This window comes from Chanos chanos, chromosome 2, assembly GCF_902362185.1.
Source record: "Chanos chanos chromosome 2, fChaCha1.1, whole genome shotgun sequence".
NCBI classification, from domain to species: domain Eukaryota; kingdom Metazoa; phylum Chordata; class Actinopteri; order Gonorynchiformes; family Chanidae; genus Chanos; species Chanos chanos.
The window spans coordinates 13,993,934-14,137,780 of record NC_044496.1 but is presented as its reverse complement, the minus strand read 5'-3'; the positions used below and the strand labels follow the sequence as shown (position 1 = coordinate 14,137,780).

Genomic DNA, 143,847 nt, shown 5'->3' with positions numbered 1-143,847 from the left:
ACACACACACACACGCAGTTTTTAGTCCATCAGTATTAAATATAGATTGCTACATTACCTGTTACTCCCCAGCCATCCCCTTAAATGAATCCTTCAGAGTCATTCTGTTTCACTTGTGAAAAAAGCTGTGTTAAGTTTTATGTCAATGTTAAATTATTGTAATCTCAATATCTGATACACATAAATTCACTGAGAATTATCAGTCTAGTAAGATTATAATGTTACATTTTAAGAGCTGTTGTGGTTTCAGAGACATTAGATAATCTATACACTCTTTCCTCACTTCTTGTGAGGTCTCAGGTGAATGTTTTCCTTTGACCTCTGCTAAATTTGCTATTACCCTGTCTTTTGTTACGGATCATAGAGATCATGATTCACAATCAAACCCCGGGGGATAATCAATGCCACTCCCATCTCTTTCTCTCTGGGGAACAATGGTCTGAGATGCAGAACTTTTGTAATCAATATTTGAGCAGCATGTTACAGAGATATAAATACTGTTATCAGGTGGAACTCAGCCCAATAAAAGGCAGTTTAGAAGGACATACCCCACAAAAACAAACACAAATGTCTATGCAAGCACGCATCATGCATGCAGATGCGTGCACACACACACACACACACACACACACACACAGACACACACACACACACACACACACACACACAAACACAAACATACACATACACATACACAGTCTTTCTATTCAGAGGAATTCAAACTCAAGGTGATGCAACATTAGTCCAGCAGCTTGCAACCCAACCAAGATGAAAGGAGTTTCTCTCTGTCTCCTGCAGATGTGCTTTTCTGATGTCTTCCATCTGTCACCCCACCCCACCCCTCCACTCCCTCCCTACAAATTCATTTTGTAGGCCTATACTGCCTATTCTTAAGCACAGAAAAAAAAGAAATTTCTGATTAAAAAGAATAGTAAATCAAAGGGGAACAGTGAAGTGTGAACAGCTGAGAGGATAAAAAATTTTAAGAGATATTTCAGCATACCACCACCATTAGTTATGGTTCATGATCTCTGTGGTGATATAACTCAAATTTGTCTGTATACATAATTTATTAAAAAAAAAAAAAATCTTTGTGGGTGTGTGTATACGTCTTGCTTATTTTTTCTGTGTGTGCCTGGGACCTCTAGGTTTAATTACCATAGTTATCTATAAGTAAATAAATAAATAAATCAAGATGTAAAGGGTGAAGATACTTGAGGGTTCGAGCAACACTCTGACACATAATCTCCTCAGTGCAATTAAAACACCGCAGCCAGAAGCTGTTCGGTCTGGTAATTAAACTTCACACTCCTACTCAAAATCCACCAATTCAACTCTTCCTCCATCAACACTCTAAAATACCCTTCAGTTTACTGCTATCATGGGACAATTTTTTTTTTTTTCGTATTCTAAAGGCACAGCTGGATTATTCTTCAAATGGTGCCTAACACAGATATGGTATCCCCCTTTCTCTCTACCCCTCATTCTTTGACAGTAGTAGGGGCAGAACAGTAAAACAGAGGGAGAGGAACAAAAGCAGGACAGAGCGCGACTTGTTTGGAATATAGAGGAGCAGGGTTTTCTTGGTACAAAAAATTGTTTCATTTTCAATCAGTAGTGCCATGTTTTGGCTCATCACACGTTGCTTTAAAAACCTTTAAAACCTACTGTTATACAGATTCTTAAAATCTGATGAAAAAGAAAATTACAAGGAGAGAAATCAATAATGGATATGCATCATCTCAATACAAAAACAACGCTAGAGAGCTATCCTTTTGTATTACAGTCATCAAAGTGTAAAAGTCCCTGACACCAAATAGCTGATTAACTAGGATGCTAAAATAATTGCAGTTTTGTTATTCTTCTGAACATATTCAAAGGGAAATGATTGCACAGCTGTAAAGTCAGGCACTGAGGTTTTATCATTCCCACATGACAGTAACAGCTTCAGTTGATAGTTAGATCAAGCCTATTATAATGCACTTATAAGTCGCCCGTGTGGAGTAGCAATAGCTCCTTATCGGTCTCTCTCATGTGACTCAGCTCCTTGCACAAAAGCTCTGAAGACTGTCTTTTCACTCCTCCTGTACAAAGAGGGAAACCGTTCAGCTGTCATTCATCCATCACTATCGAGCCTTTCCAGGTCTCAGAGCTTCTATACAGTATACCCTAGAGAAATCCACTGTGAAACCAGTGAAGGAGAGGTACCTTTCCCTGTAAGCACTCATATAGCAGTCAGATTCAAAGGAACCGTCTCTTTTTACAGCTCTCCTGTAGCGCAGATACAGAATGTGATCGAATTCATTTATTCATGTGAAATCTTAACATCAAAGCACCACAATGCTGAAAGGAGCGCACTAATGTAAATGATTTAAGAGAATAAAAAGATGATATGAATGCATCGAAATACACGAAGAGGCATATAAAAATGTGCTCAAATAAAATGTACAAGGAATGTTCGATCACTTTGCATGTGAGAGGTTGCACATTTATGATTCTACTTCATTATAAATCCCACTTTGATCAAGATAGAAGGGGCTGTATGTTTGTGTTTGTGTTTGTGTGTGTGTGTGTGTGTGTGTGTGTGTGTGTGTGTGTGAGAGAGAGAGAGAGAGAGAGAGAGAGAGAGAGAGAGAGAACAGATTGGCTCAAGGTGGCAGCTCACTGCTGGTAACTCTGAGGGAGCCTGATAAGAAATGGATGGACCTGCATGCCAGGAGGGGTGAGATGCTCTGAAGCTCAGCCATCTCTCTCCCACCTCATCTCCTTCAGATGATAAAATCAGCCTTCAGAATCACCACTGCTCTCCAGAGGGAGAAGGAGAGTCATGGCAAAAGTAAAATACTCTGAGCAAAATATACTCCAGTTTAATCATGAAACAACTGAAGAGGAAAACCAAAGATTGACAGGGTGAAATGTGAGTGTAACACTACTGTAATACATATCAGAACAACAAACGGCACAGCCAAATACCAAATGTCCACAAACATCGGTGGAACAGAAGAAGTTGAGTGAGGACTCACCCCTGTCTTATCTCTGACTTTACTCAGTGTTGATGCCTATGGGTTATTACTGCTGTCCAAGACTTATCAGTTGTGTGCTCTCAGGCTTAGCCCTCTCAGATTTCTGCTCCAATCAAAAGGGCCAACTTCCTCATACTGTTTGACTGGAAGGCATTGTTGATCATTTCCTATGACCTGGAGCTGTTGTTTATCTCAGCAGGCTGAGAAAGACTGATCGACTTGTACATCCTGCAGTCATTGATCGTCTTGTATAACCTGGAGTCCCAGTTAATCTCCAAAGCCTTGGAGGTGTGAGGAGAAAAACAGGACAGAACATGTGGCAGCAGAGAGCTGTATGAGGGTTATATTATAGAACACAGGAGACAAGAGGAAAGAAAAGTGAAAAGCAGGAGAGACAAAAAGAAGAGAAGAAGATCTTAATGTGTCCCCATGCAAAACCTCCAGTTCTTATTACACTCATGTGGACAGTAATGTATTAGACAGTAGGAAATAGCGTAGAGAGAGTTGCTGTGGAGTGGAAAGACAGGCTTTGTAAATGAGAATTAGAGAGGCCACTGGGTAATGGGAAAAGCAGTCCGAGGACATAGAGAGATGCTCCATAATGAGAACAGCCACTACAGAGCCCCTGCCTTTGAAGTGAACTCCCCTAATGCAAAGCAGCCCACAAGGCAAATTCAACACGTAAGAACCCTTGAAACCACATGCAAAAGACGTATATGTACACACACTCTCTTTCTCACCCACTCTCCCTTCATACACACACACATGTACACAGCACACACACAGACACACACACATGCTCTCTCTCTCTCTCTCTCTCTCTCTCTCTCTCTTTCTCTCCATACCTACATACCTATTTGCACTCTTGAGGAGAAGTAGCACCCAGCAGCATGCAAATACACTCCAAGTTAATAAGTACACACCAACCCACATAAGTACACACAGAGTGAGAGAGAGAGAGTCAATCAAGACAAAAACTCAGATTCAGAGCACGCCTACAGCCACCCACCAACTCTCAGAGACATTCATAGAGCTTAACACACACACAGAAGCTCACACAGAGCTGCCCATATGAGCCATCTGTCAGCCAGATGGAGTGTACACAACTCTAACAATCACACTGTACTTCATCTCTCTTCTGTTATACCACCCTACCTGTTCAGTTCAAAAACACAAAGCACTCACACAACTTCCCTTCAATACACTACGCTCTCCTTGTCCTTGACACACAACTCAAACACTTTCATTGAGGACCTGACTCCGTACTCCTGCATAGCAAACAGGATTTTAGTGGCAGAAATAATGAACCAGACACCAATTTTCCCTCTCACTCTTTCTCTCTATATAGTCAGATCAGTTATGCTGCTGTGAAATTTCTATGGGCTTTTCTATGGGTCTGAAGTCAAACAGTGACAGATTTTCAGAGTGAGTGTAACTGTTTTGTACTGTGATGGGGCAAAACAGTTGTAATTACAATTACTGAAATAAAAGATGTACTTACAATATCTATGACGGATCCTGCATCGAAGCAATGCCAGTATCATCACAGGCTCTACAGAACATTACAGTGGGCGTTGTGTACAGTAGTAGGGGGCTATGTCTCTGGCTGTCAGCAGCATTTCCACCTGACAGCAGTACATTAGATGTGCCCATTACATTCCACAGTATCTATTCCCTCTGCAATCTTAGCGAGCTGTCTTTTGGTCCACACTAGGTTTATGGTTGGCATTTATGCCCTAAATACACGCAGTGTATGGATTTGCGTGTGCCTTGTATTATAGTCCTATATACAGGTAATATGTAACTCACATGTGGGATTCTTTAAAGGAAGTATCATCAAATCCTTTATTCCTTGACACAAAAAAATGTGAGGTCTGTAAAAGAATGACTCACTTCTGTGTTTATATCTTTAGTATATTTTCAGCCCTTTTTCAGCTCCCAAACCCCAAGCCCCTGACCACCCCCACCCCAACCCAAGAGAAGACCGTGAGGGAGAATATAATGGAATTATCCTCACCTTCCTCTCCTTTATGACTAGATACACGTCAGGAGGCAGTGAGTGGGAGAGATGGCTTGAGGCTTGGCCTGTGAGGCCCTGGTCCACCTACAGCCTGGAGTAGCAACAGCCTCTTCCTGCTGCAGAGCCCTAAATCATCACATTCATTACTCACAATATGTTCATCATATTCTTTACAGACATACAGCTTTTACAAGACTTTGACTGATGTTTGAGTGGTCAGACACTTTTTGAAATGCATGCTGAAATCCACAGTTATTGTTATGAAAGCACAGTTATAACAATAAACAATGATGTATAGCGACACACCACCCCCCACCCCCCTATGAAGTCTTGTCTATGCGGCAGCACTCGGAATGGCAAAACGTGTTCAATCTATCAGCAGTGTGAAGCAAATTGGTGCTTTCTTTGGCAGTGTCTCAACAAACAGGGCTAATCAATAATCTTGGACCTGCAGCCCTGCCTGATTGTGACAATACAGCAGGTCTAACTTAAAGTGCCAGTACGGCTCTGCATTGGACAGACAATGAGAGAGATGGAGATTACTGACACTTGAAAATTGGGGATGTTAATCTGTAACTCCAGGGTTGGTGGGTGGATAAGGACAGGTGAAAAGTCTTTAGCCTGCAATTAATAACTTAACAAACCTCAGTTCTACCTTTGCTGAAGATCAGCATGCAAGACTGCTGAGTTGTCATTGTTAATTGGGCTGAAGTCATATCATTGCCTGCTTGGTTTCATTAGCTTGTGTTATGTTTCAGGTACATTGTTGTTCACTGAGCTTTTCAGGACATTGGCTTGAGTAATGAAACCATACCGTGGCCATGCCACACAAACAAACAGGTTACTGGAACTGCATACATCACATTTAAAAGCAGATTTATCCTGTGGTAAAGCCCTCACCATCTAGCCACTCCTCCACTTTCTATCCCCCCCCTTCTCTCTCTCTTTCTCACTCTCCCTCCCTCTCTTTCTCTCTCTGCATGGGGATGGGATGCGAATCAGTGGTCCGAAACTAATTCTGCAGCCTCCATACCAACAATGAAATCTGTCCTGTAAAGGAATCAGAGAGATAGGGAGAGGAGGCAAGGGGCAAGGTTACAACAAAAACAAATAATAATATTAATACTACACTGAATGTCCCAATATATCATCTCGACTTCGTCCATGATGACAGCTTCTTCATTCTGTGCGCCGTTCCTGTTTTTAACAAAGCACAATACTTTTTTTTCTGTGTATACAGAGGCTAATCATGCAAGTTATTGTTATTGTCTGACCATAGGGATATACCTTTTATGAATGCACCATGAATGCAAAATGCTTCATACAAGGAGATGGTGGGATTCTTTTTTTTTTTTTTTGTTCTCAAGGCTGAAATCTCTGCAATCAGTACTGAAAAAAAATACTCTTCTCATCCTTCAAATGGGCACAAAAATTACAGAACTTGCAAATGAGCTCTAGGTCTGAATTAATAACCTTGATGATGATTATGATAGTGATGATTATGAAGATGGCAATCGTATGATTATGGGACATTTACAGTCTGGAAGGTTAGACTGCCAATCATCGTTTGTGTGAAACTAATGGACTCATAGAGCGATTTTTTATGACCATTATCAGTCAGGGAAGAGAAGAATGAATAAAATGCCAAAAAAAAAAAAAAAACATATCTGTGTGATGGTCTCTCAAACGTTCAGTCCACAAATACAGGTGCATTGGAATTAAAAGCTGCCCATATATGGAATGGAAAATTGTACTGTACTGTAAATCTCGAATGAGATAAATAATGTAATATCAGTTTTAAACAGCAGACTTATGTTAATTATAAATTATACATCTGTGACTTTTCCTTTTGCTGAGAAGTTTTGTGATTGACTCGTTACATTCCAAATTGCTGTAACCTGATATAGATACAGAAAAGCAGATTTGACTGACACAGCAACTTATTTGCTAATGTAAATTCCTCGTCTTACTTCTTTATTCTAAGGCTTAATGCAGACTCTTTAAAACAGGCCCTGACCTATGGCTCTCTGTGTGGACTGAAAAATACTTCAACTTTGTTTTTTAAAACTTGGGAGAGCTGGAATCTTAAATCTAAGGATTGCATTAATGGTGTGGCTGAGATTCAGCTGATTTGCTGAGGGCAAAATGGGGTCAAATTGAAAGTAGTCTTGGCTACACAGTCACACACACTGGAACTTGACAGCATGGAATGCACTCTCTCTCTCTCTTTCTCTCTCTCTCTCTCTCTCTCTCTCTCTCTCTCTCTCTCTTTCTCTCTCTGTGTGTGCGCGTGTGTGTGGGTGGGTGTGTTAAATTTGGTAGACCTCGGTAATCAGAAACAAGGGAATTCCTGAGTTATAAATTGCAGCAAAGACACACTGCTTCATTTTGGTGATTCTTATAGCCTGGGTAAAAAGGCTTCAGTTGGAATTAAATAGGGTAGGCCTGTGTGTACTCAGTATAAACCTGGTGAGACTGTGTTTCCATGGGATTCTTAGGGATTAACTGAATCTCATATTTGAATGAATCATTGGTCAACCATGTTGTTCCTTGGTCAATTCCATATAGTATGATCCAAGCATATTAGGAACACAGTGTATATCAAACTGCCGAGTTAAGAGGTTTTAAGGCAGTCCAGCACTGGTTACAGGTGTTTTATTAGGCATGCTCTATGGATTATGCACTCCATTTAAAACAAATCAATAACGCTCACCTCATCTCCCAGCTCACCATTCATCAATCCCCTATCCCCTTAACGTATGAGTCCTTTCTGGAGCTTTCCATCCAATTACACACACACACACACACACACACACACGCACGCTCACACAAGATGGCTGGAGGATGTGCTGAAGCGTTAGTGCCTTCATTAAACAGTGGATTAACAGTAGTGACAAATACAAACGAGAACAGGAGGACTTCAGTATATCTATAGCCTCAGTTACAGCCTCAGAGGCACAAGAGGCTCTTAATCTCTTACAAGAGAGAATGGAAACTTTATCACCTGATGTTGGGAAAGTGGACAGACCACAAAGGAGAGGAGAGGAGAGGAGAGGAGAGGAGAGGAGAGGAGAGGAGAGGAGAGGAGAGGAGAGTTGGGGTACATTAGACTATATTTAAAAAAGAGAGAGAGAGAGAGAGAGAGAGAGAAAGAGCGAGAGAGAGAGAGAGAGAGAGAGAGAGAGAGAGAGAGAGAGAGAGAGAGAGAGAGAGAGAAAGAGAGAGAGACAGAGCACAGGGGAAAAAGTGAAAGAATATGAATTATGGCAGCACTTCAGACAGTTAGAGACCTTTTCAAAGAGTTCTGCTGCACTCACACATTCTAAGCCACTTCAAAGACTCACGGAGCTCTGCATGCTGTATCCCCAAAGACACAGTGTGAGATAAATCTTAGTCTGCAGGGGATCACAGATAGTGCTACATCACTGGGGGACAACAAACCTGGTCATTACTGTTCCCTCTGGGGAAACAGACAAACTCTCATTGTGTTTCACGTTGCAGGAGCACTGAACAATGACAGTCATGAAATTCTGAGACCTATCTCTATATTAACACTACATGTAATGACAAAGAGTGACTCAAACCGCTCTTGTTACAGCCTTAATGTCTCTGAGGATATATGACTTTAGACATCTTCGGAGTAAAAATGGACCTGATGATTCTGGCAGAACCCATGTTTTGCTCCCTAAGCGGTGATGAGTAATGTTAAACTAAAATTGTATTAAATATTAAACATTACATTTCATTAAATAACAATTCCAGGATTACACGATTGGACATTCAAAAGCATGGCAAAAAACAAATTGGAGTCAGTACCTGTTCCAGAGAGGGGTGAACTACAGTACATACTGTATGTATAACAGCCCACCATGCCATTTATATTGACTGATTAGGAACAGAATTTTATGGCCTCTGTTAATACACAGCTGGGCCAGCGGTGTGGAGCACTGTTTGCTGAAGGGTGACAGACCATGGATTTTGGACATAATTAAACATGGACACCATGTCCATACATAAGAGATTAATATTCCTGCTTACATGAAAACCTTGTGCTTGCATTAGCTTGTGTTCGGGCCAGTCATTTTTCTCATTATCATTGCATCAAAACAACAACCTCAGCTCTAAATGGCAAACAATGAAAGCTAATGAATGGGAAAGGAGGATTCCATATTGCAGATACAGCATACACTACATGTGATTATTCTTTGTTCGTATAGTGTTTATTTATATATCACCTTCTAATACTCATAAGCACCATGTATGCATGCTCACATTCAGTCACGCACACTTTATGTACATATATGTGTGCATATATGTGCACACGGACAAACAGAAACACACATCTAAGTATCAGCAGCAGATAGTCTTTCTGCAAATGGTTGAGAGATGAAGGGATGGAAGAGGAATATTTGCAGTTATAAAGAGCTGGTTCTGCCACACGTGTTTCTGGCATTTCAGTACCGCTACCTCGGATCAAGCCAACCACACGTACACCCCAAACAATATCCTACAGGGTGACCATGCTGCAACACTGCCCTGCACCCTGCATTCAGCACAGCATCCACCACCTGGCTGATGAATGTCCAAAATCCATGAATCAAGGATAAATGTCACATGAGTATCACTGGCAAATATCTGCCTTAAATATTACAGGTCACCACATGTTCCATGCAGTTATGCATTAGCAATAACAAATAATTCCAAGTCACACACATTCAAGAGGTTTGAAGCTATAGCATGCACTTTTATCTTAAGATAACAGGCAGATTTCAGGCTAAATCAAGATGGCTTTGGTTAAGGAAAAACTCAAAATATTGCTGTAGCCAATTGCACACAATGGATGTGATGTCAGTACTATAATCCTCAGAACCACCTCTCCTATTTCTGCTTGAGCTATTGCAACTAAAATTACATCACTGTCAGGCAGGCAGGCTAAAACAAGCCAGCAGGAAAGCTACCATGCAGGGCTGGCCTCCCACTCAATCAAGGATAACATTATTGCACGTACAGCCAAATCAGTGGCAGGAATTTGCTGTGAAACTGTTAAGAGGTGTGAGGAATAATGTTCTGAGTAATTACATATATAGATTTTTCAATTATATTTCTACAAAGCATGACATGAGATTTTCCCATTGAATGAGTGCCATCTTCTCTCACGGATCTCCAGTGCTCGTGTTCATCTGGTTATGGTGTAATCAATGCTCTCTCAGTATCTCTGCTTTACTTTGACATATTACACGCTAGTGCTTTCTGTGGCTCTATTCATTCGCCCATCACCCAGCAGCTTGGCATCCAAGTAGGGTAAAACAAAATGCTTCAGTGCCTTTCAGCATCCCCCATCCTTATTTTAATTAAATTCGAGAGGATTAACTCTCAGTTTCGTGATTATAGCAGGATGCCAGATGTAGAATTAATGTTAGATTCGTCATTATGACATAAATGTTTGATTCAATATCACTAAGAGCTTCCAGATTAAGGTCTGGTTTAGCAGAAATTCTCCTTTTCTGTGCTTAATTTAGATATGTCCTGGTTTTCAAATTATGCTGGTTTCTTTAATGATGCAACTGTACAAAATGTGAAAAAAAAGAAGGAAGAAATAAACTTTTATGATGCGGTTCAACTAAACTGTTATATTTTGGCATTATGTATTTTTAGAAATGGCAACTTGTGCAAGATTTCAATCATCAATTGTTTAAAAAAAAAATAAAATAAAATAAGAGACTCAGTGAGTCCTGTTATGTCAGCTTGGGATTTCAAAACACCACAGTAGACAAGGTGTGGAGGTGTTCACAGGACATTTAACAAACATGTAATGCTAGTGTTGTTTGGGGATATGTGGTTACAGACCGTACAGACTTTGAGAAAGGTGTCTAACATTTGCACTACAGGTATATAAATACTCGTCTTACACATTGTCACCTCTGAAACGCTTCTGGCAAAAAACCCACCTCCTCCTCATTACCAGACACCTTCTGACAAGGACTCAACACGAATTGCCTCAGTCTTCCTTTACAAATAGTAAGGATGTGACAGTCCTGAACCTCCAGCCAAGACTTTCACCCTCAACTTTTATTCAATTTTCTGTGCATAAGTACTCTTTAGGATGTATTCAGTGCAGTATTTCATTAAGTCAAAATAAATGTTCTTAACCTTGAAACTGTTCTGGATCACCCTTTTTGTTAATTTCATTCCTGCTATTATGTGATGTCAAATTTGCTCCAAAGGGAGTCAGCTCAACCTTGACGCAAGCACAAAAAAACTGATGGGAGTGTAGTTTGACCTTGTATGCTCTTGGCATCCTTTTCCATCCATACAGTACTTTGTATGTGTATGGAGATTTCTCTCTGTATTGTGGTGGTCGGGCCTCCAGCTACTTGACATTCACTCCCACACTTTTCCTTGAATCTGGACAGAATTCTGTCTTATACATGCTGCATGGAAGGAAATGGAACATTCAATATCATCTATAAATGCACAATCTCATGCTTGACGTCTCTCAGCGTGTTGCTGGGGGAGGCTGAGTCAAGCCTACAGAGCAGATAAATAAGACTCGATGAGAACCTAAAACAACGTCTCTCTCATGCTTCCTTTTCTGTTATTAGGTCTGAGGCAAGCAATCATTGATTTACATCTGATTTGCACATCATTAAGACTTGTTAACGGTTCAGAAGCGTCAGATGTACTCAAATCGATCTGATAAAAATCAGAAGATTCTGTTAAACAGATTATGAAGTCATATATTAATCCTATAAATCAAATGGACTGTATTCATAGGACATCTACCCTCTTGTTTTTGTGCCCCAAAACCCCAATCCCCCTCCCCAAACAACAGACATCTCCTCAGCGCAGCAATGATAACACACAAGGCTTTTGAATAATTCAGTAGAACACAACAATAAAAACTTCTCTATTGTTTGTCTTGCTGTGTAACCCCTTCAGGTCCCAGGCAGACTCAGAATGGAACAGGTGAAAAAGTAAGAGGGTTAGGGCTGTGTCTACATGTTATTCCTTAATATAAAATTCTCTCTTATCTAAAAAGATCCCTAAGGTAAATAGAAGGAACAAATGAACAAACATATTAACATGGTTCCTTTTTCTTTTGTTTTGCACATGCTGTAAAAATCTAAGTCAGAACACTTGTTCACTGTTTATGGACTAAACATGTGCACACAGAAATGTATTGCTTTTTGAAAGATTTACAGTGTTCCTTATACATGGCCTTCAGAGCATTTTACTTTTTATGGCTGTGTTATGATACACTTGGCTCTCTACTTATGGCTACAACTAAATCTAACATTCATTCCAACCATGACAAAAAGAGATATATGATGATGGTGATGATGATGATGTATCATTATTCAAAGTGTATCACAAATATAAACATTTACATTTACAAGCAACCAACTCATTTGCCAGACAGTATCATTAGATGCTACAGTGGTTAATATTTGGCCATACTGAACAAAATATATATGTAATCAGAGATTTTTTTGGGAGTGCTATTTCACTTAGACAAATTTAAATGGATTTGCCTGTAACACTAAGGATGTTTGTGACAATGTAGCTGCCTGGAAACATTAATAAATTGGCTGTGGTTTTGGAGAATTTCTCTAAATAGAACTTGGGTCAATGCATAAGTAACTCATGTAAGTTTTATGTCTAACCATTACTCTATGATTAAACAGTTGGTATCAAGTAACGTCATATGTATTGCTTTATTGTGACTTGTGATATATAATAATACCTTACCAAATCATTAAGCCCAAGTTACAAGTTCTAAGTAAGTTTGCTAAATAAATCAGAATAATCATCCAAGAGATATACTGCCAGAGAGGTTAAATGGAATGTTGTGGTGAGATTGTACTGGTTTGTCCCTGAGTATGACTGTCGGATCAGAAACAGACATGTATTTGACTACTATTAAAAGACAGGTTATCCTGAAAAGTACAGATTTGGCAGCCTTGTCTGAAAGCTCTGTTTTTCTATTCTATTGTGCTTTCAGCTTGCAGTCCTCATGGGAACCCCCATACAAAGATTAAGATGACTTGTTAGGGTATGTTACTAAAAATTCATGAAGTGCAATGCTACAAAATTTAAACGATCAAATGTTTTTTTGAGGCTTCACATAGGGCGGCAAGTAGAGTGGTATGGCTTTCAACAAGCATGGCCTAGCTTGTGTGTGCGTGTTTCTTTCTTGCTTCCCTGTGAGTCTCTGTCTGATAGATCGATATATTATGTATACTGTGAGATTGTGCTCTCCAGGTAATTGGGCTCAGCTGGGATTTCTGTAGCTCCTAATTCACACAGCGGCCTCCTCTCAAGATTCCCCCTCCCCAACAACATCTCCATTCCCAACCACAACACCCATCACCCAAACAACCCACACACACCCATCCCAATCAGACCCCACTGTCTGCAGTCACTCTCAATTTCCCCAGACAGCATCCTCCACTTACCTGACAAACATAGGGGCTATTACCCCTCTCTCCTCCACACAGATCCAGTCATATCATCTGTCCTTTACTCCTAAAACCATAGCTGCATATTCACCGCGGAAGCCAGGATAATAAGCTGTCAGAATTCACCAGTTCACATTCTAACACCCCACAGATCTGACACAGCTCCTAATGACAAAACAAGAGCTATGTATTCTTCCAGTCTTGTGCTGGCACAAGAAAATGGCAGATTTTTGCTTATTTTTACATACACATGAACACTGAGACTACAAGGATTTAGCGAGCTGGGAAAAAAAGGCATTTTGTGGAGAATCTGTCATTCTTTTTGATGCAGATTAAGATGATTTCAGTAGTCAGAGAAAGTACACTATTCCATAGGAATTAGTTCATTTGAAATTATACAGGCTCCAACTGCAGTGCAAATTTTCCAGCTGTACCACATTAAACATTATCCAAAGAGGGGACACAGTTTTTCCAGTACCTGAAAAAAGAACAGAACTGTGGACAAATGAAAACATAATACCCCAGAACATGAGACTATCGGTTTTGTTTTCTGTGGAAACTACAGAAAAACATCCATTCACTCTCAGTGAAATATCTGTCCAATTGTTAATGCCTTCTTTATTTTCTGATTGCAGATATAGTCCCTCACTCTTTTCCTTTAAACAAAAAGAGTGGAGGGTGGTGCAGTCTCTGCTGTTCCTAACAGAGACGGTAATTGGGTTTGAGAGCCGCAGCCAAGTTCAATTGCAAAACACGCTTCTTTTCTCTCTCCAAATTGTCTAAATTTGACAAGTATGACATCTTCCTTTTTTTTTCTCCAGCCTCTAGATAACTGCTGACGGTCTCATTATTTGCCCTACTCTGTCACCCTGATGTGTAGGAGTCTTTGTGACTTTTTATGCCAGTTTCAAAAAGTAAAAGTACACCAGTTTATGTAACTATCCTGTGTGGATGCTACTAATACAGTAAGTTTTCAAAGGTTTGGGAGTTACTCGGAATAACAAAAAAAAAAGATGATAATGATAATTTGAAAAAAATAAGTTTAAAAAAAACAGTGCACTGCAAACAGAGGCATTTACACAAATACAGAACATTGCTGAAACAATGACTGTCTATTCCACAGTATAAACAGTGGGTATTTCAGTCTTTGTCAAATCCTTGCTTTTTGTGATCAGTGATCAGCTGTGATCAAAGATATCATTTTATGTGAGTCAAAGTCAAGTCTGAAGTCTTTGAGCTAGAGACCACATCACGTTTTAGGTCTTCCAGGCATAAGTATGAGTCATGACTACAGATACTGGTTATGTGTCTGAGTCCACACTCAAGTCTCTTATGGCTAAGAGCAATCTATCCACTGCACAGCAATCAGCTGTAGGGAACTTGTTTTCAGTTCTAGGAAATCCACAGCAGGTTGTTTATTGTTTATCTAGCTCCATAAAAAGAATATTTAACAATAAAAATAAATGATAAATGTGAACACTGAAACAATGCATTGCACTGCAGTTTTTGTAAAAATCCACAATAGAAGGTTAACTGTATAATAGTCCAGACCCCTAAAATATTCTGGAACATAATAATAATAAAAAAAAAAAATACCTGTATGGTGCGTATAATTATATCAGGCTATAGTGCCTTATCTAGAATAAATGTGCACGAGCTCTGATAAATTGAGCTGTTAAATAAATGCCCTGATTACTAATACTAGTCACCACGCAATCCCCAGCTAATCAAGACAAGCTGTTTATCTCATCTACCGTAAATGAATAACTATTAGCAGCTGCACACCAGCATAGCCCAAAACCATCGTAAGTAAACTCAAAAGATGATTTAACATTAGAGTGTGGCTTTTCAACCAATAGTAGATGATGACAGGGAGATGTGAAGACTTTAGAGGGACTATCAACTTATTTTTAGTCCACTTATAGCCATTATGTTGTTTGTTTGTTTGTTTTTTGGTGCCTTGCAAAGTATGACTTGAATGAGTCAGCATCATTTACTATTATTTATTTTTATCTGAACACAAACTGTCATAACCAAAGGTGATCACAAATGACTGAGTATATAAGGATGTAACCTAAGATGAGTACCAGGTAAAAAGTGAAGAAAAGTATGAAGTGAAAGGAATAGTTATGTATGGCAACCCATCCTGATTAATGTAACACAATCAAAGTTAAAGTGAAAAAATAATAGTTATAATAAAAGGAACAAAACCATAAACTGCAAAATTTCAGCAGTATTATTTTCTAGTCTAAAGTCAAGTCTAAAGTCAATTAAGGATAAGTCAAGTTTGCAATCAATTTATATGCAATCTGTGTGGTGGAGTTGCCATCGCTGTCTGTAACCCTTGAAAAAGTTTGTGCACAGTCATGACACCAGACTCTGTGTAGATTACCAAGTGGCACTGTGACCTTGTGCTAATGAGAGGAGTCGGGGCAGAGTCTGGCCTTTTCACGGCCTCACTTGCAGTGGGACATACTGAACAAATAAAGTTAAAAAAAAGAAAGAAAAGCATACAGTTCACATTAGTGTTTTTACTCCTGTGTAGTTATTTAGAATGAAGATTTAATAGAAGGTAATAATTAATTGTTTAAACATGTCATAGTATATTAGGCATTCAACCCAGGAAATAATGACAATCACTAATGATAACAGCAGATATCCTAGTGTGTTTGAGTAAACGTGTGTGTGTGTGCGCGTGTGTGTGTGTGTGTGTGTGTGTTACGGGGGGTTACGGGGGATTACGGCAGGGAGAACAGAGAAAACACGATAAACATGTAACATGTAGCTGGTTTATTGGTTTCATCACATATGTTTGATGTCATCTTTTCATATCATCCAAACCATACAATATCACCTGAGAAACAAATAATTTTTGGATGACCTGAGCACATCCACACTTCTCCATTTTTACTTCCATCCTCAAGCAGCTGTTTCCATGAGAAACAGAGCTGGGCAGAGCGTTAACAAACATAGAGGGGTAATTATTGAGTTTGAGTTCATTAGCCATGACACTGCCTTTGTCAGAGAGCACTCAGAAGTGCATCTTAACATGCTGTGTGGTAATTACTCGACATAGCTTCTCTCTCTCTCTCTCTCTCTCTCTCTCTCTCTCTCAGATGTATTTGGCTTTTCATATGGGGAATACAGAGAAGTCTCATTTTGCACTCTAAAAAATGAGCTGCATTCAACCTTGTCATATTTATTTAATCTCTATATTTGGGACTGGAGTTAAGAGTGACAGTGATGCAAAATTAAAACCACTTTCAGGGGTGTGAGGATTTTCGTGTGGCTCTAAGGAGAACAGAGTTCTGAAGGAAAGAGGCTCTTTTTGTTGTCAGAGACAGATCATGAGATCCTTCTGTTCATTTTTATATATGTAGAGAGAGAGAGAGAGAGAGAGAGATTGAAAGAGAGAGAGAGAGAGAGAGAGAGAGAGAGAGAGAGCACAAAAATAAAGAGAAGGAGAATCAGTGAAAGAGAATCAGTGGAGAATAAGAAGACTTTAAAGAGTTTTTAATGAAAAAAAGTAACATTATGCATGTAATTTTCAAATCATGGTACATCTCAAGGGCCTTTAAAATGAAGCCTTTATATGGGAAATCAAACAGACTTCGACTGTACCTCCAAATATTAATGGATTGTTACTCACAGTAAACTGCTCTGTTATTTTACCATTGTGGATTGTTTTATTAGCTGGTGTTTTGCTCTGCTAAAATCTTACATACAGGCTAGTGATATCTAGGTTTAGTTCATCTTTGTCTCATTCACAAATACATATACACACATACACTTACACCCACACATTCTCTCTGACACACACAAGAATATCCATTTTGATCCAGGGGCTGTTTTGGTGTTCTATTCCCTGGCTTTGGCTCACCAAGAAGGGGAAAGCATTTCAGGGCAAATTTCACTTAACTAAGAGAGAGACCTTTATAGTTACTACATATGATTGTGTGAATGTGCCTGCCTGTGTGTGTGTGTGTGTGTGTGTGTGCATGTATGTATGTATGTATGTATGTATATAAGGGTGTGTATCGTGTTAGCCTTTCACATAATGTAAGGCAGTAAAGTGTGTCTGCTGAAGGACACAATGATTTATGGCTGAATTTTTCAGACTCATGACTTCATTCATCCAAGACCTCTATCAGCTGCGAAAGATTGAGGGGTGCCACTGCATATCTCCAACTCTCACCTTGAATTCAGACACTGTGAAAATGTGGATCTGAATTGTAACCTTGCCAAGGTGAACATGGTTCTTTTGTTAAAGGCATGTTCATAGTCTTTTATCACTTTCTATTTCCAGCCTGCGGAAATGCGTTCCATTTGAAATGACAACGAAACAGTGGTTAGTTAATATTCCAACCAGCACACCATTTAGTGTGGGGAATTCATTTTAAATGTTTTACTTTTTTAACTCCTTTAACTGTTAATAAATTTTTATCTCTACAGACCTCTATATCTCTGCAGTTGGATTTGGAGTCATGAGGGATCCAATTCTCAACCTTTAAACTTTCAGTAGGCTGAGAAAGGGATCGATAGCTCTGACATACCTCATAAGCAGATAGCACAGCAATCAATAACCATGAGACAGAATAGCAATTATTATTCACTTGGGGCACACCACAACTAATAAGCACATAGACAAGCATGTCCATCAAAATGTTACTTAAATTAGCACCTACCTTCCTCTTCATCCCTCTCCAACTTTCTTTCTCATCCTCCTCATTTTACTTAATTATTGAAGATGAAATAACTTTCAGCATAGTTTCCTGTTTATAGCAGCAAGCATGCATGTGTGTGGGGGGTGTGGGGGTGTGTGAGAGAAACAGAGAGAGAGAGAGAGAGAGAGAGAGAGAGAGCGCAGGAGTTTAAGAGAGAGACAGAGAGAGAAAAAGGTAATTTAGTACTTAGTAACCATGCCAGAATAACCCCACCTCCAACCATGCCTCCGTTCTCTTGTGACACATTACACGTGGTAATTACAAAAACAAAATGTTGCTGGATCCCAAAGCTTCTGGACAAAGAGAGATAAGAGTGCAGGGTCTCACAGGGATAATGGAGGAGATTAAGTCCCTTAATACCACAGAACTCCCCTAATACAACCAGCCCTGACACACACTGACTGATAGACAATTCTAACTGAGGATAGACTGCAGGGCAGTGTATACACATCAAGGACACATAAACTGCTCACACACACGCAAAACAGATGAGCTCAAATGCTTGCATTCTGAAACACAAATCCACACACACATACAAAGGCAAATGTCATGTGGTCAGAGTTGGAATCACACAAGCTATGACAGGTTCCCCTAAATATGGCAGTTGCAAATTTTCCTTGCGCTGGGATAGCCGCTGGGTTGGTGCTGAGTGTTTTGGAATAGGAATCATGAAAAGGTTAAACGGTTGGCCACAAACAGTCAGCAAAGAACTCACTCTACTTCACGGGTGATGCTTCTAATTACAACCAAATGAATTAAACATGGCACTGATTTACACTGTTTGTGTGTGATGACTGAAGAACAACCTGCTCCTCCCAGATAGATACTGCCTTTGCGTTCGTGTGTGTGTGTGTGTGTGTGTGTGTGTGTGTGTGTGTGGATCTGACAAGTACAAGTAGAGGAGGGAGAGAGAGAGAGAGAGAGAGAGAGAGAGAGAGAGAGAGAGAGAGAGAGAGGGGAAGAGCTTAGACAAAAATGTGGGGGCGAGAGAGTTTCTGGAGTCGGGAGTCAGTTATGAACAGAACTATTCCCATCATCCCTGCAGGAGTTGATGTTAAAGGTCAGAGGTTCCCATTTTAGAGATCAGAATTGCAGCTACCACCTGGAAAACTCCATTTGTTGCTTGCCAGGAGCTCTCTCTTTTTGTCAGTAATGAATTTTGATACAGTGAATCATAAGTGGCAAATCTGTATGTACATTGCGAGCAACTGAAAATATAAACTGGGACATGAAATTCTATTGCATATCAGTGGCACAGCTTCAACACATACACACACACACACACACACACACACACACATACACACATCTATATAGATAGATAGATAGATAGATAGATAGATAGATAGATAGATAGATAGATAGATAGATAGATAAATAGATAGATAGATAGATAAACAGAGTGAATAAAAATTGCTAATTCTCTTTCAGACTAGAGGCCTGTGCAAGCACTGTTTTAGAACATTTGCAAACAAACCCCCTGTCTACTGTACATTATACTCCAGAGAGTAAGCTGGTGACATTTTCTGATTTACCATTTGGTGTTCTATATCCATTATTAACAAATATGGCAAATCATCATCATCATCATCATCATCATCATCATCATCATGTTCCTACATCTCAATTTCTTTTGCTGTAGTAAACATGCATGAACTGGATCTTGTGATTTAAATCGAGACGAAAATGTACGTGGTTTACATATCAGTCTTTCCTCTGTGTATTAATTGACCAGCATATTCTCTGTGTGCCCTCAGTGACTTTAACAAGACTAGCCCAGTCACACAGGGGGAACCAGTGAGTAACATTATTATTCCTTCTTCTTCTGCTCAGTAACAATTATATAAAACTTACTTGTGCCTAACACAACTGGAAAACACAAACTGCACTGCTGAGAGACAAAGAGTATGAAAGACTTTGAAAGAGAAGAAAGAAAGACTGTGAAAGAGAATAAAAGGGTGTGAAAAAAGGACCAAAAAAGACTTGAGGAAAAAACTGCCAATTGAAAGACATGCACTAGATATACATTTTTTAGATAAACACTGGTAGGTTTTCTTAATTGAAAGACAGTGGTTAATTTTTCACCAAATCAACAGATCGACAATGAGAGGTCATTGTCTGAATATGAGAAATGTAATTTTGTGGGTGTTTAATTTTCTCTTAAGGTAATTTTGCATCTCATTACACACACACACACACACAGACACAGAATGTAAGTAGCACCTCTTTAGCTTTTAAAGGTTTGCCAGGCTGAATCAAACCAGTCCTAACAAATGACTAAGGATTTCCTCCCCCCTCTTAGAGACTACCTGTTCTCTCTCTTTCTTTTTTTTTTTTTTTTGGAAGAAGTGCCTCCAACCTATTACTCCTGTGGCAGAATATATAAAAAGCCCTTTACCTATAACCCAGCTGCATTCAGCCTCCTCTGCTGGGAATACTTCACTCCCCTTCTCACACCCCTAAGGCAAACTCTGTATTGTCTTGTATTTTTATATCCAGAGTAGCCCTATTGTTCACACATAATGTTCTCAAACAGTTCAGTACCAAACTCACATCCACACCTCTTCCAGCATATTTTCAAAGACTTATGCATAATATGAATCTCTTTCTCCTAAATGTGAGAACTTATGGTTTTGACGCTCTGCATGCTGTGACCCAGAGTCAGAACGTGGAACCATTCTTAAAGCATGAGATGTAGAGATCTGTTGTACACCATTGCTTAAATCCCCTGTATCTAGCCTCTGTAGGACTGTGACCTCTTACCTGCAAAGCCTCACGTAGGGCAGGACAACTGAGGAGCAGCCCTTCAGTGTCACTGGGCTTTAATGAGAACAAATGGGACCTGTTAAGGGCAGTGTGACAAGCAGGGCTGGGGAAAGGAGAAGATGAGGAGGCAGGGCACAGCAGTCCAAGATAAAGAGTTTAATATGAGAGACCAGAAGGAAGGCCATCTGTCTTAGAGACATTATGGACTGTGTGCAATAATTGTAGGGTGTTTGTAGAGTATGGGAGGAATAATAGCAGAGTCATTTGCTCACACCCGAATGCAGACACATACACACATAGATACACATATTCACACACACACAAGAACAAACAAACATATTTACTTTCCATATACCACCTATATGGTAAGATATATAAACTGAATGTTCAATAAGTGTGTGTGTGTGTGTGTGTGTGTGTGTGTGTGTCTGGCTGCTTATTACTATGTGACCTCAGAAATGTGAGCAATGTTTTCACTGTCCGCTTTGCTGAATGGAAGGATAAGTGGATCTATGTGAACATTTGGCCATTCTCTGTATTTGTGACCATTTTCCTTTGGCTCATTTGAAGCTGTCTCACTGGCTGTGTTTAAATGGATCTCGTAACAGTCATAAGGGTATGTCTGTGGTCATGAGACTTTACAGTTTGTAAGTGATTCGAATACATCCTTAAAAAGAATGTGTTAGTCTTAGAAGTGGGCACAGTTTGTTTAATTAGATGATGTCAGGAGCTTTAAAAACTTCTCCTCCGTCTGACCTCATTATTATACCCAATGATCACTTCTCAGAACCACTGACATTTATTTTTTTCACAAATTATAAATAGCTATCCAAAGAGTTTATTTGTAGAGAGCATTTGGGGGGCTTCAAAACCCTGCTTGTCTTATCCTTCAACTCCGCTGAAGGCCAGTAGTTTTTTTGGGGTTTTTTTTGTTTGGGTTTCTTTTTTTTCTCTTTATTCTGTTTTGGCATATCTGCTGTGATCTGAGGTATCTTAGACTCACACTCTAGTTTTCAAAGGATGAAAGCATGTGGTTTATGTTTATATTCCTTTCAACCTTAGCCAGTGCTGACATGCTCAATGACATAAATGTGCATATGGACCTTGTTTTCCTTAGCAACCTTGATGTTCACTGAAACTGTAATAGCACTGGGAGTAGAGAAGGTAAATGACATGGAAAATTGGAACGGACTGTGATGCATAGTCATTGGTGTGGTCTATCATCACATAGCAGCACAAATCTGCGAGACAAACCTTCCACTGACAATCAGTGATAGATGAGATTTTATTGTTTTTACATATCTAGAGAGGATCTTATGTTACTCAGGTCACTACAAAAGGTAAAGTATATTTTCTACTGTCTATTTCTAGTTTGCCTTTTCCATTGAATTTTGCAAGTAATACAGCTACATATAAAAGGGCAGCATTACAACGTACAGTATATTAGAACTGAAAAATTCATTACAGCTAGTTATGAGGCATTGTAGGATTTTTTTTGTTTGTTTGTTTTTTGTTCTTTGTTTTGTTTTGCAAGCAACCATCTTTGTGATCTCTTATAGTAATTATGTACAGCCTAGTCTGGCAAAGAGGAACACAGATCATTGCTGCCCCCATCTGACTGTTTCAATGTACTCTGTGTTAGCTGAAGTAGATACCATATAGAGAATACATACACACTCATTTGGCATTCCTTCAGCTTTCTAAACAATTTGAACAGGACAGAGCAAAACAATCATCTAGTTTATTCTAAATGTCTAGTAAATTCTGATGAATCCACCACTATGTCTCTGTTTGTGGTCTTTGGATACCACACAAAGGCAACACAAAAGAAGAGAAGCACAATCTTGATTCATACCTCGTTGGTCATCACAGAATGATGGTGACCTCTTAAATCATACATACTCACATACTTACAACGTGTGACATGGTCACCTGGACCATCATTCCCCAATTTCAGTCCTTAGACACACGACTTTATATTTTTGTTCTGGGTACAATTATTACACCTAATTCACTTAAACAAGGGCTTAGTAATTAGTTATTTCATGAAATCATGTGGGATTATATTGGACTAAGGCAAAAACCTGTGGCTCAGTGGGTTTCCACGACAAGGACTGGGATAATAGGGAGATATGTAGAACAGTTCTGCAAACTTGCATTCCAACTCTTATGTAGCGTATTGAGGTTAGTGATAGAGGATCAAGATTAAAATCCTTTAGGGTGGTAAATCTCTGTGAGCATACTAAAACATCTAACATAATATATATGTATATAACATAACATAATATATGCTTTCATTAATGGAAATTCTTATCCTACTTCCTTACCTTACCACTTTCTTTCACACCATCAAATCCGCTCATGTGACCTCAATTGATATCTGAACTCTGAATTGAACTCGTGGCTAAACAAAGACAACCTGTAGGCTCCAGCTAATCTTGCTCTCTGGCACTGTAGTTAGAATGAGTCGTAAGCTATGGCATTAGCAAGAGCCAAAAAGAACCACTGATTCCTCTGCTGAGCTAGGCAATTGTGCTTGCCACAAGTTACAGCAAAACTCAGCATATGGTATTGAAATAACACTGAGAATTAGACAAATATTGTTTGCAATAGTTTTGATGAGAAACATGATCAGCTACAGAAAGATGCTTCCTCAAGGAAACTAGTTTTCTTATATAGGCATACAAATTAAATATTTATTTGAGCCTTATTTTCCTTCAGAGCTAAAATGTGTAAAAAGGGTTCCTTTGAAGATTAGGGTGCTAAGTAAATAATTGCCTTTTAAGACGACCCTCAGTCGACACTCTATCGCGTCTTAGGTCTGCCCTGCATGAGGGATCCTCCTCATCTGCCCAATCACAGGTCAGGTCACAATTCTGGCAAATCCTTTTCAGTACAACCTTTAACCGGCCAGTCCAGCTTAGAATGACCTTTTACACTCTACAAGAAGCAGAAATACAAATGAAGTGAATGGGTCACGTAAGTAGGTGAGTTAAGATACAAAGAGCATGTAGGCCTATATCACTGCAGATAGATATGAATTTGTGAGCAGATTACATTAATGTCACATTTCAACAATCTTTTACTTCACTGTATGTGTATTAACAGCATTTGGCGTGATGTCATCACAGCAGTCCATGCAGTTTCTGGAAAGAGTTGCATTGTGTATGGTCTATTTAAATCTTTAATTCTTAGCAACTACACAATATATTCTCACAATTTAGCGGTGAGGAAACCTGTTGGGTAATTTGAAGCTATGCAGACTCTCTTTTTCAATTTTTATTTCAATACTTTAGCTGTTGTAGAAGAATTTCTTATTAACTGTTGGGATTGGCTCATGCTGACTGATTGACAAGAGCATATCTTTGTAACAGCCATGATCAATCCACTTTGACTGATTGACAATAACTCTATTTCTTAATTCACTGTTAAGCCAATGATAAATCCTATTAGTGAGAAACTTAGCAAGGCGGAAAGCCTCTCAGTTTCTCTTCTTGGACAGCCTGAAAACAAACACAGATTAAGGGCAACTGATCCTAGCAACCAGCTGCTCACAAGTTACACATATGTCAAAGAAATTGCTATCCATCCACAACGGTTGTATGCTGACTTTGTCAGCTATAAATGAAATTGATATTCATTCATCACACACTGATGTGTCTTGTGGCAGATATGCCACATCCAGTTGAAAGTGAGGTTTCTGATAGGTTATAAGTTAAATCATCAAATTCAGGTTCATATATTCACAGGTATACTCGTCCACCTCTTCTTCCACTTATCACATCCCCATATGTCAGACAAAAAATGGTCAAAAGAAAAGTCCCCACAGTTGGGCTGAATGGGTCATACACACACACACACACACACACACAAACACACACACACACACAAACAAACAAACAAACTAAGGATTTCTTTTCTGTGTAGTTAAGCAATTCCAAAACTTAACATTTGTATAATGTAATTATAATTTCGAACAGTATATAAATATAATTCTATGTCTTATATTTATTTTACCATTCCCAGGGCACAATAATGAAAATTCTACGTCTTCCACAGTATTTAGAATCTAATGCTAGTGAATCATAATGGGCATTAATGAGCTGTTTTACTCACTTTGACCATGTCTGAAGAAGATTTGTGCAGACAAAGCTGTAGACAAAATCTTCAAATAGAATTGCTTTCTAAGCTGTCTTCCTCCTACTGGTGTGGACACTTGTGGGCTATGCTGGATAACTCTATTCAAAGCTGATGGTGAATGAAAGGCCTTGTACTGGACAGAGTGTGGGGGCAGGGCTGTAGCCAAAGGTGTTCTGCAGAAGAGAGAGAGAGAGAGAGAGAGAGAACTTGAGACTGCCGCGGTTAAGTAAGTGGAGGAGGTATATAATGAGATCTACTGGCAACACAATCAGGTGGCATCATTAAATTATTATCGGTTTATTTTTGGATGGTAAACTATCCATGTGTTGAGGGCAATTTGAATATGATAGTCCTGTTAAATAAGCTGCGTGCAGTTTGTTCAGTCTAGTGATTTTCGATGCATTCAAAACAATAAATTTGTCCATAATATCCTAATGATATTGAATGCCTTTTAAAAATCTAATTATCTGGTTTTATGACTACTACAAAGTGCCCTTTTTAGATTTAGCTACAGTGATTGAAATATTTCCAGCAATACTGAACATTTTTGCAATGAAAGAAAAAATTATAAATGGTTCGATTATAAACTCTTAGCCATTTCAGTTTGTCAGAATTAAAAATGTAGAATTTTCGTTTAATGTACATATTTGGAATGAACATTAGGCTTATAATGCTGTTTACATGCGCACGAGACAGAGTGAATCGCCTGGATGAAAGTATTACATTCAGTGGATTCTATCGGGGATGACCCTTGAGTAATGACCAATCACATTCAACTAGCTTGCTCCTGCCTGGCAGGAACAGAGCAGTAAATGTTTGACGTGTGCATACAAAGGGACTTCAGCACCGTGGACAGTTCCTGACTGAAAATGGGTCAGAATCTGCCCACTGAGAAGAAGGAGGATGCAGAGATAGATGTGGCCGCTCTTCAGGAAATGTATAAAAAGTTTATAACAGAGTGCCCGAGCGGTGTTTTGTTTTTACACGAATTTAAAAGATTTTTTGGTGTTGATCCAACGGGCGAAGCGGCGGAGTATGCGGAAAATATGTTTCGAGCTTTCGATAAGAATGGGGTAAGAAACCAATGTGTTTTAGGATACTTAAGCAGAGCATGTGTCATTTCGAATGACTGACAGAATTATGAAAGACACTTTCAAAGCTTTTGACACGGGATGGTGCGTGGATTAGTCTATCGTTCATTCTGGTGATTTATTTTTGGTATACAGTGGTTCATTAACCGGTGTCAGTTTCATTTGTGTTTTACAGGATAACACTATCGATTTCCTGGAGTTTGTCGCGGCACTAAATCTGGTGTTTAGGGGAGATCTAGAGCACAAACTGAGATGGTCATTCAAAGTTTATGATAAGGACGGAAATGGCTACGTGGATAGAACGGAGCTCAGGGACATAGTTGAAGTAAGTTTCTTCTCCTTTCTGACTCAGCTTTTTCATGCGAACATTTTAGCCTTCGAGTTTACAGTTTCAGTCCCATTTCGATGAGGTATTTCTTCCAGTGTTTAAGCTGTGTTAAAGGTGACAGGCTGTACCTTGTTTGTTTTTTCGCAGTTTTGTCTCGTGAAAAAGTTAAGGAATGACACTGTTCTTTTTCAGTGCTGTAGTTTAACTATAGTTTCTAATACTTTTATTACACTTAAGCTACAGATAAGCACCTTATCTCGTTTTCCAGAGTATATACCGTCTGAAGAGGGTGAATAAGAAAGAGCCTGAAATCTCCATTGATGAAGTCTGTGAGAGGATCCTTAGCGCAGTGGACGTGGACGGAGACGGTATGTGATTCCCGTATGGTGCAAGTGCAGTATCTTTTGTTAATTATTTCAGTTCTTTACGCTTGGAATGAAGTGTGTGAATCTATAATAAACAGGATGTTATTATGAGTGATGTTATGGGTTATAATGAGTCCATATCATATCCCCTGACAGGTCATATAACTTTAGAAGAATTTGTGCAGGGAGCCCAGCAGGACCCCTGGATCTTGAACATGTTACGTCTGGACATGAATCCTTATAGCTGGGTACTGGAGCAAAGAAGGAAAAGCGCCCATTTCTAAGATGTACACAGCTATCACTGCTCATCTGAATAGACTGATGCCATTTTGAATGCACTAGGTCGGAATCGACCATTGCACTTCAGTAAATACTCATCTGAGTTTCCCACCTCTAATGTCTGTTTCTCTGGTTCAGTGTAGTGTTTTCATTTCCCAAAATTAATTTTTTATATTTATTTTTCTTTTCTTTCTTTTTTTTTCTTTTTAATGTGCCTTTGCCATAGGAATGAGTAGTATTTGTTTCTGACAATGGTAACTCTTGCATATCTTGAAAATTTCCTAAAAATGAGACTATGTGTAACCTCAATCCAGTCATTGTCCACAGCACTTTTCTGCTTGAATGTACCATACAAAAAACATCTGCCATGGGCATATTTACAAACACTCAGCACAGTGGCGTAGTGATTAACACCTTGCACAAAGGAGTTTCTGGGTTCAAGTCTATGTTCTGTGTCTGCTCTGTATGGAGTTTTCACTTCATTTCTATGTTTATATGGCTTTCCTCCATGTGTTCTGGTTTCCTCCCACAGGCAAAGACATGCATGTAAGGGGTGGCAAGCATCAAATGCTGCTACCATTCCAACTGGAGCCAGTTTAGAATAGTTAGGATAGGCGAAATGCAGAGGACAAACCACTCTGTGGGGATCAATGAAGTGTAACTTCAAAAAATGTACTAAAGTGTTTTCACTTGTATGCTTTATTTTATGCCAAATTATGTACTGTATGCATTAATATACAGGCTGATGTATCTTTACTTATATGTAGTCAAGTTTATGTAGAACTGTGCCATTTTCCTGCTTGCTTCAGATGCATTGTGTTGATTTCACTGACAATTTTGTTCTGTTGTACTGATTAACTTATTAAAAATCAAAAGAGCCATTTTGTCATTTGATACTTGTTGCTTTGATCATTGACAAAATTTCACAAAGTTCACTTAAATCCCAGAATGTATTGGGGATGTTAAACTGTTTTATGCATAAAATGACAGTTTAACTGGAATGACTGTGCTCTTCAGGCAATTATTTTTTTCATTTTGTGCCATTGAAGTGTCAACAGAAATGCAGATCAAAGATTTGTGAATATGTAAGAGGGGAATTCCCAAGACCAAGGGTTAACAGCCACGTTACGGTAGGCTGTGATGTAACTAAAGGGATTAGACTACTATGTCTGACCGGGGTCACCGGGGATTTACCTGTCACCTCAATCAGAGCCAAGATATATCTGTTCTGCTGATCAGTGGTGACCTGAGAAAACATTGTAGAAAATCCCACAGCTCAGTCTTAGATCTCTTTAACATCGTTTGAACTTTATTGTGTAAACCTGTCCTTTTAAACTTTTATGGCGTTCTTTTCTAATATGATGTTGATATGTGCTCATGTTGAGGACTTTTTTTTGAAACTGATAGTAGAATATATCCCACAAATTTGTGCTGCCTTTACAGAGCTAAGAATTCTTTACTCAGAAGGAGAATCAAAATGCCCCCAAGTAGTACTGTTATCAAAACACTGTTAAATTTAAGTGGTGCTTTGTGACAAATTAAAGTCCTATCTGCCAAAATGATAAAAATGCTTTATCTAGCTTCTTTTTTTTTACTTACAGGTGCCCAAAAACTGTGTTTACTCAGAATTGAGCGGTAATTGGGGTTGCCTACTAATTTTAAGTTGTTATGACTTTTCCAATTTTGCACTTTGTTTTGGCCTAATTATTTATTTGGCATGTTTATGGTCTGCCACCAGATGGCAGTCTGTACCAGTTCGTGTGTACTCGGAAACAGTTTGGTAATTTGCATGAGTTGGGACATACAAATAAATACAGTGCAGCTTTGCGAGACATTCTGCATCAACATAATCAGCAAAATTAAGTGTATTGTGAGATAATTTATCTGATAATATTAAGTTGTTATGACCTCACTCACTCACTCATTATCTAAGCCGCTCATCCGAATTAGGGTCGCGGGGATTGCTCTCATGTTTTATACTTTATGTAGTCTTCATTACACCGTTACTATATTTATGAGACACCACTAGATGGCAGTCTGCACCAGTGTATATGCACTTGGAGCAGGTTAAACGGTTTGGTAGTGATTTACATGAGTGGAGAGACATACAGCACAGAACCACTGTGCATGACATTCTTCATCAACATGATCAGCAAAAGTAAGGGTACTTGTGAGCTGTATATAAATAGTGAAGTCATTTATAAGAGTTATTCAATTTTTCATAACCACTTGCAGCTCCTCTCATTTTAATCTTCCTCTAATTCTCTCCATTTGTGTTATCAATAATTCTAAAATATAATAACTAAAAATATAATAACCCTTGTAATTCATATGAAAATTTTGTTCACTGATTCATCAGCTATTATTGTTAGTTTGAGGTCTGAAGACTGTGTCTGAATTGAAATGTCTGGAATTCAGCATATTCAGTCCTAATGCATTCCACCTTTAAATGTGGGGTTAACTTCTCTTTGGGAGGAGACTTGTGTGTTACAAAAAGATTAAAACAGTTCTGTAATTTCTGGAAATAGTGCTTGCAAATTTGGTGACTGAGCTCTTCTTCTGCCAAGTGTAATGTTGGGTAACGGGTTTGGAGTGTTTATTTTATAGAACCTCTTTCTGTGTTAGAGATAATGAAAAAAAAAACTGTAATTCAGCCAGATGATGCCATGTTTTTGCACAGGATGGTTGATTTTGTTTGAGAATTCTGAGGTTTGGTCAGTGCAATGTGCTGCTTTAAATCTGTGTTTATGTTTTTGGGAAAATGAATCATTTCTGGAGATCTGTGTAACCAGGTGTGCAAACACATATAAAGGCTGGACTGAAAAACACAGGGATGCAAATAGATTAACACCTTTGATAAATAATGTTTTGAATTGATATCAGTGTGTTTAATGGCTATACACAAACATCTATGTATTTGATGTCTTTGTGTGCTATCTGAAGACAATGTTTTCTCCAGTGGAAGATAACATGTTTTTGAGCAGAATGTTTGATTTTGTCAAAGATGTCTTGAGATTTGGCCAGTACAGTGTGCTGCTAAGGATTTGTGTTTATTGTTATGAGAAAATGGATTTCTGGAGATGTGGGAAACAGTTGTGAAATACTGTGACAGCCTGCTGCTGTTCTTGTTGTTGTTGTTGTTGTTTCTAATGTTAACATTGTACTATTAATGTTAATCGTATTGTATTAAAATTACAATATTAATTAAACTTATGTTTTAAGAAATGGTAGACAAAGAAAGCAGAAACAATCAGACGGCAACGGATTCTTTCAGGTTTTCAGAGGCAGCGATCGTCCTTAAAAGATCCATTTGGAGTGTTGTTGTTCCATAGTCAAGTATGGCCTCTTATTACATTTACATTACTGCTTATTACATTTATCCATATAATTTTTGAAAGACATAAATTGAATTCACAAAATTGTTTTCCCTATCGTAGGCCTACTGATAGACAAGTCTGAAATGGAAGGTAAAGTCAATGGATTACACAAATAAAGCCCCACTAAAAATATTGAGCGTCTTAGTGAATAAAGATAGGGTGCCAGAACCAGAGTTGGCAGGATGAGTAAAGAAGTGGCACAGTGCCTTGAAACAACTATGCAAGTGGACCACAGGCTACGTGCGTTTGAATTATTACTTTTATGTGGTTTAATTGAACTGCTATATCAGACACAAAGTGCATTAAATATAAGTGCTTTGAATTAATATTCCTCAATAACGACACATACTGATCTGACATGGGGCAGTCGGAGTCTCAGGATGCTGACGATGAGCTGGAGCTATCCGAGATACAAGATCTTTACAAGACTTTCATCATGGAATGCCCGAGCGGGTCTCTTCATTTACACGAATTCAAAAAAATTTTTGGTGTGAAAACAGGGGCAAGTCCTGAGTCCACGTACATGGATAATTTATTTCGTTCATTTGATATGAATGGGGTAAGTTGCAGTCGACATTTATTTAAAATTTGAGTTTTCATGAATGGAATTCTGAACTAATGTGTCTGTTGTAGGATAACACGTTGGATTTTATTGAATATGTGGCGGCTTTACATCTTGTGCTCCGTGGGAAGCTGGAAGATAAACTAAGGTGGTCTTTTAAAGTTTTTGACAGCGACGAGAATGGACGCCTAGACAGACGTGAGCTTAGACGAATTATCAGGGTATGTGATGAAAGAATTTATTACTATAAATTAGCTATTTGTTGCTAAAATGTCAATGAAGTAATAACCTACAGAATCCACTCTTTTGAGCTTGTTGGCTATTGTAATGTAATATATAGGCCTATACACAGTCCCCCAATAGCACTATAATATACCATATGAAAGATTGAAAAGACACTCATACATGCGTTCCGGTCCCTGAAGTTTACGGAAGAAACTTCTTCGTATTTTATGCAGATCATTTACAAGATAAAGCAGGGTAATATCACTGACGAAACGGGAAACAACTTACTAACTGTGGAACAAGTTTGCAACCGGATTTTTGACCGCATCGATGAGAACGGTGATGGTAAGTTAACATATAGCCTACCACAACATAGTGAAACCACGTCTCCATTAAGCATTCAACAACATTAGTCGTAAACACCATGTGAAAGAAGTATCGCGCCGGGCATTTAGGTAACAGTAAAATGATTTTGTCAGTAATGCGTACTGATGCTTTGGAATTCTGCGATACACAGTGTTTGAACTTGGCCCTCGAACGTGTCTAACAATCAACGCTGTAAAAATCTATGACAAATCAGTCTCCCAAGCAACCTTTTTTAAGATGGGATTTGAGGTTTAATTCTTATCTCTCAGGTTAATGCCTTTTGGGCACTAGCACTGAAATTACTGAAACGTGAAACACAAAGGGTTAACCCGAAATTTTAAGTAGGACAACACGAATGTCCATAAAAGTTTGATTTGAATATAGACGTTTTGGAAAGCCCTCCCCTCGTAGAATTCTCTTCTGGAGAACAGAGTTTAAAGAAATGTAGCCTACTTATAGTGAGTGAATATGGATGCAGTGGGCCTGTCTGTAAGGGGTAGTTACCTGAGTCATTTTATTAGAACACTCATTCATTTGGCCTTTTACTGTTTGTAAAAAAAGACAGATATTTCTGTTTTTACAAACCAGTTAGCACAATCTTAGTGCAAAAACTATTAATACATTGCGTTTATGTGGATACTCCCAAAGTACAAATTAACTATAATGTAAACACAAAGACAAATAAAGAACTAAAATGGCACATTAGACTAGATCTTATCAAAGCAAACATAACACATTTCCTCCTTGTCAACCACAAACTGTAAAACTTCAGGTAAGGAGTTAGGTGCCCTGGAAAGTGAGCTGAAGATTCCAAAAGAACCATTAGCTCTGTTACAAGAATGTATTTTGATCAAGCGATGTTTACCTGCTGCATTGTTTTCAGTTGGCTTATCTCTCCCTCCCAAGCATCAAGGCTTGTGTGTGTTAGAGACTGCATGCGTCAAAGCTTGACTGTAAGCTGTAATGCTGTTTTAATGGATATAAGCCAGATGAGCTGGATATATGCATTTCTGTTTGCCAGGTCAGATATCTCTGGAGGAGTTTTTGGATGGTGCCCAGAAGGATCCATGGGTACTCGGATTTCTGAAGTTGGACGTGAACCCAAGCCGCTGGTTGCACAGTCATCAAAAAAAGTCAAATGGATTAAAAGTGACTAAGCAAGAAACACATTCAACATGTACTCCTGAAGAAACTAACTAAAGACTTGAAGAATGTCTCAAGGTCATTTGCAATACAATGTAAGAAGGCAAGAGACTATTACAGAAGACCCTTTTGTTCACTTAGCTCTGAAACAGTGGAAGAGGGTATTTTCATCTGTCTTTATCATCAGGGTTAGCTCATTTAGCGCTCCCTGGGGGAAAAAAAACTGTGCTGGTAAACTGCTTGGAAAGTGACCATCAACCATGAAACAGCAAAACACTAGGACTGTAAACAAACTTTGAATATTTGAGAATATTTGATTATTTGTTGAGAATGCTGTTATGCCTTTCAATGTGTGCCAGATTGGGAATGCTGTCGGCTCATGTGAGAATGCTGTATAAGTACGCTACAAACAATGTGTACTGCAACCAGGGGCTTGTACCATTTGCAGTTTAATGTTTTCCAACATATTGTACATTGGTCCACTATGTAACTCTCGTGTGTTAAGAAATATTTGTTAATGTGTTAACAACCACTGGTAAAGTCTTTGAAGGCTTATTTCAGTAAACATTAAAGAGAAGCATATTGCTCTTTAAGCAGTAATCAGGTGATATGGTGCACTGTAGTCAATGTCGTCGCAGGTTTTTGTTTGTTTGTTTGTTTGTTTGCTTGTTTGCTTGTTGCATATAAAAATAAACAAAGAAAACCATGGAGGATTGCATCCCTGGGTGAACTTATTCAACTGAATGCTGGATTAAGCTCAGTGAGCTTCATTATCATGATCTCTTGAGTTTCTCAACAAAGAGTCTTGTTGTAGAGTTTTAGGGTTTTTTGTTGTTGCTTTAGTTTTAATTATTATTTAATTATTTAATTAAGAAGTGCTTATGTAAACGCTGCACTTCTTCCCTGTCGCACACTGATAGCTCATAGGCCAGCAGGTAAGCTTCTAAGAGGATAATCATCTTTGGCATTTAAAAATGTAACATCTCGAAGAGTGTGTATTGACGTTACCTTAACTAAGGTAAAAACATGTGACCCATAAGCAGGTCATATATAAAAATACCATTGCTGAGTTAATGCACATACTGTTATTTCATCATGTCACATGCACAGGTCCTCTTTAAAATTTGATTAAATAAGTTACGTTTATTTAAATGTATTTAAATAAAAGGTTATTTAAATAAATTATATTTTATTTTAAATTAATATTAAATATAAATGACTATTTCCCACATGGTGCATGAGTGTGGTCCCAGAATCCCATGTAAAAACTGAGTCCGTAATTTCTCAGCTTTGTGGATTCATATGTTCATCTTGTTTGAAACATGCAAAGTGTTTATGTAAACTCTCAAAACCCTGAGCAGAACAGTAACCGCAATTATAGGTCTGCAAATCATTCTATCAAAAATATCTGAGTAATATTTATTTTCAAATAATCTGTAGTACTCCCAAAAATTTTAGACAAATTTACATACACAGACATGACAACTAATGCACCAGAGAACTGTAATATGCATGTAAATGGAAAGGGCAGTGTATTATGGTGTATTAATTGTCTTACTACCGCTATTACTGGCACAGCAAACTTTCACTTCAACATGGGTCTGAAATACGGCTGCTGTCCTGCAAACACACCAACAAAAGGAATATACTCACTATTATACTCACTATTGTAATGTGCATTACTGTAATTTGCAGTTACAGTTACGTGGCATATAGCAATCCCAAATAGAATTGGAGAGCATTTATGGCAAAAGCCATGGCAACTGAACAGTGAGCTGCTTTTGTGGAAGAAAACAAAGATGGTAAATTTCTTTGTAGGCAGAATGGGGAAATAACTGACTTGAAGGAATCTACGACAGGTTCAAGTGTAACTGACTCCTGGCCCCTGACAGACTCGGATGGAAAACAGACAAAGCCTGACTTAGCATGTTCCAGCATGAAGAACATTGGGATTACTGTTTTTGATCTTATTACTCTACTTATGTCCACACCACTCCTCTCCCCACTCTTGTTATGTATGTGAGATTACAGAGAGCAGGTATATAAAGATGGGACAGGAAGAGTGGAGCGAGAACAGAGAGATTGCAGAAAGAAAGAGAAGGACCCCTTCATCTTTGTTTTGCATCTCCTTCTTTGTTCATCCTCCAAGGAGGTTCACTTTTGTGGACTTAAACCAACCCAACAACACAAACCAGGTAGGACAAGGGTAGGACTCATAGAGAATTTTGAATTACTAACAATTTAAAACTATGGGACCTGAGCGCTGATATTTTGCAAAGATTAAAAGATAAGGCAATGTTGTAGTATTTGTTTGTTTGTTCTTAAAAAATGATAAGTTCAGAGTAGGTTGCAGCACCTATCTAAGTGCTGTTAACTTTGACCAGTACATATAAATATTTAAATATATCAATATTTGCTTATACCATTTCCTTCAGTAATTGTCTGAGGTTTTGTAAATGAAGCCAAACAAGACACGATGAAAGAGATCTTAAGTTGTTTTGATGTTTAGGACATGTTACAGAGCATCATGGAGAGGGAGTGACCCTGTATAACTCTGGAACTAAGCCGCCTCACCTGAGTCTGTTGTGTTACGCAATGTCTTCACTAAAGTGACTTATGATCTTTGGACTGGCCTTACAGCTTTAGTACAGATCCTCATTTTAGTAAGCCAAGGAGTTAATGTGTTAAAGGCATTGAATTAGTGGTAGAGGCTTAACAGGGTCTTAGTCGTGCAGGCTACCAGTAAGGTGTATCGCAAATATCACTGATGGCAATGGGCTTATGTTTTGTGTATGCAGATCTAATCTATTGTAATCTTAATTAAGATCTAATCTAATTGCATCTAATCATCGTATTGCCTTGTCTTATTGTCTCTTGTTGATTCTTTCTCTCTCATCCCCCACCTGCAGACATGAATGCAGCAGCAGGAGAGGGTGGTGCCAAGGCTCCCCCCAAATTCAAGCAGAAGGAGACCAGGCAGTTCAAGAGCAAGGCCCCCAAGGCTGGACAGAAAGGGTAGGACACATACACACACAAACGCAGACACACACAGACATACACACACACACACACACACACACACACACACACACATGCATACATACGCATACACCAAATAACACTGTACATATTACAAATCTGCACTATTTCTAAATTTCTGATTAATGCAAAACTTTCTAAAACACTTCATGTGCACTGCAGGTTTGATGACGTCCCTGGAATGGATGGCCTTGGAGGTAAGCAGACATTTGACGTAAGAAACTGTTTTTATTTTCATATAGATTGTTTGTATGCTCAGCTGACCACATCTCTCTCTCTCTCTTTCTGTGTCTCTCTTTCTGTGTGTGTGTCTCTCTCTCGTTCTCTCTCTCTCTCGCTCTCTTTTTCAGATGCAGCCGTGGTCTGCCCATGGGAGGCCTTCGGCGACATGGAGCTTAGTGATCTGGCACAGTTTGGCATTGTTTAGAGAGCCAATCCAGATCTATGTTCTTGTGGGCTGCATTCCAGCAGCTTTCTCTGATTTTAATTGAGCTGTTCCACTCTTTGGATGTGGACTTTTGGAAGAGCTGGACCAGTTCTAGTCTTAACTGGAGCACATCAAGTGTCTTGCTGAAGTGGAAGGAGATCCTTTTGGACAGCAGCCCCCAAGGACCAGACCTGGGCAACCGCTCTCTTTTTCTGTTTAACTAAAGGATTAATGTATTCTCTACTCTAGCCCAAACTGTCTGGTCTCATGGATACCTCATAAAACTAATTGTGCTTCTGTTTCACTTATTTCCCATACAGCCCTATTTTCTGTGTAATATTGTAAACCATTGTACCAAAATATGGGTTAAGATATGGGGTTGACAGTGTCAAAATATGTTATCTAAGCTGTATTTTGTTGATGTTATCTGTAATTGACATTTTATTTTATTTATCTAAATCTGTATGTGTTTGGTAGGTCAAAGTAAACTTTAGCAATGGATGAACAGAGTCATTTTAAACACCAATCTGAATCTGTCACTCATTTGAACTGATTGTACAGAACATCATATCTTCTACCGGTACAATCATTTGTATTTTCAGGGTAGTTTATATAACTGAGTATATTGTTGTTTTATGCCCATCAAAAGATCAATCAAAAGGAACTTGTCAACTATCACATTACTCTAATAAATATCTTTATTTTTGTGTTCATCTGGTCGTTCGCAGTGCTATTCATATTTTCCAAAATATAGGATATGGTCCTTTATAATAATTTAATCTGGGTAAAGCAATAGAAGTAACATTAGGTCTCACATTAGAGGCTCACATACAGTGCCAAACTCTTGTTCATTTCAACTCCGTAATGCTTAGTTGATTATACCCATATCCACTTACATGAACAAGACAAATCATTTTAAACCAGCCAGTTTGGAGACCATTCCAACAAGAGAGAAGTGCATTACATATAATTGAAATAGCAGTACTAACTCCATAAATGTTTATAAGTATTCAATAAATACAGTATACTATGTTCAGTCAGGAGACATTTGAATGATTCTTTCTTGGTACTTAATTAGAATGTATATATAATAAATGACCTTATATAACATAAAAAAGCTGATTCCTTCAACCAACTTGGGACAAAATATTATGAGGTTCAGAATTTTAGGGGAAAGTTCCATGGTTAGATCTGCTTAAGATGTGAGACAGTATTACTGATCTATTTACGGTAGCACATGGAGACAAAGTTGAACACAGTCATGGGACAGCCAATGATAACTTATTTTGTCTTTTTTTCTGCATTGTTATTAGTCAACAAAACCTTATATGGCCTTTTGAGATTCACATAACATTGCTCCCATAATAGACCTAATGCCATTTGAGGTGATCTTGCTCTAAGTCTGCACTCAGCCTTCTTAAAATACAGGGCTGTGGTCTATACATGGTATGTGCATGTCTAATTTCTGCTCTGCTCATATAGTCTGGGTAGGTCTAAAATCTGTCATCTTCTATCTTAAGATAATATAGGCCAGGTTAAAATATGTTACAGACCCATAGCTTTGGGGTGATTTCTGCTTTTATAATTATTCATGACTTTCATTTTTTCATTCAAAGTGCTCTTGATTGTTCCAGTTTTAGCCTTGAAGATTTGGTTAAAAACTAATACTAATATTATATATACACACACACACACACACACACACACACATATGTGTGTGTGTGTGTGTGTGTATATATATATATATATATATATATATATATATATATATATATATATATATATATATATATGGGAATTGGCTTGGGGCATTGAGCAAATACTTACATTTACATTCACAACGCTGAATATTTAAGATATTATTTTTGAAACTTAGCCTCATATAAATGATTATAAATCTTGACTTAAATCAGGACTACTGTGATATATTTCGTATGGAAATGAGCCTGTGATTATGAGGTGAGTATGAGAAGTAATAATTCACTAAGAAGACGATGATCATGATCGTGCAGGCACAAAAAGTCTCATCTGTTAGAAACATTAATTGACGAGGTGCAATGTGCAGAACAGAGACAATAGCTGTACAAGAGGACTTGACATAGTCTTTAGGGAGTGAAGTCCAACTATAGTAGTGATGCTACGACTGTCCTCCTCTGCACTGGTAATTCCTCTGCGCCTCAGTGCAATGTAATACGGCAGAGAAGATAATGTGCTTTGTTGGCAGACAGAGGGTATCTGGGGCTGTGAGAGATCCAAGGTGTTGGGTGATTAGATGGGTTTACATTAGGACCATTTGCAGTAACTGGTACGCAAGAAGATGAGGAGGATTATGATTGCTTGCTCTCTGCTGTGCTGGACAGAATTCAGTCACTGTGTTGTCCATTTTAAGATTACGTGCTTGCCAAAAGAGAATGAGGTCAGAACATACTGTGCATAAAACTGTACATCATGCATTGTTGCCACGCCACGACATCACGGGACCGTGTTAGAGTCCCGGTGTAACCTATACCAGCTTCAGCACATGGTCAGAGCTAAAAGGTGCAATTTTATGAAATAAAGGAGAAATGCGCATACTACATTTAGCTATGTTAAATGTAAGCACATGAAGCAAAACAAATCAAGAGTTTGAAAGTATGAGAATGAATGAATGAATGTATTATCCTTATACAGATATTTATAATATTTTCTATGCTTGTGTGCTTGAATAAGCATAGAAAAGCCTTTGAAACTGTGATGCATAGAGTTAAGATTTCATAACTTCTTATTCTTCACAATGTTTGTTTTTACATCAAATGTACAAGCATTGTCTACATTACAATGACATCACCAAAGACTCCAACACACCAACTTTTGTAGACATACTTGCATCTGTTACAAATTACACCAATTATGCATTTGTGTACATGTTTTTTTAAATGGCTAACCATAAGACTAAGCCAGGCTGAAGTCAGAGTTCACCACAAACCCACCCACCAAATAGAAGCAGCCTATGGAGGTGTACTGATTAGGCTTAGAACACTAAGACTTGGTCCAAAATATACTCCTCTCTTGTTCTAAACAGCCTTGTTATGTATTAGGGATTATAAGTCAGAGGGAATATAAGGAGGACAGCTGAACAGAGTTTTAAAACAAGACAAACCAAGAGGTTGGACTTTTCTGTTCCAAGACAACTACCCATTTAAGATTCAGGTAAGAAATGCCTTTTGCTTCAGTAGCTGTAAAATATTGAAGAAAAACTGCCAGATTTAAATATCTAATGTGAAAGTTACTGATAGAACTATATATTTGATGTTTGAAAGAATACCTTTGGATGAATAAATATTTGTGTTTAAACTGTCAAATTACGGAATGTTTGCTTTAAAAACATTAGATTCAAGAAAAGATTCCAGAGGAGAATGTGTTGAGTTTTATTTGCCATTTGAAAAGCCAATACAGCAAAGCTCATGAAAAACAAATTAGTAAGACCGTTATTATTATCATTTTCTCAATCCACTTCACCAGAGACTAAAGTTGCACTGAGTTTACAGATAGCACATTATCACTAAGTGTGACTGAGGGGCATTGCAAAAGCATATCATGGGAACTACAACTCCACATACTGATGCCGGTCATATAATCATTTCCATCTGTGTTGATAAGAACCTTGTCTTTCAGTTAATGCATGGCGAGTAGGCACGTGCAGTGGGCAGTTCCTCTGGGTAAGCGAACCAAACTAAAAGCAATATTACAAAGAGCAACCCAACAAATTTACTGAGAATAAATGGCCCATCTGTGCTGTTCAGATGTCACTCGCTTTTAAAATATTGGATGAATTTCTAATAGCAGAGTTGTTTGTTCTGAAAACAAACAATCATGAACTTGCTAATAGCATGTTCTATCTAGAAAACCATTCCAAAACACATGCACTTTCATTTTATGAAGTTGCTTACCTTGCCTACTACCAACTGCACGTGCCCACGAGAGAGGAAGAAGAGAAAAAGTGAGCAATCATTTGAGAAAAGACTAGAAAAACAACAACGTGAAGTGATGATGAATTAAAATATTTTGGCATGACAAACTTCTCACAATTAATGGTGTATACCATGCCACAGTCTCCCATTTTATTTTGGGGTTTTTTGTTTGTTTGTTTTTATTTTATTTAGTTTTTCTCACTTCTTCTCTCACTCTCTCCATCTCCATCTAGATTTTTATGTGGCATAGTGAGTCATAGTAGAAGTATAGTCTTTCAATGACACTAATGTCTGATAGATATTTTACAAAGGATTACACCCCACAGACGGAATTTCCTATAAACCCACACTGAATCAGAACTGCTGATGGAAATAAAATGATTTTTCAGTGTTGGATGATCTACTTTCTCATCTCATTTGTCCTGCAGAGATGAATGCAGCAGCAGGAGAGGGTGGTGCCAAGGCTCCCCCCAAATTCAAGCAGAAGGAGACCAGGCAATTCAAGAGCAAGGCCCCCAAGGCTGGACAGAAAGGGTAGGACACACACACACACAAACACACACACACACACACACACACACACTTACACACACACACACACATGCATACACACATATAACACAGAGACACACATAGACATATACAGACATATATGCATACAATTCAGATTAAAAATCTACACTGTTTCTACATCTCTGATTAATGTAAAGATTACTATAAAGTTTCATGTCTTCTGCAGGTTTGATGATGTTCCTGGAATGGATGGCCTGGGAGGTGAGCAAATGTTTGATATAACAAACTGTGCTTATTTTTAGTTTGTTTTTCATATACATTGTTTATATGTTCAGCTGACCTCGTCTGTGTCTGTCTGTCTCCCTCTCTCTTTCTCTCCCCCCCTCCCTCTCTCTCTCTCTCTATCTTTCACACATACAGATGCAGCTGTAGTCTGCCCATGGGAGGCATTTGGCGACATGGAGCTGAGCGATTTGGCTCAGTTTGGCATTGTGTAGAATGAATTTCTGATGAGTTGTGTTTTACTGCATTGATCCTTCAGCTGCACAGAGAGAATGGCTCATCATGCCTTTGACTCTGTTGTTAGAGTGGGTGTGAATGTGCCTGAAATGATGAAGAGGATAAATCCAGTAAAGTACATCCTTCAAAAGGAATATAACCACACATGTAGAAACAACATTATTAATACTACTATTTTAATACATCACAACTATTCCTCATGGCCCAGGATTTTGTGTAATATTGTAATTCATTGTACCAAAATTTGGGCTGATGTATTACCTTGTTAGGTCATGTACTGTTAAATATACAAAGTGCACAACTGATTTTTATCGTCATTATGCCAATAATGGAGCCAGACTGAATGGAATGGGGAGAAATGGGCTTGTGGTCACATCACATCAATTGCTATTGTAGTTTTTGTATTTATGCACAGTGCCACCCCTCTGTAAGTAACATGTTCTGCACTGGCCAAACATTAGAAGACATGGGTTTAAATTTTGGGACTTGTTTAGTGTTTGGATATATAATAATTTATAGCTTGCACCTCTATTGACAGATCTTCATCTTTTGTTCAATACATTGTACTGTAACTGTACAAATACATTTATAAATCTGAATTGTACTAATTCTAACGTTATCTGATTGTAGGATGCAAAGAGATACTGTTGAAATATCAAAAGAAACTGCACTTAGATTTGTAATGTTGTGCATTTATTTTTCTTTCAAAAATCTTTATTTTCATGTATATTTTCTTACTTTAATGAGTTAATTGAAGGCTGCATAGCATCACATAAAGTTATTAAATATTGACAACTCACAAATGTGTCCAGTCTATTGTTTCATTTAGACCATCACTTTTCCTAAAGCTTCATTAATATCCTACCAGCCACTTTATCTCCTTAAGTTTAGTTCTGACTAGTTTTACTGCCAAATAGCTATCAGTCAGGGTTTGCATGGTGTACAGCAGGGGTACACAAATCCTGGAGGGCAGGAGTCTTGCTAGATTTCATATCAGCCCACCACTGTGGTGTGGTCCTCAACTGGCTGAGGAGTGTATATACCTATCCCCTGTGTAAAAAAAAATGTCTCTACTTAAGAAAAGCAGCAAAACTCTCAGGACTGAGTGGCATCCCTGAAAGTTTAAGTCAAACTGCACGACATCTAACCTTCACTATTAAAGTTAAAGCCTTTTCCAAGAGATAGACGTATTGTAGACACCAGAAGCCACTGGTCTGGCATGAGTATGATTCCATGTATCTAAAATTCACATTTGAAAGACTTGCCAAATCAGTCACAAAAAGGCTACCACAACACAGAATGTGAAGTCGTTTTAATTGTAAGAAAAGCAGAAATACATGTAAAGTAAGAATTATGTCAGTGGAGCTTGGTGAGAAATTTTGGTGTAACATATGAAGTGCCCATAGAGAAGGACAGACAGTGTAATGAACTGCAAAAGAAAAGTATGGTGCATTGTATTTTGGGTGTTGTTGTACGTGAAGAAATTAAAGCAATATCTGAAAAAATGATCAACAAAGAAAACGACTGAATGAAAACGGATAGCCAAATTCAGAAAATAAAGATGTTGCACATTTTAACTAAGCGGTTAATCGCCTCTTGATATTTTTAAGGGTACACATGATTAATGTTACACCTTTTATGCAAACACGAGTATTCCCCATGGTTGTAATTCTTCACGCTGTCCATTGGATGCCGCTATTTCTTTGCCATTCTGGCTTCTCATTTTCGCTTACAACATAATATCCTAAACGCGATTTCATTTAAAAATCGACATCATAAATGCAACATAATCATTTGGAAAAAAAAATACCTCTAAGTACGCATTCAGGTGCATGTCAGGAGGGGCAAATTTGTCGTTTTACACACCGTTTGGGGGGCATTTGAAACAAGCCAGTCTCATACACAAAGAAATGTTCCTCATGAAAAAGATATTGTACCATAATTTAATACAGAGAAAACCATTAATTCAGGCACAAAAATGCATGCCTTGTCAATGACCCACGTGTGAAGACATACTGGGAACCATTCAAGAAATTCCAAGATAATTAGATTTTGAACCCTCATAAGGTTTGAAGAAATCATATTCAAGTCATATTCTAATCAGATTTTTTAAAAAAATGTTAAAATATTAGCTATGGTCAAGGATACTTTCTTTAACTATTAGTTTTGGGTTCATTTCATAGTAAAATACTACGTCACATTTGCATTTTTTTAGTATTTTACAAATGAAAAATGTTGGGGGAATACAAAAAACGTAAATTATTTCCTTCTCCCACTTAATTTCTTGCACCTTGTCTGATGCAGAATAAGCAGTAGAATAAATATGCACCCATACAAACCTTTTAACACTGATTGACATGAGATAATGAAGTTGTTAAATAATGAAGAGGCATTACATCATTCGATTAGCCTAACCATGGCAGCTAAATGCCTACAGTGCAGATGTTACCACATAAGAAGAAACTGATCAAACAAACACAGACATTTCAGTATTATAATGAATACACCTAAAAGAAACATTTATTCTATACCAACTAGTTACATTAATAAACACACGCGCGAGCGCAGTATTAGGAGAAAAAATGTTTAGGAAAGTGTGATCCTGGTAAAAGCTCTCAATTTTTAAACACAAAAAAATATATAGCCAGAATTGCTGTACGTGGTGGTGGGTTTTATGAGGTAGCCTACAGTGGTTTATTTTGTTATCCTACCATACAGTGATGAGAAAGATAACCTTGAATTGTTCTGACTGATTCTACAAATATGCAAATATCTACATGAGTTTATATGTTTCAGTGGTGCCAAGTCGAACAACAAATCTAAACCAATCTGAAGAACAAATCGATTTGATTGCGATATCCAGTGGCAACGATTGTTTGTTCTGTTTACCTCCAAATGACTATAAAATTTTGATCAGAAATTTTTGCGAAGGAGTAAAATCATTAAAATGAAAATGACGCAGGTGATTTCTTTCGCCCAACGCAATTCTGCTCCCCGAATAACAGCATGCTTTTGCGTCTTGGCCCTCTTCTCCACTACATAGGTAGATTGTGCGCACGTGAGACATTTCATGCTCTATTGAAGTTAATCCGGGCAACAGTATATACTCTCTTTACTTCAGCATGTTCACGAGGGGTCAAGGGATTAACGAGAAAATGAGATTGAAGCGTTTTATAATACCGTAGATCTCTCGTTACGTCGTTGAAGCTATCCCAGTAAGTGGGCCAACCAGTTTAGTTTTGCCACTTTTTCCCAACGCCAGCGAACACAAGAAATATCTGTGCAGAGACCAACGCCGCTGCTTTTAGTTTGTTTGCGTGTTCGTTCTCACAAAATTTAGAAATTATGGGTCAAGCAGAAAGTGTGGATCAGGAGGAAGTGGAACTTGCGCAAATTCAAGAACTCTGTACAACATTTATGAAAGAATGTCCCAGTGGAGCTTTACATTTGCATGAATTCAAAAGGATCTTCGGCGTCAGCAGCACAAGCGAGGAGGAATCCCTGTACATAGAGACCATCTTCAACTCATTCGACTCTAATCAGGTAATATTAGTTCTTGTGAATTTTGCATAAAATAGTCTAGATTCATAGTAGCCTACAGAGTCGGTACGAATCATTGTGTAGTGCGATGCAAAGGTATGTTTTCTTTTTTGCATTTTATCATCCTCAGGATAAAACCATAGATTTTATGGAGTATGTCGCGGCACTGCATCTCGTACTTCGGGGGAGGCTTGAAGACAGACTGAAGTGGTCCTTCAAAGTCTATGACAGAGACGGTAACGGGCGCCTCGATCGGCAAGAAGTGAAGCACATCATCAGGGTAAAAGAGTAGACTTTTTTTTGTAACGTAGATAATGAGAGATCTCTGGAATATTGTATGTTTCACTGTCTCGCCAATATTTAGTAGTGTAGGCCAATACACTAAATTCATATTTAAAAACAAACAAAATTTACAAATACACTAATGGATTTTTTTATATATATGTAGTGTACTGATGCCCAAGATTACTAATCGATTTTTGCCGTGGTCTGGCTAAATACTAGCCCCTTTTGGCAAGGTGCTAATTTAGTCTCTGCTGCATTATATAACCATGGCTTTCTTAGGACGAGCGCCAATGGTGTTAAGAGTTTGAACTTGTTCGAAGGATTAGTGAGGAGAAAATGAGATAAAGGGGCTTCAAATACCCACTGGCTATTATGCCATCCCCTTAAACTGTCATATAGGATCATAGGGAATAGGTCATACCATGCCTGCATTTTAAGTTATATGTACAACTAAAGTGTGTAACAATGCAAAGAGAAAAATGGCATAAAACATGAAGCCCTACAGTAAAATAATGACTCTAAATCACTGCTTTCTCTTTGTACCTTTAAGATTATTTACAAAATCAAGATCCATAACACAGATATGAACATGACACCCCACGAAGTGTGTGACCGAATATTTGAGCTGGTCGACCAAAACAAGGATGGTGAGTCTGCCAGCACTGTTAATTAATTAATGAGTTCTCACCCTTTCAGTCACCAAATTAAACACTTTTTGCACAGAAACAGTTTTACATATTTCCTCTGTCCAATTTCCAGGTCAGATATCACTGACAGAGTTTATGGAGGGTGCACAGAAAGATGAATGGCTTATGAATCTTCTCAAATTGGATGTGAATGCCGGTGGTTGGGTGGTGCAGAACTGGAACAAGAGCCCCTGACACATTGCCAGCACATGAAGAGGTTTATCATTCAGGTGACATAGACCTGTGTTTTTGGCTGTGTGTATTTAACCAATCCATTCAGCAGATTGAAAGGACTGGCTGTGTTATCCTGTTCTCTCATGAGTTGCTTTATGCAGGAGCACAGCGCTGGCGTTTGAGCATGATGAGTGCTGTGGACAAGAAGGATGTTTTTATCAAGTATGAGTTTCAAAATATTGAGAGCAGTTTAATTGTGGAGTTTAAAGGTAACACTACATACATTTATTCAGTCCAATATTTGGTGTACCAGAGTGCTTATACAGCACTGATGAAACAGGATTTAGTAAGTATAACCATACTTTCTTCTATCAAGAATTAATCAATTTGAAGTATAGCGTCAAAATGGTCTTGTACATATAAGAATGATGTCTATGATTTACCCATACCTAAAAAGAACCCAGTGTGCACTGTCTCATTGACAGTATTGATACTACAGTGTTATTACTCTGCTTTTACCTGTCAAATGCTGAATCAGTGTTGTTATTCTCCTTAAACTTTCACAACTCAATTACTACCACACATCTCAGCTGCCATATTATAACTACTGTTGCTCCAGAAATATTTTGTGGGACAGGAGTCTAATATTGAGTTACTGGAAAATTTGTTTGAAAGTACTAAATTTCTGTCTGTTTGCTATGGGGATTGAGAGAGTATGTTAGACCACATGACAGCTATCCTATCCTGTCCCACGACAGAAAATATATTACAAATACACAGGGTTTGATTGGTAATAATGCTTGCATATGTTAAAATTACTAGCACATGTTAAAGCATTAACATGGCCAGTGATGTGATTCATGCCCTACAAAAACCTTGGCCAAATGATGTCACTTGATTTGTGGGAAGTAAAACAACTTGCACTTGCACAGGGTTTCACAAATCAGGTCCATATTGCCTGTGTATAATGTTTTGTGATGGTACACAAGTTTCTTTGTTCACTGTGAATAACCCAGTAAGAACAAGAGACTTAATTGTATGTCACCTTAACGTTGCTGGCATAGGTGAAGAGCACACTGCACCTTATGTGTTTAAATGTCATTATATTGTGCATGTATGTATGTATGTATGTATGTATGTATGTGTCTATGTATTTATTAAAATCTGTTTTGAAGAACCACTGCTCTCTGAACTTATTCTTTTATGACTCCATTTTTTTGGTTTCTTAGCCATTAATCATTAAAAATAGAATAAATAAAATTGTCTACATTGCATTTAATAATGACAAATATATGTACTCTCTTTTTAATGACTATTAAGACACCAATTTTGATTTTCAGATGATTTATTTATGTTAGTAAACAGTAACCCTTACCTCTTTTTTTCTGTTTTATTTGTTTGTTTGTTTGTTTGTTTGTTTGTGTGTGCATTAACTGAGATGACATTTGCGCTTTCTTATTATGGTGAATACCTAACATACATTTAATAGAAAACAATGACCTGCTTGCCAGAATCTGATAATCTAATCTCCTCAAACATATCCCTGTCCAAGCAGTGCCCCTCTCTTTGCCAACTGTATCAAGTTGGGTCTATCAGCATTTAAATACCACCAAGTAGTGTTTCCAGTCTCAAGTTAGACACTCTATGGGGAGAATAAGGAGAATCAGGTGTACCCACAGTGATAGACCCTTTTGTTTTGTGAAAAGTGTAATGCAAACTCAGAAACCTCTAATTAGACTTTCTTTATGGATCAGGCTTTCAGTAACTGGTGGTAGGAACCATCACTTAAGAGGAGTTCAAAAGTTCAGTAGCTCGGAAAGAGGTTAATGACAATTAAGTACTTTGATATCAAGATCAAGAAATTGCAGAGATTAGGTCTGCATGACACGTTTAGTGGCGAGGGCTCACCTAAATATTTTGTGAATGTAGCCTATTTGTAAATAGACTGAAAAGGACCCTCCACGCGGTCAGCACGATTATTCAAGATTAGTAAAGTAAAAGAACATTGGATTGGAGTCGCAAAATCTAAAAATAGACTGTACCACTCTACTGATAATCCACCCGACTTTACTGTAAATGGGCTAAGTGGTCTAACTCCTGTCGTCAGATGATAGAAGACGTGGGCTATCAGTCAGGGCAGGATGACGTGCGTTTATAGAAAATGTCCATAAAGAGAACCGTGAGTAGTGTTGGCGTTAGTGGGTTGTGCAAACATGGGTCAGTCACAAAGTGAGATCGATCAGGAGGTGGCTCTAACGCAGATTCAGGAACTGTATAAGAAATTTGCCAGCGAATGTCCCAGCGGAAACCTGCATTTACATGAGTTCAAGAAAATATTTGGAATCTCTAGCGACTCAACAGCAGAAGAATGTGCTTACGTAGAAAACTTATTCAGATCTTTCGATACGAACCAGGTAGGTGCAGTATATTTGAATAGATGGCAAATTTGGGCAGTTTTGAGAGTAACCTAGAGGTTGCACCTGTGAAACATTACGGAGATTAAACTGCGGGTGCTTCATGGGTTAACAATGAGCGGACTCTAGGAAGAACAGAGGTATAAGTGAGTACGCCAAAGGGAGGCGACAAACATTAGGTCGTTTACCTGTTTACTGTGCAATTAGTAAAGCGCTGGGCGCGAAACGCTAATGTGTTCTGTCGCTAACTCTGTGTCAGATTAATAGTCAAAAAATTGTTGAATGTTGCTAAGTATAATGTACAATTGCTCACCAAATAATGATTTCGACTGAAGATAACTTTAATGCCTTGAAAAATACTCCAAGCAGACCTGGTTTAACTGGACGTGAATCGTCAAATCTGAGCACGACTCTGACAGTATTATGTTAAGCGGCTAATGTATTATTGCCTTTCCATAGGATAACACGATAGACTTCATGGAGTATGTGGCGGCAGTCCACCTGGTTCTCCGCGGTAGGCTGGAGGATAAACTGAAATGGTCTTTTAAGGTGTATGACAGAGATGGAAATGGACGGCTTGACAGACGCGAGGTGATACATATAGTCAAGGTAAGCACATCACTTACTTTTCTTCGATAGGCTTCGGACTGTGAGTGTATGTGTGAAGTTTCTGAGCTCTCTGAACTAATTTCAACAGATCATTGTTGGGAACCGTCGGAATGTTTCTACTAGGACCTAGGTCAGTGACAGAGACAGACAGAGAGAGCGCGGGCGCGCGCACGAGAGAAATACTTTATAATTACTTACCACCTTAAGCAGGCTTAAAGTTGTTTACCTTTGCTGAGAGTTGTTCAAAGAGGCCATGAAGTCAGGTCGTGGCTTCTTAAAAGGTTAAATTCTTGGTGACGCACAAAAGCGAGTAAACTATTGGTAGGCTACTAGTTTGCCATAATATTCATTTCATTATCATGAACAGTTGGTAGGTTGGTGTTCATAACAGGTCTTATTTTCCATAGCTCGCAAGTGTACCCAATATTGAGGTTCATAAAAGAAATTTTAATTGCAAGTCGTTTAGTTGGATTTACGTTTGTAAGTAATGTTAACAAACAAGACGGTAACAAGTAGGCAGAGACACATTTTGTCTAGTTTTGGTTTTGATGGTGTTTACCCTGGTGTTTGGACTGTGTTTCCTGCAAATATTTATTCCAGACGGGCGTTATAACTGTAACTAGGCTAATTAACTTTTTATCATTATTATTCTGTCTTCTTTAACTGTTGGCAGATCATCTCTAAGCTGAAGACACACGAAAACCCATCTGCCTGTGAAGGCCTCAACCCTAATCAGATATGTGACAGGATCTTTGAACTTGTTGACAAAAATAATGATGGTATGTCCAACTCACAATAACCACCAATGCGTGAACCTGTTCATCTGCAGTGACAATTTGGTAAATTATACAATGGTATATAGAAATATTCATTTTATCTTGCACATTATTTCATTTATTTTACATTTTTATGACATAGTCATTCAAATGTCATCACATTCTTTTCATATTTGAGCTTACTTATATTGCATTGCAGTTTAGTTAAATAAAATGAACTGGTTATGCTCCTCAAAAGCAGTTTACCTTGTAATTATAGTAAAGTGACTTTGGCTCTGTCTAATTTTGCAGGTCAGATTTCCTTGGAGGAGTTCTTGGATGGTGCTCAGAAAGATGAATGGGTATTAGAGCATCTCAAACTGGATGTCCGACCAAGTAGCTGGTTCATTCAACAGCTGAGGAAAAATTCATGACTCCATAAATTGAGCATTTGAATTGGACACAGTGCAAGAGACATGAAGGACCTGTTTTGATCTGAAGTCTGCCTTACATGGACAATGCACATGCAAACTCGGGGAACACTTTAAACATTCGTTCACAGGTCACAGGACTTCTGAAAAATGATGAGGGTTTTTTTTTCCAGATTATACTTGCTTATTCTTAAATGTAACAATTGATCTTGTCTTCTAACAGCTAAGTAATTCATCAGAGAACAGGAATATTCACAAATTTAAAAAAAAAATGAACAGCATCAGGGTATTTTCCATCTGTCACCTGTCACTGCCTTTTAAACAAGGAGACAGTTTTGGACAGAGTGCGAATTGTACAGTGACAATCAGGGGGGTCAACTTTTTCTCCAGGGCTATATACCATAGGCGGACCCCCCCCAATTGCCTCAGTAATTTGAACCCTGGTTTCGGGGCAGAAGTGTTAGGGTTGAATGCATGGCCCATCTTGACATGCTACTTTGAAAGTTAATGTATTTTTAGACATCCCAATTCAAATTGATCAATTCTGGGTTTTACTGAAGCCACCAACTTTGTACAGCCTTTTTCTAATATTAGCAATTTTTTGACACATTACCAGTACTTTTGTGATCATGAACTCTCGGGTATTTCATTTTCAGACTTATAGAGGTGATTATACAGTAGTCAATCACATCAAATGATTTCTCAGAATGGCTAAAGAGCTATGGAAGTAAGAGCTAAAGGGCTTTTGACAATAAGAGAAAAAGGGCAGATCATGGGTAAAATGTTCATAAAGAGGAGAGAAGAATGAAGAAGAGTGTGCAAAAGAAATGATATGCTGAGATGCAACTTAGGTCTCAAATGTATGAAAAGTTTATTTCTTTCAGTGGTAATTCTTTCAAATCCGTCAAAGCATCACTTGGCCTGTACTATGAATTAAAATAAATGAACCAAACAAAAATAATGTCCCAAATATTTATACCATATTTTCAGTATCTTACGCAGCCTTCACACACAGAGCTAACACTCTGGATCATTTGTTTTATGAAACTTGTGAAAATGTCAGGTAGTCCATAACCATTCATTCAAACATAATCTTTCGAGATCCATCACCTACCTTGGTGGCACTGTATACTTGGATGTTTTTGGGCAAAGTGTCTTGGTGCTCGCTGGATTTAACATTTCACCATAGTTGATAGCATCTTTCAACATTAGTCTGAACCAACAGGTGTGGGTGGCCAAAAGCTCAGTTTAGTTCAGTTTAATTTTTCAAGAAATCCTCCCTAAGAAGCCTGTTGGCATGGAAATCGTGTGCCTGCAAGTTGAAGTGGCAGGCAGATTTTGTGTCCCAAAGATGTACGTATTGACAAACAGCAGACACTGTTCTTCTTCTTCTTCTTCATCTATTATTTCTGCAATGATCTATGACCATCTTCTTACCCTGGATGATGACATGGAATTCTTCCCTTATCAGATGATGTTGGATGACATCTATTACCTAGACCCCCAAGCATGCAAGAAAAAAAAAAAGAAAGAATCTTAAAGTAATACATACTTTAAAATATTTCCACGAATTAAATGCATTCTTTATTTATTCTTTTATTCTTTCCATTTGGCTTTTTTAAAATCATCAGCTTCATTACTATAGTAGAATGTACTTTTCAAATTAACACAACTGGAACATGCATACATAACTAATGTCAATAGTTTGTACAATGCACAATGAAACCTGTAATGCTAAAATACTTTCCACGCTGTTTCATCATTTCTGTAAAATGTTGGATTGACAACAATTCAACATCATATTTTCTTACCTATCATGTACAGACAGAAAAAATAGCACCCCTTGTTAACTTCATAAAAATGTCGTCTCTCAATTTCTTTGTAATTTGTGCGAAGCATAAAGGGCCCACCAGGAGTCGTAGTTCTGCATGACTTGGGCTATGCTGAAAATTGCTGGATCAATATAGTAACGTTAAGGATTATGGATCCATTGGGTGGTTGATCAGGGCTGACAAGCGGTAAACCATTTCGTGTCAAAAACTTACAAATTACAAATATATTGATGTAAAGCAGACCAGAACTTGGCACACAACAGTCAGACCATAGGGCAAACATCTCATAACTTGACCCACGTATATACGCCTTTACAACGCATGCGTGTAGCCTGCGTTTTCTTTACCCACCTGACCAAGATGGCTGGCTGCAGCTGTGGAAGGATTGGTGTTGTCATCCTCTGAACATAACTGTAAACATGTGGAATATGTAAATAGCGTTTCATGTAATATCTGGATTAAGAGTGCAACTCAAACTTTTAATGACACCATTATACAGGTAAGGATTTCTGAAGCTGATAGGAGCATCTTTTGGGTTATCATCGCCATTCAGATCAGTCATCAGATCAACCGTAACCACTTAGCTAGGTGGTATAGCGTTAGCTGAACCTTAATGTATTTATCAAGCGAGGTTAATTTTGCTAGCTGTTACAGTGCTTCTATTGCAGGGTACTAACGAAAGAAGACTTTGATCGGAATATGAACTTAGTAATTTGATAAAACAGTTTAGTGAAGCACTGTAGAAGAATAGTGTTGTCCTATACCTGCATGGGCGGATATAGCTCCCAACAAGTCAAAATATCCCCTGTGCGTGGACTACGTTGGCCGGCTTATATAGCTTAGTTAGTTCGCTTAAATAGCTCAGGTTGCTTTCAATACTCGCTAGTACTTGCAAAATAAACGAGTGGAGCACATGGAAAGATGATATTTGTACTATTATGTTTTATAGCATTTAACGTGAGTGTCTGATAGCCATTCGTACATGCTGACAACGAGTTTTTGTGCGTCTGTCGAAACCAACTAACATTTGCTAAGCGAGGTTGTGTTGCTCACGAATGTCAATTATTTAGCGAATAAAACGATCTAACGAATATGACGAACGCCTTTTCTTGTCATATCTGGGCCTCTTATTCGGTGTCGTTGGGCCAGTTACTTTTGGACACGACAAAAGACGTAGTAATATTCAAACAGATTACGTTTGGGAAGGATCTCTGCGAGGTGGCGATGCGTGATAAAGCTGCGGAGCTGGTCTGGCCTGATTTTCTTCTCTTGTCACATGCCTTGCTAGGCAGAAATGAATTCTATTGGTCTAAGTGGTTGAATAGATTAGTAATGTCAGGGCTGTTCGTGTCATTATGTGTAAGTCACTAAGGTCTTTCTTGTTTACAGATCTCTTGAACAAATATATCTCAAATGTCCCCTTTGTCCTTAATGTAGATGTCCAAATCAGAGTCAGAATCACTGTATTCACCAAATGCACACGGTACAGACGAACTTGACCTGGCAATTAGCACGAGAATATACAACATATGTGCTACACCATACAAAATATGCAATACAGACCACATACATACTATCTATATATAGTCTGTCGTCATATTAAATAGCGCAGCATAGTATCTACATATAGTGGATGATCATATTAAATAGTATAGTATATTATTCACATACAGTATATGAACATATAAAATAGTGCATCCTGCCTAATATTGATCATAACAGCATGTAGTGTGTGGTTGTATATATGCTTAAATTTTATGTTCAATTTTTTGCACATTTTTGACATTTGAATTTTGACCTGTTAAAACTATGGTTATTGAGAAGTGCAAGTTCCCAATTGTAGCAGTTGCTAGCTGAATGCCATGGTTGAAAGTGATGTCAGTGTCAGTGAGCATATGCATATGAATTCAACATGTCACCTGATAGCATGTTTTAAACAACAGTGAACAAAATCAGAATTATATCATGTGAGGTATGCAGGGGATATGCAAGTTTAGTCAGATATCCCAGAGCATTTACAGTGTTGCTCTCACAGTAAGCCACTGCTTGTCCCTTGTTTATGTGTTCCATTATAATGTTCTATTTTTGCTTTGTGTCATATTTAGGCCTGTCCTTTAAACCATGCTGAAGTGGTTTTCCACTGATGAGGCGGGAGCTGCCCAGGGAGTAAGTAAAAGTTAATTCTTTGTGTAAATATGATTGATTGATTTTTTATTTGATTGTCAGTTTACATTTGTTTGAATTTGCTGAATGTAAAATGAGTCGTTTTCTCTCACTGCACTTGTTATAGATGTATGCTCTTGACTTTCAGGTTCACCGGCGCATGTCAGTGGTTGTTTATCATGTCCAGTACCTTTTACAGTTGATTTAAGCAGTGAATTAGCCCTTTATGCCTTGGCTTTAGGTCAGATGCTGGGAGTGTGAATGTTTGTTTTTCCTCTTTTCTAACTGCTCCAGTGTGTGGAGCTCTGCTCACTGGTCCAGAGATGTTTGAGACCAAGCTGGTGAGACAGGGCTTTATGAGACTTGAGGATTACACAGACAGTGTTTAGGGAGATTATACTGAACATTCTGGTCTGGCATTGGTTGGCAAGCTTTCAGCTGTGCCACTGTAAGGTACTTTGACTGGCTCACCAACACACAGATTAGAACTGGACATTTTCTGTGGAACAGATGTTTGAGAGGTAATGAAAGGATAGAAAAAAAGGATAAAAATGATTTTATGCCAGCACACCAGAGAATCAAGAGACTTGTTAGAGAATCAGTCTATAGTTAATGTTCTACTGTGAGCCAGGTACTTTACAATGCTGTTGAGTACTCTGTTGTTGTCTTTCATCTTTTCAGTCACAATTGTTTAGCTTTATCTAACCAGTTATATGTATAATCAAGCTGCAAAGCTTTTGTACATGTGACAAAGAGAGACCAAGGCCAGAGTGTAAGACGTCAAGTCTTCCAGCAGAACCACCCTTCTTGCCTCCACTCTGGTCTATTGCAGCCTAAGGGCTAACCTCCCTTTTTAATTCCACCCTGAATCTTAGTGTCAATTTCAACATTTATGTTGTCGTCTGCTGAGAGTAAGTTCATGTCTGAATACATTCCTCCTTCCAGTGGGTTGTTACCCCATCAAAGCTTGTAGACATATTTGTGTTCTGTACAGAATGTTTCTGGTTTTGATGTTTTTGAGAGCAGATCAACAGTAGCCTATGCTGTTGTGCAAAGGCCTAAAACAAGAGGCTGTGCAGTTCTTCCAGCTTGATGTTTGTCTTTCTTTAATAGGAGAATAGTGGATGAAAGTGCACTAGAAAGATTGATAGAACAGATGCTTTTGTAATTTTCTCAAATTCTGTATTTTTTAGCTGTCAAATCGAAGTAAAATTGTCACTTGACAAGTGATTACTTCTCCAAGTTGTGTGTGAACATTGAGACTAAGGCTGGGTGATATTGTTCATAAATAATATTGCGATACTTTTTAGGCTATATCTCGATACACAAGAATTATTTCTTGATGTTATGAAATCTCCTCTAAAGCACTTCAGAAATGCTCAATTTAACCCTTTGATACATACAATCACACCGGTATGATGATTCTAGTTGTCCCTGCAGCATGTGCCTGCATCAAAACATTCCTGCTTATATTCATCAGCGTGCAAAAGGGGGAAATCACAACCAAGTTAAATTTAACAAAACAGCATTTATTCAACATCTTCCTTGCGATACCCAAACCACTGCCAGACGATGGATCCAGTGCTGTTTCTTTTCGGAGCCAATTCGTCCGCCTCCATCTTCTATTACCATTTCCAAACTCAACATGTATAAACTCACTTTAGCGCTTTACTTATTTCGCTCTCTCCAGGCTCTTTCCCTGTTCCCTCCAGATACACATGTACAGCTGGCAGCTGATGACAGTTTTCATAAATTTATTTCATAAATAAAAGTGAAATCTGGAAACACCCATAGTTCCTTTTACCTAACATCCAGTGGTCTCTGTTTTAGGCTCCAGGCTCCCCTCAAGGGGACCAGGGAGGTGGTGGACCCCCTCTCTACGAGGTAACTGAGAGACTGGGTCAGATGGAGCAGCTGGTGGCTCAGCTGAAAGAGATGATCAGGGAGAAGGATGCAGCACTGAAGGCCAAGGATGAACAGCTGAAGGTATTGAAACACCTTAACAAAGTATGAGTACAAAACTGTACTTGTTCAGTATCACAGTTTGATTGCAAGGCACTATGTTTATTAGGGTAAAATGGAATTTGGTCAGAGGCTTGAAGGTCATGTGCTGTTGATTAGGAGACTGACCAGTGACATTACTCTCTCTGAACAAGATAATAGTGAATGAACAGGGAGGACTAACTGTTCACATAGCCTCCTCACAGGACTTAACAATGGACTTCTAACAGTGTTTTGTTTGCGGAGCGACTCTGAGTCGCCTGCCTACCAGTTAAAGATTAACAGCTTAATACAAATACTGCATTCTTTCGCTGGGCTGTGAACGAGCTCTAAGTTCTGCTGTGTCAAACATGCAATTAAAAAGAAACACTATTAGGAATCACTGCAGTTTCAGTCACTGTCAGCTTATTAACAAGTCTTTTCTTTTTTTTTGGTCTTTCTTTAAATAAATATGAATTTTAATTTATGTCTAATCTTGACTAAGATGGTTTTCTGAATAAATCTGTGTGTGTTTGTGTGTGAGAGACAAAGACGTAATGAATATCACAGAGTTATACACACATAACTTAACTAAAAAGCCGCTGCAGCACACCGAAACCGAAAGTGAGGGCACCAAGAGCGATGGCTTTATGTTTGTTAGATGTTTTGTTAGATTAACAGTAAGCACACTCTGAGATACGCAATTCTGTGGCGACCAACAAGATGCGTATACATTAATGATATGTCGTGCTCATACTCTACTCAGAAAAAGAATGTATTTATGTCTTCTGTGTGTGGTGGCTGTCAGAGTCGTGCTTGCGTGTAAGCTGTGTTTTCATAGGAATGTGGTGGTAATGGGAATCACATATATGAATATTGCTGCCAGGGTAGAGCAAGAATGTTTCAGAGTAGTACTTGCAAATGAAGATCCAGTGGTACTTCCAGCGTGCTGTTTACTTTAAAGGCACCGTGGCTGTGGGGCTAGTTTTGTGTTTTTTGAGAGGTGTTTTGGCCAAACAAGAGGACTCCCATGATCACTCTCCCGGTAGCCCTCCCTTGTGCTTCTCATGTTTACTGTTATTTCTGTGTCATTCACTTAAAGTTACGCACACTTAAATATTTATTTTGTAGACAGAGAAGGAGTCATGTGAAGCTAAGCTCTCCAAGATGCGGCTCCAGAACAAGGCAAAGGTCACCTCCCTCAACTCCCAACTGGAGGAGCTGAAGAAACAGCATGGGGATACAGGGGGCAGGACTACCTCACCTCAGATTAAACGAGTAAGATTGCCTCTTCAGTGTGTGGTGAGGAAATACTAAGTGTTAATGGATCAAACAATCCTTTCTACCTCAAAATGAAGCTTAAAAGGAATCATTCACTGCAAGTGAAAAAGAAAACATACATCAGGCATAGAACAGGTTTGGATCCAACTCTTTCAGGTCTAACTGTTTTGGAAAAGTATGTGAAATAATTGACATTCTGGGCCATACGCTCCTTGAAAGTTTTAGCATCCTCCTCTTCAGCTGTATGACTCAACATCTAAGAATAACACTTAGCGTGCCTTATTGTAGTGTGGTGCTTAAACTCTTTGACCCCTGTCTGACCTGTGGTCTTGCCTCTGTAGAGTGGAAGTGGGGAGTCTGGAGAGACAGAGCCGGCGGCTGCCAGTCGGGGGAAGATCCTCCGGCTGAAAAAGAAGGTGGAGGAGCTGGAGCAGCAGCTCTCAAACAGAGAACAAGAGTTGCAGCAGAAGGTAAAGCACACCATTTCTTAAAGAGACCCTAAAGAAGTTTACAGCTTGCTCTTTGGCTCAGCCTGCCCTTAAGGTTTGCAGGACTGAAGTCGAATGTAGATCTTTTTTCCTTGGTTTAAAAAATGTAACATTTTAACAGAGAGCAGATGCCACTGGAGATTGTTTTTTGCCGTATCTTGATACCTATGGAAGTACACTTACTTATTCTCTTCGTGTGGAAGTGTTCCTTCTGAGACAAAAACTATAGAATTCCAGTACAGCAATGGATATGGACCAAATGTGAATTTTTTTCTCTCTTGTACTTTGTGCCTTTTAGTGTTACCCCTGCCATTTTTAGTCATTATCTGTCTGATTTAGTACATCAAAACTTGCATGTCTCCTATCCTTCCAACGCCTGCAAGGGTTGCTTAAAATACCCTTCTACCGTAGTCTTTTTGGTGTCCTTTGCAACTGTGGATTAGGTATCTGTACCGTTTCTGCTGCTTGGCTGCCCAGGGTAAGCTGAGTCACAAAGTTTCCTCTGTCACAGTCTCTCCGTACTCACTGAAAGAGATCTATTGTCCTGTTTGTCGGTATCCACCTGGTGTAGAATGACCATGCTTGAGGTGCTAAGTAATGTATTTCTGTCTCAGACACAGGAGTTAGAGGTTCAGCGAGAACGTGGTGTTGAGATGGACGCTATGTTGGTTGAAAAAGACAAGCGTCTGGCTGAGAAAGAGGCCTATATTGTCCACTTGCAAATGGCTGTCTCTGGAGAGCACCCCGCCACACCTTCGAGCCAAGTCACTCAGGACAACAAGGCAAGATACATGCTATCCATCAGCCTGTTCCCAGCTGAACTTCCCTGTAGTTTCCGTTTCTCTTTTTTACGGCTCATGAATTTGTATGATGCACTGGGTCTCAAAAGCGGGTTCATGACTGGCGATGTTCTGCTTTCGTCTCTTTCTTTCCAGGCTCAGTCAGTGGATGAAAGCGGCTCTTTGCAGGAGTTGCAGTTGTTGGTGCAAAGCCTGACAAAGAAAGTAGGCGACGAAGAAGAGAAGTATAGCCTCCTCCAGGAACAGACTAAGAGTCTCAAAGAGCTGCTGGTGTCTGAGAAAGCCCAGTTTGAAGAGAAGGAGAACATGTACAAACAAAATGTGAGGTTCCCTGTTGCTTCAGTCCCCGTTGTTCATTGTGCTCTGTTGGAAGTTTTTTTAAATATTAATCTTGTGTGGGTCTGTGTGATGATCTGCCTTTCAGATACAAACATTTAAGGACATCATTTTAGAAAAGGACAATAAGTTGCTGGAGGTGAACAAGATGCATGAGCAGGAACTGTTTCGGCTTGCAGCCAAGTCAGACGCCAGTGCTGATCTTGAGCAGGTATTTTCTTGACAAAAAAAAATGAATACTTCATATTCTCTCTGAACCCATCTCATCCTGATGCATGTGTAACAAACTATTTCATAAATACTTGCAGTCAAGAATACATTTCTTAACACTGGTAGATTCTGATATTGTCTGCTTCAGGTGTGATACAATTTAGTTCTGTAATATGTGTGAGTGACATTTATAATGTTCCAAGCCTTACTGAAATAAACTTCTCAATTATGAATAGTGACAGAAGAACGATGTATAATGGTTACGACACTTTTGTTGTATCTAGCATTAGCTCTGTGTGATTCATCTTAACAACAGATATTAATGCACTTAGTGTAAGATAACAATGTACTTTAGTGAGTTATCCTTATATTAACTCACTATACCTTTACCAGTATTTGTCCATATGCCATACGCAGGTTTGTGAATAACAAAATAATAAAATAAATCATAGCCATTGCCATTGATGGTCCACAGTGCAGTGCAAGACAAAAAACTAAAGAAAAGCGTTAGCTTTACCGGGCATAACTTTACCAGGAATAAAGCTATCTGTCAGTATGTGTGACTTGCACTCCACTGTGTGAAAAATTCAGAGCGGCACAATTATGGATATGCAGTAGTAAATGCATCCCACTCTTTAATATTACTTTGCTTAACCTTATTTTAACTTTTTTTTTTTAACTTTAAACTTGTTGTCTGTGAGTTCTGATGAGATTGTTGAGAGTTACTTGCAAGCATTCAGTATGTCTTATTCCGTGGTGGCTGTGTGAAGCTGTAGTCCTTAAGATGTTTTGTTTCTTCAGCTCCTGAAGGCACTGAAACAGAAGCTCCATGAGAAGGAGGAGGTGTTGTTGGGTAAAGCACAGGTGATCGATGTCCTGCAGGGAGAGGTGGATGCTCGTGACCAGCAGATAAAAGTGAGTGAGGGTTAGGTTCTTCCTTTAAACCGAGATTATGACATCTCTCCTTTTTTCTTGCACCCAGTTCCTCCTTTATCTGTTTTGCCTATTTTTTCACCCACTTTACATGACCCCTCCCCTCTGCTGAAAACTCACATTCCTTTTTCTGTTTAGATTTATTTTCCTAGTTAAAATTTAATGTGTCAAATCCCCTTAACCTTTGAAGAGATGTGAAGGTGTAGGTGGGATTAAACTTTGAATGACATCTTTGAATCTTTATTCAAAGATTCAATGCTACTTGCTCTATCGAAGTAGCATTTCATATTAGCATTTATTCATAGAGTGTATGCAAAGATAAAGAATTATGTTGACATGAAGGTTGTGTCCCACAAGTGAATCTGCAGTCCTTAACTTCTGTTTCAGATAGGTTGTAATATATCTGGTGGTAGTGCTGTACAATAAGTCAAATTAAAACTGAAATCACAGTATGGACACGTCTGATTGCTAAACTGCAAAAGGCTGAGATTTAATTAAATATACTTATACCATGACCTCTGAAGGTACTTGTTTCTGGTTGGCTAGTGGGTGCCTGTTAAAATCTCACAATGGGACTCCTCAGGTGGATCCAGTCAAAAGTATAACTGATGCTTTTATTCTTATTCTGTATGTCTGTCTTTCAGGAGTTGTCTGAAAGGATGAGACGTTTGCAAAGTGAAAGAGAGAACATGCAGTCTAAACTAGAAGCTGAGAAGCATGTTATGCGTGCACAGCTGAGGGACCTCATGGAAAAACATGAAGCTGAACTGCGACGCGTCACTGAGAAACATGAGCGCGAGATGTCTGAAAAAGAAGAGGCACTACGCACTCAGCTTGAGGCCATGAGGAGGTCCTCTGCTCAACCTGCAACACCTACTGACACATCCACAGACATGACCACCAACATACCCACAGCCCAGAGAGTTGCAGAACTGGAAGGTAGTCTTTCACAACAGAGCTGATGCTATCCTGACCCCTACAAACTTCACTATAGACCTACTATGGGCCTCCTATCCTCTCTCACTCACTCACTCACTCACTCACTCACTCACTCACTCTCTCTCTCTCTCTCTCTCTCTCTCTCTCTCTCTCTCTCTCTCTCTCTCTCGCGCTCTCTCTCTCTCTCTCTCTCTCTCTCTCTCATTCAGCTGAAGCTAAGCTGAAAACAGAGGAGGCCAGCAAATCTGAGGCAAAGTTCTTAAAAATGAAGGCCTGGTCTAAGTCTCGCATCAAACAACTAGAGGATGAGCTGAAGAAGGCTCAGGTAAGAGGGGTATTCTCTGTGCCTGGCTTACTCTTTGCGAGCTCTCGACTTTTTGATTTGTAACAGTTTCCTGTCATATTTCACATAACAGGCAAGATATTTTTAAAAAAGAAAAAAAATCATGGCAAAGGGTACAGTTCAGCTCTGTTCACACCGCTGATCGTTCTTTATTGTTGCTGTAACCCGATTGTTTTGGCAGACTATTGGTTGTAATTTTGTCATGTGACCCATATCTCATTTGAATCTAAACTGACCCTTGCCCTGAAATGCCTTGTTGCCATTATGATCACCACTCACATAGAGATTCAGTTCTCACTAATGTAGACAATTTTTATTTGAGGCTAGCTGTAGTTTCTTCAAACTAATGGTGGTCAGTTTTATGTGCAACATTCTTGCGAACGCATGTCACATTGAGAGCCTCACATTAATCATTTGGGTCATATTAAATACTGAACAAATCCAATTTGACCGTTTCACTCGGTTCACATACAGGGAGCTTCCCATGACTTGAAATTGGATTATGAAACAACAAGCAGACCTGAGCATAATCCCGACTGAAATACAGACCCATGCACAGATATTTAGAAAAGCAGTTGCTCAGGTCAAAAAGCCAAACCAAACTCCCGAAAAGCAATTAAATCTAAGTAAAATGTTTGAGAGCTTGCACTGTATTAAAATGAGGACCTACAAGCTTGCTGTTTCCCTGGCTGCCCTTGATTCAGCTGCTCAAAGTGGAGCTGTTTGGCAGCCTTCCCCAGCTCCCTGTCCTCTCTTTAAAGGGCATTAGTTACTGCAATGCACAATGTGCAGCAATCACCACTGTAATGAACAGAAAAGAAAATCATACGGCCTTGCTAGATGCTGCTGGCCAGATACTTTTGAGATACGGAATTGAGCGTGGCATCCTTTTTCATTTTTCATTTTCACCTTGCTTTTGAGGCAAATATTGTCAGAGTGGCATTCAGAATTTTTCAGATGCTTTTGGATCTGCATGAATCAGCTCACTCTAGGGTGAATCAAATGAGAATAACATGGAAATAAAGACAACAGCAGCAGCAACAACAACAACAACAACAACTATTATTATAATTATTGTGTTGTTGTGGGTGGTGTTGTTGTTATTCATGCGTTCAGGGGCACTTAAGCCATTGAGGGCAAAAGGACAGGGGCTCTGGCACCTCTGCATGTCTCTGTGAAAAGATGACCCCTGGTGGTGTTTTGCTGTTCATACTGTTTTACACACTTTTTTCACATATGCAGGAAAATAATCTGAACTGGACTGCTTTTAGCTGCAGTGTGAATATAGCCTGACATTGTCAACACATACAGAATTCTGGGATTGCTGGTATTTGGCATTATTGTTAGTCCTTTAATTCAGTACATTTTCTTCAGCAGGCATTAGCTGTAGACATTACCTTCAGCAGTTATCTTCTGTCTTTTCATTTGAATGGTTATTAAAATCGAAATGTTCTGACCCCATAGTCTGGGAGCGCAACCCCAGATATCACTGCCCTGCGCAGCCGTGTTACAGCACTGGAGGAGGAGAGGGAAGAGATGCTTTGCAAACTGGACCAGTATGATGAACTCAAGGCTCAAAACGGTAAAAATAATGAAATGTTGCTACTGCATGACTTATTGTCTCTTCACGGCCTTATGAAAAAGTATACAACTTGTCGCTCAATTTGGCCCTTGTTTCATCTCAGTTATTCAATTTGGAATACAATTATTGTATTTTGTATTTGAAATACAGTTAAAAGAGTAAAAGTAAATATAATATAAAAAGTATATATAATTTCTGAAATTTGCCACTATCTAGAGCTGATTTTAGTCACATACTTGAATTTAGTTTTTTTTTGGGGGGGGCGGGTATTTTAAACTGTTTACAGATCTGTTAGAGGCCAAGCTGGTAGTGTATGAGGAGCAGCAGAGGAAGATGCAGGCAGACCTAGAGCAGGTCACAAAGAGGGCTGCCTCTCAGGTCAGAACAGCCTCTTTATCACTGGTAAAGAACGGAACATTTACTCACATCTTTCAGCTCATTTACGCTGCTTATCTGGCCTCATTACACCCTATCCCTGTAGCACGCCGACTTCTTGAAACTTACTCTTCCTAATTTACAGTGACTGCCTATTAATCAGATTATTCATTTACCAGCTTCATTCATCATTTTACATTACAAATTATAATGAACATGACCTCTTCCGCAGGCGAGCGAATCTGGAAGTGCGGATGATTTTCAGAGTCAGGTCCTGGAGTGGCAGGAGATGGTTACCATGGTGACAGAGGCAGAGGCAGCGCGAGACCAAGCTCGCGAGGAGAAGAATGCCATGGTGCTCAGGATAAGCCACATGGAGGAAGAGAGAGAGGGTAAGGAGAGGGAGCGGGCTTAGAGACACCCAGACAAACTGCAGGTATTCCAGTCTGGAACCAGAAAGTCAAATTAAAGATACATTCCCAGTGTAGCTTCAAATGAATGGCACAAGCATGCTGAGAGCACTACTTTTCATTACACTTCTCCAGGATATTCACAGAACAGTTGCGTTGCCTTGCTAATGTTCACACCCATTTGAAGCAACATGGTCACTTCCACTCATCACTCCCAATTCAGTCTCAAATACCGTGACAGTTTAAAAGGTCTTAGCGACATCGAGTCGATAATTTCACGTTTTGCCTCTCAAAAACACAATATGCCATTAATCCAATTAAGAAATATATTCTGGTTTAGGTCTAGGACTATTTAGCATTGTCTCAAAACTGTTGAATCCCCTTTCTGTTCATTTAAAGCCTTTAGCTTATTCTCATATCCTGGCGTCTCTTCATCCCGCTTTCTTGTATCACTGCATTCCATGTCCCCAGTGGTCAGCGACATGTTTTACGCTCAAATTGTGTTTTTTCTTTTTATTGTCATGTACATGGTTAAACAAGTCATGATCTATAAATAACATCTAGTGTTAGTTTAGGAATCAGCTCTTTAAATCATTTTGTTGTTGTTGTTGTTGTTGTCTTTTGATATAGTTTTTAAAGAAATCACATATCCTATTAGATGTTCTGTGAACATACAAGTTGTTAGAAATGACCCCCACCCCCAACAAAAGTAAGAAGGAACGTTGATGTTTTCCTTTGCTGTTGTATTTTTGGGTTGTTTTTCCTCTTAGAGCCCTTGTTTATTGTCACTGTCTGGTTAAGCATGACACCTTTTTGTTTTATTTTTCTCTTATTTCCTCTCCTTCATCGGTGAGATGAACATTTGCTCCAAGTCCCAGCCCCCCCTCCACCCGTCCTACTGCTCTATGTGATGGGCGCAGCCACAGAGAACAGTTTCCCATCAGTTTTGTGCATGCAGGCCACGCTGCCCTGGGTGTCAGGTCCCTACTGTACTGTACGCTGTTTCTCAATCATTTTAATCCACCCGAGTAAACTACTTATAGTACAGCAGAGCCTGGCACCTTTTACGCAGATTTCATTTGTGTCTGTCATCCCTGTTCTGGTTTTCCTCATTTCCACTCTTTATTCTCTGTACCTTATGACTTTACAGTGGGCCCTGCCCTATAACTGACCTGTAACATTAACAAACCATAACAGATTTCTGTGGTGATGGGAATTCTAACAATTGATGATGGTCAGCTTCAGAAAATAAATAATATGAGCCCATGAATCGGTGCTGATAATGCGATAATAATTTCCCTTACACTTTGAAACTCACAGAAAGAGCTGTGCTGTAATGCACAGACAAACAATATTAGAAATTGTATAAGACCTTGCCTCCAATCACAAAGTGAAAGGTGCTGTCCATCAATGACTATGCATTTTGTTATCATCAGTCTAATCGCAACTAACATTTTCTCTTTTGTTAGTTTAGTGAAGCAGATACAGGGACTTGAATCTTATCTTATATTTTAAGGACTGGAATATGTCAGCCAAGTCCCTTATCCAGAAAAACATGGTAGTTAAGAATCATTACACTTATAAATCATTCCTCCCTAAATATAAACAGAAATCACAAGTATGATCAAATTTATTCAGGCTATCTTAGTTCTGCACAAATAAAAAAAAAAAACATTTAGTCTGATTCTAACTTTGATCTGTGTCCTAGCTTTCTCCATTTTTTAAAAAGATAGTAAAGGTATATACATTATGACTCAACATGGTTATAGTGTTTCATAATGGGAATAGGCTACATCTTAAAGTGAAGATCTATATAGCAAGTGTGCCACTGTATCTTCCACAGTTCTCTTGACAGAAGGTAAAGTAGCTTTGCATATTAGTAGAGATGGTCAGTAGATGACTTGTAGCTCATGCTTGTATATTTCATCTGTAGGTTCAATAGGAATCCGTTGCCAAAAAATCACTAATGCCACATTAAACAACCTTAATTTATTTGGGGTAATCTTTACCGTATGGGGACACCTTTTACTGCATGCTGCATTTTTCCTCTGTTGGGGATATATGGACCTTTATCTCTGTAGATGTTCTTTTTTTCTCCACATTCCTCAATCAGTCAATGCAGGCAGGCCCAAGTTCTATTCAGTGTTGTTATTTTGTAGAAGGTATGGGACTTGGGCATATCTGCATTGACCAGTAGAGTCGACACTGAATCCCTTTCCAGTTAAACCTGTTTCTTTCTCCCTCTGCACTCCTGAGTAGAACATCCTCCTGACACCACAAAACAGATGGGAATGTGTTTTGTGCTGACTCTTTGTGATACTGTAATATTACTGATTTGACGTGAATGTGATTGCACTTTCCAAACGGCCCTTCCTCCATCCAAGCTAGGCTGACCGACAAAACCACCATTTCTCACAATAGGCAAGAATTCTCCCCTATCCCTTGCAGTTTGTCTGAAACCTTTTGAGAATGCCAGCCACCTCACTGCTACTTACAGTATGTGTACCAAAAATGTGATGCTCAAAGACAAGTTTGCATGGCTTTGACTTAGGTGCTATGGGGAAATCACACAACACTAAAGCACATATGATGCACATTGAGCACAGAGGCACCTTTCGTTCTCTTTATATGCTGTGAATTTGCTTGGCTTCCAATTGAACACTTTGTCCTTGTCTATAAGCGTGTTTGATGATGTAGTGAAAATGGAGAATTTGTGCTCTTTTCTTGGTATCCCCTTTTTCCTTTTGCTCTCTGTCATTTCAGTCTTCCCCTCTTGCTTGCTCTTCTTCCCCTATCTCACTGTCAGATTTTTCCTCGTAGCCTCTCTTGCCTTCTCCGCTTTTTTTTTCCCCCTCAAACCTCTCTTCCTCTCGGTTTTTTATTCCCAAGCCTACCTTCCTTTGCCCTTATCTCTGGGCTAAATTTCTCTAAACCCCTTCCCCCTTCCTGTGGCACAAAACTGATTGAGGATGACTGGTTCTTTCCTGGCTGCTCCGATCCAGCACTGGTCAGTCGGCAGCAGGAGTTGGAGGAGGAGCTGGCTCAAGCACGAAGCCTTCACACACACAAGGGCAAGAAGCTGGGAGACCCTGCATCTCGCAGTCTGCAGGTACACAAGACCACAAGTTCTCATCTGTTTTACAGTGCAAACTCTTTTCAGAATTATCTCTGTACATATTTAATCTGCCTTAGAAGTGTCTGTTCACTGTGCAGACATGTAGTGCTTGTTTGCCAAAGTACCTGTTGTCATATATGGTTTGCTTGAAATGTGGTGGCTTGTGCATCTGTTTTGCAGGAGGACTTTGACTTTGATGGAAGACAACCTTTGCCAGACCCTCAAAGCCTCTCTGGTAACACTACTCCCATGGAAGGAGAGAATATGGGAGGTTGGTGGCCTGAGTACAGTGCCCCAGACACAGGTGTGAAACCCACTAGACAGTTTATGCTGGCATGCACAGTGTCTGTGTGTTATAATTTTTCCACACCTCAATACCTTTAAGTTTGTCTTTTTAGTTTGTTTGGCATTGTTTTGACATAACATTTCATTAAGACTCATCTGGAACATCTAACATGTCAACCCAGTGTGTTCAACGCCTTTGGTTGACTGACATTTTTAGTTTGCTTTTTTCATAGAGTCCATATTATTTGGAGCATGTGCGTGCTGGATGAACGGTCTAGTCTTGGTTCTGTAGTCTGTAGTCCATGTTGAATGCATTGAGCCCTTGTTAGTTTGGTTAAATGTAGGTGGCCTGAAGCCACATCTGTGGTAAGTGTTTGTTCTTTAATTTCCTGTTTTATGACTAATTTAATTAATTGAATGGTTAAGGGGGTCCTAAAGTCTAAAATTTAATGAACTAAGGAAAATGGGGCCAATATATAGTCATCATCATAGCTCAAAAATATTACTACACATTAGAGAGTAGTTGGAGAACTCTCATTTGGCCTTCCATTCCCAGAAGCCCTTAATATAAGTAGCCCAGTAGCCAGTATAATAGTCCAGTAGCCCATAATAATAGATATTACAGTGCAGATGTGATCAAGTTTCAAGTTTATTTAGAGCCCAATATCACTGTTTAAAGTCTCAAAGGGCTTTACATGCCCACAACAAACAAAGTCACTAAGTGTTTTAAGTTCACTGAGGGAGACTTCAAAAAAATTTCAAAATGTAAAATAATATTTTAAGTTTTCATGGTAGTATGCAGCTCTGAGTATGTCCTGTTCTCATTGTGTTTTTGTGTATCCTGCAGAGGGTTTGAGGTCTGTTGTAGAGGAACTGGAGCTAGAGAGAAACCAGCTTCAGGAACAGATCCTTAGTTTAGAAGAGCGATGCCAGGACCTTGAAGATCGTCTGCAACTTCAGGCCCGTATTGAATCGCTACAGGTACATTGTAACTGAGCTGCACATGCACTTGTAGTCCTTTGGGTCTCTGCAGAAAACTGCATGCATACTGTTCAAACAGCCAGCATCTGCATCTCCCTCACCATAGCACTGCATGGTCCAGATCAGTCATTTCACTACAGTTACACATATACAATATATAGTGCTTTCCATAGACACACATCCCTTTGTTGTTTTCCACACGTATAGGTTCTGTTACTCATCCATGTCATTAAAGTAGTGTTTTTTCTCCAAGTGTTGGTCTAGTCATCTGAAAATTTACACGTTTTGTCACCTGCAAAAATGGCTTTCTGATTAAACTTTTTTTTTTTTTACTTCAGTCTAGCTCTCAGATTTTTTCCTCTTTTTTTCCTTGTTTTACACAGTAAATTGCATGTTTTGCTCCCAAGAAATAGGGTTTTGTAACAGACTCCTCTAACACAGGTGACGTTTGATGTAGATGAAGGAGGTCGGCCATTTTGGGTTTCTCAGGTGTGTTTGTGTCTGTGTGAGCTTGAGAAACCACTCTTAGGGGGTTCTGTTGGCTGTTTTTGGCTGTGTCAAACACATGGTGTTTTGTCCATTCTGTGTGAGTGAACTATATCGGACAGATTTCATTAGACACGACAAACTCATTTTGCCACCAGCTCACTGGGTGTGTGTTTAAGTGCAGTAACACTATAATTGTTTTGGTTCTGTCCAAATGAAATTCTAAGAACTGAAATCGTTTCCAACCAGTACACCCAACAAAGCTTACATGTTTGGTTTTTTTTGGGGGGTATTTTTTCTGTTGCTGTTGTTGTTTTTTGTTCATATTTTGTTCACTGCAGTAATACCAATGTGTTTGTGTGCAGTGAAGTGAAGTGTGTGTAGTTTTGGCTTCTCAGTAGGAGCTTTTCTGTTGGGTTTCAGTCTTATGTTGTTCCTTTTCCCCCCTCCCTCCTCCCCCAACCCAGACTGAGTCTGAGCGACTGCAGGCTCAGCTGACTAGCCTGCGTGCTCAGCAGAGCAGAGATGCAGAAAAGCACCAGCTTCTCGTCACAAGTCTCAACGAGCAACTGAAAGGGTAAGTCATTCTCTTAGTTTTCTTAGCTTAGTTTGACAGAAAACAGTCTGAGAGAAAAAATAAAACTGTCACATTGCTATTCTTGGACTCAAAATCTGATGCTGTTTTGTTTTTATTTCATTTTTTTGCTGTTTCGTTGTTTTTTTCATGACATTCAATCATCATATAACGTAACTGACATTTTAGACTGAGTAGCACGCAGGAGTGTCTGGAGTCGTCACTTATAGAAAAGGAGCACACATTGGCCAAGACTTCAGAGAAACTAGAGCTCATAGACAGTCTTCGCGAAGCCTTGAGGGAGAAGGAAGAACAGCACAAAGAGGTTGCTGATAGATTGCTTCAAACTGAGCTAAATGTAAGTTATCTTAATTTGCTCCATGCTTTTGTCTTTTTAAGATAACGGATTCTAAAGAACTTGATTTGTTTAAGCCTAAACTTAAGAAGTCCTCTGGGTAGTGGAAATATAGTTTTGTCCAGTACAAGACACCTTAACATAATTTAGCAATTATGCTTTCGTTGTGTAACCCTGACTAATTAGCTTATGGCACTAAAACATCTTTGAAAACTTTTTGGCAAGCATAAATCACATATGTATTAATTTTGCTTTGTATGGGTTGTAAATGATGTACGGAATTTCAGATATCACATACAACAGATGCATTAATTTTGTCGATTTTGAAATGCTTGTAGCTTGCTTCGTCGTTCTTCTCTGATTTTGTTTTGACTTCTTTTTTGGCTATTGTCAGTGGCTTAATGTGAAAATTTAATGATAAATGAAGACTGAGTATTCACTCTTTTTCCTGTTGGAGTTATGGTAAATCCTATGATTAATTATTCAAAACCTTTTGTGTTTTCCTATGCATTGTATAATCTTTTGATGTGTCCTTTCTGTAGCTGACAGAAGTCACCAAGAAATGCAGTACCTTTGAGAAACAGTGCTCTGAAATGAAAATAACAGTTACTGAACTCACACAGAAGCTGGGTGCTCTGAAAGAAAAGGTAGGGTTCTGTTAGAGTTGAACATTACGACCTAAGTGCCCTTAGAAACATATTTTACCCCCTTGGAGCACAATAATCACAAGTCAGTCTTTCTTCTCTTTTTGTCATTATTAGACGCAGAAACAAGAGGCCACAATAGAGTCACTGCAGAGTGACCTGGATCAAACAAATGATGAACTGGACAAGCTAAATACCACACATTTGGAAGAGAGGGCACAGCTCATTCATGACCTTCAAAGCTGCGAGCGGGAGATTGACAATCTCAAAGACACCATAACAGAAAAGGACAAGGAGATCACTGCTCTTTCTTCCAATTTAGGAGAGTATGCTGAACAAATCCACAGTCTCAAACAGGAGATAAAGTATAAAGAAGAGGACCTTGTTCGTATGGAATCTGCTCTAGCCAAAGCAGAACGTGAAGTACAGATCATCCGAGACTCTCAATCTTCTGACCAGCTGTCTCTTAATGCCCAGTTAGCCGAGTTGATTGAAAACCTGAAAAGCACAGAGGCTGACCTAACTGAGACCAAGAAACAGAACAAGTTTCAGTCCCAGGAGATTGACGACTTAACTAAACAAACTCAATTGGACAAACAGACGATTCAAGACCTCCGCATGGAAATACAGAATCTCAGTGTGTCTCAACGTAACCACTTATCAGAGTGCGAAACTCAAATTGCATCTTTAAGGGAAAAGCTTCAGGAGTCTGAGGAAATTCTCTTGCAGCTGAAGGAGACGAAGTCCTCCAATGAAAAACTAAAAGACCAGCTGCGTGATAAAGAGCAATCATATCAAAATGAATTGAAGTCATTCAAGGAGGAACGTAATGAGCTTCTTGCAAAGATTGCTAAACATAATAACGAGCTTCAGGCTTTGTCCAAACAGCTTGAGAGTCAGGCTGAAGGTCAGGAACATGTTAAACATGTGGTGCAAGAGAAGCAAGAGGCCATAGCTTCTCTGGAGGAGAGGCTGAAAAATATGCAAGAGGAGGCAGAGGCAGAAAGGCAGAGACTGAATGCAGAGCTTAAGACTAAAGATGATGACAAGAAAACATTAGAAAATGAAATCACAAGTAAAACTGCAGTCATTTCGGAGTTGAATGTCAAGGTGAAATCTTTAGAGGAGGACAACCAGAGTCTTAAGACAGCCCTGAAAGAGAAATCAGAGGAGCTTGTTGCTCAAAAGCAGCTTCTGGATGAACTTAACCGAAAAATGAGTGCCATAATTGAGGAGAACACCAACATGCAGTCTCAAGTGAAAAATCTTACTGGCGAAAATTCTAAACTTCAGCAAGAAATAAATACCAAAATTCAGTCCCTCTCAGAGACTGAAGAGGAAAGAAACACCTTGCTAACTAAAATATCCAGTCTTGAAATGATGCAGTTAGAAGAATGTAAGGTAATAGAAAGCCTAAAGAAAGATAAAGAAGAATTAAGTGTTAGAACTGCTGAACTGAATAAAGTCCTTGAGCAGAATAAGCAGTCCATTTCAGAGAGTCTTTTGGAAAAGACAAATGAGTGTAGTCATCTCACCAAGTTGCTAAGAGAAAGTGAAGAGAGAGTAACATATTTAAAAGGACAAGTTGAGAGTTTAAATTCCCGTGTTGATCAGTTAAACGCTAGCATTGCTGACAAAGATAAAGTTGTTTCTGATCAAAATGCACACATAGATTTTCAGCAAACTCAGCTTGTGCAACTCCAAGAGACTTTGTCTCTCTTGCAGAATGAAGTATCTACTCTGAAATCGGGACTCATAGAAAAAGAAGGTGTTCTGGAACAAAGAGCCAAAGAAAGTGCCTCTTTGAAGGGTGAACTTCAGCAGTTGAGTCAAAGTCTTAAAGAACGAGAAGAAACCCTCAAGAAATTGACTGAGGGATGTAAATCACACATGGATGAGCTAAATAAAAGAAATGAGACTGTCACCTCTCTGAGTGGCCAATTGGACACTGTGAATGAAAATAATGTGAAGCTGGAAGCTGATAATACTAACCTGAAGAATTCCCTTGAAACTCTGTTGACAGATAGTAACAAACTACGAGATGGCCTTGCACAGAAAGACACTGAGATTGTTGGCCTTCGCGAACATGTACAAGCACTTAATGTACAAAATCAGCAATTGCAGACTCTTTATGAAAGTAGGGAAAAAGAACTAATTGAAACAAAACAAGTTATTTCTGATTTGAATAAGAAAGCTTCTGCAATACTTGAGCAGAATGGTGATCTTGATTCTCAAATACACAGACTTAGAGAACAAAATTGCAGCCTTCAAGCAGAAAGAGATAAAATGAAAAACTCACTTGACAGTTTAACTGAAGAAAAGAATGCTTTGGAGAATAAAGTATCTGGATTAGAAATTCAGCATAAGGAAAACTGTAAAATCATAGAGAGCCTTCTGAAAGACAAAGAAGAATTGGTACTACAGACAGACAAACTCGGTAAAGTCATAGAGCAAAGTGAACAGTCTGCAACAGAGAATTATCTAGAAAAGACAAATGAATGCAGTCGTCTCTCGGAGCAGCTCAGAGAACGTGAGGAGGCAGTTTGCCATTTACAGGCACAGTTGGAGACCTCAAATTCTCAGATTATGCAACTCAACCACAGTATTTCTGAAAAAGATAAGACCATTGCTGATAATTCTGCACAAATTGAGGGAAATCAAAGCCAGTTAGCTCAGCTTCAAGAGACACTGGCACTTCTTCAGGAACAAAGTAGTGCTCTTAAATCTGGACTCTTGGAGAAAGACACCATGTTGCAGCAGCAAGCAGGACAGCTTTCTTCTTTGCAGGGAGAACTAAATCAGCAGCGAGATTGTTATTCCAACCTTCACTCTGAGATGGAATCTCATAAAGGTGAATGTTCACGATTAAGTCAGCTTCTAGAAGAAAGAGAAAGAGTTTTCAATGAGAAGGTTTTGGAATGTCAAAGGCACACAGATGAACTGAACATCAGAAACAATTCTCTTATTTCACTGAACAATCAGCTGGCTACTATGAATGAAAACATCATGAAGCTGGAATCTGACAATGCAGATCTTAAAAGGTCTTTGGAGAAAAATTTAGTAGAAAGCACAAAATTGCAAGAGGAAATGACTGCGAAACAGACAAGAATAGCAGATCTTCAGGACAGTGTTCAGGCTTTAAGTGAGCAAAATGATAAATTGAAAGCTGATCTCGGAAGTTCAGTAGCAGAGCTATCTGGAAAACTTGAAAAAATTGCCGCTCTCCAGACTGAATTGTCTAACAAAGAAAAATGTTTGGCTTCTTTGACTGAAAAACTATCTACTGAGTCCTCAGAAAGGGAGAGCTTACTTCTGACATTGCAACAGAGAGATGAATCTCTGAGGCAGCAGGAGACATTTATAAATCAGTTGCAGGTCAGATCAGTGGAAGGTGAGGGTCAGATCAGTCAGAAAATGGAGACCATTACCAAGCTACAAAAAGAAGCTCAGACCTTACAAACAGCTATGCAGGACAAGGATGTTTTGTTGCATGAGAAAGAAAGAGAGTTTACATCTTTCAGGAAAAAATTAATGATCGAATTAGAGGACTCAAAATCACAATTGAACCTTAAGGAGGCAGCCATCTCCAAACTTGAAGAGGATTTACAGAACATGTTGAAGAAGAACGACCACCTTACCAATTTGGTAGCTGAGAAGGATGCCCATTTGAAGCAGAAAGTAGATGAATATGTGAATATAAAGACACATGTTTCAACTCTGGAGGACTCTGTTTCTCAGTTAAATGCTCAAGTTAATAGTTTAACAGCTGAGGCTTCACAGCTTAAGGAAACCTTGATGCAGAAAGAGAAAGCTATTTTTGAGCTGAAGAGCACATCCACAGCACAGAATAGCCGCTTAATTGAAGAACTGAAGACCAAAGATTTAGAGTGTGAAAACTTGAAAGAACAGTTATCTCAGCTTAAAGAGTCTGTCTCAGCTTTGAGCAATAATTTGAGTGAGCAGTCTTCAGAAATTGCTAGGCTCAAAGTAGCCCTTGAGGAGAGCAACTCCACGGAAGTGGAACAAACGAAAGCCCTGAAGGAATTACAGAGGAGAGCAGATGAAGCTGCCCTGTTTAAGTCTCAGTTCATGGAAAGCACAGAGCTTGTAACTCAGCTACAGAGTCAAATTCAAGAGCTCTCACTTGAGTCCTCAAAGCTTGCCAAATTAGTTGAAGAGAAACAAAGTGCCTTAATGAATCTTCAGGAAAAGTTTGCCTCTAATTTAGAGGAGCTTCAGGAATCCAAAACTCTTCTCTCCCAAAGGAATGAGGAACTGTCAAAAATGAACAGGGCTCTTCATGAGCGTAGTGAAGCAATTCAAACTGCAGAGAACACTATCATCAGTCTCAGGCAAGAGGCTGCTCTACTACAGGGTGAGCTACAACATTTAAAAGTGTTCAGCGATGCCCTCTCAAAGGAAAAGGATGACACCCATCAAAGAAGTACTGCCTCTCTGACTGCTGAGATTGAGAAATTAAAATCAGAACATCTTGAAGTTTCTGCTCAGGTTAATACTCTGACAGAAAGCCTTGAACAAAGAGAAGCGGCTTTGCATGCAATCGACAGTCAGTACATTGCTCAGGTAAAACATGCAGAGCATCTGCAGTCAGAGATGCATAAATTAAACGAACTTAACAAGAACCTACAAGATGAAATTTGTTTGATCAAACAAGACTTTCAGCAGAAGCTAGACATGCTCAGCAGTGAAAAAGCACTAAAAGAAGAAGAGGTCAAAACATTGGTTTTGGAAAAAGAGGAGCTCTACAGGACTCACAACATTCAGATTCAAAGAATACAGGAGCAGTTTCAACTCCAGAGTCAACAGCAGTCCTATAGCATGAATGAAGTGGTGGAGAAAATGAAAGCAGAGAAGGAGCAACTCCAGGTACAGGTTAGTGTTGAAGGTGAAGAAATCACCAGATTGAAATCTGAAATTCAAAGAATAGAGAACATTCTTCAGGAATCTGAGAAAGAGTGGCTGTGTGTTCTAGATAGGGAAACACAGGATAAGAATGCCCTTTCCGAACGACTTAAAAATGTTGAAAATGAGTTGAAGACCAAAGACGTAGAAGTTCAGGCTCTGAAGCAGAGTGTTGACCATTTGAATGAAAAGCTGCTAGAGGCTACATCTGTCATTAAACTCTCCTCAGAGAAAATTGAAGAAAAAGAAGCAGAGGCTTTAACGAACAGAAGTAAATTAGAGGATCTATTGAAAACGGTTCAGTCTAAAGAAAATGAGAATGTTGAGTTGACCAAGATGTTGCATGATGTGGAAACTAAATTTGTCAATTTAGAATTAAGCAAACAGCAAGCTGAAGAAGAGGAGAAGATCTCCCTTCATGTTACAGTTGAACAGTTGCAAAAAAATCATCAGACAGAGATGCAGTCCTTAAGAGAAGAATTGGACAAAGTGTGTGAGGAGCTACAACAAAAGCAGTTAGACTTAGTTGAGATAGAGGGGAAACATAAAGACAGTTGTGAACAAGTTGCTTTGTTGTCAGAAAAAGCACACAATCTTCAACTTAATCTCCAAAGTGACACTGACAAGCTTAGAGAGGCAGTCATCAAGCAGACAACTCTACTCTCTGAAATTCAAAAGAAAGATGATCAGATAAGCAGTCTGAACATTCAAATTAGTCAGCAAAAGGAATTACTCACCGGTCTTAGCCAGCAGTTAAAAGAGAAAGATGTTTCAGTGACACAAATAGTTGCGTCAGCCTCGAATGAAAGGATGAAAGATGCAGAGGAAAAGAGAGGTCTTCTCTCAGAGTTGGAAAACCTTGGAAATGCACATAACAGTTCAGTCAAAGAACTGGAATATGTTTCATCTGTTTTGGAAGAAACGAAAAGGCATCTCTCCCATTGTCAGAGCCAAATAGAAAACAAAGAGGCAGAGAACACAAGCTTGCTCAAAGACATAGAAGATCTTAAAGCTGAAATGACCAAACAGACAAAAGAAAGAGAGGCTATAAAGAAAAAGCTTCAAGCAGCACTAGTTGTCAGGAGAGAATTACTTAAGAAAATGGAAGAATATGAAAACCAAAGGGGTGAAAGCACAAAAATTGACTTTGAAATGACAAATTTACAAGAGAAGTTGATGGGACTGATGTCACAGATGGAAGGTATGAAAACAGATCACGAGGCAGTTGTTTGCGATTTAAAACAGCAGATACTGCAGAAAGACAATGCAGTCTTTGAGTTAACACAGGCAATTTCAGAAAAGGATCAGCACATTGAACAAACGAAGAACAGTCATCATTGTTTAGAGGTGAAATGTAATGAACAAGAAGCAGCTTTGAGTTCCACCCTCCAGACACTTAATGAGAAGATGGAACTAATTGAAAAACTTCAAATTACTCTCTGTGAAAAAGATGAAGCTTTTGAACTTGAACGAAGCAGGCTGTTGATGGAGTCAGAGGAACTTAAAAATGAAATGGTGAAGAAAGAGGAAAGTTTGAGAGAGGAGTTTTCTAGATTTCAAGCTACCAGTGGAGACACAGAAAGCGAGCTGACCAAGCTTAAACAAGAGAAGGTAATTCTACAGAAGAAGGCACATGCTGCTCTTTTGGCTCGGAAAGAGACGCTGAAGAAATCTGAAGAAACTGAGAAAAAGTATGCACAAGAGCTTGCTGAACTCAAAGGTAACTACAGTGAGCTTTTGGAGAAACAAACTCAGTTAACAAATGAACTTTGTTCTATTCAAATAAAATATGAAGAGAAGGTCAGTGAGTTGGAGAGTGTCCAACAGAGCTCAGCATCTCTCCAGGATGAATTGGATGCTCTGAGGAGTACTAAGGAAAATAATAGTTTGCTACAAGATTTAAGACTGTCTTTAGAAGAGAAAGAGCGATTACTGACAGAGGCATCCTCATCACATCAGAAAGAGTTAGAATGCCTTAAGTCCCAACTGAAAAATGTATCTTCTGAAATGGCATGTAAAGATGAAGAACTACTGTCACTAGAAAACCGTTCCAAAGAGTTAGCCGAAAAAGTAGAACACATGGCATTGGAACTTGAAAATTCTTGCAAAGTGTCCCAAGGAATTATCTCAGAAAAGGAAGACTGCATTGCTGCTCTAGAGCAACAAATGCAGAGGCAGATTCACATGCATGAAACTGAAATGGAAAAACTTCGAATTGAAGTTAGTACATTCCAACAGAAATCAGCACAAGATGTCACTGAAAATAAATCAAAAGAGCAGCTAACGAAGAAACTCCAAGCAGCCTTAATATCTCGTAAAGAGGCATTGAAGGAGAACTCCTCTCTCAAGGAGCAAATACAGAGATTGTCAACTGAAAATAAGATAATGCAGACTGAGACCTCATCCCTTAATAGTGTTATTTCTGGGTTAAAACAACAGAAGGGGGACCTGGAAGTCCTTGTGTCATCCCTGACCACAGACAAAGAAAATCTTGTCACTGAAGTAAGTCGACTTTTGAATGATAATCATAACCTTTCAGCAGCTTGTGAGAGCCTTAAACTTACAATAGAGAACATTACCCAGCAAAAACAAGCCTTTTCATGTCAGTTAGAATCTCTTAAAGACTCACAGACTGAGGAACTGTCAGAATGGAAGTCCAAGCACACAGATTTGAAACAGGAGTATGAATCTCTTTTGGAAGCATATGAGAATGTCAGCAGTGAAATGGATAAAATGAGGCAGCTACTTGAAGGGGCAAAGCGAGACAGACAGGAGGCTGTCTTGAGAGTCCACAAATATGAATCTGAAATACAGGTTCTTGAGAAGCAAACTGAAGAACTGAAAGAGGAAAATGAAAGAATAAAAGACAAAATGAGAATGTTTGCTAAAGCAAAGCAGCAGAAGATTGAAGAACTTGAAGAAGAAAATCAAAAAATACGTAAGGACTTGATTGAATTTGATGAGAAACAGAAGCTCTCTACTGATGAACTGACCGCTATAAACAATCAGCTGGAAGCTGAAATATGCTGTCTTAAAATTTCATCTGAAGAACTCAAGGGAAAACTGGTTGAAATTCAACTTGACAATAGCAAGTTAGCTGAAGAACTCAAAGAAACAAGCTCATCTCTGGACAGGTGGAGCATTGAATCAAAAACAGTAGAAAATAATCTGCAGCAAAAACTCAATGAAGCTCTCAGTTTGAACAATTCATTTACAGCCCAGATTGAGGCTCAGAAAGCAGAAATAGCTGCTCAACATGAAATTACAGAGCTAATACAAAAGGAAAAGCAGGAGCTTCTTGGAAAATTAAGTGAGACACAGAATGCCCATGAAGCAGAATTAAGTGAGAGGGACAAAATTGTGGTAGAGCTTCAAGACATTATTAATAGAAATCGCCAAGAGACCATAAGTCTAAATGAGAAAGTTAAAATTTTGGAAGATGATAAGTGTCTCCTGCAGGAAGAACTTGAGAATGTCCAAGAGATATCTGATAAAGTGAAGAATGAGAATGAGTATCTGGAGACGTTGCTTCTCAAAAATTCTGAGAGAATTGATGAATTGACAGAGGCTATTAATGTCTTACAGTCACAAAATATGCAACTCTCAACTCAGCTGGCGGAAAGTAAAGAAGAAAAATCTAAGATCTACCAGGAGAGAGAGGAGCAGCAATTGAAGCTGATGAAAGAATTTGAGGAAAAACTCAAGGCCATCCAGAGAGGAAATGAGGGCTCTAAGAATATGAAGAAAGAACTTCAAGAGCTACTCAAAGAGAAGCACCAAGAAATCAATCAACTTCAGTGTGACTGCATCAAGTACCAGGAACTCATTCTGAACCTAGAAAAGACTGTAAAAGACTCTCAGTCAGAACACCAGCAGACAGAGAGAGACCTGAAAATGACAAAAGAGAAGATGTCATCTTTAGAGCAGGAGATGGAGAATCTTGAAACAGAGTTAAAAATGCACAAAAATCTTCTTAGTGAGACTAGGAAAGATTTGCAGTTGGTGACCTCTGAAAAGGACAGTTTGCTTCAGGAACTTGCAGACAAGAAACAACAGTCTGAACTTCAGGCCAGTGAGAGAGAAAAGGCATTTGAAAAACTGATAGAACAGCAGAAAGCTATATCTCAGCAATATCAGTCTGAACTACATAAACAAATAAATGACTTACAAGAACAGAGAGACCAGGAAGCTCAAGTAACATTGTCATTACAGAAGCAAGTAGACTCCCAGAACCTACAAATTAAAACTCTTCAGCGAGAAGCAGAGACTCATATGGCCAAACTTGCTGTATTCACTGTTAATCCTGAGAAAGCTGATGCAGCAAAGCAGTGGGACAGTGTTTTCCAAAAGACTTTAAACGAAAAGGATAGCCAGCTTTTAGAGCAAGGTTTTGTTATAACTAGGCTTTTAGAGGAGGTTAGAGGGAAGGTGAGAGCACTGAATGAAATGCAAATCACAAATAAAAGGTTTGAAAGAACTTTGAATGAATACTCTGTTGCTGCAGCTGCACAACAGAGGCAGCTCTTCGTTATGGAGGCAAACAATAGTGAACTTAACCAAAATTTGGAGATTTTGAATATGCAGATGCAGGTACAGATTGCTCGTCTTGAAAAACTAGAGAGTGAAAAGAGCTCACTGATCAAGGAGCTTGATGAAAAACTGGATTACACAGCCCAAATGCAGTTACATCTTGAACATGTAGAGAAGACATTGTCAGATACAGAGTCCCAGCTCTTATTACTCCACACCCAGCATGACAAGCTCATTGCTGATTTTGAGAAACAAGAGGCTATTTCATCCCAGTTGAAATCTCTCGTTCAGAATAAAGATGCAGAAATATCTGCTCTTTTGTCCTCTAAAGATGGTCAGATGTCAGGTTATCTGGAGCAGTTACAGGCTAGTCATCGAACTCAGATGGCAGAGTATGAGGACAGGCTAACTTCCCTTTACTCAGAGAAAGAAAAACTTGATAAGGAATGTAGAAGGCTGGATAACAAGGTGAAATCTCTTCAAGTCAGACTTGAAAAGTCTGGACAGGAAAATGAGCAAATAACAGTAAAACTGGAGACTATTAGGAGCTCTATGGCAACTTTACAAAATGAGAAGGAACGGTTAATGTCAGAGTACCATGCTCTTCAAATGCAGCAGGATGGGACAAAGGAAAGAGATGCATTAGAGGAGGGTGGTGCCCCCAAGGGTCTGAAACGTGAAATCAAGACCTTACTTCACCAAATGGATGATCTGAATTCAGAAAATGCCATGCTCAAAGCACAACTGGTACGATACAGAGAGGATTTAAACCAGGTGTTGTCTCTGAAAGACAACCAGCTGAAAGATCTTCTTAAAAAGCAGCAGGATTCAATGAAAAACATTGAAAACCAAAAAAGTGCTGTTGAAAAGCAGTATCACGAAAGCCTTTCCAGGCTACAGAAGGAGGAGGAAACAATAAATGCCTTAAAAGATGAAAATTCTAAACTAAAATTTCAGGTGCAAGAATTGGAAACCAGTTTATTGGCCTTACAGAGGGAGAAGTCTGAGACAAATGAAAGTAAAGTAATTGCTGATTTGCAACAGGCCATAGCAGCCAAAGCCTCTGAATGTAATGACCTTCAGCAAAAATTGTTTGCACAAAAAGTAGCAACAGATGATTTAAACAAGAGAGTGCAACAGCTTGAGACTGAGACCGAGAGGAAATTAGGCGAGGCTGAGGATAAGTACAACAATGAACTTGATAATTTTGAGCGAGAAGTGGACCTAATAAGAAATGAGCGAGAGACCACACAACAAAGAGTTGCAGATTTGGCCAGGGACCTGATGCAAATAGAGCAACAGTTATCGCAATCGCAGGCCCAGAATAAGGATCTGAAGTCACAGAATGACTCGCTGGGCAAAGCCATGGCAGCCTTGCAAAACGACCGTGATCAGCTAATTGATGACTTCAAGATTTTACAACGCAAGTATGATGAGGAACTCAGGGATACCACAGCAGCCATGAACAAACTAGAGAGACAGCTCAATGAAGCCGCATCAGAACTGACTGCTCTGACAACAGAAAGGAATGTATTGGTCCAGAAACTCCTGGCCCTTGAAGGCACTGATCCACATTCTCAGCTTACCAAACTTGTGAATGATCTGTCACAAGCAGTTTCAGAAAAAGAGCTAGAGCTGAAACGTGTCTCAACGGAGAACAGTTCGTATAGCAGGCAGGTGACTGCATTCTCCAAAGCCATGGCCAGTTTGCAGTGTGACCGAGACAGGCTAATGGAGGAACTTAGAGGAGCCAAGAGGGCATTTGCATCCAGACAACAGTCGAGTCCTCATGAGAACACTCCTGGCAAAGCTGGGGGGTTGACTAGCCTTAGCTTCGATGTCGATGCCCTTCAGGTTGAAAGAGATGGGCTGGTGAGTCTTTAGAAGTGGCTTGGAGTAAACGCATAAGCGCATGTGGATTGTGACTGTCTGCAAATGACATGCTACCTTCAGCTGTCTTGTGCTGTGTCTTGGCATGGCTTTGATGTGCTTAAGCATGGCACATTATGGATCAAGAACCCAGAATTCTTTATTTAGCTTAGTGTAATTGCCCTTTTCACTTTTGCTTACCATTTCTTTTTTCTTTCTTTCTCCAGTTAAAAGAGGTTTTGAATCTGAGATCTCAGAACTCAGAATTGGCAGACTTGAAGCTGAAGTATGATGACCTTCAAACAGTGCTCCAGCAGGCACAGGCCAACCAGCTGCAGTATGAGAAGGAAATTGCTGGATGTCAAGCAGAACTAGCAGAGCTCAGGTACGTTTTTATCCCATATTGTATTGTTGTCATCTCTCCCATGAAGTCCTAACCATTATAATTGTTTGTATATGTTTAGCACAGGACTGGTATCTGTTGTTTGACGACTGGACATAATGCACTGGATTACATTTGTCATTATTCTTGTTCAGTGCTTTGAATTGTATTTTTGTATTTGTTGGAAAAGACTTTTGTTTGTTTTAATTTGACAGGAAATATCTTCCATGCCTAGCTATCTTTGTGCTGTGCTGAAAGTTCTAACTGACATTGCTAATATCTTTGGCTATCTGAAGTAACAGCATTAATACCAGCTGTTAGCACTAGTTACACCAATCATAATTATAACTGAGCTAACTCAGCAAAAGTGAGAAATAAAATATTTGGGGGACTGGACAAAAACAATATGTTAGAGAAAAAACAATAAAATATGCTAAACGATGCAAAAATATGCTTCATTTGTGATTATGCTAAGGCACATTTCTCCATTTTAAGAGTGAGGCATTCTCAGATAAATTCAGTTTAATGGAACTTTCAAGGTTCTGCAGCCATGGCCCTAAGTATGTGCCTGTTTCCAGCCTACCTTAAATGTCAGGGGGTTAAAATTAACTTTCTGGCAATATAATTTTGTCATTGTCAGTAAAATGATTTAGCAAAAGGTATAATCATAACAGCAAAATGGATTTGATCTTACATAAGTGGACTGCACTGAAATTATAATATTCATCTTCCTGTAAACCAAAGGTTATTTTATATGTAGTGCCAATGGTCTCCTCCTCCAGTCTGTTATACAACAAAGGCCTTTTTGGTGTCATATTTCTGGACCTGACACCAGTGGGAATATAGTGCTGTATCATTCTTGAATAGCTGAATAAATCTGGCTCTGCTGATGACAGATGTGGCATGATGGATATGCCCGCCCTGACCTGAGCTCCGCGTGAACAAAGGAGCCATCTTTACTCACAATTACTCATATACCACTCAGACCCCAGTGTTGTTCATTCAGTGCATGATTTGTGTTTCATGACACCAATTTTCTCACCTTTTTTACAGCAATGGTGATTTTAAATCCAGTCCACTGTTTCAGTGTGTCCATTCAACATAAACTAAATATAGGCACATCATTTTTTGTATATTTTTCTCTCTCTCTCTCTCTCTCTCTCTCTCTCTCTCTCTTTCTGACTCTCTCTCTCGCTCTGTCTCTCGCTTTTGAGTATTCTCAGTCTGTCTGTCTTCTGTCTTCACATAAGTTCTTATCTCTTGAAGATTTAAATAATCTTCTCATAGATAGCCTCTTGTGCCCAGGGGATGTTTAGATGTTACTATGTTTAGTAAAGAAATTTGGACTATATGGAAAGGGCCAGGTGTCACTTTTGCTTACATTAGGGGAAAAAACAAAGCAGTATGCTTGGCATTTCATGTTGGCAGTGCTCTACAGGCACTTTCTTGCTGGCACCTCATCTATGAAAGTTGAGTGTGTGTGTGTGTGTCAGATGTCCAGCTCTATCAAGTAAAGGAGTTCACCAGGCACTCTGCCCCTCTAGGTTGGAGAATAGCAGGCTCCAGTCTGAATGCCATGTCCTCAAGGAGTGCACTGCTCAGCCGATCCATCCTATCAAGGTAGGACAGGGGCTGTATACTCGGTGCTGTTCACACATCTCCACAGTTTTGTGTTTGTCTGTAGTCTAATATGTGAGTGACTGTCTGTGTATGTGTCTGTCTGGTGCATTCTGTAGGAGTCAGTGGCTCCGCTGGGTAAGGATGCGTCCTCAGAGGCAATAGTGCAGCTGCAGACAGAAAGAGCTCAACTTCAGAGAGACCTCCAGCGCTGCCTCCAAGAGATCCACCAGAGGGACCTTGGCTTCCAGCAACTCAACAACAAGGTATCATAAACTCTATACAGATGCACAGTCTGGCCACAACCCTCTGATATCATTATACATGTTACAGAACAAGAAGCAACAGTTAACTATTATAGCTACACCTGTATCATATTTAAGGCTGATGAGTAAGTGTAAATGGCTTGTTCTAGCCTCTCTGTTAAATGCAAAGTATGTCTGTTTTTGGCTCTGATACAGCTACAGCAGGCTATAGAGGAAAAGACTGGAGTCTCTGCTCAGCTGAGGGCTGTGTCTCAGACACTCAGAGACACACAGTTGAATCTCAATGAACTGCAGAACCGCTGCTATTGGCTGGAGACCCAGCTCCAAAATCAGCTGGCACCTGCACAGGTACATTTCTTTTGTTGGCATGGTATTACACAGTTTTGTTGTTGGAAGGGGAAAAATCATCATGAACCAGGGCTTTAATGTAATTCTGTTGATAAATCAGTTTCTATTAATAAAATATCATGGTATGTTTATTTTTGTTTGTTTTTTTGGTACTATTTTTCAGCAGCAGGGAGCAGTGTGTGCAGAAGTGGCTCCTGGAGCGCCTCAGGAGAAGACCAGTGCAGTGGTTGATCTGGATGGCCCAGAGAGCCGAGAGCTCAGGAGCAGGTTGGTGTGACGGGAGGGAAGTAGAACTTGAGAGAACTCTACATGGTGATGTGTGATACTGAAGTCCATGTAGTAGTTTGCCCAACGAGTTATGCTTTGGAAAAGGACGTTAATGTCTGTAGGAGATGTAGGAGCATGAAAGTGTTACTAGTTGTAAATGCAACCAATTAATTATTAAAACAAAGTGACATTCCTCCATCCATCCATTCATTCATCCATTCATGTACTCTACATGGTCAGATGGATATACCCTCTCTGCAGTATAGAAACATTCAGACTTAGAGATTACAGAAACAACAGGATCAATTTGTACAATTATTGTCTTTCTCCATTTTATTTCTGTCAAAGCGTTTGTTCTTTAAGTGCTTCCTTCATCACCTGATGAGATACTGGTTGTATGTCATATTAAGATTGACAGAGGCAGAGTTCCAGCTTGACCATGCTCAGCAGAATGTATCTCAGCTCACTGAAAGGTTGGAGGAAGAGAGGGCCAGGAGAGAATCAGCAGAGGAGGCTCTGAGACTGATGGAACAGAGAGCGAAGAAGTATGGATGAAGTGGTGGAATCCTCGCTCACGATCTCAAAAACTGCACACACACACACACACACACACACACACACACTATTTATCATTGATTTAACAGTTATACTTTAACACAGCCTGTGTCTTGGTTGTATGTTGTCTGATTATGATGTACTTATTTATTTCTTCAGTTTGGAGCCTAGTCCATCCAAGTCTTCTCAGAAAGACTTTAGTATTCAGCTGGAAACAGATGAGGAGTGGGAGGCTCTCATTTTGGACCCTAATCAGCACATGCTTATACACAAGGTGTGTGACCACTTAGTGAAAGCATCCTGCCATTCCATTAAAACAGAGCTTGATCAAGCTTGATCTTTGCCAAAGCGCTGCTTTGTAGTCATATGTTTACTCTTCTTTAATTGCCTTATTTTTTCTCGCAAAGAAAGCCATGCAACGTGTTACTAGTATCACACGCCCCTGTTGGGGGGGGGATCAAACTTCTAGCGTTGAAACATAAATATTCCTAATTCATTCCCACATGAGATCATTAGCTCTGTATTCTAACTGAAAATTTTATTCTCTGATTCTCATACATATTCATTCTTAGATGAAAAGTGGAGTACATTCCTGCAGACGCTGGTTACGTGGACGCAGCTTGTACTGCTCAAAGATGCTGACGTCAAGGGCCAAGTCTCGCTACCTGTTTTTGGCATACCTGTTAACTCTTCATGTGGTGGTCTTCATGTGCCTCAGTGGTGCTCTGTAGAGAAGAAACACTCACTATGGCCTATCACATTCTGCAGCTTCTTCCTCTGAACAACATGAGGAGAACACCAAAAACCATCTAAAATATTATGTTTTATTGGCATTGCCCAGGATAGTCTTCTTTATTGTAAGCAGAGCTTTTCACCTTAAAAATTGGGTTTAATCTCACTGAGTGTTACCTGGAGATGGAAATGATTGTGCAGAAGGACAGACAGACTTTCAGTTATCATCCTCAGTGACAGATAATATGTGCCATGTGTCATATATTGGTTTAATCTGAATAGAACAATAACTTCCATCTGAAAATCCCCCATGCTACCAAGAGTCCTCTGCACTCTAATATGTAAAAAAAAAGAAAAAAAAAGGGCTTTGATAACACTAAAGCGTGTGTGTGTGTGTGCGTGCATGTGTGTGTGTATCTGTGTGTGTTTAGCTCCTGTTTCACTGCTGCTCAATGCCACATTTTGCCTTCATCTCATTTTAAAGGACAGCCCAAAGGCTTTTGCCCGGTCACAGGGGGTGATGTGAATATTCCCCCATAAAGCTGGTGGAGACTGTGATTCACAGCTACTGATGAAGCAATGCACTGAACTTCCTTAGGGACCCATCAGGGCTTATTTCCCCTGCTCACCTCATCTCATATAATGCATACTGTTCTAGAGAGATACATGATGATGTGCATATTGATTGAAAGTTTGACTGTACCTTGACATAGGGTTGTATGATAACTGCAGCGCACTGTGTAATATGTGTGCATCTGGCCCTTGGCAAGTATATGGTTAACAACTTCAGTTCTGCACATGTAATTACACATGTATTAGGCTAAAATGTAAAATGATGGCATATTTATTGATCATAAACTGTAGAGGACTGTACGTTTCATTTTATGTTTGTACATAAAATGTCACAGGGTGAATGATGCTATAAAATATTGTATGTATTATATTCGTATATTTTCTGATTGTTTACAAGTTGAATCACATTCTAATGCTGTTGCACACAGTGGGCTACTGATCTGGCTTCTGTGTTTTTGATCTGTAAATATGATGTGATTTACACTGAAAAAATATGTATGTTATTTAAGGAGTACTGAGCGCATCCAAGATGTCCTATTTTCTAAGTAATGTCTATTTTCTAGGAGATGAATTATTGGAATAATATTCTCTCAGAGATTGTTTAGCTTTTTCACTCTTTCCTTTGACTTGGCTGAAATGCGTGCAATACAAAGAGGTGTGTTTTTTGTTTGTCTGCTTTTTTTTGTTTGTTTTATTTTTTGTTCTTTTTTTTTGTTTTGATTGAAAGTGTGGTTGCTCCAATGTCAAAATAGAAATTTTAATAAAATTATATTGGTAACTCTAAATGTTCTGACTATATGAGCATTTTCATGTGAATGACATGCTTCAGATAATTAGGACAAAGATATAAACTGTTTCTGGTAAACTCATATTGAAATAAAAGTCACTTACTGAATATGTCTACCAATTATGCTGTTATTGCTTCTCTTTATTGGTTATCTCCAATGTTTGGGCCCTTACTGTTAATATTAAAACCTTTAAGTCAGATTCCATCTATGAACAGCATGATGGTCAATCAACCTGATATCTCGTACAACCATTGGAGGCAGGCTGACAGACTTCTCCTTTGAAGGCAGTGTGGGGGCGAACAGTACGTTTGTGTTTCCTTGTAGCGGAATGCTCCACCCCCCACCACATTTATAACTGACACAGCCCAGGGTAAGAGAGACAAGGCCATTCTCTTTCATTCATGCTGACCAGAAGCTCATTTATTTATAGTGAAACATGCGGCAGGCGACCAGGATGCCTTTAATATGTGAGGACTTGTCAGCTTGACCCTCTCACCTCATTACAGTTCTCTGTAAAATCTCATATCCCCCATCTCATACCCCAGGGCCCTCCTCTTAACGTCACGTCCCCACTCCTGTCTTTACATTAGAATCTATCTTTTACAGTTCTCCTCTCCTCCCCAAAGCACGTCACTCCAAAGGTTAACAGTCAGATAACCATCAACCCCTTCCACACACACACACACACACATATATACATACACATAAACATGCTCCATTACAATAACCTGTAATTCCCTCAGCGAAGCAACCTGTCTTCAGATGTCTGACCATGTGTCCCATCCCCCGAACCACCTATCAAACAGCGTAATAAATTACAGTCTAATATTAACCTCTTGCATTGTCTGTGAAGTTGAACCTGTTGTGTGGGAACAGATTCCAGGCCTTCCCAGCCACTGTCCTTCCCATGGAGGGCAAAAGCATGTCTTTCCCGAGAAAGAAAAAGAGAGCGAGGCAGCGTGTCCTAAAAAGGACTGGGGTGTGAGGAGGCATTCGTTGAGGTTGGGAGAACACAATGCAACGGGGGGGTCCGGTATATAAGACCAGACCAGGTGAACAACTTGTTCACTCTCTCAAGGGAGCAACAATACAAGCCTCCTCTCCTCTCTCCTGGGTGAGTGGTGGACTTAACTCTTCATTATTATCTGAATGTTCATTCACACAGAGATTTTCCCACTCCACGGACGAATGTGATTCTTAGGACATAGCTTAGGTAAAGGCAATTATAATCGTGTGAAGAGCTCAAAATCTCACTTTTGAAATCAAAAGCTTTATGAAGTTTTGATGAAGTACACTGGAAATTGAATTCGATTTCAGTAAAATTGGATAATAATTAATGGAGAATAAGGTATTCTTCTTGATGAGCGTTGTTTGATTAGGCACTGGTCTTACTCACAAATCTTGGAACAGAGGCTCACACAGAAGCCAAAGCAGACACTATGTAGTTGACCGTGCCGTTGGGATAAACACCGTCGTAATTGTTTCCTCTTTTGAGGCTTCATCTCATCCCTGGTTGTTTGTAACACCTGAGAAAAATACCACTGCAGTTGTTTGCAGTTCATGTCCAAATTATCCGTGCTCAAATTCTATATTAAAAATTGTGTGCCATATCTGTTTCAGTACAAATGGTTAGGCATATATGTGAATGAATATGTGTTTGCACCTTATATTACAGCTCTGTTCAGCATTTAGAACACTCTACTGTTCTCATCTTATGCTTACCCTTTTGGTACAATGATTGTAGTCGTGTTATAAGGCAGTGTGGGTGTGAGCGTGCTCTGTAACCACACGTATGACTTGTCTGTGAAGGTCTGCAGCTGTGTGAGTGAAGATGTGTGACGAGGAAGAGACCACTGCCTTGGTGTGTGATAACGGCTCTGGGCTGGTAAAGGCTGGGTTCGCCGGTGATGATGCCCCCCGGGCTGTCTTCCCTTCTATTGTGGGTCGTCCTCGTCACCAGGTGAGCAAGACGACTTCCCAATTCCGATTATTATGGAAACGTGTTATTTGGACTGATGAACAAACCATGGAGAAGTACTCTGATTGTCAGAGATTTTCCTGTGGATTCTACGTCTGTAATAAAATATTTAATTGCTTCCACGAATGTTAACTATTACAGGGTTTTTTGTTATTATAACTTACAAGGTTTACATAGTAAATTATATACTCATATGTACATACTATCACTATTATTCTTCGATGGTACATTAAGATTAATGTGCCCCGTACTTTGTCACCTCGCACTCTTTTGCTGTAGACTCTCCTAGTGAAACCATTATCCTTTGATTACCGTGCTGTGACCGACCATTACAGCCTTTTAATTCTGTAAAAGCTGTTGTGTCTTAACTCCAAATACCAAAATACACTTGGGATTTACGAAGAGTGTTTATGGTCAGAGCATTCCAGAGACCTCGGATCAGTTACTAAGTGAAAGGGAGGACCAGTGATAAACTCTGACACTAAACCAGAGGCTCATTGTTTTATCTAAAAATACTAAGAGGACAAGTTTTGGTTTTTGTTTTTTGGGGTTTTTTTTTTTCTTTTGTTTTGTTTTTTTGTTTTTTTCTTTAATCATAAATAATGCTCTGTAGATGCCTTTGCTGATGTATAGTTTAGTTTTAAAGTAAGGATAAAAAAAGACATAATGTTTGGTCTGACAGCGTGCTGTCTTCCTCTGTCTCTCAGGGTGTGATGGTGGGTATGGGACAGAAGGACAGCTACGTAGGAGACGAGGCCCAGAGCAAAAGAGGCATCCTCACCCTCAAGTACCCCATCGAGCATGGCATTATTACCAACTGGGATGACATGGAGAAGGTACAACAAAACACAGAAGCACAACCAGGCCAGATATTCAAAATGTTCTTCTGAAAAAGATACAACCCAATCAGGTCATCAATTCCCTTTTAAAATTTCTTTTTTTTTTTTTTTAACTCTTTCACTTCCACCTTTTTTAGATCTGGCATCACACATTCTACAATGAGCTGCGTGTGGCCCCTGAAGAGCACCCAGTCCTACTGACTGAAGCCCCTCTCAACCCCAAGGCCAACAGGGAAAAGATGACTCAGGTGAGTCAAGTAACACTCTCAGACAAAACAGCATTACTCTCTGTAATCCATCTATTACTGTTAGATATGCTCACTATTCCTTTAAACTGGTTATGCCCTGAGTCGTAAGAGAAGTGATTTTAAGCCTCGCTAGATCTCTCCTCCACTGAGATCTCATAGTTAAAATTCATAAAGTCCACTTGTCCGTCTGAGTTGGAGGCACAGCTGTGGTCTTAGGTCACACTCAATCTTTACCCAAACCACTGTAGTCATTTATAATATGGTATGTTCTTATGGCCTGCAGATCATGTTTGAGACCTTCAACGTCCCAGCAATGTATGTGGCCATTCAGGCTGTCCTCTCCCTGTACGCCTCTGGCCGTACCACTGGTGAGCCTCATCCCTGCTGTCTTCTCATGATCTTAAATTGTTTACCTTTACACCATACAAAACTGAACACCCCAATTTAGCAAAAATTTAAAAACCAATTACTTAAAATAGAAACCACAGAGGTCCGTCTTCATCAATAACTCAACTGTTCATTCAGTGTCAGCTTAACAAGGTCTAGAAATCTGTCAGAATGAAAGGTAGTAGTCTTTGGTACCTTTTTATCATCCTTCCTGTGCCTTTGCCTGCACGTGGCTGTTAATGTAGGTATCGTGCTGGATGCTGGCGATGGTGTAACCCACAATGTGCCAGTATATGAAGGTTACGCTCTTCCTCACGCCATCATGAGGTTGGACTTGGCCGGCCGTGACCTGACTGACTACCTCATGAAGATTCTCACAGAGAGAGGTTACAGCTTTGTCACCACTGGTGAGAACAAGTACATACTTACTCGCACTTACAAACACATGTGTGTGTCAAACACATATGTCAACATTACAGACACGGTTAAACAAATTGTCAAAACCCAGCACTTCCTTCAACAGAGCCTCTGCCTGTTTACCAAGTAGATAACTATTCAGCCTTAACACAAATAAAGCACATTATATATTGATCCTGACTCTGGCAGTGTATGGCTCAGTTTACATTATATCTAAATGGATACAATGTAATTCTTGTCACTTTAAAGTCAAAACTTCAACTACCGTTCAATGAGAGGATCAAGGTCAGGTTAACAGTGAGCCTTCATGTCTGAGGAAAGTCATTATTTAGAGAAAGAAAGATCCAGAAATAGAGACACATTTACACTCATCACTCAGTAGCAGACAGGCTGGGGACAGGGGGTGGAGCTGTAATTGTTGGATTGTGCAGGAGTCAGGTGGCTCTGGAATGTTAATCCTCTGCACAGTTGCTGAGGGTGGACAAACTATGTCTGCTGCTCATTGGTCATTGCTTGATACAAATAGCACAGCCTACTGGAACAAAGAAGCATAGCACGTGATTGTGTACAGTGCAAGGGCCTAAATAAAAACATAATTTTGTGTGTGTGTGTATGTGTGTGTGTGTGTGTGTGTGCGTGTGTGTATGTGTGTGTGTGTGTGTGTGTGTGTGTGTGTGTGTGTGTGTTTGTGTGTGTGTTTGTGTGCGCGCGCGTATGTGTGTATGGATGTCTGCATGTCTGTGTGTCTGTGTTGTCTGCAACAACAGCATGACAAAAGACTCTGAAGCTGGCACATGTTAAGTTAATACAAGCACACTGATTCATAGTGTGTTCTGTCCTTTAGCTGAGCGTGAGATTGTGAGAGACATTAAGGAGAAGCTGTGCTATGTGGCTCTGGACTTTGAGAATGAAATGGCCACAGCTGCTTCCTCCTCCTCACTTGAGAAATCCTATGAGTTGCCAGATGGACAGGTCATCACCATTGGTAATGAGAGGTTCCGCTGCCCAGAGACCCTCTTCCAGCCCTCCTTCATTGGTCAGTGTCAACTGTCCGTCAATATATGTCATGTTGTCTCATATAATTATCATTATGCATAAAGATGTGATATACAGTATTTTAAGAACTTTGGCAGAACAGACAATCCAGTCGTATGGACCATTTCATCTTTCACTATTTGCGATGATAACTTCTTCACCAGGTATGGAGTCTGCTGGTATTCATGAAACCACATATAACGGCATTATGAAGTGTGACATTGACATCCGTAAGGACCTTTACGCGAACAACGTACTCTCAGGTGGCACTACCATGTACCCAGGTATCGGTGACCGCATGCAGAAAGAGATCACAGCTCTGGCACCAAGCACCATGAAGATCAAGGTACTTTATTATAGCCACATATCCAGTGGCAGTAGTAGAATTAAAGGAATTGACTGGAGTGATGTAAATGGTTTTTTAGAACATGTTCAGTTCTGGTCCTAATATAGGAATTGAATAAGTGTTCCTGTCACCAATTTTCACATGCTGCAGTGGTTGGCCTGCTTACTATTTGTTACTGGTCTAATATATTTTCTCCAATCTTTTCCTCTCCTTTTGTGTCTGTAGATGATTGCCCCCCCTGAGAGGAAGTACTCAGTATGGATTGGCGGCTCTATCCTGGCCTCCTTGTCCACCTTCCAACAGATGTGGATCAGCAAGGATGAGTATGAGGAGGCTGGACCTTCCATCGTCCACAGAAAGTGTTTCTAAACAAGCAGTTTTCCACAGAAGCACACCCACTCATACATGTGCGTACACATACAAACACGCTCACAAATGTCCATTGCGTTCAAAGCATTTCCCTGTTGTCCTTCATTAAGACCTGTAAATTAGACCATATTCCTTCTTTTTATAGTTCAACATCTTTCACAGGGTCTCACATCTTTACACTCACTCTGCTGAACCTAATCAGAGATTCAGTCTGCATTGTTGTGGTCCACTGAACGGATTTTGTTGATCTGGACCGACTGGTACTGTATAGTCTCATAACGATGGGTTTTCAGTGAGTCAAAATGATTATGAGTCTGTTTTCTGTTCCTCATGCAATAAACCCTGCTGCTCACCTGCCTTGCTTGGTTTTTTGCTTCAGTGTGTTGAGCTGCCAGTCAAGAAGGAGAGAAAATCCTCAGTTTCTTTTTCACGTCTGCTCTTATACAGGTCATGTTTGTGCTAAAATGTTCTTCTTTACATACACATAAATTTGACTTGTTTGGCCGGACAGTATATAGGGTCTACTTTTATCCTATAAATAAAGATGGGCCTTAGAAGAAGTGCAGATATCACAGGGTTCAAAAAGAATAATGCTGTGGCTAAGAATTAATCTCATGTTGAACACAGGGGGCAGAATATCTGATGAAATGGAAATTAATCAGTCAAAAGTCATGCTGTTCTCCTACTTATGCTCTTTTGCTGCCCAGATGGCTTTCGGAACGAAGAAAGATAGCTTAAGTTTACAAAGAAACACAACTACACTTTTGAACAGAAACTCTGTGGAAACGTTTTAATATTAGTTGTAGCCCCTGACACTTTGAATTGTCTTCCCACTGAGCATAACCTAATCTCTGCTTCAAATATCTGACCAGTAAACAAAGTAGATTAGTTACAAATTTTTGATACATAAAACTGCAGTCAGGCATGAGCATATCAGCTGCAGCTCTATGATTATTGGGCAATTCAGGCCACAAAAGTGCATAGCACCAAGCATAGAAAGTGCATTATTACAGGAGCAAGTTGATCTACGTTTCATGTTCTATGTGGCTTGTGACAATGGCGGAAAACAATCAATATTGTTAGATAGCAATATCACAGTGATATAATTTCTTTTAATATTAGAAATTTGTGAGTATGCTAGCATGATAATATTTGAATTATCATTATATGATGTGAACACAGAAGAGTTTTGAATCAATGAAGAATATTAAAGAAGTTATGAGTGATTGTGGATATTATCACTAATTATTAGTGGAGGGATGTAAAGGCAGCTTTTCATATAGATCCTGAAAAAATGACTATTAAAAACTTTAATTAAAACAAGAAGTGGAGTTGAAGAAGTAAGATGTAATTTGAGTTTGAAATCACTAGGGGGTACCATTGCTTCAGAATTATGACAGAAAACATACTCCAGCATTAATTTTTTATCACCATTAACTGTCATAATTTACATGCTGACTGCTCATTTCTCAGCCTCTAGTTAAGGTTTGAATATCTTGCATTATCTTCCTGTTTCCAATTTAAATTAACATTTGAGCTTTATGTTTCATCCCAAGATAAACTCCGAAGTGTTTGTATTGTCAGTGGGGGAAGTTGATAATCAATACAGAAACTACAGCTTCATTGTTCTGTAATTTCAGCTCATAATTCTCTTTTCAAACACTAGATTGTGATTATCCCTTGGAAAATACCCTTTCAAAGAATGAGTCCTATATTCTGACAAACACAGAAAATATTAAACAAAAGATTTTTGTATGACTCGGTTTCACAAAGAAATGCCTTTCTAAGTTTGGTGACCTGTGTCATTTGTTATTCTCATGCCACTTAACTGTGGCTCATAATTATCTTAGTGTTTGGAGAAAGGCAAAACATTCCACCTTGAACAGAGTGCAGAGAGAGTGAAAAACTCAGGGTTGGCCTTGTGGCTGGAAGGCGTCTCCACATACATAACCAAGACAGATAAAGAGGTAGTTCTGCTGAAATGGAAGAGAAAATTGCTACAATAGTGACTGATATGTGCCTCAACCCCTGGCTCACATCTTTGGAAGCTATATTACTGAACTGGATTTGTCCGCCAGGCTTGATGTATGATATATCAGCTTTATTTTAGAGTAGAAGTATCTGAATTGGAAGGCAAAACAGTAAAGGGATTTCAGTTTTTTTTTTTCCTGCTAAGAGATCTTTGTGGGAGATTCCTTACCCTTTTAGGGTGTAAATATAGAAGCTGCGTTGCATTCGTCCTAGTTTTTGCTGCATGTGATGTATGGTGTTTTCCACATAAATGATGTATGGTGTTGTTCAGAAGAAAAATGCTGATGATCATGTGTGAGAGAGATGAAGAATGACAATGATTAATAGCTCTCACATGGCCTTTGATTGGACATTTTTGCTATATATGTGGTGTCTGATGCAACTGATGATTTTGAAGAAAATAGTCAATGAATGTAATGAACGATTCACATTAATGGCATTGTATTTGCTTGTCAAAATGACAGAATTAAAATTGAATTGCTTGAAGTGTTTTGTCAAAACGTTGACAACGTCCTGAAATGCCTCTTAGAATTTTATTTCCGATAAATTCTGTTGTACCTCAGAGGAAGAGCACTGGTAGTGACCAAAGGAAGTACCAAAGGAAAACTGGTCCAAACAAAAAACATAAATTTACGCAGAAAAAGTTCATAATTTAAACGAGGGCAGGAGAGGCATGAATAAAAACAGAGCCAGGTTTAAAACTCAGCCAGTCTCAGGTGCCAAACTAAAGTTCTTCCTCTAAAAACAAACTCTGCCAAAGTACAATTTTCCACACACTCACAACACACTGAGGAAGCACAGATATCTCATGCAAAGGGTGGAGCTCCTATTAACAGCACAAACCCAGTCTGCTGTTTGGATCTCCTGAGTTTGGAAAGTAAGAGCACAAATTCATTGTGCATTGGCTGAAATATGAATTCCAGGCAAATAAAATACGCCCCCCGTTTAATCTACTCTTTTTCTGCTTTTGCAGTAATATGTGGCTATTGATACGCATGTCACTGTCATTCTTCCCTGACAGGGAACTTTCATTCATCTCCATGACATTTTTTGACACGTAAATTGAAAATTGTAAATTCTGGGAAGTACTTATGGTGCCAAAGGTAATGAGGGTACTTCAGCCAATCATAGCGCTGCATTTTCCTGTGACCCACTTCTCACTGCAAAGACGAGTGAAGGTGAGATCATAAGGGAGACTAGAGTGATTAATCAGCCTTCCTTCAGCACTGCTATTGGTTAAGAGAATAGGACAGAACCTTTATGAGACAACATATAAAATAAATGATAAGCACTTGTAACAGAGAAAATGATTCTTCAGCAGCTGTCAAACATGACAGCGCGTGTAGAGTGTACATAGTTGGATGCACAGTAGTAGAGCATTGTCTGCAGGTTTTATTCAAGTCCAGTCCCAACTACACCATAATAGGTGTAGGTGTGTGTATGTGTGCGTGTGTGTGTGTGTGTGTGTGTGTGTGTGTGTGTGTGATGAGAGAGGGTGGGGTGGCATGTTTTTGCTATCCCTGAATTTGTCCTAACTGTCATACCCTGTTTTACTTTTACCATTTTTTTCCCATTTTTTTCTAGTGGCCTATATAGTGTCCCAATTTGCATTTAGGTCTATTTCCACCAAGGTGGGGGCATAGTGACACACAGACGTAACTCTGCCAGATAAAAAGTCTGTCTGTGCTGCAGCAGTGAAGAATAAAACACAGTGTGATATTACAGAAGGAAGACAAGAGCTACAGCTAGAGATAGTTACCCCATGTGTTGTTAATGGCCCTAGTTCAGAGCAAGTGCAGAAGAGGATATGCAACGCTTTGTGTCAGGGATACATTTTTAATCATCACTGTTTTCTCCCTATGGTCACACACACACACACACACACACACACACACACACACACACACACACAGGCAAACGGTACAGATCAAGCAGATGTAGTGATGATACAAGTTTGAATTACTTCTTTCCTGTCACCTTTGTACTCACACATCCAGAATTGATTTTCAGCCCAGACTCATCCCAGTGGACACGTCAGTCACCAAGGGTCCATTCTCAACCATTTTTACTTCTCTCTTTCTTTCTCTCTTACTCTCTGTCAGATTAATGTCCATCTTCAGCCTCATATCCACCTTAAATGTGCACACTCTCATCATCCCTCACCCATTATCCATCTCTCCTTCTCTCTCCCAGTCCTTTCTCTCTCAAACCTCCTGACTTTCCACACCTCTGTTTTCCTTTCCTCTTGTCCTCTCTTTGCCTCTCCTTCACTTGTCTCAACTTTGTCTCATGGGGAGATATCTGTTCCCTTTCTGAGTCTCTCTAATGGTGTTTTTCTGTTTCTCTTGCTTTCTGTCACTTCCTGTGTGTAATAGCAGCTCTGACATGGCAGTGCTAACACTCTGGTACTGTCATAACAGTAGTAAGCACAGGTCTGTATTGAACTCTGGGATATATTTCAAAGAATTTCCACACTTGAGTTCTCTCTCTCTCTTGAAAACAAAAAAGTGTATACCATAGTCGATACATAGTTATATTGTTCCGGGTTTGTTGTCATATTGTCAGCAAGCTAAAATATATGAGTTGCTGCCTGTCACCAAAAGTAATTTACATTATGATGATGTGTAAGTTCATACAAAGTTCTAAATTTGCCCACTGAAAAAAAGCAAACTTTTTTCTCCAAGAGCCAAATGAATAAAAGAGGAAGGGAAATCAAGGGGAGATGGGGAGAGAGAGAGAGACAGAGAGTGAGAGAGAGAGAGAGAGATAGAGAGAGAGTGAGAGAGAGAGAGAGAGAGAGAGAGAGATAGAGAGAAAGAGTGCCTTGGAATTCATTTTTCCTGTTCAGTTTGAGGAATCAGTGTGGTCACAGTGTGAGAGGCTGTAGTCTGATAAGTTCTCAGTCCTTCACATAGTCCCCTCTGCACTGCACCTGTCTTTTAAACAGACTCTCTTAATCATTGCCCTTTACTTGAATGCAGTCACATTTGGATTGCCATGAAAGGAAGTTTTAACCAAATTTGTTTTTGGAGTTTAGAGATGTCTGGTAGATATAGACATGTTGTGACATTTCACCGCTAACATCTTTTTTTTTTATGAATACTTAAATGACTTGCAGAGATAACCATAACCAAATTAATGAGATAACTCTCTGGCCCTAATTCAGTGAAAGCATTACGGTATTTGTTGCCTCTTTGCACACAGCTGCTCCACCGTCATTTCACAGCGCCAGCTGTAGAGGTACACGGGCCTGTTGCTTTATTGAATTTATGCCCATCTGTTTGATTACAGTGCCTGTCCTCAGCTCAAATATGGTCCTGCTCACTCTAAGCAAATCGCAAAAAAATCTACCATTCAAACTGTTTAGGTTAAAATATTAATTCCAGGGATATAAAGTCCATCTTTCTCTTCTCTTCTCTTCTCTTCTCTTCTCTTCTCTTCTCTTCTCTTCTCTTCTCTTCTCTTCTCTTCTCTTCTCTTCTCCTCTCTTCTTTCACAGTTCCTCTCCTTAGTCTGCTCTCTTGATCTCTGTGGTTATTTAGCAAGTGAAGCAAAACCCATAGCTCCCTGGAAAGAAATCCGCAAACACAAATGAATTGCCACCATAACCAAGTGAACACGAGCAAGAGTCTGAAATCATGGAGCTCACTGCCTTTGCACCATGCGTCTGTTTGGCTCTCTCTCTCATAGAGCTTTGCTCTTCTTCTTTTTCCTCCACATCAGCATAATGAGGAAGGCTGATCAGAATCATTCAGAAAAACTGAGGAGATTCAGAGTGACACTAAGGGCACCATCAAGGACACTCTGAATAAAAGTGTGTATTTAATCTGATTATGAAAAAAACTGGAGTGGGGTCTTAGATGAATGATTCGGTCCAACAGTTCTGTGATTAGCATAGAGAATTCATTGTGTTGTCCTGTATAACTTTCAGTGCTGCTTACAGGCCTTGGGAGCATCAAAGAATAACAGCAGATTAAAACGTCCCATGAATCAGTATAACCAGAATTTAAAAACAGTGACACTATAGGCATCATAAGCATGACAGGTGTCAACCCTCTAATACTCTGTATTCTGAAGCCTCAATAAATTATATTTTAAGTGAATGAACAGTTGTTCTGGTATTACTGCTTCCAAATTTTATTGACCCTGTTCTTTAATGACTACAAATTAAGAGAAATTAAGTAAACTGGGTCCCCAGCAAATATCTCTCTCATACACTCAGATCTCTTTTTTACAAAGGGGCATTTAAGAATACAGGGCCTGACTAGTCATGGAAATATTTTTTTTTCTTTACCAAGATAGATTTGGATGTTGCTGTTGGACATGAGCACTTGCATGTGTTAAACAGCATACAATATTTGCAGACATTCAGTGTCTGTGCACAGTCAGCTGAGGATGGAAATGATCCATGAAGGCAGTGTGCCATGATCTGGCAGAGTAGCCTCTGTCTTTCTCCTTGTCCAGCGTTTGGCTTCTGTACTCTCCACAGTAGAGAATTTAGGTTTTGAAATACCCACTGTGGGTTTGAAATAGATAGCCAGAAGCACATATACAGAGGTAGAAAGGATGGCAGAAAAGGAGGTTGAGTGTACTTCAGAGCAGAGGAGAAGGGGGCAGGAGAGATAGAGGGATAGAGGTGAGAGAGCATGAGGGATGAAGGTAGTGTTGCATGTGGATCTGTTTCCCTCCCTGGTGAGAGGCACAAATGCTGCCTCCATCTCACCTCCATGACCTGTGTGGAGATAAGAGGATGTGGTGCATTACCACACAGTGTGGACAGAGTCAGACGGACATCACACATACCCTGAATGTTAGATTCTGGTTTCCACTGACTTCCATTATATAAAGAATAACAAGCTAACCCTAACCATAACTCTGACCCTGATCCTAAGCGAAAAACACAGACATTCACACTTAATTTTTTTATACAAATGGGGACTATGATTTTGATCCCAGTTTAAAAAAGGCTGCCCCAGTGTGCTTTCAGTAAAATCTCCACCTAAGTGATCGTTTATATGCCCTCTCCTTCAGGAAAGCTTTGAGAACCTTCAAACGAATGAACAAATTGTATACTAACCAGAGGAAAAGACACCTGAAACATTTTACTCTGCCTTGCAGGCATTTTTTTTCTGTAATGAGAGCACTTTTAAAGCTCCCATGCTAATGGCTTGATCTGTCACTTGTATGTTTATATATTTAATACAGCTCATTTGTGTGAAGAATGAATTTCAAAAAGCTGAACATTAATGAATGTTAACAGTGTGGTTGTGTGTGTGTGTGTGTGCGCGCGCGTGTGTGCTCGTGTGTGCGTGTGTGTGTGTGTGTGTGTGTGTGTGTGTGTGTGTGTGGTTTCCTGTTGCTGTGGTAACTAGATAAGAAATGTCATTGGTTTGGACATGTGAAGTGACTGTACACAAACCATTTCATGTTTAGGAGTCTTATCAAGATTTAACACAGGAATTCTGCATGCACATTTCTCTCTCTCTCTCTCTCTCTCTCTCTCTCACTCTCTCTACACCAGTACAACCATAATAAAATTCACAACACAATGAATGCCCATGCTTTACAACTGCTGGTTTGAAAGCAAACTTATGTTTAGTGATTTTGTTCGGCGATTTTTTTTTTACATGACTGACAAAGTGAGGCAACCTTCTGAGCAATGCAAAATTACAGACTGGAAGTGGCATTAAGTTGGCAATAAATTATTGTAAGGTTACTGACCATGTAACCATTTAATAAAAAAAAAAAAATTGTGCTTGGAAGTATATTTTAAGTATTTCTCAGAGTCCATGTTTGTGTTTTCCGCTGACGTTTCTCATGATAATTGTTTATTTACATTCTTAAGTCAAATAAGGTTTATCAGCACTTCAAAGACACAGAAAACAGAAATAGAAAAGGAGATTATTGCCTAAATTACAATGTAATTACAATATCTATCACGGTAAGACTGATGTCTCTACATTCTCAGCTTTGTTCTGAAATCTAGGTTGACACACAAACACACAGCCACACAATCCCTCAAAATTGGTTTTCTCTGCGTTCGTAAATAAAGAAAGTCATTGTATTGTCATTTTTCTTCCTCATTAATTCACCTAAATCAAGCCCCTGCCTCAAAGAACAATTTCAGAGCAAGACTTAGAAATGATGCAGTTTTTAAATAGCATTTATTCATGCTAAATGATGACACAGTGCTCCTTTTAAATCATTATGGAATACTTGTCTTCACACAGCTCCACCATAGCACTGAGGCTTTGATTAGTGAACCTCCAATGACTTGTCTTCATTTCCCGTAGTTGTCATGGTGAGGAAGGCAACCCCAGCACCCCCACACCAGCACTGGCATAGTTACCTGCCCCCCCCCCCCCCCCCCCCCCCCGTCACTCTCTCTCTCTCTCTCTTTCTCTTTTTCATCCTTTCTTTCTGTGTCACATAGTTTGGCTGTGTGCAGAGTAGGGCTGTCACAATATTAGATTTTCACTACACGATTATCGTGGTCAAAAGAATTCACAATAACGATATTATCGCGACATCTACAGAAAATTTGAACAAAATAATAATAATAATGATAATAATAATGCTATCAGTCAAATTCATCTTTAAATTTGTTTATTGTGTTTTTTGGCAAATGAATTACACTCAGAAGATGAGTGTGGTAAGGTGGAGAGTCTGTAACCATAACTGTACAAAAGCGTATGAAAAGAACAATAACACTGCTTAATGGATAGTGATAAAGCAACCAGATTAACTGATAAACAAAATAAACAAAAGATCACCAAGGCCTAACATCTGTCATCAATACAATGCCAGCTGAAACAAAATCACTTGCATCTTGCGCTTCTACTCCCACAGTTTTTACGATATCAATCCCAATCCAGCGGTAACAGGTCCGTCCTAATGCCTGGTAGTGTGCTTGTATACAGCTAATTTATCGGTCCACTCGTTTTTTTTAATCGCTGTTTTTAATCGCTTAATTTCCCTTTGAGAATGTGGCGGGTGTCACTAGGACCCAGCAGAAAAACAAGATGCAACACGTCTTTTAGCTTCTGTTGTAATGACTGGCTTACTACATAGTTCACTTGTGTGTTTGGCATTTTGTAGGCACGCTGTAGGAGCAGGCAAGCATCGACCTGAGGTGATGCAATGTACTGTTAAACCAATGTAATGGAACTCTCTTAATGTGTTTCGGTTTTAACAATACTATTTGTTTTTTATTTTAGTTGTTAATGTGCCTGCTGAATGTACATAGCCTGAGGAGTGTCAGAAAAGCTCATGATCTGCTGAGTAAACAACCTCAGGTAGCCAGCGCATCACTTTTTTTTTTGCAGAGTCGCCAAATACACAGCTTTTAATTGGAATATTTGCTCTCATTTTTAATAGGAATATTTGCTCTCGTTTTTAAGTAAGATTGCTGACTGCTGTTTGTTTGATCAGTCCACTCATTTTTTCCCTTTTAACTGTTGTTTTTAAGTGCTTCCCTAGTGGAAATTCCAGTTGAAAAACCAGTAGCTAGTCTATTGGGATGAACTGGTCTCTAATGGTCTGTACTGGTTTCAATTGGTTCCAACTGGGTTTTCAGATTCTAATGGTTTGCCCAGTTAAGAATACCAGTTGAAACCATTTAAAACCCATTCAGACCAACAGAGCCATGGGCAGTGGCTGCTTCACCAGTTCCACCCAGTTGAAACCAATAGGATGTAACTGGTGTTGTCTGCTATTCATTTCAACTGGAAACAATTGGTCTCAACTGGTCTAACAAACCCAATACCTGCACTTGGTGAGAAAGTGCTGTACATTGAGAATGCACTCAAAAAATTAAGTATAATGAGGTGAATTGTTTGATTCATCAATTAACAACATACAAAGTGCACTAAAGAGAATACATTGTTTTTTTGAAAATGTCAAGTCATTTGTAAAACGTTTTAACCGTTAGTGTTTCTTTTAAAAATAAGTGTTTTCAAATTGAACATGAATTCATATTCAATTTAAAAACACTAATTTTAAAAGTTGTATGTTGCTTAAAGAAAGTTCTCTGCCTTCCTACTGGTCAATTTTTATTCATTATATTTTGCCGGCTATAAACTGACCAAAGAAGTGCACACATTGTTTATTTGGACATGATCACTACTTACTGAAACAATTATGTTACATTATTTTCACACTGAAAATGAATGGGAACGTTTTAGGGCTCCAGTGCTATGACGAGGGATTGCACACAAGGCAGTTGATAGTTGGATTCAGTGGTCTTTTGCTCTGTGACTACACTTCAGCTGGAGACAGAATGAGTATTTCTACAGTTAGGATTCGATGCTGCGGCGCAATCACATTTGCATTTTCTCGTGGAAATGCATCTCCAGTTTGCGATATTATTGTATGTGCATTATTAACACGATATCAATATTTCATTTTTAAATATCATGGTTATCGTCAATACCGATATATCGTGACACCCCTAGTGCAGAGTATTGGACATTTAGTACTTCATTAGCTTTGCACCTTTCTAAAGATGATTGTTGATGAATTTTCAGCTTGAATTATGTATATAATTTTGTCCTGTGCTGAGAAAGAAGCTTCTGCGGTTGGTAGTCTAACAGCTGAGATCGGATTGCCTGTCAATGCCAGTAATCTAGTGCAGAGAAGAGGTTATTACAAATGAGCAAGTCCCACCTAATCCCACCATTCCCATAAATCTTCCTGTATAAAGATGACAATGAAAGGTAGAACCATCATAGAAACACAGTGTTCACCAAAGGGTTCAACTCAAATTCCATATGGGAGAAACTGTCACAACAAATGAAAGGAATGCTGAAAGGATGTCCCATCACATTTTACATTTTACAGTTTGATGTGATTTTCACATATGTTCAGTGAAGCAAATCAGCTTTGACCAAAGCTGTATTTTGAAGATATTTACATTTGAAACTAACTGGCTTTAGTATGGCTCACCTTTACAGTCATGTCTATCAGATTTCATGCTGAGACATGACATTTTTCAGGTTGTATTTTGAAAATAATGACAATGAATTTCACAACTAATGGAAGTTTTGACAACTTTGACAAGTTTTGAGAATTTCATTCAATGTGGTGGGGAGATCCCATCCAGAGTTACTCCATGCCTTTGAAAGTATTACACATTCCAACTTTGAGTTGGTGTTTTGAAGCACAACAATTGAAACCGAGCTCGTGTTAGTTGAGATGCTTTAATTGTTTATGGATCTTAATGTATCACAAAAGTTTGTAAGATGTTAACATGGTAAAATTGGTGGTGTCAAGCCAGGTTAATATCTTGGAATATCTTAAAATGGAGCTGTGTTTCTTGATCTATTTGTGTTGATCTCCTACAGTTTGGTGGAGTATTCACTAAATACTACATTTGTGTTGAGTATACAGTATTGCTAAAAGATGACTATGGACATGCACAATCAGAAAACACATTTTTTCCCCTGATATAAGTCAAACAACATACACTGGACTGTATAAGACCAACATTACAATATCTCCACTAGGTCTGGAACTCCCTGGGGGAGTCCTCCAGTAAGAGGCTGCAGGTCCACAGTCAGGCTGAACTGATAACATTAACTCTGGAGGAACTAGGTTCATCTTTTGTGCTTCACCCTAAGTACCACAAACACCATAGCACTTGACATCTGATACAAAATTCACAATACAGTGTGTGTGTGTGTGTGTGCGTGCACACATTTGCGTCCGTGTGTGTATGTGTGTGTGTGGGTGGGTGGAACTATGACAGTTTCTGTGGTTCACATTCATTGTACCATATAGAACAGTTGCCATGGTGAAGACCATTAATTTTGCAGGACTCACTTCCTGGATTTTCCTGTACGTGGAGACAGCATTAAAAGAGGGTGGAAATGAAATGGCTTTAGAGGTGGTGCAAATGATACATGGGAGGGAGCTGTTCCTTGTTCTGACTAGAGCTGAAATACTTGAGGCATTGCCATATAAAGGCTGTAGGTTGTGTGTATCTGTGAGTGAGCGTGTGTGTGTGTGTGTGTGTGTGTGTTGGTGGGTGCATGGTTTGATGTGCTGTATGAGTGTACACTCAAAAATGTAACAACACATTACAGAATGGTGGTCCCTCCAAAGGGCTTTGAAGAAACGGACCTACTTTAAATAAACCACACCCCCTCCCTGATCTGTGGGAAGAAAAATGACATCCCTTTATTATTCACACAGTATTTTCATATAGGCATAAGCCTGCTTACTCTGTAAGCATGTCACTTCTGTGCTAAATTAGGGCAACAATAACAAGACAACAATTTCTATTGGTAACTTGCTGCTTGTTTGATGTTCAGCCATGCTCAAACATAGGTACACAGCACACTGTTTAAGAACACTGCACTGTGTTACCATTTTTCACTTTATGTTGCCCCAGTGTTTCACCTTTCTGACATTATGTCAAACAGTTATTGCCAACATATCAGTACTTCCTACAAGTGACAGGAAGAAAGTATAGTATGTGTAAATATACATTTTCCACAACCTGAAGAGCTCAATACATTTTCATGACAATGGTGAAAAAAGATCACAAAATTGCATTTCTTGCATTTTTTTTTTTTACACTTGTTATATTTACCTATTTAGCTTTACTGGTGACAAGTGATGATGGAAAAACGAGAAAGCATATTAACTCACTCGGAATTGTAGCGTTCAACGCTGTGCAAGACAGGTGTATATCCAGCCCCTCCTACTTGGAAACGCTGCTCGCGTCCGTCTGTCAGGTGTGCTTGTCCGAACAGTTTTTCTTTTTTTTGCCTATCTCCCTCCCAACCGGAGTGGTCTGTTTCAGCCGAGTGTCTGTTTCAGCGTATCGAATTTCGCATGCAGCTGAGTTTCTAGTGGAGTTCGGCTGGAAAATTCTCTCCTCCTCTCAGCGGCTACACAGCACCCTAACCGCGCGCGCTGCAAGTTTGTAGTCCTGCAGTCAGTTACAAATCACATAGTCAAGCTGGAGATGATTTGGGGAGGTACGAATCGCATTCTGTGAGTCAAAGAGGAAAGAAACAACCAAAGAAAGAAATTACGGTAAAATCTCCTAGGTAGGACTCTTAATGTCGTCTCTTAAACTGTCGATTGTCACTGTTATTTGCTTGTAGTGAATTTTTGCGTCCCTTTGTTTCCAAGAGTGACAAGTGTCCTATGCATTATGAGTGCACATAAATGCATGTGTTTGCGACGTTCATACAGCAATTTTTGGCGAACCTTAAAGTTTTCACGTTTATTGCGTTTGGGTGACCGCATATCGCAGGTACAGAAATTTGTGCGCTTTGTTTTAGGCTACTTTTTTTCTCGAATAAGTAATATGGTACGTTTCTCATTCTTCTTTTCTCACTCATAGTCCGTTCTTATCTAAATAAATGTCTCTCTCTCTCTCTCTCTCTCTTTCTCTCTCTCCGTTACGAATCAAAGCACAGTATGACTGAAGAAATTTAATCATGTAACCCATTCAGTCATAAACAAGAAGCCTAACTACCACTGTAATTCATGGGTTTAACATCTCATTAAACTCACCGCACACATGTGACATTTATCTCTCTTATGGTATTTTTCTCTATTTATTTTGTGTCTGTGCATATATATGTATATATATATATGTGTGTGTGTGTGTGTATGTGTGTGTGTGTGTGCGCGTGTGTGTGTGTGTCTCTACACAACTAACTGTCTCTACACAACTAATGATAAACCATGTTGAAATGAATGTGTTATAATATTTTCGATTCATGAGTGTTTGCTTTTATGTTATGTTAAAGTTATACAGCACAACTTTGTAAAAACAAATTGTCTGCTAAGCTGAAATTTGTAATAAGCCTATGGTATATCAGTCTCTGAGTATTAAACACTATTTTTGGATGTATACCACTCATAATAATTCAAAGTACACTATAGCAAGTCATAAAAGCAATAAACCTAAACTTTGAGATTTTCTAGCACGTTCAGTAATTCAGTGATCCCTCAGAGAAGTTGTTCATCTCTCTAGAAACAATCCCAATTAAGACATGTCATAAACATGTGTTTTAAATGCATACTCGTACTATTTCATGTATTCTGTAATGAGGCTAAGTAGCTGTTTTCTTAGAGACAGTGTAATAAATGAATTGGGAGACCACAGCCATTGACAGCGTAGCCTGTAACAGATTAATACAGTCTACTTTAATAATTGCTGTCTTGTCACAGACATAATGAAAGGGATACCAAGAAAAATGTTGCTATATTGTTCCTGAATGCTATTTACAATGTCTTTCCTGTATTTGCGTCAGTTACCTATGGATATAATAGATAGCGCAACTGAGTGCAATTTTCTTTTAAGCACAGAGCCATAATTACAGAGGTGGAACATTCTAGCACGAGAGAGAGCTCTGCCCTTTTCTCAGCAAAACAGAGAGTATTAACTGATCAGTGCTAAAACTTCTCAATATAATCTGACTAATAGACCCATCATTAAGACTGGTGGTTACTGAGGATCATACAGAGATGTAAATTGTGAAACAAAAGAAAGAAAGACAGAAAGAAAGAGCAGAGTGTATTTGAAAATGGCATTTGGAAACACTTGATGTTCAGAGGAAACATGTGACTTATGAGCTGTTGTATGGATAATGAAAGGTTCAGGAGTATATTCCTAATTTCATCACTAGTAACCCTCTGAAATAGGATATGGTTGTAAGTTATCTCTTTGTGCTTCCAAATAATGTGAAGCTTTGGTTACAAAGTGCTGATTTCAAAGTGTAAGCCTGCTCTTAGTGAGGCTAAAAAGCTTGGCTTCTCTCTTTTATCTCACTGATCAGTCATCCCTCTATCCTCCACACACAGACCTGCAGTTTCAATAAGACTCTTTTTTTTTCCATTTTTAAGATAACTACTTTCTATGTACAGAAAAGTCATGCATTGTTTTCTGGGTCGCTGCTTTACTTGGATGTGAATTGAGATACATATGTGTGAGATGTCAGATGTATAGGGACAATTAACCTCTGTCAGCTTCTCAGATTGTTGCACCTCTTGTATAGAACTGACATGGAACTTTTCATACCTGTGTAATGTTTACTCTTTCTGTGTGTGTGTGTGTGTGTGTATGTGTGTGTGTGTGTATGTGTGTTTGTGTGTTTATGTGTTATCACAGGCAGAACTGTTGCATATTAAATGTGTGAGTGCTCTCCTATTCAGTGTTTGAATATGGTCCTCACTACATATTGGACATTGAAAAATCCATTCATCCTCAATTTAGCTTGTATGATATTTTGAGCGAGGAGCTTTAGCAAAATCCATACTGTGCAGATCAATGCTGGACAAAAGCTACAAGTTGGGTGAAATCAGGTTTTAGTGGACCATTTTCACAGTGTGTGCTCCATTCAGTTGCTGTAAGGCCACTAGTATGAATCAGAATGACACATAATCACCTTCAAAATACGACAGACGGCACGGTCGCTTTCCGTTTCACAAAGATTAAATCGGATCTGTGAGATGGAATATATGCTCGATTTTTGCAGCACATAAAACTTCTATTACCGTAAGTGTCACAGTGCTTCAAGCTCCCTGAAAAAAAAATGAGGTTCAAATGTTATCCTTAGTCTCCTCTTAAGTGTCCCCTTGAGCATTCTTTTGTGAGAGAGATCTATAACATTGTGCTGTTATCGATCCAAGGCAACTCTGTTCCAATTAACACCTACGGAAATCCTGGGTGACCAACTGGTCCTTAGTAGTTTAATGTTATTGATAGAATGTATGAATTCTGTATCCAAGAGCACAGAGCCCAAAGAGAGCACTGCCCCCACATAAATACACTTACTCCCTGGAGCTCAGCCTCCCCCTGACCATGACTTCAAAGACACGGAGTGTGATGGTACCAACTCTGATCAAAGTCAACTACACAAACACACACACACACACAAAAACACACACTCACGCATATATAGACAGACATTTTTCTCACAAATATGAACCTTAAACTCTTTTGCTGTAAACTTGGCACAGAGCTGTTAAGATGTATTGTCACTAGCAAAAGAGAACAGGAGTATTGTGTTTCTCTTTCCGTAATGCCTAGTGTGATTCTCCATTGTTGAGGCACAACCTTGTCTGTGTGACTCATCCTGGCTAGGAAATACTGCTCTTTTACTGTCACTATGAACCGTCTCTTCGACAATCTGCTTTGAATAGTTCTTTGATAAAAAGGGATTTCTGGTGAACTGGGCACACCCATAATTAGACAGAGAACCTGTTACTGGTGTTAATGGATATTTTGCATATATAAAGGGTTAAGATACATCATCTCTTGCGCCAGATTACATGACTGAACTATGTTGGCAATTCCCATGTTACTCTTGCTGAATTATATATGTATGTTTCATTTTTTAATAGTCCAACTCTGTTGCGGAGGAGCTTAATTGTATTTTGTTGTTGCCCTGCTGTTTATTCATTTTAGCTTTTATAAAGGGGGTTTTATTAATTCATGCACCAGTGATGTGCTCTTGTTCCTCCTGTCATGGTAGCTTGTGTTACCAGTGTTTTCCCTTAACTGTGAAAAAAATGCTTGTCATTTTAATAGTTGTCTTTGAATTTCATGGAGCTGTTCCAGTGTCAGGTCACTATGCTCACAAGCTGCCACCCATCCTATACAATGCTGCTGCATGGTCCACTGACACTGACATCTCTTTTGTTACACACTTAACCTTTGTAAGACTAAACACATTTCTTCAAAGATATGATAGGCTTCTTGACTCTAGACCAGGGGTGGGCAAATCCGGTCCTGAGGGGCCGTGGTCCTGCTGTTTTTCTTGTCAGCTAACTAAATACAATCTGTGATTGGGTGAAGAGAGTGCACACCTGTTTGCAAGGTGAAAATCAACAGGTAACTAAGAGGTGAAAACAAAAACCCGACAGGTCACTGGCCCTCCAGGACTGGATTTGCCCACCCCTGCTCTAGACATTTTTTTTATTGTCTGAACTGAAGCTAACTGAAAGGTGCTTTGAGTAGATTGTTAACCTGTTGAAGTGGTAGGCATGTGGGGGCATGTGATGAGACAAGTTGAATGAGATCAGCTCTCTCTCTTTTGGAATGGCTCGGAGCAATGGAAGATCAGTGGGATGGTGAGAGACATACGGTTGCCATCAGAGTGACAACCTGATGTACAGCTACGGCTGCTTTTAACCTATGAATTCCATCTTAAAGATTTGACAGTTTTGGTTTTGACTGTCAAAATCGCTCAAACGCAAATTAGATGGACACAGTATCATCATTTATCCCCCACAGAAGACACTAGTAAGTAGTGTTGTTACAGGTTCTTGTGCTTTCCATTTTTCTCATAGGTTTTGTCACATAGCTACATTATTGGAAACACAGAAGACTCACAAATGGCGGATCAGTTGGTGACAGACATCGGTTATCAGCTCTTTAAAATTTTTTTTAAGCAGAGTTAGGCAAATGAATATCTCTGGTGTATATCGATAAGAATCTTTTACAAATATATTATGTGCTTGTAATGAGCAGAGTATCCTCTCCAGTCCTGTTTTATCGTGTGCTTTCTCTGGGCCAGATTTCACATCGCTTTCATCAGTGTTAAGCTGCTTTCATCGGCATATTTGTCTTGGTCTGATTTGTCACTCAGACCTGATTGATGGATGACAGTCTAGATAATGAATATGAGACCTCAAGATCAATCAGCAACTGTCCTTTTCGTGTCACTCCATCAGAGGCAGTTGGACCAGAACAGACACAGTAGGAGAACACACCCGTAAACAAGAAAAAAATCTATTGATTAGAGGTGCTTTCTTCACAAACAGGGGGTTGAGAGACAGATTGAGGGAGACAAACAAACAAACACGAATTCAGAGAGAAGGACAGAGAAAGATAGAGAGACGTAAGAAAGAAGAGCAAGAGAGAGAGAGAGAGAGAGAGAGAGAGAGAGAGAGAGAGCACTTGAGGCAAGTTTGGACAATACTGTGATAACCCAATAAATGCCTTTTCTTTCTTTCTTTCTTTCTTTCTTTCTTTCTTTCTTTCTTTCTTTCTTCCCTTCTTTCTTTCTTTCTTTCTTTCTTTCCTTCTCTCTCTCTCTCTCTCTGTCTGTCTGTCTGTCTCGCTCTCTCATTCTTTATTCTTTCTAGCTCCTGGCTGGCCTGCTTGGAGCTGTCTGAGCATGGAGCCCTTGGCTCTGAATCCAAGATATGCTGGGTACTGTCTGCTTCACCATCTGTCCCCTTGACTCATTCTCCCGTATCATATAATGCCCCCCCCCCCCAACTCTCTCTCTCTCTCTCTCTCTCTCTCTCTCTTTCTCTCCCTCTCTCTCTCTCTCTCTCTCACACACACACACTCACTCACTCACTCACTCATTCACTCACTCACACACACTTTTGTCTTTTCCTTTGGAGAGTGAATCAAAAGCCTTTATCAGAAATTTAAAAACAAGAGAGGAAATATTAATATTGGTTTTGTTGATTTTAGCACGTTACTTCACAATATTCCTGTTCATCTGTGCACTGTTTGATTTTCATGTTTGATGTTTGGTTTGTATTCTTTCTCTTTTTTCCCTTTTTCAAACCCTCAAGCAGCAAATCTTTATGAAAATGGTTAATATTTATCAAGGTTTAGCTGAAGGTCCTATTTTTTATAGACAATCATAGCACTCTCCCAGCTATAGTGAGAAACTCACAGAAGAAGCAATCAATTTGGAGAACTATGGCTCAAGGCACTCTGACTTTAAATAGAGATCTAAATTTCAATCAGGGAGGAGAATCAGAGGCCGCTGAGGTCAAGCATCCTCTGTATACACTTAGCATTTCCTGTCTTTTTTTTTTTTTTTTTTGTATTGGCACAGCCCAAAACCTAAACTTCAAACGTCAAACATAAAAAAAATAGAACACATTTTATCATGCAGAGGTTCAAAGGCTTTAGCGATGCCGTCATGTCTTTTTTGAGCAGCTTAAGTGAAGGCCTTAACTGGCTGTTTGACCACTGCAGGAATGCCTTGTACCTTTTTGCCTGTAAAACAGGACAACATCAAATTTTTTGATCAAAGTAATGCCAGAATTAGCAACACTCCTAGCTAGCAGCAAATGATTATGACAGTAGCCAGTAGTAGAAGGGATAATGCAACTGTGCCTTTCTCAGTGTACTGTTTATGGTGAATGTAACACGCGCCATTTTAAGCGTACAGTTTTTGTATTTGTGTTTCTCTAATCTTAGGGAATCATATTTTTGATTCTCTGAGCACTTGCTGAAGTTCTATGTAATCACGTGTTTAAACTCCTTGGATTTGTCTAAGAGTGACAGGTACTGTAAATGATTTCTGAATTTTCGCTCAAAACCTATTCCATATTGTGGAGATGAACCCTTCACCTACAAACTGACCAGTTTGTATCTCACTGGCTTCATTCACTCACATTAGTTTTGTATTTTGTACTAGTGGATATTTTATTCTCAATGTATAGTGACTGCCTAATCAGAATGCTGCTTTTTTTTGGGCTATTTATACAGGTATATATACATGTATTATTCATATATGTACAGACAGGTGCTTTCAGTTACTTTTCATGCAGTGGTACCTAATAATACTGATAACGGCAAGTTTATTTTATTCCTTTGTTTTTAAGTGACAAGACTAAAACAGACCCTAAGCTGTGTATGATCAGCAGCCAAGTTCCCAATTGCTCTGTGTGTCTCTCCACTTCCACTTCTATGGCCAGGCTGCCAGTACAACACATTTATCACAACCATAGGTGACACTGAATTACTGATTATTTCAGATGAGTTGTTTTTTGTTTTGTTTTGTTTTGTTTTTTTTATTTCAGCTTTTGGCCAGTTGGCAGTTTAGAGTGCTAATAGCAGAGTCCCAAGGCAGACAGTAAGACCCTTGCTATATGGCTTATAGTGAGAGTTAGGGAGGGGTAAAAAGATGCAAAGAGTGGAAGAGAGAGGAATAAATGGGTATCTAAACATGTCCTAACCTTTTTGGTCCCACATGACCTCAGTGCCCAGTCAGAGCTCACCATTTGTCATCTCCCTCATGTTCTTTCCTTCCGTGAATGCAGTATGAAAAATGACATCAGATTGTGTTCATTTGAAGAGAACATGCCTTGAGTTTTGCTGTAATTGGATTGGCTTGGCTTGCCTGATGGCAGACAGTGAAATCTCTATGGTACCACCAGTGGAGGATTTGCATGGGTTACATCATAATGTGAGCTCTGGTAGGCACAAGCATCAAGCATCATCCAATTTCTCCCTCCTTTTTTTCCACTACTCTCTCTCTCGCTCTCTCTCTCTCTCTCGCTCTCTCTCTCTCTCTCTCTCTCTCCCATTCCTTCACAGTGTGCACTGTGTTCAGTAGTGGGATCCAGCTCCTGACCTTGATCAGTCAGAATGTTCAATGATGTGCACTGACCTGTTTTCATTTCCCTTTTTCAAGTGTAGATTCATTATTTACATGCATTCTCAATGCTGAATCAATATAACGGCATTTCTCCATTTATACACTAAGTGTAGCATTATTAAGTCATTACAGAGTTCCGTATCAGTAGATGAAAGCTTTCTCTGGTGGTCCTACCTTTATGTAAGAACAGTGCAATAAAATGAAAAACAATCAAACAGTCACTGGTTTTTCTGTAAGTTCAACATCATTTCATACTTTGTTTTTTTACACAGTGCTCACCTAGATTTGCATATAATAATCACATGGTAACAGGAGAATGGATTAATTTACGTTTGTTTAACCTGGTATTGAACATCCTGTGCTCTATCCGTATTTTAAAAGAAGACTGAAGCTTCTGCCAAATAAAAATGCAAAATAAAATTTGTAAAAAAAGAAAATGAAATTTAGAGATTTTTTAAAATGATACTTAGCAGTGCCCATGGAGGAAAAAAAAATTGTAACAGAGCCAGTAGCAAAGATAATCCATGGGCTTTTATGTAGCCAGTTATCAGTAATGAGCTGCTGTCTCCCTCACCTCAGTCACACAAAGGCCAGGCTCTGTCTGGGCTGTGTGATCTGGACACACCACCCTCCAGCACGTGCCCATCAGTGCAGTAATGTCGTTTTTGATCTGAAAAGGATTCATCTTTTTCATAATAGATTAAATAGAAAATATGCCTATGCATGTACACACACACACACACACACACACACACAACAAGTTTTAATATCATTTGGATTTATATTTGTCTGAGTCTGAGATTGATTGCGAGACTCTGTTCTTTTTTTAAACTGCATGTGTTACTGAAGACTTTGAAATAATTTTATGTTTGAAGGAAATAATGATTTCGATTAGCACCCATGACTTTTTTTTAAAATTATAATACTATTAGTGTTGCTTTTAGTTTAGTTAACTTTGACCACTTGAAGCCACTACTCAAGTCTTAAAACTGAGAGAAAACTGAAAGAAATCAGAGAGTTTGTTCTCATGAGTTCATGGAACAATCAAAGATGAAAGAATTTAGAATTCACAGAATTTAGAAAAAAATAAACATTTATATCATGTTTACAACTGAAAAGCATTAGTGAATACATGTGGATACAGGTATTTTCCAAACTTCCAATTCTGAAGTTTAATAAGTTTTTTAATTATGTGCACACTTCAGTATGAGGTTCTCCATCCTGCATTGTTGGTATGCAAATAATTTGTAGAATCAGCCAATACTGAATTCAGTACTAGTAATTCAGATATGTCTTTCAAATGTACCCCTTGTAGCAGTAGCGACTTTACTAAAAATCAATGCAGTGCCCAGAGGAGTGTGGAAATGCAATTTAAATGCTAATGTTCTAGAGAGATGGTCACCTAACATTTTGGGGAGTATAATAGAGGTTAACACAATGTATGTCAAATTAAACATTAATTTGAAATTTCATGTCTATTTTTATGCTCTCCGCTCTTATACTTCCGATATGGAATTTAGTGTGTGAGCCACATTTTCTATTTGCATGCATTGCACAGATTTCTTAATGTGTTGATGTCTAGCCATAGCATTTAAGTACTTCACAGATTTTATGCAAATGAGAGTTTTTAGGTGTTCAACAACACACAGCCATTACAGACTGGAAACACTTGTCAAAGGTCATGACTGACTTAAAATATTTTTATTATGTTCTTGTTTCCAGAGTATATCTAGATCTGGTAAGATAAGAAGAAGTTCTATATTTTTGAAGTTTAAGTTGACATTTAGAATTGCAAATAGTAAATGATTGTATGGTGTACAGTAAATGTACAGTAAGGCATTGGTTTACTTCTGCACCGCTCATATGATGTAGTGAGGCTGTGTTTTTCTTGATATGAATGTAGTTCTCAAATAAATGTAGACGGCGATTGGAGAACAGAGAGAGAAACAACATCACTGTTGAGATTTCAGTATTAGCTGCTTCTGCAGAACTTGTTTGTCCTAGAGCCTTCCCCATAAACATGAGAGCTTACACCAGCATTGATCTTTAGAACAAACATACATGACAAAATGTCTCTAGACAGTGTTGTTCCTCAGTGTCAAAATGTCTCCAGGCAGTGCTGAGTGTTCAGGTGTTCATCTTTTGTCCCACTTATACAATTCCTTCAGAGAGGGTTTTTTATGTGATATCATTTAGGAGAGCAACTAAAGATAAAATCATGACTCGCGTATTAGGAAAATTGTTTTTTGTTCTGGACCGTGAGGCTTTTCTTTTCATCAAGTAGATTTATTATAATCAAGGTAATACAAAATGCTTTCATTAATAATGATGGAAATAAGAAATAAATTAATGCTGCATAATGCTGCATAAAATATCTTTACTCTTGTGTTTGTTGTGAACAGTAGTGTTGGCATTGCTATAATGTATTCTTTACCTGTTTTATCAGCAGGTTTCTTCTAGTTTTATCTTTTGTTGTAACCGATTACATTTTAATTGATTTCATATGTGTGGTAGACATGCAGATGAAACACGGGACAAATAGCCTTTTATAATCAGTATGAATAGATCAAAGATTGCCTCAGGGAGCTGTCATTTAAACACTTGCAGACACATTGCTATGACATAAACAAGTTCAGACAGATGATAAAAACATCACATTAAAATTAGATAAACACATCTTGATGGTACTTGGTTGCTGAAATTTCTTAGAAAAGTTGTCTCTTTTTTCTAGTTTACCTTTGGGCCCCGGTGTATTGAGAGAGCTGCTATTGTTTTGCAGATCTCTTTGTCTTCTTGTGGCTTTATTAGAACAATGTGTTGATATATAGTGTAGGTTCAGAATTTTAACCCTAACCTTCTTATCAGCAAGCAGAAACAGCACAGGAAGAATCACACATCACAGATGGTCTCCTTTAGCCTGCTTTTATGGTTATTGTGAGAGAACATTCATTTAATTATATAACAGCTCTTTTTTTCAGTTATTTAGAAAGAAATTGTGGACATGTCTGGAAAGTTACTGCAAATCCAGTCATTCTAAGTCTCTGAACACCTAGCACCTATAATCAAATGGCACCCTACAGCCACCTGAGTGCTGGCCATTTGGCTGGTTTCATCTTACTGGTGGAGTGAGATCCATTAGCCAGTCATTTTAAATCCCCTGGCCCACAGAAGCCTCATGTCTCATGCCTCATGTCCTATGAGTTTAAGTCAAAAAAGGTCAAGTTATTATCAACATAGGAAGGACGTCCTTCCTAATTCTCATCTCTCTCTAAAATTATGAGAGGGCCTCTTACTGAAGCGTTCACTCACTGGGAGCTTTCAGAACCATGTTCTTTTTCAAATACTTATTTGGTTTTGTTGAGCTCTCTTTGTGATAGTTTGCCTGACCCTGTTGAAGAGACGGGTCATCTAGGTTCTTTAGACAGAGGCACCTCTTATGCACACCCATTAGAGTTAAGAAAACGCAATCAGCAGTGAAAGTACAGAAAGACAGAACATTTTCTTTCCAAATGTATCAGGGTCCACTTCATTTGTTCTCCTTTCATTACCAGTTGTTCTGTACATTAGAGTAGGCTCTGTGCTCCACATAACTATAGAGAGGGTGTGGAGAAGAGCTTAGAAAGAGAAAAAATGGTGATAGGGAACAATGGATAGTATTGTTGATGTGAAATAATACATCTGACTGTAATCAGTTCTGTTATACATTTTTATACAGTGCTCAGGCGCTGCTTACCCTCTGCTCATTTGTCAAATATACCTCTGATGATAAATATTAAATGATATAAAAAGATTAAATGTTCTTTTATATGTACTCTTCTTTTTACAAGTGGTTCTACTGTATTCAATGGCCTTGAAGTCATAGTCAAAAAATGAATAACTTCAACTCTTACCATCTCTTGCCATTGCCAACCTGCCATTGATATGAGGCTTACTTCAACATAATAAGTTAAGAAATTCAACTGCATCTCATACCTGGGTCTGATCTACAGTATCATGTAAATTGATAAATTGTGTGAAAATAACATTTGTTGATTTCTGATTAGAATGATTTTGTTTTGACTGTGATTGTTATTCTAGGGTCCTCGGAAAGTCTATAAAAAAAAAAAAAAAAAAAGATTGTCAGGCTTGATGCACTGAGAGAGCCTTAGTTAGAGGGAGAGAGAGAGAGGGAGAGAGAGAGGGGGGGGGGTTTAAATGAAAGGAGGGAAGGAGGCCACTTAGAGCTCAAGTGCTTCATTTAGACTCTAGTTATTTGGAGGATCTTTTCCACTGTGTGCTGGCCTACATAGTGAAAACTTCAGGGGCAGGAGAGTGAGTGAGTGAGTGAGTGAGTGAGTGAGTGAGTGAGTGAGTGAGTGAGTGAGTGAGTGAGTGTCAGTCAGTCAATCAGTCAGTGAGCGAGTGAGTGAGTGAATGAGGCAGTGAGTGAGTGAATTTTATATGTCTCTGCTTGATTGTATAGTGCTGGATGTCATGCTATATTGACTGTGTTTCAGTGAATAAGTTCTTTGTAGTCTACATAGCTGTTACACTGACTTGACACAAGAGTTGACAGACACTCATTATTAGTGTTCACGACACAGAAACCGAGCAGTAATGATGGTGCTGTGATTATGATATACAAGCAACACTGTTCACATTACATGCGCACACCTGCGTGTGGGTGTGTTTGTATGGCTTTTTCAGCTTGTGTACATGTATTTTTGTGTGTTGTTTGTCTCATACAAGAGAAGGAAATGCATGATCCTATGAAAAATGTGTCATTTCAAGTCACAAACTGTTATCCAGTTAGTTTTGCTGAGGAACGAATCTACTTTTCCTTCTTGTCTTGTCCTATCTTTATCCCCTGTCCTAAGCAAGCAAACTCTGTTGATGGAGCAGACACAGATTTGCATTGCAGAGGGATTTTTCAAAGCCCTAAAAGGGATTACACAAAGTACTGCAAGACCTGTATCCCATCCAGCCCAGGAAATAACATTAATTTCAATTCATTTCAGTTACACTTGAGACATAGCTATCTCAGTTTATTCCCAAATGAACTACAAGTTCACTCATGCTTTATTTTTGAGCAATTAATTCTGCAACAGATGTCTTTCTTTTTCTTCCCCCCCAAACTGTTTAACCTCAGTATCCTTGTGAGAATATTTGAGAAGTTGGTCTTTTTGAGCTGTCAAATGTTTTGTTTTCAGCTCCTGTCTCATGCTGATTAGGGGCATTGTGTCATCTGAGCTTAAACCCCACTGAACCTGTGGGGACAGGATCGTGCTCCGCAAACTCCCCAGTCATAATATAACGGATTTGTGCATGTGTGTGTGTGTGTGTGTGTGTGTGTGTGTGAGAGAGAGAGAGAGAGAGAGAGAGAGAGAGTTTTGATTCTTCAAATTGGGGCAGTAGTCATAACTGCACCTCTCTGGTACCTACATAATCCAGAATTTTCCTTGCAAGGCCTGTTATATAGTAGTGTCAGTACATTAACCAGTCTATTTCTTAAATATAATCACAGTTGATTTGAATGTGCCAAATCTTTGTTGTCAAACATGGTGCGTTGTAAGCTGTGGTACCATATGTTTTCAGACATAAATCATCATTAAGGAATTGACTTCTGGGTATGGCTGGAATCTAATTGGTAATTAAGACATAATGTAGAGTAAACATTCACCAGCCATCTGCTACTACTGATGAGGCTGCGCTCCTGCCATGCTGGATGACAAGACACTGGCTTTGTCTTATGCCCTTACTTGTTAAAGAGTAAAATCTTTTTGTCTTGATACACACACACACACACACGCAGGTAAAGCTGTGTCTGTTTCCACTATAACATATTTCTTCAATGAACCTATTTAACATTATAACATAGTGAAGTTTTCACTACATGGTTTAGTGTCAGTCATCAGAGAGTGTTTTGAAGCCGGATCACAGAGGTATCTAATCTTTCATTTACAAATGCAATGAATGTATATATGTAATAATGGACATCTCTCATCCTCCAGTCTGACTGTAAGAAATTCTTCCATATGGGAAGCAGGCTTTGGGTGTGTGTGTGTATGTGTGTGTGTCTGTGTGTGTGCGTGTGCGTGTGCGTGTGTGTGTCTGCGTTCTTCTATCTCAACCAATGCAGTCCTGTCAACCTGGATTAGCCTGGCATCGCCAAACAATGAATACATTAATAGATCATTCCTTTTCCTTTCTCATTCATCTACTTGTTCTACCTCCATTCAAATGAAGTATGCAGACTCTCAGACCATGCCAAAGGAGGCGTTAGGGCCTATTCAGATGCTTCAGATGTCATTATGTGTTGTCTTTTTATTGGAGCTGTCTGTATTCTCAAAACTATCATAATCGTTGGTTTATCTCCTGACTCAGCACAGAAATATTATATCATAAGATCATCTCATTCTTAAACCTGCCAGTTTATCAGGCTCATGGCTGTGAATTGGACTGAATTGCGTTAAGTCTAATTTATTTTTTTATTTTGTTGTTACGTCAGGCCTTATCAGTATAAGCCAGACTGAAGAGGACTGAAAAATGACAAAGTTCAGGCAAAAAAAAATACTATTAATTTTATATGTTAAGTGAACCCTAAAGAGGTTCTCAGTTTCTCCACGCTGCCCTGAAAAGGGATGTTGATTGCTTGTCATTTTGTTCACTCTGGAATCTTTCATTACCAGAGATCCAGCAAGTGTGATGAGATTTCCCTTTGTACAATCTCTTATAAATATTCATCAAGCACGTGGTCAAACCCAGATGTATCATAACTAGGGCATATATACACAGTTGAAGTGTTCATTAAATTTGAATGACACTTCTTCATTTTGTAGGCCTGTCACACATCACGTGTTGTCAATAGAGCACCCAAGTGAACTGCGTATGTCTCAGAACAGGGTTTGTCACAGCCTCCCATGGTGGGCATAAACACAGAGAGGTACATAGGTGAGGCATGTTCTTGAGGTTTACATCTTAAAGCTCATTAAAACATTCTTCCTCCCTCTCCCCTTCCTTTTTCTCCCAAACTTTAATCTTCTCCTGTCTTTTGAAAGTGGCACTTGAGAATAGCTTGCTCTGCACTGTGAGAGGGGTAGAAGGGGCTTTCAGGTGCTGGAAAGCCTGAGGACATGAAATGGAGGTGTAACTTCTTTCTAGGTTCTGTTGTGGATACTCGCCTCAGATTCACCGCACTTCTCCAGAAATAATTGCACACAGACTTAATGTACCCCACGTTTTTCGATTCATCAACTGAAAAATAAGATATTTATTTTCTTTTATTTTTTTCTGTCATATTTCACAGGTAACTCAGTAGCTATGGGGAAATTATCCTGTCGTTTGTTCTAATATAACTCTAATAGCAGTTGAATTTAGTGTGTGTGTGTGTGTGTGTGTGTGTGTGTGTGTTTGTGTTTAGATTCTCTTTACAAATGTCTGAATGTAAGAGTTAGACAGGTGATATAGTATATGAGGTTGATTTAGTGACCAGACAGGCAATGATATCGTTTAATGGATCATACAATATAGTGTGCTTTCTGTGTCTCTTCATTGTGGATTGATCAAGGAAAGCAGTCAAGTGCTGCTTAGGTGCTTAAACAGAGGTACTAGTAGTGTTACATGCCTTTACTCTGTGGGATACCACTGCTCTCATCGATCACCTATTTATACACAAAGTGCTACCTTTAGCATTAGCATTTACTTGACTTATTGTTTGGGCTCACTGGTGGTTCCACCGCTAAGTGAAGAGGAACCCTCCCATATCAGAATCCTTGCCCTTAGCAACCATCTCAACACGTAGAGTCAGTTCTCTGAAAGGTCACTGATAGCAGTGGGTCACATCATACTTACACATTGGTCCTATTTAAAGCTCTGCTGTTCCAGGCTCTGTAATTTAGAGCTGACTAATTGAATCAAAGCCGTTTTCCCCACTGGGTGTGGAGATTGCACTGGGAGATGGTTTTTAAAAACAGAACCACCTCTCTCTCTCTCTCTCTCTCTCTCTCTCTCTCTCTCTCTCTCTCGTCTCCATGTTTTTGGTTTTGTTTTTTACACTGAATTTATGACATTATTCATTGAATGGCTCAAAAATGAATTAACTACCTGCCCTCATTTTGCTCATTTGAAATACCTGTATGTCTTATTTCTACTCTTTTTTTCTCCTGTCTTGGTTGAACCATTGCCCAAGAGATGTGTTTAATGTGATATGTTCAATAATTGCATGTCTTTATGCTTATGACAGAGAATGTACCTGAAGAGTTGAGTAGCCCTCTATCTGAACTCATTAATATCTATAGTTATAGTACTATCAGTCTTTCTTAATGCTACACATGTTTACCCAAACTAGTCTTCAGAGTAAAATCTGCAGAGGAAGTCTTCTGTGGGGAATGTATATTCTGAAGCAAGAATGTGAGCTAAGAAACGTATGTGAGGAGGAATCTCACGGCATGCACTGTCAGCATGTGAATGGAGAGTGATAACTGAATGGCGATATCTGAAAACATAATGAGAACTGTTTGTCAGCAGAGCCCTTAGTGAATGTCAAATATCACAAACAAGGGGGTGTCAAAGTGGAGAAACTCAAGAGATAAATGTACTGTGGTTAATGTAGTTTTAGTACAGTTTGAAGAGTTATGCACATCTTTGTATAGTCAGTTTTACACACGTTTGTTACACAAGTTGTAGATAATTGTAATGAAAATTATGATGAAAATGATAATGTTATAGATAAATCCAAACCATTTTGAAGGGACACAGCTGGGTCATTAACGAAGATCCTAATGTCCTCTGCGTCTTTCACATCCTGGTTGCCAATCAGGGTGCCTGCAGTATGGAGAGGCTTCCTACAGAGGCTGAGTAGTCCAGTATCAGGGAGGAGGCATAGACTTGGCTTCCAGCTCATCAGAGAAGATTTGAGATCTGTTATTCCCTGGAGTGACTAACCCTCAGCAGGACCACATTTTGTGGGGAGCAAAAGTGGAACATTCAGCTAATCGGGAGTTACAGATTTGGGGGGGTGAAAGGTTACATAACTGTGACCTTGTCGAGCGTTGTGCTGCGGTTGTCTGAAGTAATTCATAGGGACAAAAGTTAGAGCAAGGTGTCGTACAATATGTTGTCAAGAATATCTATCAATACATTTTGTTATATGTTGCTTACAGGCAGATGGAGACTGACATATATCATTATATGCAGTCAGTGATATAAGGTTGCTATGAGAATCATTACTGGAACACCACTGGTTCTAAATGCTTCAAGGGGCAACTTCTATTTGTGGCTTAGCCACACTTTGAGTTCTGAAGTTTTGGGATAAGTGTTTTTTCATGACTGATTGAAATTTGATTGAAATGTGCAGCTTACGAAGTTTTACTGATGCTCTTTGAGGTTTGTTTGCACTGTTTTATGTTTTCAGACTGCATAATTGTTATATTTAACATAAGGAGGATACACTTTTATAGTACCTTTTTTATAGCTTCATATGATGTTTGCCCTAAACTAGAATCATCAAGTATTGATATTGTAAAAACTTAGCTTTTCTTGCTTCCAAGTCATGGAAAATAAGTCCTTAAATGACATACTGCATGATCAATGGTCGACTAAATTAATATATTCATTGATTGCAAGTTTAAATGCATTTTACATCACATGGGGTGTGAATTTAGGCAAGGAGTGGAGAGACTTTTGTTCATCACTGGGAGATTTTCTTCTGATGGCTTTCATAACTCTCTTGACATTTGAGAGTTTTTTATGATTTATGTACTTTGAAGTTCCTGGATTTTCTTGGTGCAGACGTTATTTGTTTTAAGATGCTTTGTTTCATGTTTACAGTGCTAGTTTTCCTTCCCTCACAGTGTGGTAACAATGGTGCGGCTTGGTTGAAGAGGACTGAGTGTAGCAATAGAGAGACTGTTGAATGGCACTTGCATTGATTGAAGTACCTGAGTCTTAATTCACTGATGAAACTCATAAATTATCGGCAGTAGGAAGAGACGTCTGACTGAATGGAGTTCGTGTTTACTCCTAGGGCTTACAACAGGAGGGGAGGGGGACAACAGGAACAGGAGGATTAGTTTATGTTTTACAATCGCTTTTCAAGTCCTGAAGTAGCCTACCTCACTGTGAGACCATGCGCAGTTGTCTGCTAATCTTTTTTTCCTCTTATTGTTGAAGGACAGTGACTTATGAGAGAGAAAGGCACATAAAATCTGGCACATGAGTTTTTGAAGGCACAAAACCCACAAGGTCAGCCACAGTGAGACCCTGGCACTTTCTCCAAGCGGTTGGTGGGGGACCTTAAGCCTTTTAGTCAAACATGTTGTATCACTGTATTGTAATAGAAGGTACATGCTGGCATTTTGATATTCAGACATGTTAAACATTTGGACATATTAATCAGTTTTCAGAGGCTATATCATTCATTAAAATATTTGATGTTTTACGAAAAAGAAGGGATTTAAATGACGGCAGTATAATTTAATGTTTTATTTTGTTGACATCTGAAAAGCAGAAGTAATCAGCAACAAAAGGCAAATCTCTGATTACTGGCATTTGATTAAAAATGATCTGCATTTGCTCTCAGATAATGTAACACTTATTTGGTACTGGATTGCATTAACTGAGGATTATGAGATATATTTGCATCATAATTATTATTATGATGATACATTTATCTCACAGTGGTCAGATTTTCTGGGGGAGATCCGCTGGCTGTGATCATCCAAAAGCCTATTGTTTCCTCCTTACCATGATGATAGACTCCATCTCACGATAACGAAGCCTTCCGTATCCAACTCAGAGGAGACACAGACTTGGTAAAAAAACTTCTGTCCATCATGGACAAATGCATCTCTCTGTTACTGTTTCATTCATCTAACCCCTTCTTTATTTCAACTCGTCTCTCCCTCTCTCACTCTCTCTCTCGCTCTCTTTCTCTCTCTCTCTCACTCTCTCTCTGTCTTTCTGCCTTTATCTGCAGTCCTTGTTTTCTTAGGCTAGAAGCATGGTAACCTAAGCACTAGTGGATATTTTATAGGATCGGTCTTGTTTAAAGCTCATGAATTTTTCACTGTGTGGACTGTAAATGCTGTGGTCAAATTTTAAGACCTGTGTTTTGGACAAAGAAATGAATGTCCATTTTTTGTCAGTTCCAGACCTTTTTTTTCACCATGTCTTTTTGCAGTGTCTACAAAAAACAAAACAGTTTTAAAAAGGACTGGAGGGCACTGCAGTATTGGTTGTGCTGCAGAATCCATAGACCTGTTGTTGAAATGCTCTTAAAATGTTCTTTAAAGAACCATTTGAAACCAGCTCCATAGAGACTACTCACATCCCCCATTCTCACCCTCCTGTGCGCATGTTGCCTGGCAATCTGAAAACCCTGAGAATGTCAGGCTACAACCTTTGACCTTTTGCAGTCGAAGTGGTCAAGGCAACTGAGTCCTCGGAATCAGAGGCACAACCCACCTAGGCACACACACACAGACACACAAAGATGACGAGACACCAGCTTTGTTTTATGTCCTTCCTTGTTAAAAAGGCAATTTATCCTTTTGTCATGGTTGTATTTCAAAGAGAAAACACACACACACACACACACACACACACACATGCACACACACACACACGTATCAATATTTTCCTAAAAACATACATGCAGTGTACAAATCTTACATCTTTCTCCCTCCTCTATATTCTGGTGCTATTGCAATATATTAACATAAAAAATAAGAGATACATTTAAAATATAGTATTTATTCAGAACAGAATAGTATAACTTTATCTTTGCGTTATCAGGGTAACATTAAGTTAAGGGGAAAGATCAAGCGTGGTGTAATAGCAAGTGAAAGAGTGGTGGAGAGATTTCAGCATTCGCTTTTTACCCATATGCTATGACTATGAGAAAAGTTCACTGTGACATGTGTGTTTAGAGGAGGAGTAAGGACGGAAAAAGGGAAAACTAGCTCTGTTGATGTGTGACAGCGTTATTCAGGATGTCAGTTTTCAGTTTGACTACAAAGACAAGGAAATTACCAAAATCCAAAGTAACCCTTTTTCAACAGGGTATTTACCCTCAGCTTGTTTTGATAAAGAACTCATGTAAATCCTTTAATTGTATGCATTATCATTTTTACTACCTATGTCAGCTGTTAATTTGTATATGTATTTTGGGTAATTTGGCATGTGATGTAAAGCGTAACCAAAGATAACTTAGTGTCATTGCACTTAAAGTTTAGTGGTGAAAAGGTCTGTTGACTGGGGCTGTGTAGGCACTGTGTAAATTTGTGTATAGATCGGATATCCGAATGATGTCTCTAACTGAGACTTCCGGAGGAATTTTTTTTAAGACAGCGGATGCTGTGGCAATAAATATTGAACCTGAACTTGGAGCCTTATGGGATTTTGACTGTAGCCTGTGTAGTTCCTGACCTACTCATTTGTTACCCATTTCATCATTTAACAATAACAGAACATTAATAATGGCTGAACTACACGTGGTACATGGTATAAAGTATTGTTTCTGATAACTCCTTGAACGTCTGTCGTTCTCGGTGAATGTCTGCCTCTGCTTCCTCCACCCTCGTGTCTGTGATGTTTTTCTTAGCTGGCCATACACAGCACATGTCCTCTATAAACCCACAGACATCCTTCCTACCACAGAGACATCTCTTTTATACAGAGTATTTAAGACTACTCCTTTCTGGCCTTCTTGTCTACTTTGAATGTCTTTTCTCAATAGGATGAATCTTGTCAGAGGAGGCAGTTAACTGCAATTCATTGTGGAGAAAGAAGAATAGAGTCCAGATGATGAAATGTATTGACAGAGTGCAGTTTGTGACAGTGGTATCTTATGCTTCACTGTCTGTGGCTAAGCCAACATGAAAAGATTATTGATAAGTTCTTCAGTTTTGTGTTTTATGTCCAATGAAAGGTTGACATACTGGGTGCATGCATTTTGTACGAAGACTCGCTAACTAAAGCACAAAAGGCTGTTTGGTGCAGTTTTTTATTTTTATTTCTTTATTTATTTATTTATTTATTTTTGGTCTATTGATTTGACATCCTTAAGTGAATGTAGCAAGTGTCCTTTCCCAGCAGTGAGAAAAACCAGTTTTTAAGGAAAGTATTCTTTCAAAGAATTTCTTCAAGCAGCTGTTGGAAGGGACCTTTATGATGTTTGAAGTTATAGAATTATGAATTGACTGTGAGGTGTCACAGACTTTTAAGATACCTATATTTTTGCTCTTTTTTGGTGCCCATCACAGCATTACCCCTGGTCTCTCTCTGAGTACTTAACAAGAATACTCCATTAAAGCCTCACTTCCACTAAACATTGTTTTTACTCCTTAGATGCTAGTAAGTGGACCTGTCCATCTGTCACTCACTTAGTGAATTAAATTTTATTTCCATTCATGCCTATTCAAATTCCCAACTCTCTAAAATCTTTTGTTATGATCTGATATTATCCAGTTGATTTTAAAAGGGATTATTTGTTGCTGCTATTATTTTATTTTGTTTTGTTTTATTTTATGTGAAACCAACCTTAAGGAGGACTGATTCTCTTGGTAGACATTGCCATATTTCATTCAAATGCAGAAATGCTCTGTTCCTTATACCAACAGTACATCTCTCTCTCTCTCTCTCTCTCTCTCTCTCTCTCTCTCATACACACACACATACACACACACACGCACACACATATTTATGTTTATGCTTGTCTGTTGTGGGTGCTCTGGCCTTTTCTATTTTTGCCAGTTTAATGAGCACGATTATTAATTCCTCTCTCCTAGACTAGATTTACCCCAGTTTGTGTCCTCCATTGGCATTATTCTTTGTTTCAAGAGATGAGACACTACTGAATTTTAAACAGCAAAGTAATTAACAACATACCCCCAACCTTGTTCTTTATTTACTTCATTTTCTGCCTTTCGTTCTCTCTGTATACAGTGCAGAGTCTTTCAGATCCTTGTAGTTACCTCCTTTTCTTCTCTTAAACCTTGTGTGAGACCTGCATGGAAAGACAGGCTAGTTTGTCTGTAATTGCTGCCTGTTGTTTCTTTGGACTAGCGTGTTGGCTCGGACACATGTCATTAATAATGTGGATTAGTAGACCGCGGAGTATTCCAATTGTTGTCTTCACATAGTAACCTCAGATGCAGTTTTTACTGGAAGCACACATTTATAATTGTGACAGCCAGACACAATTTTACATAAACAAAGAGAAACTACCACACCTTATGCAGTGTCATTGTTACTGGAAATATCATGGCTCCCCCCAGGAGAAAAGTCTGGATGGATGGGTAAGTTTTGAGGTTGTATTTCAGAGGTAGTTGGGGTAATAGTCAAGCTGTTCACTTTTATTTTGAGTCTTTTCTCGTGAGTGAGATGTTCAAAGTCAATAACCTTTCTGAGTGGTACTGTTTCTATAGTTCACTCACAAAAAGTGCAACTCCATGAACAAATCACAACCTTCACAAAGTCACCGACTCTCACAGCAGTGAAAAGGACAAATAAGAGATGAGTTTCCTCTCTCTCAATTCCAATGGTATTGAAACAGGCAGGCTGAATATCAGACTTTCTTTGTGTTTCTTTTCCAATTACATGATTCAGTCCAGCAGAAAGAAGAGGAAAAATGGAAGACTGGTGAAAGAGAAACGAGATACTTCACACATATATGAGAGACATAAAGGACCATTCTAACTCACAACAACAGGTGTAAAAGAGATGGAGAGGCATATAAAGCAATCAAATTAATTGTTCTTTTTTGATGAAGTAATAATTTGTTGCTATCACAAAAAACCTATTGTTACAGAAGGATTGAATTCTGGACAAAGCACACTGTCTTGCTCAGATGAGTCCAGTAAGTGATCACACCACACACACACGCACACACGCACACACACACACACGCACACACACACACACACACACACATTCTAATGTAGTCACACCACATGAACACTTGGCACACTTTTGTCCCTGTTGTCATAGTCTGGCAGGTGACTGGCAGGTGTTGGTTTTTGGGTCTAGTTGTGAAACCACTTTACAGCCTGAGCACTAGGCTGTCAGGGTCCTGTCAGTACCGAGTAAGTACCACAGTTCGCAGGCATTTCAATTTCAATAGCTAGAGAAGCTTCTGAGTCTCTCCGAATGTCTTTTCCAGTCAAAGTAATGCTTTAAGTAATGCATTTTAAATGCTTTTTACATTGCTAACTCATTTACTCACTGTAAATCCTATTTTCATTTGTATGTTAATTATGTTAATCAAGCTCCCACATCCTCAGTAAAGCAGGGATATAATCAGGCTTTATTGTTTTAGCTTCTCCTACTAACAATGAGAGCTGAATGTGAATTCATCTGGGTTGTAAAAAGTGATTTTCTCTTCAAATATTGCACCAGTCCTCTCTTAGATTCATTTTGCCCATAGCATTTGCTTCTTTTCTCAACATTGTCCTTTAATTCTGATACATTTTTATACTCTTTGATTACCATGTCAGTATTCACACTCAAGAAGTTTAAATCACAAGTTGAATAGTTTTATGTACTGATGAGGATGTGTGAATTTATGCTGTTATTGTGCATCATGCATTTTACTGGCTCTGCTTTACTTAATGTCTTCATGATAATTGACAGTAGAGGAGTGAGAGACATTTGAATTGATGTGTTCTTCTGATTGGTGGCTTGATCATTGAAAGAGTGGGCACATGACCTATCTGTGAAGGCCTTCATTTATAGGAGGAGAATAAGTGTGAAAATGTATGCCGATTCTGGGTTATAACTGAGAAAGCTCCATATCTTGCTAAAGCATGAGAATGAATCATGATTGAGATGGAGTATTAGAGTAACTACATATTGCTGATAGTTCTTATTTTTTCTTTGTCTCAGCCTAGAAAGACTTACTCTGTGTATGAATGTATCTGTGCACATATGTTAAGACTAAAGTGACCAAATCCAGAGTTCAGTTTGATTTTATCTCTTATTATTTTTTCAAAGATGATGCATGAATATCTTCCTCCCTGGTGCCTTTTCCTACTTGTACGTTTTGCTTGTTTAATTTTCAGTGAAATACCACATCTTACCATCTGTGTGTGCTCCAATGTGGATCATTCCACAGGAGATAGTTAGACCTGTATTTTCCCCTCTCTTTAGTAGTGTGAAGTCAGTCTGTAACAAAACCACACGGTGATAGTCTGGAATGTTGGTAGCACCATGTTAGCCTGAAAAAAAATAAACACTCCAGGGTATGTAATCTGGCAGAAGTGAGATTTATTTGTAAAGAGTGACATTGGATAAAAGGGAAAGAGAACAGCTTGATTGCAATGCCATGCCATGATTTTCAGTTTAACTGTCTCAAGTACTACTCACAGCTTTCTTCTGATGTGTTCTTGATCATGACATACAATTGTGATGCTGAAGGGATAGGAACCTAAGCTAAATGAATAATTGCATGTAAATGATGAGGAATCTTATATGCGAGTAATTATATGTGAGTAATTATGTGCCACAGTGCTGTTATTCTATCTCACCTTACCAGTCTAATGGAAGCATTTTTAGCAACCCCAGTCTAAACAATATCAATTAAATTATAATAATGGCGTATTCTGTTAAGGTCAGATTCTTTCGTGGTTGCTAACCCTAGATCTGTGTGCGGTGTTGCCTCTAATGAAGCAGCCTCATATGGGTGTAGACTGCTCTTGCACTGGGTTTGCAAGCCCCTCTAAAGCCATGTCATTACACAGTCATTATCCTTAAAGCCCAAAGTCCCACATGACAGACCTCTGCTCTGCTTTTCAGGTCAGCCCAACATGTGGCTCCAGCAGAGAAAGAAGGAGACTTGGTGGCTAATTAAGACTTTGGTTAAGAAAGAAGAATGGTTCAGGTTGAGGAACATGAAGTGAGGGATAGAGGGATGAAGAGAGAGGGAACACAGACAAAAGACAAAATCATTTCAACAACATGACAGAAGAGGAGGAAATGTGGTTTATGAGGATCATAAACAGAAGAAGTCAGTCCTAGTGTATACACACACACAAGCGCGTGCACACACACACACACACACACACACACACACAATCACTATAAAAGGTTAACCAAAAGTACCTCTAATGATCAGCTGGACTCACTCCAACTCAGTTCACACTCGGATGTCATCTGACTTCATCGTTCTCTGACAGAGGTTAAATAACAACTATATATAGGTATTTTACTAAGGTAGTGGTGTTCTGTGTTTATGTCCACATCTTCTCATCCCAAGGCTCCCTTTGTCTTTGCTACTGACTCAGTAAAGAATAGTCTGAAAACATATTCACTTCCCCATGGTGGTACAAATCTCCCACGTCAAAAAGAAATGATATATTAGCCTCTCAACTGTTAAACTGAGATATCTTTGACCCAGCTCCACCCCCACATACACCTGGGCCCAGATTAGCAGTTTATTCAAACATGGCTATTGAAAATGACAGGAAAATGACATCCTCTTATCCTGATGCACAATGGGAGGACAGAATGATCTGTGCTGTATGTATTTATTAAGTTAGCACTTTCCCAAGTCATTGCATAAATTATCAGTGAGATTGGTCCTCACAGTATAGTGAAAAAGCCTATGTTTAGCAGTTTCTATCAGGTCTACAGGGAGCAGAGAATCAGTCCACTTTATTGAGAACAAACTGGACTGTGTAATCATGATGAAACATGTCCTAGTATCAAATGGGAACAGCTGATGTCTCAGGTGTTTCTATGAGAGAGAGACATATGTGCCCTCTGACACTTCATTACCTGATAGTGATGGGCATTTTTACCGGGCTGGATGACTTTTGGTTGCTTGGGGCTGCTTCTATCAGTTTCTATGACTATAGCAGAATGACAAGGAGGAAACAAAACATATTTTTCCTGTGTGAAATGAACATATGTAATACCTATCCTTTATCACAAAAATGCATCTGTGACTCCAGCTTTATCGAAAAAGGAATTCTGCCACTGAGCATCAGATTCTCAGTATTAAGCCAATGTAGCCTACCTGAGATATTGCATTATTTTAGGTCTATTTCTTCTCATTTGTCCAGTTCATGATACAGAAATATGAATCAAAATGGACAGTAGAGTGTTTCAATCGCTAGGGGTTTGCGTCCAGTTTATCAGTTTTGTCATTGTGTGGAATTAAAAGCAGTATAATTTAAGCAGGAGTCGCTTATAACAGCCTGTACTTGTGGATCATATCTTGTTTAAATATTAAGTCGCTTGATGAGGCTTGATTATTTAGTTGTGTGGTTTTTTTTTTTTTATTTCAAATTGAAAACATAACTTTTCTTTTGTCTGTAGCTGACTCAGTGTGGCTGGCTGACTATGCCCCGGAGCCCCACGTCCAGTGAGGATGAGATGGCTCAGAGCTTTTCTGACTATTCTGAGGATCCTGGCTCTGACAGCTCCAAAGAAGAGACCATCTATGAGACAATAAGAGCCACGGCAGAGAGACCACCAAGCCGAATGGAGGACATCCACTGTAACTCACTCGTCATCAGGGTGGTCATCCCTGACCTGCAACAAACAGTGAGTGTGTGTGTGTGTGTGTGTGTGTGTGTGTCTGTGTGTCTGTTTGTGTGTGAGAGGGTTTGAGTTCCTGTTGAATGATCAAATCAGAGTTGAAACTGTCCCGTCTGTAGGCTTTATATGCTTCAAGTGAGTTTCTGTGTATCCACATACAAGCCCCACATTTACAGGGCATGTAGTCATTCTGTCTGTTTTACTGCTTAGGCCTGTTAGACTTACTGGTCTTCTGATGACATGAGGAGAGCCCTGTTCCAGAAATTCATGCATTTCCATATTCAGGTTACAACCTAGGATTAAGTTTCACGGTATAGAAGTTGTGTGGGAGTTATGTTAACATTGTGTAGGGGTTGATGCATAAACCACTCTCTCTCCCTCTAGGGACAGGTTTCTCTATATCCATGACAGCCAATATATATCACCATTTAACAAGATTCAGAGAACCAGGGTTTGCAATAGAAATATTTTTACTTTTACTGAAAACAAAATAATGCAAAACCAAACATTTCTCTTTCTCATGACTGATGAAGATTTAGGATAAACATTTAAATCTAATTAATGTAACAGGGTTGTAGTGTGTAATGGTCTGCCTCATTCTAATGGAGGCCCCTTTCTGCTGGCCTTTAGTGTATATTCACATATTTGATATGCAGTAAGTAGTAGATGGACTGTAGAGAGGGCTGAATTAAAGGCTGTGGGTTTTTTTTATAAAGAATCAGTTAAAGTCAGTGCTGACCTTGGCTTGAACCTGAACACATGTCAACAGATTACACTGCCCGAGTGGATATACGTACGTACATGTGTGTGTGTATGTGTGTGTATGTGTGTGTGTGTGTGTGTGTGTTTGTTTGTGTACGCATGTGTCAATGTTCATACATGTGTCAGTGTTCAGAAGGGCTTCATCTACAGTAACAGATCACATGCTTAGGATCTGAAAGGAAATGAAAATATGATTGAGCAGTCCAAAACTTCCCTACTCATGCTGTGCACTGATATGAAATACCTATACATGCATTTTATAAATCAGTGAAGCTTTATCAGACTTAAAATTAACTAGAACATTGACTTACCATCATCACAATGTACAGCTGATAGAGGTTTGTACATTTGCTGTGAAATAGATGTTTCATTTCATTATCAGTCAGTTGGTTCACTTAAATTAAAATGTTGTCCTGTCAGTAAAGAATCTGGTTTAGATGTAGGATAGATATATAGATTTAGAGCATAAATTCTGTAACTGAGCAAGCCTCATAGAGATAGGATCTTAAGGAGGGTGAACCTGTATGGGCTAGGGGTAACATGCAAATCTATTTTGCGTTGCTCCTGATTATGTTTTTCATGTTCTTGTTTTTAACCGTTCCCTCTAATTGTTTTTAAATATCCATGTAAGAACATTTCCTCTCATTCTACATGATGCTATCAGTTTACTTGGAATCCCACTCATTTTATTAGTCTGTGTTTCCCTAACCATCCTTTATCAAGACAGAGATGAGGGAGACATTAAGACAATTGATTGTCAAAGAGCTTTCCACTGGGTTACAGTCAGCCCTGCTTAGGATGTCTGTCTTGGTGCTAATATGAGGCCAATAACATGCTGGAAAAAATAAGTGGTAAGAAGACAGAATGATAATGGCAGGGAAAAGCCTGAAAGACAGAGTGAAATACCAGACATCTGTTCATCCTGACTGTCCTTCTGCTGATTTTCACCCTCGTTGTGCCAGCCAGCCATGGGATTAAGCTTTACGGCAATTCACTGTGTTTCCACACAGCGTGCTTTATCGGCCCCCACAAATCCGCTATCATCAGCTGTGCAGTAATGAAATCTAGAATGTCACTGTCCAAACTCGTAAGCCACCATTATTTGGAGTAGCCAAAGATGCAATAGTGTGTCATTAATGTGTAATCTGTCCTGTTGCAGCTGAGGTATCAGGTTAAGACAGTGAGCCAAAGTGTTTTCATTCCCCCTTTTGAAACAATGGATCACCCATTGTTCCATGTGTGTTTTTTATATATTTACTTTTATTATGTGAACACAAAACCTATTTGTTAGTATTGTGTATATTGTCCTATATTTTTTTGTGCCAAAACTCAAAAGATCTTGACACCTCTCCACTCACCTGCACCTCTTTTCTATTTCTCCTGTCCCTGACAGAAATGTATGAGGTTTAACCCTGACGCCACAGTATGGGTTGCCAAGCAACGCATCCTGTGCACATTGAGTCAGACCCTGAAGGATGTTCTAAACTACGGCCTGTTCCAACCGGCCAGCAATGGCCGCAATGGCAAGTTCTTGGATGAAGAACGACTCCTCCGCGAGTACCCTCAGCCAATCAGCAAAGGTGTCCCATCGCTGGAGGTAAGTCTCAATAAAACCTCAAAAAAGCTGTTATGATTTTGGCATGATTTTGGCACGAAAAAGCAATCAGTGGTAAATATTTAGTACTGTTTTATGATTATTGCAGGGTCAGTTCCAGAATTCAAGACTTACTTGTCAATAATTAGTATTGTATCATGGTGTTATTGTCAATCAACAAAGGTCAAATTCAGTGATATGAAACAAAAGTCCACAACTCAGTTGCTCCTGTGAAGTCTTGGCTAAAGTAAAGGTGTGATCATGCTAATAATTGTCATCTCTTAGGGATGCGGTTGCTATGGTAAAATCAGTGCATTCATCTTCTCCTGTTTTTTTGTTTTGATTTGTTTTGTATTTTTTTTGTTCTTATAGAAGCCATGCCAATTTTGAATTATATTTTGGTTAATGAGTTTGCAGTTACAGTCATTGCCACTTCATATGTTGAATCGGTGCAATCTTTTTGGCATTTACTTCAAGTTGTGTAAAATTCTTCTTTATAACTGCTAGATAGTGAAAGAAGCTGACAAACTTTGTTTTGTTCCTTGTCACATCTCACAGTTTCGCTATAAAAGCAGAATCTATAAGCAACCTAATGTGGATGAGAAACAAATTGCCAAACTTCACACAAAGGTGAGTCAAAAGACCGAATCATCATTCAGTAGACTGTCTTCCCATCAACCAGGCTATTCCACTCTTACATCACATTTCTGAGTGAAAATTAGAATGCATGAAGACAAAGTGTGCTAGAGAGAGAGAGAGAGAGAGAGAGAGAGAGACAGAGAGAGAGAGAGAGAGAGCTAGGACTATGGGGAAAATAGAAGTAATAGCTGAAAGATTAGGGGACAGATGGAGGGTACTGATTAAAGGAAAATGCTGAAGAAAAAAATAGTCTGATAAGGTACATAAGTGACAGACAGACAGACACACGCGCACACGCACACACACGCACACACACACACACACATACGCACACACACCCACACACACACACACACACACACACACACACTTGCAGACACACAGAAAAAGAGAGAGGGGGAGAGTCTTTCATACTCTCTCTGTTGCTCTAAAGCATTAACAATGAATTAATTTCCATCTATGTTTTTTATGTGTGTGTAAAGGATTGGACATATTAAAAATTGAGATTTTTAATCATATTGTGTATCAGTGTTTGAAGCAAATAATAGCTGATTCACCTTTCCCACAAACATTTACTGAATTGTTTTCAGTTTAACAATATGATTGTTTGTACTTTTGTCTGAATTTATCTTATAGTCACAATATGTGAAGTAATCATTTACATAAATTGTTGATGTTTGTGTATGGCTGGTTGGAGGCCTGGTTTGAGGGGTATGGTTTAAAAGGCTGCCCTCTTTCCCTAAGCTTTTTGCCTCCTGAGAACTTGACATTTCTGGGTCAAGAGCAGAGGGTTCTCTTTCTCATTCACACAAACACACACACACACACACGTGCGCACACACACAGACACACACACACACACACACACACACACACACACATACAGCTGAGTCTGTTTCCACTATAACATATATCCTCATTGAACCAATTGGACATTTATGAACATACACACATAAACACGCAGGTACGCACACAGGCACACAAACACAGCCGCACACACACACACACACACACACACACACACATTGATAATGCATGCTAAGACTAATAGCTTTATTTCCTACTTCTTTAGCTCTCTTGTCTTTATGCTCTACTCTTTAAAGTAAACATAGGTTCACATCTGAACTCTCTGCTACTGCACGACTGGTAATTGTGTTAAGGAATGGTATTTCATGTTCAACACTAACTAAAATATACTTGATGGGGTGGGGGAGGCAAGGCCATCAGAAAAGGTCTTATTACCTGCTTAGTGGTTGCGCGTTGGTTAAAATGAGATCTGGGAGGTGACTGTAAGGCTATGTTGTGTGGATGAAGTGATGCAGGTGATTGGATGGAGGACTCAGATTGCTGTGTGAATTATTGAAGGATATCGTTTCCTGTTTAAACCACTGTCAGTCTGTATGCAGGGACCCTGATGGGGAATTCTCAATCTGCCAGAGTAACTCTCTTCTCCTCAACCTTTAATTTCTTTCCAGCACTGACGTTCTAAGAACCATACGCCCTGTGGAGGCAATTTAAAATGACAGGCAAAATCTTCCGTTTCGGCTTTCAAGACGATGCAGTCCAACATCGTATCCATTTCTCTCCACTAAGATAGATCCGTATATCCAGTAGAGTACTGTTCAGATCTCACATACTGCACATTGAATTCTTTGGTTCTCTTATTCGCTCTGTTCGCTTATTGTTTGTTTTACAGACTGTGTTTACTGACCTAAACCGATGTGCTGTTGAAAGAGCAACAATAGCTACATTTAAGTGAAAAGCATGGATAACACCAACCTGCCCATTTACCATGGCCCCAGTCCAATTTTCAGTCTGACGCAGGGTGTTAGAATGACAAGCAATACTGAATTGTGTGTGTGTGTGTGTGTGTGTGTGTGTGTGAGGTGTGTGAGAGAGAGAGAGAGGGGGGGGGGGCTCTTCACTAGGTATAGTGTTAGATAAAGAGCCCCGTGTATTTAGAGCCAGACATCTACTAGAGTGTCCACTATTGTGTGAAACTGACCTGTGTCAGATGGGGCAGAATGTAACTTCAGTAAAATGTGTTCCCTCCTCCTCTTCCTCCCCAGATCCTTTCTTCTTCCTCTTCTCTCCTTTGTGTAGTGTTAGGGGAACTGCTCTCCTATCTATTTATAACTGGCCTGGAAAACAAAAGGAACATTCGTTCTAGAGTGCAATCTAAGCTCAGGCCTGGATCATTTTCATCTTTTTCTCTCCTTCTCTCTCTCCCTTATTTTCCTCTCATTTTCTATGTCTCTCTCTCTCACTTTGTTCTCTCTTTCTCTCTGTAGGCCAACTTGAGGAAGTTTATGGACCATATTCAGCATCATCAATTAGACAAAATCTCCAAGATGCTGGACAGAGGACTGGATCCAAATTACCATGACCCAGAAACTGGGGGTATGCCCACACAGATACATGCAACAGATAGCATATGTGTGTGTGTGTGTGTGTGTGTGTGTGTGTGTGTGTGTGTGTGTGTGTATGTATGTAACTTCATCAGAATTGGCGTTAATAATCAAAACACTGAACCATTGCGTTGCCAAAGTAATGATCTGTTGATGCACAGGTATATAATCTTGCCATAAACATTAGGGGAAACAGGCACCAGTGTGACAAACATAAGACTCATGGATTCATGGACAAAGATGCTGCGTCATCACACATTTTCATGTGTCTCATCACAGCAGGAGTAGTATTTTTACTATGAAGTAATTACACATGAAAAGTCTTGCAGCTTTGAGGTGACATTTACTTTGAGGGTGAAAATCACAGCTTCATTTCACAGGGAATAGTCTGTTTCAACACAATTAATTGCAACATTAAACATTAACACACTGTTAGCATACCAGAAACCTAGAAATTGTCTTAAGTTGTGTTGGTATGATTGAGTGCCAGCCTAAATAGGGTTTGTGTGTAACTTGAAGACAGAGGCTTGCCAATAGGTTATTTGTTCTTTGAGTTTAAGATGAACAGCACTTACTCTTGTCTGAAAAGTCTGACTCTTGTCTAGTCGCTGTATATTTTAGATTTTGTATCAATCCATTTATTAACCCACATTTCCAACTGCTAGAAAAAATGATTGTAATTTATTAATATTTTTCCCTTGCTGCAAAAAAAAAACAAAAAACTGCAGAACATATCAAGCTATTGTGGGCTTAGAATTATTCTGTCTCTCTCTGACCACCTTTGATGACACTCTTATCTCAGTGAGGTTGGCCGCATTGTTTGTCTGAGTTTGGCAGTCTAAACAGTTCTTCTGCACCATCACTCACAACACTTTCCTCTGCCCCCTCCTCTAAGCCACACTGCTCTTTGAGCAAGTCAATCACATTGACTTCTAAATGAACACAGGAATCAATGGAAAATCTACCCCGAGACCAATACAGAAACCAGAAGAAAGACCACTTGTCACAGCTAGAGTGAGGGAGGAGGGCATGGTAGTGCCGGGACAATATATGAAAGCTATAATTAATCATAGGTGTCATATATATATGTGTGTGTGTGTGTGTGTGTGTGTGTGTGTGTGTGTGTGTGTGTGTGTGTGCATGCGTGTATGTGAGCAAAGGGCCGGGGGGAGGTGGGGGGGGTTCACAGTGTCTGAGGGATATAATTGGTTGAATGAATACATGCTGACCGATACTGGATGGTGTCAAAGTGTCAGTGGTGTTACAGAACTGTTTAATGATAGTGAGATTTTTATTGAATTTTTTTATTTTTATTGAAGTTTAATGCCACTACTACTACTAATAATAATGATAATGATAATGATAATAATGCAGTGAAAGTCTATATGTAAATATATGTTAATGTGGGAGTATGTGCTGTTAACGCACCACGGCTAGGTTATTTATCTGGCTTGCTGGCCGGTTACATGATATCTACTCGTTAAAACCGCATTACCCTGAACTGAAAGCTCTACAGTTAGCACTGTATTAAAATGCTCAGTGTTGTTATTGATTTCTTCTGTCCATCGGAGCTTTGAGTACACAGACGGAAAATTACCCTCCACTGTATGAATGCTCACACTTCGGAAATAACCTGCTATTATATCTGCCCTTAGCAGCAGAAACACCTCTGATGGCGTCACGTCTCTATTATCAAAGGGTTTGATCATAGGACTCTTCCCTTTGCTATCGCATCTTCTGACTAATAGATGGTAACAGAGACTAATAATTATGTTTATGACCTGATTGGCTTCAGTCTGAATGAGTCAAGTGCAATTACATTGATTCCCCTATGAAGCATTCAGTTGGGCAGTAAATTGGCTGTGAGTACTGCACTGAATGAGTGTGTGAAATGTGCAGTTTGTTCATTTCCCTGTGCATGAATCTGTGATTGTATGTGTGTTTATCTGTAACATGAAATTGCATATGTGGTAATGAATATAAGTTGAATTCATGCAGGCTGTTCTTCACAGTTGCAATTATCACTATATGGTGGGCTTTCTATAATGGCTTCATCAACAGCTGATTGAGAATGTCACAAAGTACCTTCACTCAAAACTGTCACCTCTGACCCTGCCTCCGTTTCTGATCTCCTCAGCTCTACCACTGAATCCTAATTAATGTGCCAATCACATGACCTTTCATGCAATGTATTGTTATTTTATTTGTTATTTTATGACATACATGCTTGTGTTTGCTGATTTTAGATGTGTCTGTCTGTGTGTGTGTGTGTGTGTGTGTGTGTGTGTGTGTGTGTGTGTATGTGAATGTGTGTGTTTTCTTCAGAGAGTCCCCTCACATTTGCGGCCCACGTTGATAATGCCACAGAGATCATTAAAGTGCTGAAGAATGGAGGAGCTCATCTCGATTTCAGGGCTAAAGATGGCATGACTGCCTTACACAAAGCAGCTCGTTCAAAAAACCAAGTTGCATTAACGGTATGGGCACGTTAGCGCACATTTATGCATACATACATACTGTACGTTTGTAAGAGCTGCATTGTAACAGTGTAATTTGCCTTCGCTCCTGAAATTAAACTTTATCTCTCTGTCTCCTTCTCTTTCTATCCTTCTCTCTAATTAGACTCTGTTGGAACTGGGTGCGTCTCCGGACTACAAGGACAGTCGCGGCCTGACGGCTCTGTATCATACAGCCATGGTGGGCGGAGACCCATACTGCTGTGAGCTGCTTCTCCACGAACATGCCTCTGTGTGCTGCCAAGATGAGAATGGCTGGCATGAAGTCCACCAGGTAAACCTCTGACCTAAACTAACCCCGCCACTCACATTGCTTTAACTTTTCAGCTTACTTAGTCAAAACAACAGCCTTTGAAACTGACTCATCCACCTGTTATGTTGCTGTTATTACACATTCACTGCTACTTTTGTTATATCATCTTTTTTCAAAACTCGAGTTCTAAACATAACACTTTAGCTCTAACGTTTATAATGACGTGACTGACTAGGATACAGTACATTTGCATCTTTGGATTTGACATTTATATGGCCTTTGAACTGCACTGAGAGGAAGGACAAAGCAAATGCTAAACAGCTATTTGGATGCCTGTGGACAGAAAAAAAAACTGTCACCCTGATGCCGGCTAGCTTGAAAAGCAGTACTTTACTTCATTAAAGTGCTTGTCCAAGAGAAATAACTTAATCTGCTTTGTCTATTGCTTTGCCCAAGTAAATTAAAGCAAATCATTAGTTAAAATAAACTCTGGTAATATTGTTTAGAGTCAGGTAAGCTAGATGACAGGAATAAGAAGCGTGTGTGTGTGTGTGAAATAGCAGACATAAGGACCAGAGCATTTGAACAAAAACAGTACCCACTGTAGTAAATGACTAAGAGAACTAGTACAACGAGGGTGCTGTGCATGTTGTTTTTCAGTGTTTTAGTCTCTCTCAGTCTGTCTGGTCCAGTAAACGTTCTCATAAAGCAGGAGTTTTTTGGCTGCTGTGCCGCAGGGCTCCAAAATATTGGTCCTCTCCTTAAACGCTTGTTATCTGCTGTGTGTCTGAAACGTTGCCAAGGCAAATGCCTGGGAGTAGGCAGGATACTTTGCGAATTTGTGTGCACACTGTGTATGTGTGTGTGTGTGTACAGTGTGTCAAGTCTTATCTGACAAGCAGCAGATAGCCTCTTCCGGTAGGACGGCAGAAGGGCCCCCCACCCTTCTTTGGCTTTTCCGTGATGGATATCAACTTCTGTCAATCATCAAGAAAGTGCCTTATGCTTTGCCTCATACAGTTGGAACAAGGCCCTGGCACATCTATCAGATATAGAGAGCGTACTCATCAAACACATCTGCCCCGGCAGCTACTCTCCTGGGTGGTTTTATTTGATTGGATCCTTAAGGTCTCTGTCCATACGTAGAACAAACAGTAACAACAAGATAAGCAAAATCTTATCTGTGCCGGAAAGCATATGTTATTTAAAGTGTAATGTCAAATTGCCCCGTACGAATCTCTAAAAATGCAGGGCAGGATGATGTTACATACTCCACTATTCATGAAGTGTTATTTGAATGATGAAGTCATGTTTGGTTTCGGAACACGCTCGGTGACCTCAGTGCAGAAATGACCAACCACAGTGTGGTTCTGAAATTAAAATATTCTCTATCAGCATCATGGATGAAAATAGTATTTCATATTTGATTACTTGGTGATGAATATGTACTAAATTTGATCTGAAAGCTTGTCATTATGAAAAATGACTTTACCCCCTGTCAAACTCTCTGAATGCACAGTGCCATCTAGTGGTTTCAGTCTGTAACTGAGTTTTTCTCTGTCAGGTATGAAGAGTTGTAAGATTTCAGCCCTCATCATATCCGCATGTAAAACAGTCACAAAGAGACCTTCATTAGGATGAATCATAAAGCCTTCTTGTAACATATCCCTATTTCAGTCCTTGTCTGGGAAGCCGTGCCATTTGACCAAAGAAAACAAAAGCAGTACGCCAATTAGTAAGTCCTTGTCAAAAGTGGGCTGTCAGACCCATTTGATTAGGATGTGCACATCTAACTGAAAATATGTTTTGACTGGATCCCTGAGGGTACAGGAATGGTGTTCTAAAGCTGAGCTACAATTAGGGCCCTATTGTGGCCTGCAGAGAGACTTTCAGTTCTTTTGATGAAAACGTCATTGACGTGCATTGTTGGCATGTTTAATTGTATACTTTAGCTGTATAATTTGTTTTGGTATGGTTTGCCATCATTCACTTTTTTGTTTATATGCAAAAATAAAAGTGTTATGTGTGGGCTCAGTTGTTTATGAACTCCTTCTCTGTATACCGTAAAGTAAAAAATTCTGAGATTGCGTCACACTGTGATGGACTGATGATCAGAATGAGTCTGGTCTATCCATCTCACTTCAAGTGCTCAATGTAAAGGAGCAGGTTTAGTTTCAGCTAGTTAAACCAGATTTGTAGTAAAACAAACAGGAGTGTTGCAGCATTATGTTACTTTCCCAGTGCTGAAACTTAATAAAAATTTTGTGAAAAGTCTTCAGTTGAAATGTTACAAGTTATATTAAAAAATAAAAAATGGGAGGATTCATATTTACATGGATTATTCCAACCTGCATCAATGTATTAAATCATTGTCAGCCAAACACTCACTTAACATCAATGTCAATGCCAAACACTCACTTAACATTAGTGCCAGCCAAACACTCACTTAACATCCACATCAGCCAAACACTCACTTAACATCAGAGTCAATGCCAAACACCCTCTTAACATCAGTGTCAATGCCAAACACCCTCTTAACATCAATGTGAATTCCAAACACACTCTTAACATCAATGTCAATGCCAAACATTCACCTAACAAAGCACTTTCATAAACATCAGAACTTTACATATACTAAAGCTGCCTTTAAAACTGCTGAAGCTGTTGCCTTTCTTATCACATTTTTATATAATTTATGTCTGCCATTGGAGTACTTACATGACCTCAAATTAAAATAAATTAAAAAAAAAAGTGGAAAAGTGCAAATTCTGTTGTTGAATTGTGAACCCTTTCCTTTTCTGTGTCTGTGTATTTGTGGAACATCTGTTGTTGTGTGCATACAGGCTTGTCGCCACGGGCATGTCCAACACCTTGAGCATCTGCTGTTCTATGGGGCAGATATGAGTGCACAGAATGCCTCAGGAAACACAGCCCTGCACATCTGTGCTCTTTACAACCAGGTAAGTGTTTTGGGGTTTTGTTTGTGTGTGTGTGTGTGTATGTGTGTGTGTTTGTGTGTGTGTGTTTGTGTGCCTGTGTTTGTGTGTGTTTGCGTGTGTTTGTGTGTGTGTGTGTGTGTGTGTGTGTGTGTGTGTGTGTGGTTTAAGAGCACTTTTCTCACCATGTTGTGAGATGATCTGAGAGTGTCATTCTTGTGTGTATTCCCCATTTTTGTTCTTTTGCAGAATTAATAGTGCATTCTGGATGGTTTAGTTAGATTACGCTACTGGATTTAAGAGGTTTTGCAGAAGCTGCCCAGCTTTGCAGGGAGTTGTTAAATTGAAAGAGGTGACACTTTTCTCCCATGTGGCCATTTAAATGCTGTGAATCTCTTCAAGTTTCTGTAGATCAATACAAACCACAAATCAGCACCTTTTCTTTGCTTCCTTCATCACTCCTTTTACCTCTCCTGCTCCTTCTCTTTGTGTCACCATCTCTTTTCCCATATTTGTGTTATGTGCTGTGTGTGTGTTTGTGTGTGTGTGTGTGTGTGTGTGTGTGTGTGTGCATGCGCGCGCGCGTTGATTGTATGTATGTTGAATACTCTGTGGGTGGATGTGTTTTAATGAGCATGTGTCAGATTAGCTTTGCTCCTGTGGTTCTAACTGCCCCTCCCCCACAGTGCTTGTCTTGTGCTTGTTCCGTTTGTGTTAGGATTCTGTAAGGTTTCTCTCTACTAAACAGAGAAATACATTCCTTTTTCGAACCTCTGCACAGCAATTTTCAGCATTGTTCAGCTGAGTCGGTTTCCCTTTGGACAGCTGACTTACTTTAGTGAAAGGTAGTGGAGTGTGCCACAGTCTGTTTAAGATAAGATAAGATAAGATAAGATAAGATAAGATAAGATAAGATAAGATAAGATAAGATAAGATAAGATAAGATAAGATAAGATAGCCTGGTTGATCTCCAGAGGTGAAATGATGTGATTCACCTGGTTGGTGTTGCAGGTCCTATAGGGCGATA

General features: G+C 39.1%; 10 protein-coding genes across 11 annotated transcripts in view; all 10 read left to right on the top strand.

Annotated features, from left to right (window-relative positions):
* Window positions 1-26,001: 26,001 nt before the first annotated feature.
* Window positions 26,002-27,200, top strand: LOC115804562 (guanylyl cyclase-activating protein 2-like). The gene is made up of 4 exons (XM_030765068.1): window positions 26,002-26,205; window positions 26,399-26,548; window positions 26,820-26,919; window positions 27,073-27,200. Exons 1-4 carry the CDS (start codon window positions 26,002-26,004, stop codon window positions 27,198-27,200), a joined length of 582 nt encoding a protein of 193 aa, XP_030620928.1.
* Window positions 27,201-30,930: 3,730 nt separating this feature from the next.
* Window positions 30,931-32,925, top strand: LOC115830176 (guanylyl cyclase-activating protein 2-like). Its single transcript, XM_030794225.1, has 4 exons — window positions 30,931-31,131; window positions 31,206-31,355; window positions 31,593-31,704; window positions 32,747-32,925. The coding sequence occupies exons 1-4, from the start codon at window positions 30,931-30,933 to the stop codon at window positions 32,923-32,925; spliced, it is 642 nt and encodes a 213-aa protein (XP_030650085.1).
* Window positions 32,926-35,779: 2,854 nt separating this feature from the next.
* On the top strand, window positions 35,780-36,334 carry LOC115830175 (retinal cone rhodopsin-sensitive cGMP 3',5'-cyclic phosphodiesterase subunit gamma-like). Its single transcript, XM_030794224.1, has 3 exons — window positions 35,780-35,883; window positions 36,070-36,104; window positions 36,258-36,334. The coding sequence occupies exons 1-3, from the start codon at window positions 35,780-35,782 to the stop codon at window positions 36,332-36,334; spliced, it is 216 nt and encodes a 71-aa protein (XP_030650084.1).
* Window positions 36,335-39,995: 3,661 nt separating this feature from the next.
* LOC115830174 (retinal cone rhodopsin-sensitive cGMP 3',5'-cyclic phosphodiesterase subunit gamma-like) lies at window positions 39,996-41,294 on the top strand. The gene is made up of 4 exons (XM_030794222.1): window positions 39,996-40,032; window positions 40,713-40,818; window positions 41,024-41,058; window positions 41,218-41,294. The coding sequence occupies exons 1-4, from the start codon at window positions 39,996-39,998 to the stop codon at window positions 41,292-41,294; spliced, it is 255 nt and encodes an 84-aa protein (XP_030650082.1).
* A 3,364-nt stretch (window positions 41,295-44,658) lies between these two features.
* Window positions 44,659-46,022, top strand: LOC115830173 (guanylyl cyclase-activating protein 2-like). Its single transcript, XM_030794221.1, has 4 exons — window positions 44,659-44,859; window positions 44,987-45,136; window positions 45,692-45,788; window positions 45,901-46,022. Exons 1-4 carry the CDS (start codon window positions 44,662-44,664, stop codon window positions 46,020-46,022), a joined length of 567 nt encoding a protein of 188 aa, XP_030650081.1. The 5' UTR covers window positions 44,659-44,661.
* A 2,192-nt stretch (window positions 46,023-48,214) lies between these two features.
* LOC115805410 (guanylyl cyclase-activating protein 2-like) lies at window positions 48,215-50,213 on the top strand. The gene is made up of 4 exons (XM_030765982.1): window positions 48,215-48,415; window positions 48,875-49,024; window positions 49,698-49,803; window positions 50,092-50,213. Exons 1-4 carry the CDS (start codon window positions 48,215-48,217, stop codon window positions 50,211-50,213), a joined length of 579 nt encoding a protein of 192 aa, XP_030621842.1.
* A 2,220-nt stretch (window positions 50,214-52,433) lies between these two features.
* LOC115830172 (golgin subfamily B member 1-like) lies at window positions 52,434-58,906 on the top strand. Its single transcript, XM_030794220.1, has 7 exons — window positions 52,434-52,541; window positions 54,148-54,208; window positions 56,036-56,191; window positions 57,317-57,463; window positions 57,808-57,936; window positions 58,569-58,782; window positions 58,890-58,906. Exons 2-7 carry the CDS (start codon window positions 54,164-54,166, stop codon window positions 58,904-58,906), a joined length of 708 nt encoding a protein of 235 aa, XP_030650080.1. The 5' UTR covers window positions 52,434-52,541; window positions 54,148-54,163.
* LOC115805877 (golgin subfamily B member 1) lies at window positions 58,905-87,239 on the top strand. Its single transcript, XM_030766574.1, has 23 exons — window positions 58,905-59,075; window positions 59,179-59,301; window positions 60,102-60,215; window positions 60,878-61,172; window positions 61,382-61,497; window positions 62,980-63,097; window positions 63,384-63,499; window positions 63,705-63,864; window positions 66,885-66,991; window positions 67,178-67,268; window positions 68,130-68,263; window positions 69,217-69,326; window positions 69,513-69,681; window positions 70,221-70,325; window positions 70,440-81,647; window positions 81,872-82,029; window positions 83,571-83,646; window positions 83,763-83,909; window positions 84,105-84,257; window positions 84,421-84,524; window positions 84,935-85,069; window positions 85,239-85,353; window positions 85,652-87,239. Exons 1-23 carry the CDS (start codon window positions 59,061-59,063, stop codon window positions 85,808-85,810), a joined length of 14,028 nt encoding a protein of 4,675 aa, XP_030622434.1. The 5' UTR covers window positions 58,905-59,060; the 3' UTR covers window positions 85,811-87,239.
* A 1,764-nt stretch (window positions 87,240-89,003) lies between these two features.
* On the top strand, window positions 89,004-92,791 carry LOC115830269 (actin, alpha cardiac muscle 1-like). Of its 2 annotated transcripts, XM_030794406.1 has the most exons (8): window positions 89,004-89,132; window positions 89,858-89,986; window positions 90,127-90,237; window positions 90,521-90,605; window positions 90,870-91,031; window positions 91,886-92,077; window positions 92,241-92,422; window positions 92,648-92,791. In XM_030794406.1, the coding sequence occupies exons 1-8, from the start codon at window positions 89,004-89,006 to the stop codon at window positions 92,789-92,791; spliced, it is 1,134 nt and encodes a 377-aa protein (XP_030650266.1). The 2 variants fall into 2 exon arrangements, with proteins under 2 accessions (XP_030650266.1, XP_030650267.1); XM_030794407.1 differs by lacking the exon at window positions 89,858-89,986.
* Window positions 92,792-131,514: 38,723 nt separating this feature from the next.
* LOC115830170 (SH3 and multiple ankyrin repeat domains protein 2-like) overlaps window positions 131,515-143,847 on the top strand; it is an 82,755-nt gene continuing 70,422 nt past the window's right edge. Inside the window, exons 1-7 of the mRNA XM_030794219.1 lie at window positions 131,515-131,718; window positions 133,868-134,071; window positions 134,627-134,698; window positions 136,999-137,107; window positions 139,441-139,592; window positions 139,738-139,905; window positions 142,728-142,844. Coding sequence (XP_030650079.1) covers window positions 131,515-131,718; window positions 133,868-134,071; window positions 134,627-134,698; window positions 136,999-137,107; window positions 139,441-139,592; window positions 139,738-139,905; window positions 142,728-142,844 — 1,026 coding nt within the window. The remainder of the gene's footprint in view (window positions 131,719-133,867; window positions 134,072-134,626; window positions 134,699-136,998; window positions 137,108-139,440; window positions 139,593-139,737; window positions 139,906-142,727; window positions 142,845-143,847) is intronic.

Bases quoted from the DNA above. Each gene is read 5' to 3' on its own strand.
- LOC115830269 (XM_030794406.1), top strand. From the start codon at position 89,004: ATGTGTGACGAGGAAGAGACCACTGCCTTGGTGTGTGATAACGGCTCT. The intron at 90,238-90,520 runs GTGAGTCAAGTA...TATGGCCTGCAG, and splicing joins ACAGGGAAAAGATGACTCAG to ATCATGTTTGAGACCTTCAA. The intron at 92,078-92,240 runs GTCAGTGTCAAC...CTTCTTCACCAG, and splicing joins CTTCCAGCCCTCCTTCATTG to GTATGGAGTCTGCTGGTATT.
- LOC115830174 (XM_030794222.1), top strand. From the start codon at position 39,996: ATGGCGAGTAGGCACGTGCAGTGGGCAGTTCCTCTGG. The intron at 40,819-41,023 runs GTAGGACACACA...TGTCTTCTGCAG, and splicing joins CCCAAGGCTGGACAGAAAGG to GTTTGATGATGTTCCTGGAA. The intron at 41,059-41,217 runs GTGAGCAAATGT...TCACACATACAG, and splicing joins TGGAATGGATGGCCTGGGAG to ATGCAGCTGTAGTCTGCCCA.
- LOC115805877 (XM_030766574.1), top strand. The intron at 59,302-60,101 runs GTATTTTCTTGA...TTGTTTCTTCAG, and splicing joins CCAGTGCTGATCTTGAGCAG to CTCCTGAAGGCACTGAAACA. The intron at 68,264-69,216 runs GTACATTGTAAC...CCCCCAACCCAG, and splicing joins CCCGTATTGAATCGCTACAG to ACTGAGTCTGAGCGACTGCA.
- LOC115830173 (XM_030794221.1), top strand. From the start codon at position 44,662: ATGGGTCAAGCAGAAAGTGTGGATCAGGAGGAAGTGGAACTTGCGCAA. The intron at 45,137-45,691 runs GTAAAAGAGTAG...TGTACCTTTAAG, and splicing joins AAGTGAAGCACATCATCAGG to ATTATTTACAAAATCAAGAT. The intron at 45,789-45,900 runs GTGAGTCTGCCA...TCCAATTTCCAG, and splicing joins GGTCGACCAAAACAAGGATG to GTCAGATATCACTGACAGAG.
- LOC115830172 (XM_030794220.1), top strand. From the start codon at position 54,164: ATGCTGAAGTGGTTTTCCACTGATGAGGCGGGAGCTGCCCAGGGA. The intron at 54,209-56,035 runs GTAAGTAAAAGT...TCTCTGTTTTAG, and splicing joins AGGCGGGAGCTGCCCAGGGA to GCTCCAGGCTCCCCTCAAGG. The intron at 56,192-57,316 runs GTATTGAAACAC...TTTATTTTGTAG, and splicing joins CCAAGGATGAACAGCTGAAG to ACAGAGAAGGAGTCATGTGA.
- LOC115830176 (XM_030794225.1), top strand. From the start codon at position 30,931: ATGGGGCAGTCGGAGTCTCAGGATGCTGACGATGAGCTGGAGCTATCC. The intron at 31,132-31,205 runs GTAAGTTGCAGT...TGTCTGTTGTAG, and splicing joins GTTCATTTGATATGAATGGG to GATAACACGTTGGATTTTAT. The intron at 31,356-31,592 runs GTATGTGATGAA...TATTTTATGCAG, and splicing joins AGCTTAGACGAATTATCAGG to ATCATTTACAAGATAAAGCA.
- LOC115805410 (XM_030765982.1), top strand. From the start codon at position 48,215: ATGGGTCAGTCACAAAGTGAGATCGATCAGGAGGTGGCTCTAACGCAG. The intron at 49,025-49,697 runs GTAAGCACATCA...AACTGTTGGCAG, and splicing joins AGGTGATACATATAGTCAAG to ATCATCTCTAAGCTGAAGAC. The intron at 49,804-50,091 runs GTATGTCCAACT...CTAATTTTGCAG, and splicing joins TGTTGACAAAAATAATGATG to GTCAGATTTCCTTGGAGGAG.
- LOC115804562 (XM_030765068.1), top strand. From the start codon at position 26,002: ATGGGTCAGAATCTGCCCACTGAGAAGAAGGAGGATGCAGAGATAGAT. The intron at 26,206-26,398 runs GTAAGAAACCAA...TGTGTTTTACAG, and splicing joins GAGCTTTCGATAAGAATGGG to GATAACACTATCGATTTCCT. The intron at 26,920-27,072 runs GTATGTGATTCC...ATCCCCTGACAG, and splicing joins AGTGGACGTGGACGGAGACG to GTCATATAACTTTAGAAGAA.
- LOC115830175 (XM_030794224.1), top strand. From the start codon at position 35,780: ATGAATGCAGCAGCAGGAGAGGGTGGTGCCAAGGCTCCCCCCAAATTC. The intron at 35,884-36,069 runs GTAGGACACATA...TGTGCACTGCAG, and splicing joins CCCAAGGCTGGACAGAAAGG to GTTTGATGACGTCCCTGGAA. The intron at 36,105-36,257 runs GTAAGCAGACAT...TCTCTTTTTCAG, and splicing joins TGGAATGGATGGCCTTGGAG to ATGCAGCCGTGGTCTGCCCA.